This window comes from Epinephelus lanceolatus, chromosome 17 (genome assembly GCF_041903045.1).
Source record: "Epinephelus lanceolatus isolate andai-2023 chromosome 17, ASM4190304v1, whole genome shotgun sequence".
In the NCBI taxonomy this organism is placed as follows: Eukaryota; Metazoa; Chordata; class Actinopteri; order Perciformes; family Serranidae; genus Epinephelus; species Epinephelus lanceolatus.
Genome location: NC_135750.1, coordinates 4509565 through 4653743, shown reverse-complemented (window position 1 = coordinate 4653743; position 144179 = coordinate 4509565). Strand labels below are relative to the sequence as shown.

The following is a 144179-nucleotide window of genomic DNA, read 5'->3' as shown; positions in this document are numbered from 1 at the left end:
TGTACCAGTCAAGCAGCAGCTCACATCATTGTTCACTGTGCATCTCACCCTTTGCATCCAACATTTGTTTGCCCATCTGTCTGCTATTGATCCCAGACTGTTTGTGGTTTTGATTACATTGCATGCTCTGTTTTGGGACGTGTTGGCTTTCACTGACTGCTCACCTGTTGTCGACTCTTTGTCTTTGATAGCAAAATAGCATTTTTTAAAACATACAGACTTTAAATAAAATTTCAATGTTTAAATTTGAAGCTACAGGATGATATAAAAACCTCAACAGAACAAAACAATATCAGAGCTGTTATTTAAAAACTCAACAGACAAGTTCACTGCTTTTTACTGAGTTATATTTTAAAGACTTGTTCAGATGGAGCAAATAATTGCTGTGAGTGACAGTAATCGTCCTTTAAATGCTTCGCTAAACATGATGTCTCTGCTGCACTGCAGGCTTCTGTCTCTCTGCCTCTCCTTTGGTGGATTTCTTTCTGTACTACTTGGACACATCAGTACAAAATGGCAGCTGTAGAAAAAAGGTTGTGCGCTTTGATTCTGAGTGACTGACACTGAAACCTGACATTTGTCACTCTTGTTTTAGGTAACTAAAAAGAAACTCCAGCGTAGCTTCACTGGATACTCCTCAGTAAGGCATTACATCATTTACTCTCAGCCAGTTATCTGTGAGAATAAGACATGCACGCCACCATATATGACAAAACTGACCCAGTAAGGCAGCACTGACAGCAAACAGGTTTTAGCCTGACTCCACAGTCAGGAGGGGAAAGAGGGATGAAATAAAAGAGAGGAAGAGAGGAAAATAAGAAGTGAAACACGGGACCACTTAAACGCACGGGCCGACGTCAGTGTGCTGTACAGTATATGGACATGACAGGAACATGAGAAACACATTCCTCCACACCCGAGCACACACACTTTCACTTTCTGCTCTCATGTTTCCAATAAACATCATTCTCTCTCTGTCTGTCACACTCACACACACACACACACACACACTGTTGTTCCAGCTGTGTTGAGCAGCCAGTCCAGCTATAACATGAAGAAAAACACATGCATGCATGCACGCAGACGCAAAAAAACCCAGCAGAATTTGAAATACACCCTCCTCCTGCAGCTCTCGCCCCTCTGTCCTAACCCCCTCCCACCTGATAATCACAGGCACATGCATGTGCTTCATACTGTGACCCAGTGTTTCCCGTACTCTGATTTATTCAAGTCTTATTTCATTGTAGAGTTGCACACATCTCATTCTCTCAGCCCCTCATTGTCCCTCTCTCCATATTAATCTGCTAGCCACCCCAGCGTCCCTGCGCCTTGCTTCTCACTGCTGTGGGGAGCGGGCAGCAGCTTGGGACATGGACTTTAAGTCTGCAGCTGTGGTGTCGTTGGGGTTTGCACTGGCTGAATTTGTGTTCTCACACTTCAGCCGCCTTAACTTTCAGTGTTGCCCTGCTGTTTTTTCCCGACACCACCAGGCAGTGTTAAACAGTAGCCCCTTTTACACTGCCAGATTTTCAGTGAATGTTGGGCCGTTTTGCTGGCAAGCTGCGAGCGTTTAGACACACAGAGCCAGATTGGCGAGTTGATCCGAGGTGCCCAGTTTTCTGCCTCGTAGGGTAGACATATTGGCGGAACTTTTTTGGTGTAAAAAGAACGAGGCGGCCTTCTGCCACGGAGGGGCTGTTGATGACTTGTGGGAGGAGCTGTTGATGACGCTGCACGTGCGAGCCACTGGCGGTGGATAAACAGGAAACAGCTGATAGCAGGAATTAGCGAGCAGCTAGTAGCAAGAGGGAAACACAAACCTGACAGACACTGTAAAGATGAGCAACTCGGGAGACAAGGAATTGCGCGCCCTCCTTGTCCTCGCAAAGGAAGAGGCCATTAACTGTCAGATGACGGGGACGGTGAAGGACGGGCCGACTTATGAGAGAATTGCCAAAGGACTGACCAGCCGCGGCTTCCCTCCCACGTCACTGTTTACGTCACACGCTGAGCTACACGTTTTGTTACTTGCTCACGCCCCACATTGCCCCGAAAAAGGCACATTCTGTATAAACAAAAGTAGGTAGGCGGCATTTTGCTGCACTCCCCCATTTTGTTTTTATACTGCCAATGCTGAAAAAAGACTGATTGGGCTTTCCTGCAAATTTGCACAATTCCTATTTAAAAAGGGCTATAATGGTGCCAGGTGCCAGTATTCTGTGACTTCTGTTTGAGTCTGGGTCGCCTGTTTGCACAGGACTAATATTACCTTGGGCCCTCTGGTAATTTATAACAATTGCGGAGGTCTCTGTGATATAAATCTACCATGTCCAAAACTTTTCAACTAAAAATTCCACCACAGATTACCTGCCATATTATGCCAAAAACAGAGGTTGTTTGATTTGGCCTCATAATTAGTTTTTTTGTTTTCGCTGCACCTGGTTTGGGTATATGACAGAGGAGGGAAAAAAAACGAATATCCTGTTGGGGATTAATAAAGTATCTTCTTCTTCATCCTTTTCATTTAGACCTATAAGTCATGTTGACATGCTAATTTAGACTTAATAGGCTGTGTTACCTTCATTATAAAGCTCAAATATGTTTTGTGGCTCCAGACAGATTTTTTTTTTTGGCCAATAACAGCTCTTTGTATAGTAAAGGTCACTGACCCCTGGGATAGTGGATTTTTTCCCCAAAAATGCCAAAATAAAACTGCCCCAGGTTTAATGTCAATAGTTGTGTGTCCAAAATGTCAGAGGACAAATTGAAGAAGACCAGATACAGATGTCTGATGTTATGGAGACATAAAGTGACGCGTTTGATTTGCAAACATGTGAAAGCAAACACAGCAGCGCACAAAAAACAGCAAGAGTTTGGATTGTTTGTCCCTCTATTCTTCTCCAAGAACAACTCAAGCATAACACAGGATGTTTTTGGTATTTAAAAAAGTTGAAGAGGTGAAAGAAAGATGACAAAAAGCAAAAGTGAATTTACTTACCTTTCTAATAATCTGCAACAACAGTTTCACCTACAGCCTTTGACCAGACACAGAGTATGTTCTGCTCCGTGCAGACAGGAGGTACACAGGGTCCACTGAGGTGTGTGTGTGTGTGTGTGTGTGTGTCTGCGTGTGTATTTAAGGTCTGATGTTAATAGGTCTCATTATGAACAACCTCTAATCAGTAAAAATAGCAATGTAGGTCAGTGTTTAGTCTGCACACACATGCATGTAGCATGACACACACACACCAGTCTTTACGTTTCACATGATCATTAAATTTCAAGGCACATGTGTGTGTGTGTGTGTGTGTGTGTGTGTGTGTGTGTGATTGCATGGTGCAGGGGTCTCTGAGGCCACTTAAGCCCCGTGGTCATGGAGGGCCTCCTCACACACACACACACACACACACACACACACACAGACATTCGGAGTGAGGTCATTGGAGAAAGAGTGACAGGTTCAGGAAATGAAACACACCTCAGATTACAGCTACACAACATTAACTCACATTTAAAACATGTGGCTTCGCATGACTCGCCCTCTCCATCAGACTCGACTGAAACCTTCCCTTCTCCCGTCGCTTGCTTTAAACACAAACAGCAGAGTGTGAAAATGTCGCTCAGAGAACACCCAGGACTTTCTCTCCAGGTTCAATTCTCCCCTGTGTGTCTTTTTTTTTTTTTTTTTTTTTTTAAATCTCATTATTTGTGCCGATCCTGTAGTTTCTCCTCTGCACATTCGTCTTGTTAGTGTCTGCACACGCTCAGTATAGTCAGAGATATCAAGGCTTATTTTTTCCCTCCCTCTCAGAAGAAGCCATCTGCTGCTGTTTAATATTAAAATCAAGTTTCAGAGTTAAGTAAACCATCATAGCAAACACACAAGTTTCTGTTGAGTGTTTTCATGTCAACACACGCATCACGTTGCTCTTTGCCTGCTGTCAATCAGCCCACATCACAGGAGGAGTTCTCCACCAGGAAATCATCTTTAAAAAATATTATGTTGCCTTAAAAACTTTACTGTTACATCCATGCAGAGTTTGAACTGAGAGATGAAAGGTGTCAACAGCACGGCGTACAGCCTTTGTGAGGAGTGTTTACGGCTGGTTTACTGTGATGAATGACTATTAGGCATGTGGTTGTTAGCCTCTCATTTGTCTCCCGCTATAAAAACAACACATATAATCAAAAGTAAAGATAGGTGTGGTATTACAGCATCTTTAAATGAGCCTGTTCATCTCAGTGTTCCCAGGTATCCACGCACTATTTCTGTTTTTTGATACTTTGATACCAGGAGATGCCAAACTCAAAACTTTCAAATTATACACACAGCCAGTGGTGAAATGTAACAAAGTACATTTACTCAAGTACTGCACTTGGGTATCTGTGCTTGCAACACATTCTCACTCCGAAGTTGTCACATATCAACATTTGGTCATGGACTTTCCATGTCAAGATGCATTGTGCAAGGTACCCTGGGTGTGTTGGCTGTTGATGTTCTGGGATGCTGGGTCAACTTCAGCCTGTTCTGTTTGCATACAGTCTCTTTCAAAATAAGTGCACTACATCGGTACAACACTGCAAACTGACCTTTGTTTTTTTCCTTTAACAAAAACACACATGGTTGGTTTTAGGGAAAAAGAACAGGATTTGACTTTACAATCATACGAGAAGTGAACACCAGACTCCTGGGTGAAAGTCGATGGTTGTTGGTCGCGTTGATTGACAAGCTGTTTGCAGATAGTGTCCTCAGCTTCACAGTCAGATCCAACCCTCGCTCCTCCACAGCTCCACCCTCTCGCCCAAATGTGCTCACCTCTGGCTCCAAACAACCAAGATGGCAATGGCTGAAATGCCGAACTTGAGGCTTCAAAATGAGAGTTCACAAATCAGTGGGTGACATCACGATCAACCAGGTCCCATTCCAGAGTCTTGCTGTGATACACAACCGGTCGTCGTTATCAGCCCTTTTTAAACAGGAGTTGTGCAAATTTGCAGGAAAGCCCAATCAGTCTTTCTTCAGCATTGGCAGTATAAAAACAAAATCAGGGAGTGCAGCAAAATGCCGCCTACCTACTTTTGTTTATACAGAATGTGCCTTTTTCGGGGCAATGGGGGGCGTGAGCAAGTAACAAAACGTGTAGCTCAGCATGTGACATAAACAGTGACGTGGGAGGGAAGCCGTGGCTGGTCAGTCCTTCGGCTATTCTCTCATAAGTCGGCCCGTCCTTCACCGTCCCCGTCATCTGACGGTTAATGGCCTCTTCATTTGCGAGGACAAGGAGGGTGCGCAATTCCTTGTCTCCACAGTTGCTCAGCTTTACAGTGTCTGTTTGTGTTTCCCTCTTGCTACTAGCTGCTCGCTAATTCCTGCTATCAGCTGTTTCCTGTTTATCCACCGCCAGTGGGTCGCACGTGTGGCATCATCAACAGCCCCTCCCACAAGTCTCCCGTTGCGGAAGGGTGCCTCGTTCTTAAACTAAAACGGTTCCGCCAATATGACTACCCTACGAGGCGGAAAATTGGGTGCCTCGGATCAACTCGCCAATCTGGCTCTGTGTGTCTAAACACTCGCAGCTTGCCGGCAAAACGGCCCAACATTCACAGAAAATCTGGCAGTGTAAAAGGGGCTATTGTTTAGCAGCAGCAGCAGCATCAGGGGGAACCGCAGCAGGCCTACAATAAAAGTTAAGGCGGCAGAAGTCCAAGTAGGGCACGCAGGACGGGTAGTGGTAGGGTCTGGACTTTCACCCAGGAAGCTGGTGTTTGCTTCCCTTAAGATTGTAAAGCCAAACCATGTTCTTTCTTCCGAAGCCCAACCACGTGCTTTTGTTGCCCTTAACCTAATCACATGCATGTGTTGGCTCAATGTAAACACTTGTGTTTCTTGTCGAAGGAAAAAAAGTCAATTTGCAGTGTTGCACTGATGTAGTGCTTTTATTTTGAAAGAGACTGTATGCAAACTGTACATTTCATGTGAAAACGGAAGTGTATTTAAAATTCAGACAATGCATGTAACAGGCTGAAGTTGACACAGCGTCCCAGAACGTCAACAACCAACTCACCCAGGGTACCTTGGACGTCATATGTTGACATGACTAAATGTTGATATTTGACGAGGTCAGAGTGAGAATGTGTCATCGCCGTAGCTATGTCCATTAGTTTTACAGGTTATGATTCTGGTGACTGGGTTGCAACAAAATGATCCACCTAAAAATGGGTTTGTCAGCAGGGTAATGAAAAAACAACCAGCTTGATTTTCATGAGAGTTCGGGGAAGGCTGTAGCATGGACCAAGAAACGACCCATTCAGTTTTGGAGTAGTTCTGAATCATGGTATGGATACACAAACAATTTTTCACTTTCAATACATTTGCAATATACCTTGCTCTCACCTTGGTTGTCACAAACATGGAGGTGGCTGAGCTGAAATGGGGGCAGCTAGTGCCCACAGAGGTAACAGTGTTAATGGGGGTTAAATTAAAGTCACTCCTCTGCAGTGATGCCATCCCTCTACTGTGGGTTTGGGTGGTTTTATTAGTGACAATCCTCATACAAGCCTTGTTGTCCCATGCACTGTTAGAGTGCAGAGTGGCACTGTGAGTTAGGATATCTGGCCTTGGCGGAGGTCTGTGCTATTCAAGTGCTCTCCTAGTTTGAGCAATTACGGCTCTGCTGAAAGACCATTGTGAAAGGTTTGTAGTTTGCTCATTCACTGCTGACTCAGATCAGTTTCAGTTGACAGTGGTGTAAATGGATTCCAGTAATGACAAACATCCATGCTGGAGACAGTATCAAAAACACTCACACAGCCTAATCCAATCCTCCGTCAGTCATCCATATACTCAGCATGTTCTCGTAAATTTGTGCAAGAATCGGGCCACATAGATGCTTTCATGTTGGTTCCTGTGCAGGACCCTGCAGCTCAGTCGCTGATTGTTCTGTAAACCAGACGCAGACAGATGTAAATGGGCCGTTCTGACTCGACATGACACCAAGACTCATCTTTGAAACATGCAAAATAATAGTTTGTCTGGACCACAAAAATCCTAAATCATCACTGGAGTTACTGACTTTCAAAACAGTAACATTATATTAAAAAAAAAAACAGACAGACAATTGCAGAGACTCATCAGATCGCAGCTTACTGACAAAACAGATCTTAAGTGTTTTGGAATGAAGCCCTTCAGCCGTGGTGGGAGATTTCCAACACAGACTCTGGGCTCCCATCCAACATGTTTGTCTTTTTTGTCCCTAATTTGAACAGGCACATTTATATTCTCGTAAGTGAGAGCTGGCACTGCAGCCTGGATTGGCTTACAATCTCATTATTTTGATGAAATGAACACTAACACGTGCACTCTCTCTCTCTCAGACATCAATACGAACCCTTCCTACACCTGACTGGACCAGTTGCTACACTCCTATCTGGCTAAATACACCTTAAGAGCTGTGAGATACACATTCCTTTAATATGCTTTGCCTAAGAACTCTTTGACAGCCACTTGTGGGGGAGCAGAGAACATTTAGTATTTCTTTTAAATGGATGACGCCCACTGCAGCAGGGCGAGAAGAATAAACCACCAGGTGATCTGTATGTAAAACTGTGAATTACTTTAAGCAAAGTAGGAGAAAATGAGAGTCTGAAACCTTTGAATGTTTAAGCCTTTTAGAGTAAACAGCAACCTTTCCTGAGACAAATCTGACTTGTTGTTTTTTCAACATGTAAATTAAGAGAGCTGCAGCGAAGCAAGTTTATCAGCGTAAACTGTGAAGGATGAGGCTGAGCACGACTACAAGAAACAACACGGTCGATTAGAAGAGACATGAAAATCATTAAGGAGGGAAGCGGAAATACGTTGAGGTGTGTGTGTGTGTGTGTGTGTGTGTGTGAGAGAGAGAGAGAGAGAGAGGAAGAGAGAAAGAAGAGGAGAGGATTATCAACACACAGCTAATCTCTTTATTCCACTCAAATCTACATCGCCCCAAAATAAGAAAGGAAAAAAAAACTCCACTTCCTAACACACTTAGAGTGACTAAACACACACAAGTGCACGATCACCTTCTCACAAGATGGAGAGATCCACTTTGCAACCACTGTTACCTGCTCACCCTTTTCCCCTTTGTGGGCGGTGGCCTTGTGGGTAACCTGTGAGTGTGTGACGTGTGCTTTGGTGTGTGTGGTATGGAAGCGACACTCTCTCGGGTGTCATGGTGAAGACACCATGCAGCAAAGAGTGATGATAAGCAGCAGACTCATGTGTCTAAGTAAGCTTCATGTTTATTTATCTGTGGTGAAGACTGCAATAAAGCCTTTGTTGGTGAACGGCACCCAAACACCTCGCTATCCTTCAGAGATGGGGGCTCAAGTCATTGTGACTTGGGCTTGAGTTGACTCAAGTCGCTGTTTTGATGACTTGTGACTTGACTTGACAAAAAATAAAAGACTTGACTCGGACTTGAAAGTTAAAGACTTGGGACTTGACTTGAGACAGGATGACTTGAATGACTTGAGTGTTATTCACATCATGTTTTCAGTTTGAATATAAAATTAATAAATTAATTTTAAAAAATAATGACGATTACCCGGTAGGAGCGCAGGCTGAGAATGGCGTTGTCATGATTGGATCACTACCCTGTCAATCAGTCATGCCCTCTCTATGTACCTACGTGTTTATTGGAGAAACAGGCCCTCTTATATCAGATAGGCATCAACATGTCAGCGGGAGGGGTACCGAGAGTCATCATCTTCAGCTTTACCATTATGACGGCAAAAGACGAACAGCACAGTGCAAGACATGCGGCATAAACATCTCGGACAGCCAGACGACAACTTCAAACTTTATTTGTCATTTGAAGAGCCATTCTGCCCAGTAAGTGCTTGTCAGTTAGCTAATATTATCTGGTTAGTTGGTAGTTAGCTAACGTTAGCTTGATACGATACGGGGATGGGGGGGTGGGTCGGTTTGATGGAACTTGTTTTTTATTTTATTTGCTAACATTAAACATTAAAGACCGGCTGTACGTTTTATGAACGAGCAACACAGGGTTAAATGAGCTAAATGGGTGATTTTGGCCGCTGCCTTGGTTAGTGTGTGTGTGTGTGTGTGTGTGTGTGTGTGCGCGCGCGCGCATGGGGGTCGTCCCTGCAAAGTAAACATTGCAGCGATGAAGTCTGGAACACATACAGATGTTTCTGATGCTCTATAGGTTTATTCTTTCAGATTTTTATATGTTTGCCTTTTTTTTCTTGGCAACTAAAATATTTCAAACACTGCTGGCAGAAGTGATCTTGTTTACATTGAAAGCCATCAATAAATAATTTTATGCAGTTATTTCTGTTTTGTTTGATTCCATGACGTATTTTACTGAATATCAGTAATTGCAATGCAAATCCAAATTATTGTCATATTTTTTAAACAGGTTGGACACATTGGCCAATGATGTTTACTGACAGTTACTTATATCTTGTCTTTTCACTTTATTAAGATCAGATTCTGCAGGTAAAATTACAATAATAAGGTGACTTGACTTGGATTTGACTTGACTTGACATAACCTGTGACTTGACTTGCCCATGAAAAAATGACTTGAGACTTACTTGAGACTTGCACATGTGTGACTTGGTCCCATCTCTGCTATCCTTCCTTTACCAGCTAATAACAAGCCAAGCTAAATGAATGCGAATAAGTCAGCGTGTTCCCAACTACGGTTCAGAGCTGGTCGCTGAGAGAAGTAACACCATGGATACGTTACATGTGCACGTTAGATGCTGTGGTTACAATGTGGATAGGGTTAGGCACAAAAGTCACTTGGTTAGCAAAAGGTGAGTTTTTTTTTTTTTGGCTTAAAACACCTGATTTTGGTGTCACAAAGCTGGAAAAGCAGCAATGCGTCACTAAAAAACAACCACTTTTCATGCAACACCATCCCCACTGGATACACAGAGACGGGTTATTTAAAAACACCAGCCAGTTTTCATTCCCCAGTTGTCAAATGCCACCATTTTGTTGGTGATTTTGGCGTCAGACAGCGACGCAAAAAGGCACCTTTCATAGCAGTATGATACACCACTGGATGGCCTCACTTTATATCATGGACAGAAAGGATCAGTTTAAAACGCTGGCGGTAACAACTTCGGTATGATAATGATTTATAACACTGCTGGACAGCATCAGTTTGAAACACTGCTACTAAAAACGTAATATTAGGAGCCGGAAAGTCCCTATAGGGCGAGTGGGAGGGGTGATGGATGGGTCCAACAAACCCCAGACTTTCACCCAGAATGCTGCTGTTCACTTCCTGTGTGACTGTTGAGCCAAACCAGATGTTTTTTCGAAACCTAACTTCATTTGTTTGTTGCACAAGGAGATAAACGTAAATATGCGGTGTATAACTGACATTGAAAGTTTATTTTAAAAAAGACTGTCTGCATCTAACAAGCACAATCTGTAAATTTCCTGTGAAAACAGAAGTGTATTTTGAAAAGACATGAAGCAGGTAACAAGTGTAAATTGACACAAGGTCCCAGAATGTCAACCACAGACACAGAAGGATACCTAGCACGTTACATGTAGACGTGAAAATCCTCTGACCAAGTGCCGTTATGTGATGAGCAGTGTTGCCAGATCTCGCGAGACAAATAAGCAACCAGACCTGTGAAAACAAGCCCAAAACAAGCGACTTTTTCTGCGGAGCCCCCCTAGGTTCCGTGAGAGAAAATTACATAAACGGTGTGCACGGTTTTACAATCCGTGGGGACGGATTTTAAACTGTGGGTACAGATTGTCAATATACATCCATGTGGACAGATTAGTAAACTGTGCGCAGTTTTGCAAAACTGTACCCACGGTACACAGTTTATTTATTTTTCTCCCCCTTGAGCTTCAGGACAATGACCACAAGAGGGAGTTAAACCACCTTTTAACATTATTTAACATTAGAAAACAGATGGGATATCAAATATAGACTGATGTACTAAGTACATTATATACACAGTAAACCTCTGGTAATTAAAATTTGCACACACAAATAAATATCATCCTGAATTCACAAATTCTTTATTTATTATTGCTTTTTATGCACTCATCTAACTTTTTTCTTTTAGTTACAGGACTGACGTTTTTCTAACCAGAAAAAAAAACACATTGCCCTGCTCTGCCTCTGATTGGCTAGTACTCGTTGCCATCAGGGTCAGAGCCAATTAGAAGCAGGATGCAGGTGGGAAAAAACTCTGCTGTCTCCTGTGTGTATGGGGAAAGGGGAGGGACAGAGGGAACAGGCAAGACAAACTATCCTACGTTTAAATAACATATCGAAAATATCTGCTTGACAACTTATTATGGAGCTGGGAACAAGCCCAAATAAGCAACTACACTTTAGAAACAAGCCCAAAAAAAATGCGACACGCGACTACCAATATTTGTAAGCGACTTTACAGAAAAACAAGCCCAAAGTCGCTTATAATAAGCGGACTTGGCAACACTGGTGATGAGTTGGGATGAGAGCATGTACAGTGGCACAGAATGGACAAATCAAACACTGGCTCTAGATAGGGACATTCACGTTTTCACATTGGCCACCATAGATAGCAGCCCCCTCCACGTCAAGAACATAAAAAAAACAGATTTTTTTCAGTGTGAAAGTACTTTATTCAGGGTTTTTATCCGTTTAAATCACCGGGTCAGTTTTTTTGGATAGGAGGAGACCTCTGTGGATAATTCAGCTCCTGGTAAAAACCTCATGAACAAAAAACACTGAAGGAATTCTAACCAGGAGAAGATTCAGCTGGTTGCAATCTGCAAACTTCACCACTAGATGGCACTAAATCCTCCTAAATTTTACACACTAGACCTTTGAGAAAGTTCCCTTCAGAGCCACCGAACTGAACTTTATGTGTAAAATCAATCGACTGAACCTTTAACTTATAAAACAAAAACAAAAAATAAATAAATAAGGTAACTCAAAAATTGCTTCACTTTCAGTTGAGACACGACTATAATGACATCATGCTAATTCTGCCCTTGTAACTTACACAAAATGGTAACACAACTTGTCAACATGACATATAGAACTCATGCAGCTGTTTTTGTGGTGAAGACATAAAGTTTGCTGTTGCTCTTTAGTTTCATGTAAATGTGTGTCATTTTTAAAACTGTATAATTGGTATTCATTTTCACGTCTCCTTGTCTTCTGAGTGAGTGAAGGGCATTCAGCACTGATACAAAAGCCTTTAGTGAGAAGACTCATTTGGCTTTGTTCACTGAAGGCTGCCTGCAAATAGTTTTTGTTTTCTTGCCACGAGTGTGTAATGCGAGGTGGAGAAGGGCAGGGTTTCCTGCAGCGCTGTCACCGCGCCTTGGCAGGGTGGTGGTACATCGCAGCGCATGTGGGGGGATTGTGTCATGTCATACTCTGCAAAGTCAGTCACTCAACCTTGATGAAATTATTTCTTCTAGATTAGGAATAATTTTGTAAAGAAAATATGCATTATCCTAAATCTTCTGACACACTCAGAGGCCCTCGGCTCAGTCTCCACCTGCCTGCAGCCTCCGTCCCTGAGCTTCAACACCTGAGACGCCATGCTGGTTCTGTTTATGTGGATGAGATCAGAGATAAAGTGAGTCAGAGCACCGCAGATGACTTCCTGCATCGATATTATCAAATTAAAAACCATAGCCCACATACACAGACATATATAACCCGTCCCGCCCACGCTCACCAGATACAACAAAAACAATCTTCTCTCGCCGTCTCCTCTCCCTCCCAGAAAGTCCAGATTATGTATCATGACTCACTCTGATAATCAAGCTGTGTAATTATCAGCCTCCAGTCGTATTGTCTAATCTGACACTTCCCGTCACAGCACATGTGCGTTTGCACATTCACCCTCGTGAGCACTGAAACTCCTCTTCTTTTAATACATTTAACACATTCACCCTCTTTCCTTCGCACACAAACACACACTTCTTATGAAGATCTTTCATCGACTCCACATCTTGTAAACACCTGAGACCAATACTGAGCCCAAGTCTACAGCTCTGCATCGCTGGAAATAGGATCATTTCGGTCTTATTACACATTCAGTTTCCCCTTTATTACAGCTTTATTTTATTATATCTTGTGCGTTGTAACACTGCTTATAATTATGATTCACTGATTTGAATTAATGTATTATATTTTATATCACAGTAAACGCTGTACTGTCAAATGAGAAGAAAATAAAGTAGCAAATTCAGTTTGTCGTTCACTGGTCTCATTTCTTTCAACCAATCACAGTCGTCTTTGGCAGCAGCGTGGTGGTAGTTAATGAGGTTTGTGTACTACAAGGAAGATGGGTAGGTTCCTGATGAGAAAGTAGTTATACTTTCCTGTATATTCCAGTGTTTTGGTTTTTTTAAAGATTTTTTGGGGGCATTTTTAAGCCTTTAATTGATGGGACAGATGAGCACAAAGGGGGTACAGAGAGGGGGAGTTACATGCAGCAAAGGGCCACAGGCTGGAGTCGAACCCGGGCTGCTGCGGCAACAGCCCTGCACATGGGGCGCCTGCTCTACCACTAAGCCACCAATGCCCCTTATTCCAGTGTTATTATTTGCTGAGGGGGTATATACTGTAAACTAGGGGTGGGAATCACCAGAGGGCCGATGTTACGTTATTATTGCATTTCAGTTATTCACTTTCCGTAACCGCTTATCCTGTTAGGGGTTGCGAGGGGGCTGGAGCCTATCCCAGCTGACACTGGGTGAGAGGCAGGGTTCACCCTGGACAGGTCTCCAGACTATCACAGGGCTGAGACATAGAGACAGACAACCATTCACACTCACATTCACACCTACGGACAATTTAGAGTCACCAGTTAACCTGCATGTCTTTGGACTGTGGGAGGAAGCTGGAGCACCTGGAGGAAACCCACGCTGACACAGGGAGAACATGCAGACTCTGCACAGAAGGGCTCCCCCACTCTGGGTTCAAACCAGGACCCATCTTGCTGTGAGGCGACAGTGCTAACCACTGCACCACCGTGCCGATATAATGAGTATTGCAAGAAAATATATTGCAATTTATTACCTTTTTTTACTTTGTCAACACCAGTTTTACCTCAAAACATAACGTTTTCGTCTCTTCGTTTTTATTGCAGCAAAACACACACACAAAGCAGACAGACTGACAAACACCATCATTAAACCTGTCAGAAATGCTACATACACATGACAAACTTAACTGTTGGCAGATTTAACACCCTCTACGAGGCCAGATTAAGGCAGGAGTGAAATAGTTCACATGCAGGTATTGCGCTAACTGAACAGCAGCACCCATGTTAGAAGTGTCTGTTACTACAACAAGGTTTTTGTCGGCAATCCCCCATTCTTGTGGAGGTCTGCAATGTTTGTTTGTGACTTTGGTGTCCTGCTCTAGTTTGGAGAATGTGAGACAGCAGTCTCCTGTCCTCTGTCAGATAATGTGCCGTTATAGTCACATATGAATCCACTGACCTTGAAGTCCAGGTGTCACATGTTGATGCCACTCTTCCTGCTGTACTCAAAGATTTGTGACCTCACCAGGAAACAAAGCATCAGCACCATCTAGTGGACTTAAAAAGCAATTGATTTTATTATTCTCGTACAAAAAGTTGTACTAAAATTTGTATTTGCAAAAATGAATAATGTATATAATAAAAAATCGATCCTGGTATCCATGTGTCGATACAATATCACTACGCAAAATATATCACGATACTATACTGTATCATTTTTTATGCCAGCCCGACTGTAAATGGCTGGAAGAAGAGGTGCGTATACCTCATACACCTACATATACCCTCCCCTACACCACTCTTGAGCAGCCCTAAGTCGAACATTTTCAGGTGCTCTTGCAAAATATTGTCGGGATGAACTTGTTTTGGTGGAACATTTGCACATGGGGTGGCGAGCTCTGCCATTAAAGTGGCTCAAAACCATTGTGTCGCTGTGTGATTCAACTTAAAAAGCCAAGCAGAATTTGATCGTGAGAGCCCAAGAGGTGAAGCCTGACTTTACTTTAGCTCTGGAAGAACTCACTGGACCGGTTAAAACCCCAGATGATTTGTTGTCTGCATGTGGCTCTGGCTGAACATTATTACGACAACACCACAGAAGCTCATGTGAAGTGGAACCGATCGGTACATTAGTAAAGTCAGTGTCACCGATACATGCTGCTGCCAGGGTTAAAAGATGTGGCAAATGAACTCCGACTGGCTGGGTCACAAAATGGATCAATGTTGGACTCGAGATTCCTGCAGGATGGAGTCTGGGTTTTTTCTTTCTTTGTAGATCTTTACAACAATTCACCAAAGCAGCAAAGCAGACATGTCTTATTGCACGACCCAAATCTTCATCAAGGTTATTTTCAGCATGTTTTTAGCTTGGAGGTTGTTGTTGCTTCCTGTTGTGAAGGGGATTTGGAAGCAGTAGCACACAGAGAGCACAAGGAGAGGAGAATGGCGGCCAAAATCAGCACCCAATGGCAGGCTTGTAACCATAGTCTGCATCCGGTAAGTCAGACCAACAGTGGATGATGTGTAATTGAGCTCCTGAATTCACAGCAGAAATAATAATTATTCTGAGTGGGTTCAGACGCTTTCAGCTCCACCCATTGAAAGTCCTCCATGTTTTTTTCTTGCATTTTGCATTTTGCATTTTGTTGCATCATGGCCCAGCATGCATCAAGAGGCGGAATGATAACCAGTGCAACCTGTGCTACATACTGGTCAGCGGTGCAACGCAAAACAGAGCAGAGGCAGATTCACCCATGACAGGCTACTCTCATAAAATAAAAAGCAATAAATCAAAAAAATAAACCAACAACAGTTTATTAAAAAAAGAAGACAGTCCTCCTCTGGGATTTTTTTTTTCCAGATGAAATTTGCCCCAAACTGCACAGTGATTAGGATTTTTAAAATGCACAATGCACATTTTGATTTGCATTTCATTTTTCTTTTTTAGTTTCTTAAATTTTTTCCTTGTGTGATTTTATTCCTAATCTGCAGGCCACTAACGTCTCTGCAGCAGCAGGATGCTTCTCTAGCCCCATGCTGCCCCCTCCTGGAGTAATTCTGCCATTACAATCTGTGCATCTGATGCTCACGGTGAATCTGTGCTCAGTGCAGGGGTTCAAAATAAAGGTTATGAAAGCAGTACGAGCTTCTCTGCATGTTTCTAACACTTTCTATATGAAACAGAAACCTGTTTTTGTAAAATGCACCTCACATACTGAAACAATAAAGTCCTTTAAACCATATGTTAACTCTTAATTTTAACTGCTTTGCCCAGTTTCTACTCTACCCTTGATAAAAGTAGGAGGTCTATAAAAACAAGAGTGTGGAGAGAGCATGAAGGATACTGGAGCTGTCTCCTCTGTACACGGGGACAATGGTTACATGACTAAGATAAGAGAAAAGGTCAGAGAACCACTGATGAGTTGTCGTGTCTCTCAGGCGTCTCTGCCTCCTGTAGTGTCTCCCTGCAGGAGAGCTGAGATGAAGTCAATCACCTGCTCACCTCATCTGACCGGCTGTTACATAAGATTGTGAGGCTAATGTCAGTCTGCATCATACAACATTCTCACAGTCAACTAATGCTCTAAATAGACGTCATTATTTTTTATCATTATTATTATTATTTCTTCCCATGAGCTGGTTGTGACAGAGTCTGCAGCTGCATGAGTAGAAAGCAGAGAGTTACTGTCAGTAGCACAGTGTGTGTGAAGACGTGTGTATTCCTCCTGTAAGATTGTTCTGTGTAAAATAAAGTCTTCAGAAAGAACCCCACAAATGGCTGCAGACTGACCTGAACATCCTCAGATACCTTTCTGTGCGCCTGTGTGCCTGCCGTCTGGCTGATGACCTCTGACTGCGCAGTGTTCACACACTGCAGGTCATCATTCATGATGTCACAGCTCCTGGAAGTTCAAAGGTCACCCTCTGACCTCACAGGAAACCTGGAAGACAGACACTCGCTCCATCTGTCTCACGCACACACACACTGCTCAACTGGGGGGCAGTCAGAGGTGATCAGACGTTACCATTGAGCTTGTCTGAGGCCTGGAGGCAGAGACACACACACACACAGCTGAGTGTGTGAACCCAGCTGCGTATCAAGACTAAAAATAGATTTTGAGGCAACATGGTGGAAACATGTTGGAATGTTTAATGATTTAGCTGCTACAAAAAAGGCTTTTTAAAATATTGTCTTGCTCGCTGATGTATATTTTCCAACCTAACTGCCAGAGCAAATGTTTGCACTGTATGTTTCTGCAAACCCCAGATACATCACATTGGCATGTTATTATGCAGCAGGGACTTTGAAACTTGGCTGTGCTAATGTGTAGTTAAGTTTAGGTACAAAACCACTTGGTTATGGTTTGGAAAAAGATCATGTTTTGACTGAAACATCTGGTTTTATGGGCACAATCCATACTGGAAACGTGGTGATGTCTCAGGGTAAAACAATGCTTTTTCGTGGCACTATCCATGCTGGAAAAACAGTGACAGGTTACTAAATAATATTCACGTTTAGTGGCAAAAAAAACCACCAGAAAAACAGCAATAAATCTCAACTTGATTTGTTTTTTGTTGGTCTTTGACAGTGGTCTGAAGCTCGACAAGTGAGCTTCCGAGGTGTCACACCATCCACCATCCCCTCCACCTCCTGATAACAGTCAGCTAATATCCTGCATCACTCTGGAAACATTGATATGATTAGTATGAAACATGGAAATGTAACATAGTCATGGTTTGCAGAAATTTACAATGCCAACATGTTCTTTTGGAGACTGGGCTGATATTGTGTAGGCCTAGATTTGAAGGGATTTTGTCTGTGCTACTCTTCCCCAAATTAAAAAAGATTTTGTCTATACGTTGTCTTCAACCATTTGAAACCTGGAGTGACATCACTTTCCTTTTTTGAGTATTTAAACCTTTGAACCCTGGGCAGATTGCTGCAATTTCTTTAAAAACATGGGGAAAAAGCATTGAGTAACTTGGGAAGAAAAGTCCTACAATTGCAATAAATGAATAAATAGGTTCAGAATTTAGGTACAAACTAGGGAAAAAAGAAAACAATTTGAGGGGAAACCATATTCATTACTATTATTACATTTAAAATTATGTTTCAGAATTTTTAAAAAACAATTTTTAAGCACTTTTCCAGGTAATTTCCTTGTTTGTTTGTTTTTAACTTTCCTGATTTTTTTTTTACTTATTATCCAGTTTTTAATTTTCTGTTTACTAATTTCCTGCAATTTTTTTAGAGTAATTTCTTCCTCTATTTCTCATTGCCTTCTTCCCATATTTTTGAAAAACAAAATCAAGCCACTTTGCTCAGGTTTCAAAAGGTTTATTTTGCAGCATTTTCTAACTCCTATAGAAAAAGATGAACGATTAAGATTATTTTTTTTTTTAATATATATATACAGATAGATATTTATTTATTTTTTTTAATCCTTAATTTTCTTTTATTCAAGTAACATTGTCACCCTCCTTTTTCTGTCTGTGCTTTGAGCTGCTGTGACATGTGAATTTCCCAAGTGTGGGAGTAATAAAGTTTATCTAATCTCTTATAAAATATGAAAACATCTCTAATGATGAGAAAGTTTCACCAACACTTCAGTCAGTGATACATTTTTAAGAATCATCAGTTATGTGTGTGCAGTGAGGCTCAGGGTGATTTCATTATTCAATGTCAGTGTGCTTTCGGCAAGAATGTTGCACAGAAAAATTCAAACTCAGGATAAAATCTGTCCCTTTAAGTGATACATTTTGGAGTTCACGTTGGAGTAATTAACTCCAACAAAGAGTGAACCTCTGTACTCTAATCAAAGCTTCATGTTGGAGAAAGAAATAAGCCACAAGAAGCTCTGCACATTCAGTTAAATGACTTTTATTCTGTAGGCACTTTTAATTCACACAAAGAAAACAACGGTGGAATAACTAAGGATTAAGTCACATCCTCTTCATCATTATATTCATGTGTTTTTGTACAGAGGGAAGCAACGCTGCCTCGTCTTTCTTACAAGCTTCTAGGAAAAAAATCAGTCGGACTGAAGCCTCTCTGAGACTCAGTGGATCGCAGTAGATACACTATGATACATGTCGGAGCAGAAGACAGTGGAAACAGTGACAAACAGTAAGAGCATATAAATAAGCCTCTGTGTTAGGAAGCATCCACCCTGCTGAAGTGTCCTTGAGCACCTGCAGCTGACGTCTGACCTCCTTCTGGAGTCTGTGAGGAGTTGCATCATTATTTACTTCCTATAAAGCTGCAAACGTAAAGGCTCTGTGGTCTGGTGAAAATTCATTTGGTGGCTTCCTGAAGCAGTTAAACTAAAAGAGCTGCAGATCATCAGTGTGTTCACATAAATGTCATTATTGAGTCTGTGTTAAACTTTTTTTAAATGGTACATATGTGTTGGTGATCTTCACTGTGACTTTAGGATACTTTTAGGTGTATTTGTGCAGTGGACACTTCTTCATCCTTCAAAGACTCATCTGCACTTCTGTCAGCAGCATGCAACAATGTACAAGTACGAAGCAAAAGGGAGACAGAGAGCAAGCATCACGTGGGGACAGGTGTGTGAATACAAGCTGTGTTTAGCTCGTCAGTGCTACAGTGAGGGAATGAGAGAAGGAGGGGCCGAATGTACAAGAGGAGATCATACAGAGACGTTTCATTCCTTCAAGAGCTCTTGTCTTCAAAGTAGGTCTGTTCGATGCGTCTGCAGAAGGACAGCAGGTTGCTGTAGCTCTTGATCCGCTCTGCCAGCTCAGTGCTGGTCAGTCTGGTGGTCAGGATGGTGAAGAGGTGGCCGAACACCAACGCGTCCAGTTCTGTGGGCCTACGACACACACACACACACACACACATTAGATTCTCAGAGCTAAAGTCAACCAATCAATTGAAGATTTGTTTATTTTCCTCATGAGGTAAGCCAAGTTTCCCCGTGTTATTTTTTATCAACATATTGGTCACTTTATTTTATTTAAAATGTATCTCATACGGTTGAAACCTCTGACAGTGATGCACCAGAGCATCTCTGCTTCTCATTATTTCAACCACTTTTTTCACACAGATATAAACAAGAAATCAGGACTGTGAGGTTAAAAGAAGACATGACAGCGGCGAAACAGTGTGCAATCTAACCACTGGGTGTATATTCATACCGATAATGTACGTCCACTAAAAGTGTTTGCTTTGTCACTGACAGGCTCAGATTGTTATTCTAAGTGTCTGACAGCATCATGGAAAGGATCCCTACAGAGATAGACCTTTTTGTTACAGAGTAAGATTCTTTTTGTTTAACTAGAAACAGCCCCGAAATCACCGTCACCAACCTCACCAGACTGCCTCTAAATAAAGAGTCATTTTAGCTTGCAGAAAGCCAGAATATTTTCACATCTAACTGGGTGAGTTAATGGTTTAATTCAACCAAACCAGAGTTGGTGATTTTGGAAACAGTGAAAAGATGAACCAAGATGGTTTTTGTAAGTTTTATTTTGCTTATTTGATCTTGCTATCACCATTCCTAATAGGTGTAAATGAGCTTTCATTAATATGTTTTAAAACAAAGCAGTTACTCTGCAGTGGGCTATCAATGATTATTTGGTATTTAAACTTTGCAGCTTTAGTATTGAAAGCAAACACATCTGTTCACTCACTATTAAATTCTTTATTTCCTCGATATCGACAGCTAGCCTCACTAAGGTGACTCAAGCTTTGCCATTGCTATTGAGATTCGGCTATTTTAGGAGAAGGCGCCACGCCCTAGACGTATGACACACATAGCTGACCAGATGTTAAAGTTACAATGTGTAATTTACGTGGTTGTTTATTAGCAAATATCAACTATTGCGTTCATAAATATATATTTACTAAAGTGTGATGCAATTCACATACAAATGGAAGCTTTCTCATAGGCTTAGAATCATTTCTCTATATATTCACAGGCAGGGCGCGGTCTGCTGGAGGCTGCCATCTTGTGTCGCCATATTTGAATACGGTGGCCGAAAGAGATACACGCGCTTCGCCTTTCGCATTTACCTAGAACTTGCCGTCACTGGAGACAGAGAAGGTGAAGCTCAATCCGGGGCGCTTCTGCGTGAACCTGCTTTGTACTTTTATGATTCTGTCGCACTTTAAATGGAGGACCACACATATGTTTTGCCCCGCAAGAGGGAAACCACGCCACCAAATAAAAGAAAAAGATCAGATAAGCGAGGACGGGACAAAACGCGAGTGAATATCGGCATTGCTTATTCCAGGTGGAAAAAACTCCTGTGGAAGAACACTCTGGAAACGCATATATTATAATCATACCAACCTATATTTGCCGCACTGTGCCGTGACTATCACATAAAACGTGTTATTTTAGCATTACTGTGCTAATGTTACCAAAACAATTAGAAATAAAACACTCCTAACATAACGTTATATCTCACAGATAACCTATACCTCACTGGTAAGCTATAACATATTGTAGCGTCCGCCAGGACGTGTGGAAAGGATGACGCAGTTATTCGGCAAAAACCACTGTTTATTACTGAACAGTACAGGTTACTGTTGGCCGTAACTACACCAAAACAACCAACAAACAAGAACTTAGCTGTAACTCCAACTGTGCACTCCTGCTCTCTCCTCCAGCTCGCTCATACACACACCAGCACGCGCACTCACACAGCTCTCATCCCTGTCACACTCGCACCCCGCCCCCCTACCTATATTCATTCAATCCCAAACATGCCATTAACTCACAGAACACTGACATTATAACAGAACATTTACTGCAGGGTCACTACAACATCGTAACATGGTTTAGATTCCTAAATAAATATTCTCCTCATCGCTAGATAGGCCTGCTCCTGAAAAACTTGAAAAATTCGTGGATAATGTCATCTCTGTCTGCGCAAGGCTTTTTGTCCTACGAGGCCACCGTCACTTACCCGACGGGAGGAGTGAGTGAGTGAGTGAGTGCGAGTGAGCCCTGCAATCTAGAATCTGACCACTGATGTCACTGTTATTCACCATTTTTACACACTGAGCTTGGCTTTAACACTTTTTTTTTGTTTTTATTTAGCATGTAGGCTACACATTTACACAATTAGAAAATGTAAGAATACCTTTAGGGCTACAACAATGATACATGAAGATTAAAATGTTAACTGTTATTCATTTCTATATAATTTTTTTGTCAAAGCCACAGGGAGCCAATGAAGAAGGGCTAAAGAGCCACATGTGACTCCTGAGCTGCAGGTTGCCTACCCGTGGTTTTATATACAAAATGTTCTCAGGACAGAGAGAAGCTCCACTTTCAGATGAGGAGGTCATTACAGTTTTACACCACAGGGTGGTGCTAAAGGGAAAGCTGTCAGATGCTTCAAAACATTTCATTTTAGCCACAGAGCAGAATCTGCAGGGAAGAGCTGAAGTATAAACTCTCACTATGCGACACTATGAGCTGTTCTGTTGTTGAGCTGCTCTGACAGACAGACAGACCGAGAGAACCAAGAGAGATACGTACTGTTTATTAAAGAAGTACGGTTGTGTTCCCAGCCTCTGGGAGAGTGCCTGGCAGCACTGACTCACATCCTCGTAAACCTGAAACACGTGAAGGGACAGACACTTTTTAATCATGTCAATATTTTATGAGACAAAAAAACACAAACAGTATCTGCTAAAGCATGAGAACAATTTACAAAACATGTAAACTTCAGATATTTATCTGCAGGTGGCAGCTAACCTGCTCCAGTGTTTTCCCTCCCCAGCCGATGGCGTTCATCTTCCTGCGAACCTCCCACTGCTTCTGATAGGCCAGGATGTTATTGAGAGGCCACGAGTAAGGACTGCTGTATCTGGGACGTGAAATCTACACAAACACGTGCACACATGATCAAGACGCAACAAATAATCACCGCCAAATATTTTTTTCTTTTTATCTAAAGACAAGTACGCTCACCTCAGCAGCTGTAGCGTCGTCACACCACTGGATGTACAACTGTAGAGTTAAAGGAGAGGATATTATCCAGAAATATTGATAATTACAACTTCTACTGTGTGTTTTGTTGGCAGGGAGTGTATGTATGTGTGTGTGTACCTCAGCAGTAAGCAGCATGTTGTTGACCAGCTCCATGTACGCTTTCATTTCAGCTCTCTGAACATCGTCTAAGCCATCGCTCAAAGAATTACCCTGAGGACCCAAAAACACAGAGAAAATTTTCTTCTCATCTTTAATTAATCCTGTTTTTTAAATTTAAATTGTTTTTGTAGCCAAAGATTGTTCCCTAGCGAAAGCAAATGTCATTTGTTCTTTCCACATCAGGTTGGGTTGTTAACGTGCCAAGAGGCTAACAAGCGTCTTGCAGTTTCACTTTTTGAATGATGAATATAGACTACCGCCGCCTGCTGAACAGGAAAGCTACTTCCTCTTACGCTGATGCAGAACATCACGCTAGTTGGCCGTTGGCCGGAGTCTGTCTGGTGCGTTCAGGTGCAACTTTTTGTCTGAGGCACAGGCGACATGAGGCGACACAACAGTCGGCCTAAGCAAGCAATCAGTAACATTTTTAATATCTGTGTTACACACCTTAGCTTTGGTGAACTGCACTATGGGCCCCAGCTCTGACACGACCTGGTTCCCCACATGGATGAAGGGAATCTTACCTACAGAGAGAGACGGTAAAAAAACAGAGAGGAGGAGACTGTTACGCTCTGAACTTAACAATAGAAGGTTTGTTTTTCAGTGAGACAGATTCACATTATGGCCACAGGATTCACCTGTGCAGCAGCGTGTGTACTAACCAGAGGGTGACATGTATTCAGCATTTGCTCTGCAAACCACCTGCACTGGAAGACCACACATCCTGAGGTAGGCCTGTAGAAGAGGGACACAGGACACAGTCAGGCAGTGCTGAGGTGATTCATTTAGAATGATGATCCATTCATGTTTGTACTTCTGTATATATTAGATTGTGAATGATTAAAATGTCTCCATAATCTACTACACAGAGAGTTTGTTAGTATCATGCTACAGTGCATGTTCTATCAATTGCAGTTCTGTGGCTCATACACACATCTGGTAGTCCCTCTTCCTTTGTACTTGGAAAGGTAGTGGCATGGTTGACAACATGGAGGAGTTGGTCCCAAATAAAAATCCGACATAATATATAACTAGTTTGGATTTTCCAAAGCCTAAACAGTGCAAACAACAGTTAGCCATGACAGGACTCCAACATTAAGTAAAGGTGGATTTTTGAAGTCTTGATGAGTATGTAATTTATTCCATCTGATAGACGGCCCAGACTTTTTAGGATCCATGTATTGTATGTGGGAGAGTCTGGTTTCAGCCATCTGATGACTAAACACGTTAAGGTCGCTGTAAGTAATATATGTAGGAGGAATTTCTTATGTGTGAGTTTTAAAATACGTCTTTAATGAGCATCTTTATAAGGGAGCCTGACATCTAAGATTTTCACCGCCAATGACTGCTCTTCTGTAACTGTTGTACATAAGTTAATAAAGAACTTGACATCATCTATAAAATAACACACACGTTCCCCCCTATATACACTGCTGACACACACACACACACACACACACACGCTGATATATTTGTTGGGAACACACAAAGACAGAATTCACCTGAACAGCCAGAGATGAGGCGCAGTCTGACAGCAGAATCTGATCCTCTGGGGAAAAATAAACGACACCACAGTAACGTAAAACACTAACATCCTCTAAAGTGACAGATCATAATATTTCTCCAAGTCATACAAACAGTGACTCACCCTTCAGCGGCTGGTACAAGGTTGCAGTTTCAGGCCAAGGCTCAGCAGCTGTCAGGGTCAGAAACACACACACAGACACACAAAGGGAGACAGACGATTATAAGGTCACAAATTGGCTTAATAACTGTTATGTTTCTGTTTATTTAAACGGCTAATGTTCTTCTATCTATTGTGTAATGCATTTAAAATTAAATGTCACCCTCATTGGAGATCTATCTGTACGCTAGCAGACACGCCCCCACAGAGGCACAAACAAACTACACAGTATATCCCCGTGTTTAGCTTAGCTTGAAATACAACACATTTCACACTATCAACGTGAATAAACGTGCTAATTACACAAATGTGGAGAATTAAAACACCTCATAAAAAAGTTCAACTTCTCAGCAATAGTTCAGGGGGGTTCACATGAATTCAAGCCACTGATAAAGTAACAAAAACAACATTTACGCCGACGATGTGTCAGTAACTTTCATTTAACGCTGTAGAACCGAGTAAAATCCAAGATGGCGCGTCCCTTCTTGCCTCCCTAAATGCAGTGCTGCTCAGTAGCGCTGCGCTCACTGCTGCCGCTGGTGGCTGGAGGTGACACTACAACAGTCTGTCATATTCACCAAAAAATAAAAATAAAAAATAAAAACGGCAAGGCTATAATTTACAATAAATTAAAACATGTGATACATACTTAAATAAAAATATAAATAGCACAGTTATACATGTAAATGGTGAAAATAGCTGTAAATATTATTTTATAGTTGTTATTTTATGTTTTTTTTTTTAATGTTTTATTATTATTATTATATTCATGTAGAAAACTGGTTTATATAGTTTATTGCAGCACAATGCACATATTTTTATATTTTCACACACTTGCAGACTCAGCCCTATTTTTATTCTTAATATCTGACGTACTAGTGTTAAATGTAGCATAATGCACATTTCTATTTCTTTATATTTTTTTTTAATTTATACTTATATGCATCTATTATATACACTTACGTACTTCTTATAATTTTCTATTGGGGACTGTAATTACAATTTCTAATTTCAAAGTCACATTTTAACAAAAATTTAAATTCAAATTTCTTATTTTTTTTGTGGGGGTGTGAAAGCATATTGCATCCACTTGTGACGTAAAGGCTCGTATTAAGTTTATTTTAAACACTCCAAACTTTGATTCAAAGTCTTACTTTTTGTACAGTGAAGACGCTTCGTTCATTTTTATATACAGGATGCAGTTTTACATTATTATTGCTGCAGTACAACTTCCGGCCACCAGTGGCAGCACTGCGCTAAGCAGCGCCGAGCAGCCCTTCAGATTCACAGAAGAAGGCATTCGTCGCCATCTTGGATTTTACTTCAGCGGTTGAATTTAATATTATTTAGCAGCACTTCGTTAAAGTAAGACGTGTTTTTGTAACTCGAAACACGGCTGTCATCGACGTGAATCCTCCTGAACTCTTTCTGTTTCAATTCACCGTTCAATTCTGGGTCTGTATTCCTAACATCAATCCTAAAAACAACATTATTAGCGTTATATTTGTAAAGTTGTTGCTACATTCAGCTAGCCATCTACGACCTGTAGCTGGCAGCCCTGTTTGAGAGCTAGGCTAACCAAGCTAGTCCTTGCTACAGAAACAGATAAAGGTGGACACACACAGCCACCGTTACACTTATGACTGAGCAGTCCTGCTATGTTAAACGGCTGCGGCTACTTCTGTTGACTAATGTTAGCAAATGGCTAACGTTACATGGCTGTACACATTAGCTGATGTTAGCTAGCTAAAGCTATGTTAATGAACTATAACAGAAGCACTAAGACAACACATTACCTGCCATCTGCGACACGAAAGCCTCTGCCGCAAGAGACATTGTGATGCTGTAATATCCCTATTGCTAATCAATAATAATCACAGTGAGAGACGAGGTCAATTCCTCTGCATGCAAGTTTAAGGGCAAGTGCTTGTTCTGCTGTCACAGACTGGTCCGCCCGCGATTAAAGTCCCGAGGAGGAAATGTAGCTCTGATGTTTTGTTCCGCTTTACGCCCGAGTTGGAGAGGACAACAGTTGTGTGTGTGTGTGTGTGTGTGTGAGAGAGAGAGAGAGAGTCTCTGTCATGATCATGTATTTCAGTTTAGTTTATGTAAGAATGAGCAGTGTGCAAATGATAAATATGCATGATATAAAATGACAGAATTTTCATCTGTAGATCTGTAGTGCTTTGGCCAAGATGTTACACAAGGCTACCTAAAATGCAACAAAGCACAGAAAAAAGACTTATTTGTACACATCAACAAAAACAACACACATAATTTAAAAACTGGAAAAGGACATACAATGTTTAAAACGACTAGAGGTAGTAACATATAAAGAACAACACTGCAAACTAAACAGCAGCAGAAAAGAGTTTAGTATTTATGTGTCTGTATTAAACACTCATTGTTTTAAGTGATTACCAAAAGATCTATTAATGTTAAGTTTTCTGATATAAATTGGAATTCCATTCAACTCTTTTGAACCTCTGGCAGACTCAGGCTGACTGGCTAAAGGCACTTTTCCACAGTGGAATCGTCCAATCTCCTCTCATGGGCAATTAATGTTTGTTCTTCTGTTAATATATAGCCTACGCTACAAGTGGTGTGGAGCTAAGTTATGGGAGACTCTGTATATCAAACACAAGTTTACATATTTTTTAAAGTCATCACAGCTTAAAATCTAATATTTTTTTTTTAGAATTGGGCAGTGATGGAAGTGCTTTGTCTTTTTTGTCTAGTGTTTTGAGTGCTTGTTTGTATAATGATTCAAGTGGTTTCAACATGCTATGATCAGCTTGTGACCAGCTTGTTATACAATTATTAAGATGAGTGAAAATCATAGGGTACAGAAACATCTCGGCAGCCTCTGTAGACATGTAATTTCTAATTAACTGAAAATTTGCAAGATTGAGTTGCACCATTTTCAAGGTTTTCTTGACATGTGACTTAAATGAAAGGTCGATTGACCCCAAGATATTTGACTTCTTTCACAAGCTGCAGTTGTTCACCTGGATCACTATCAGGTCTGTTGGTTTTGTAGAAAAACATGCCAACTGTTTTAGATATGTTCAGCTGGAGGCAGCACTCTTTCAGCCATGTTGTGACCTGAGACATCAACTGCAACACCTGCTTTGGTTCCAAAGACATGGACAGTCGGTAGGGTGGTGTATACAGGTGGATTTGGGGAGACAAAAATTCTTAACTAATAGCCATAAAATACATTTATTTTCACCACATTTTTTTAAGACTAGAATGTTATATAAACAGGCTATGAATCAAATAAATCTGGATTTTTTGGTGGATGGAAGTGCCACTGGAGTTGAGATTTTTGGCCCTCAGCTACAGTGGCAAGTGGACAAAAAAAGTTAATTTCCAATCCTGGATCTGACCCAAGACTAAAATATTTCATGGAAACACTATATCAGGAATAACCCCTCAAGATGCCATCTTGTTTTCACGACGGTCCTCAACAAAAATAATACAATATGAGCACAATTAGATACTGCATTTAACAAGACAACAAAAGTAACATGGTGATTGAACAACACCAAATATGACAAAAACAGAGACAACAGAGACCAAAATTAAATGAATAAATATCAAGTAATAAGACATACAAAATCAGGAGACTACACTCCAAGCAATGGATCATTCAGTTATAGGTTATAGAAAAGTGCTAGTGTCAATGATGGCATTAAATAATAAAAACATAATTAGACAGCATTATTGAGGTGTTATTATGGACATGTACAACTGATGGTATTAAAAGAAGACAAGTGTGTTTTTGGACAAGTGGAAATAAGATATGGATCAAATATTAACAAGCAGATTATTCCAAATATAAAGGCCTTATTAGCTAATAACTTAGAGACTGTAGGAACATTAAAATGAGCTGTGTGTCTCAGTTGATAATTAGAGGAGAACGGTCCCATTAACTGCTTTACTGAGGGTACCAATGATGCTGTCTTCTTATGATGGGATTGTCTTTGTTTACGTCTCTTCCAGGCTGCAGTACTTGGCACAACCAGCCGGGGGCGTCCCTGCTTCACCACAGTCAGGCTGCAGAAACAAAGGCAGGTCGGTGTGATTCACAGCAGCCCAGCGTCCACCAAGCGCAAACACATAAATCCCGGACCATTGCAAAATATGATCAGATGTGTTTACAATACAGAGACAATGCAGCGCACACAATTAATGGGATGATATATTCTGTTTGAATAATATTAGTATGAAATACAGCCTGCTCTGCGCTCTGACAGTCTCCACACATGCAGGTTTATTTCTCCATTAAATGTTAATCAGATTCCCATATTGCCAGTAAGAACATGCTGATTTGTTTTTACGGTTTCTGTAAAGTTTTACAAAACACAAAATATATCATGAGCTAATGTGCACGCAGCGTGGGGCCCGTGTAATTGTTGCCAGGTCTGTGGAGGTTCAGTGAATTTCCCACAGCCGAGCGGAACAAGTAAAGTATCCCTCAGGTGTCTTTGGCTGCTGTCTCGAGCTGCACACATGCGTTTTGTGAGTGGATATTTGGACCTGTGTTGGCCTGGCTGCTCCGCTCTGTGCTGGATCTGCAGCTTGTGATAGATGTGCCATGTTGGCCCCGTGTCGGCCCCGTCGTGCCTTTCCTGCACATTTAACTGCGTCTCGACCGGATGCCACCAATTAATGGCTGTGGGCGCTCTTTTGCCTCGCATCCCACCACACACACACACACACACACACACACACACACACACACACACACACACACACACATACAGGGAATACACACAGATAGATGTTTTCTTTCACCTCAAGCAGCCGTGCGCCGTGCGTAAACAATGCGTAAAAGGCGCATATAAGACACAAGATCATGTATAAGATCCTCCAAATCACTGCGAATACGTTTTAAACATACAGAGACGCTGATATCGTGTATACAGCGCTACAATATGTGTCTGCCGTGTGTAAAGCCACGCATTTTAAACTACTATATCTCTTGTCTTTAGACGGCAAACTGTCGCTCTAATGATTAAACGTTCAGGATCACCGTGTATCCGCGGAATAATGCGGAGCACACTTAAATCCTCCCACATGGGAAAGATCCCCACATTTGAAAAGCTTCCCAGTTGAGACATCACGGACTCTAAATGTATCTTGCCCACCTCGAGAGGTTTGACGCTCCGTTAAATTATGCGCGTAACAAAGATCGTCTATGTTACAGAGCATCGTTTTAACGTAAAGTTTAAATGTCTTTGTTTTTCCTACATATGTTGATGTGTTGACAGAGATTTTGATTATGTTTGTGCGCAGTTGTTTGGTTCTTTGTTTGAGCCAATGAATTCGTCTCTCATTTATTAGACACGTCATGTTTGAGGTAGTACTACGTCACTTCCGTAGATCCCCCTCTCACCATCTCGTCAGCCTCCAGCATGGAAAGTCATCCATCCTCCATTTAAATACGGTCACAACACAGGCAGATGGTGTGTGTGTGTGTGTGTGTGTGTGTGTGTGTGATGAGAAAATCACTCGCAGTTTTGCAGTTTGAAACATTTATTTTTTATTTTATTTTTATCATCTAAGTATTTTATCAAAACATTTCCACATATAAAAGAGTTTTTTTCTTCTTGTTTTCTCCCAAAGATGAACACATACAAAAAGACAAAAAGAACAGAGATATTTGCTACATTGAATAAAATATGCTTCTAAATAATACAAATAAAAATAAGTACTGGCGTAGGCTATAATAGGAATCAATAGCATATAAACTGGAATTAAAAAAGAGAACATTTTTATTTGAATGCAACAAAATATTGTTTCGGAGAGGGTTATTTTAAACCTCTTGGTGCTAAACCAACAATCAGAAAGTTCTGTTCGTTAAAACCCTGTAACCCTGAGAGAACACGTTGGATTTACAGTCAGCGTCGTGCAGTAAAAAACTGTACCTCCAATTTGGCTGTTTATTTCCCCGTGCGTAGAAATGTTTCACTTCCCCCCTGAATTATCAATTTTGGAGTAAAGTAAACTGCACGGTATGGCTACTCATCCTACTAAATATGCATTGTTTTGGGATGCTCCTCTATGTACAAAATAAAAGCCCAATTATTCTGCGCGTCAGCTGCTGAGCAATTTGGCGTTTGTGGTGTTTCTGTTTTGCCCCTTTAAGCGCCAGTATGTGGAAACAACATTTGGTAATGTGCGTATTCATAAGTTAGGCTATTTTATGTTTTAGGTAGTATTCTAAAAACCCTGTATTATGTTTACCCTGTAGAAATAAAACCCTGTTTTCTCCAAAGGACACTCTCCAACCAACAGGCACCGAGCTAGTGCGCCTGTAATATCGGATGTCTAAATATGAAACCTCCAGAGAGATGTCAGATCATCTCAAAACAATCATTCATGAATTAAATATCGGACTAAAATTGGTTTCAATCTCACAACAGAAATACTTAAAAACACTTGAGGTTAAAAAATAAGGCAAAATACATTCTGGATTTTCTGAGGCCTTATTTTGGCACAAAGATGGAAAGCCTGTATTTTAAAGCAGAATAGTTTCAGTCACCCTGGATCAATTTAGCATCATCAGTTTTGGAGAGTGAAGGTGCCAACATGGCTGCCTGTGACGGCCAAGCTCCGCGTCATGTGTTCAGACGGTTATCAGCGCCTTCACGTTGGTGCTGCCGCTGTTGTTGTTGTTGTTGTTATTGTTGTTGTCCGTTGCCTTCTTGTTTTTGCTCCGTCCTTTGGTGTTGGGCAGCTTGTTATCTTTCTTCCAGCGCATGCGCCGGTTCTGGAACCACACCTTCACCTGCCGCTCAGACAGGCAGAGCGCGTGGGCCACCTCGACGCGGCGGCGGCGCGTGAGGTAGCGGCTGAAGTGGAACTCCTTCTCGAGCTCCAGAACCTGCTGGCGCGTGTAGGCCGTCCGTAGTCGCTTCGGCTCCGGGCCCACGTGGTTCGGATTTACTGTGAGAAAATAATGATTATTATTGTAATAATAAATAAATAAGATAAAGGGAGAGAGAATTAAAGCAAGATCATATTTTTTATTTTATATGTATGCATTATTTTTTTTTTACTCATTTGCTATGTCCAATAATTATTAGATATTATTCTAAGAATATAAATCGATACCTTACACACTAAAATAAATTAGATTAAATTAGCCAGTATTTTAAATGTTATTTAAATATTATAGCAGTTATTATCATGTGGTCATTTTTAGGGTTGATCTTTATTTGTGGTTGTGCCGGGAACAGCTCCAGAATTTTTTTATTTTACTTTTAACTCACAGCTTTTTGTTCAGCCGCAGCTCTGCACACCAGACACACGATTCCGCGTGCGTACACGAACACGCACACACGCTTTCTCTCTCTTTCTCTGTCACACACACACACACACACACATATACATAACACACGCGCGCGCCATGGCAGGGGCCATAAAACTTTATAGCGGTTGTAATTCTCCCTGACTCTCACTAAGATCATAAATAACTCGACCAACAAAAAAGCGGTGCTCACAAATGGACAAAACACTAGAAAGAAAGAAAGAAAGAAAGAAAGGAAGGAAGAAAGAACATAAACATGGAGCCAGGCGAACTGAAATGAGGCGGAGATGAAAGTGTGGATTAGAGAAAGATAAAATCTCCAGGTTATCTCACCATGAGCGACGTGCACTTTCTTCATCCACGGGTAGACAACAATAGGCGGCTTGTCTTTCCCCTGGCAGGCCGTTTTCCTCTGCACCTGAGCGGGCTTTGCGCAGGTCATCCAGGCCTGGCACTGCAGGTCACCCACGGAGAACCTCGACTCCTTCCCGGTGCCATCTGTCTCCCTGTATCCGGGGAAGGCAGCACCTTGGTCCTCTCCATCCTCCCGGTGGTGCCCCTGCAAAGAGTGATAGCCGGTTTGTTGTGGTGTGTATGGAGGCGGAGGGGGCTGCATGGGCTGATAGCCCCCTCCATAACTACCACTGTCCTGGGGGTTGTTGTAATACCCCCCTTGGTCACTAAAATTACTGTAATCTTCTTCACAAGGCGGGAACTGCGGCTCAGCATATTTACAGCTCACCACGTAGGACTCCATGATTGATTTATAGCGAGGCTGGTAGGAGAATACTAATTTTTCTTTCTCTCCCCTCTCTGTGTCTCTTTTTCCCCCTCTGGCATCAAGCCATCCTGCGGCTGTCAAATAGACGGACGGCCGCGCGGGCCACGTGACCCCGCGGCCAGCCAATGAGAGAGGGCACTCCGGGTTGTTTATGTCAGACGTAATGGGATAATTTGGAGGAAAAAAATGTTCATTATAGGACTAATGAAGCTCTGGTGGCGGGGAAAATGTTTAAGAATAGATGTTTGAGAATAAGGTTAAGAATCCTTTAGACCTCATGGAGACTAATTATCATCAAGAATTAATTATGTTTAGTTAGGCTATTCCTATCTATCTATCTATCTATCTATCTATCTATCTGTCTATCTATCTATCTATCTATCTGTATATCTATCTAATCTATCTGTCTAATCTATCTATCTGTCTATCTATCTATCTATCTATCTATCTTTCTATCTATCTATCTATCTATCTATCTATCTAATCTATCTGTCTAATCTATCTATCTGTCTATCTATCTATCTATCTATCTATCTATCTTTCTATCTATCTATCTATCTATCTATCTATTCTTGTGTCTCTATCTGCCCCTCCCCACCCCCTCCCACACACAGCACCTATTGAAAACGCACGGACTGTAGATTTATGACTTTTGGCTGAGTGACTTTTACCCCCTCACAGATGGCCGGAGCTGAAAAATTAATCTGGCCCATATTGAGGGGCTGCGGGGCCATATTTGGCCTTGTGGTGAGTCAAAGGACGGACAACAAAACATGGCCGGTCAGAAAGGCCTCCAATAAAAGAATGAGATAAAAGGTTCCCAGACAGTGACTAGTAGTTGGCTTTGTTCGGGCTGGGGTCAGCCTGAGGTGTCCCGCTCACCACCGCCACCAACTCGGCTTTTTAAAGACATTCCCGGGCTTAAAAAATGACACCGAAACGAGAGAGAAACGCGACAGGGCTGAAAAATGAAAGCGAATTACGCAAATCAAAGAGATAAATATGTTAAATTTGAGCCCTCACACGGAGAAAAAGTCGTAATGAGGGAGCTTGTAGCTATTCCGTGCGCACCTCATGCGTAAATATTTTATCTTGCGCTAAAACGCAGTCCAAAATGCTAAATCACAAATGCCATGTCCTCAAAGAACACCTTAGCAGTGAGGATCAGATCATAAATCCGTGTTATATCCTCCAGGATCTCATGAAGACTTCTCCTTAGGCTGCAGCTGCTGCTCTCTGAGGACGCTGAAGGTCTGATGCTCAGCCAAAAGCTCTTAATAAGCCCTGCGATGTCGTATTACTTCTGCCTAATATGCCCTGTAATAATGCTCTAATAAAGAGCGGAGGAAGGAAATGTTTTTGCTTGGCTGAGGCATTAAAGGAGCTCATGCGGAGGGTGTAAATGGTTTGAGGGTTTTGGCATGGCTGACAGAGTACAAGTGAACTAAGGATTATATGGGCTTAATATATCTGATCTAATGAGTCATCTGTTCAGAGTGGCTCATAATGGATGACAGAAAATGACTGATAAGCTACTAGAACAGTGATAAAGTGACTAAATCTCACTTTTATGTCACTTTGAATATTTTCTTGTGTTTTATAGGCAGTGGTGGACTAATGCCATCCAACAGGCAGAGCATTTAAACGTGAAAACAAATCTGGGCAGTGAAGGAGTCCCTTGCCTCAGCAGCTTCCTGAGATGCACTGAGCAAAGCCCCTACACCATGATTTGGTGTAACTGCTTGTGTTAGAATTTCACAGGAGGATTTTCAGCCACTTGGTTATTTTTAAGCTTCAGTTTCAGACATTTGGCAAGGTAAAGCAACATATCTGTAGACAACAAAATGGGAAAAGGACGCATGAGTGCCAACAAATTTAAATCATATATTGTAGTAAAGAAAACAAACTGAAAGGTAGATTTTATGCATGTTAGTCAGGGTGTCAGCATACATGTTAATATAGTGTTAAGTTTTGTGTAAACAAATCGCTTCAAAATACTCAGAAATACTCCACACAGCCTTTCTTTATGAGTAGTGGGCTGCAGATGTTCACATCATTGAGGCAGCAAGTCTTGTTGCCTTTACTTTTTCCTGTGTTTAAAGGAATACTTCACCCTCCAAGTGATCATTTGTGTGTCAGTTTCTTAACCTGTGTTACGTTGAATTCAGGAAGGAAACTGTTTTTCTTGCACGCCTCCATGGCGCATGAAAAATCCAGACACAGAAAGAATTCTTGATGAATTGCAGTCATAAGGGTCCACATTTAAAACACAAAACTATATCCATCTACAACCTGTGCAGTGTAACCCAAGTCTCATTTATCCAGTCATATGCTCACTGTTTCCTAAACAGATGCATTTTCACTTACACTCCACTCACCTCATGCATGGACGAGGAGTGAATGCACTGTTTTTGCAGGAGTGTTTTTAACAGTAAAGTTTCAGCCAAAATGCATGTGTTTGGGATGTACTGATCCAGCCCAGTCAGCAGAAGAAAATGTTGGCACTGTATGTTCCTGCAAATGCATGTTTCAAACATATATCAGCATTTCTAAAGTGACCAAGTATACAAATTGACTATGTCATTGGGAGGTGGGTTAGATGCCCGCCAAGCTGCCACCATATGAGACCAACAAACAGCAAAACTGGTTGTGTTTTAACCAGCAGGGGTAGTGCCACAAAAAGCAGTAGCTTTTTACCAAGATATCGCTGCTGGGATTGTGCCTGTAAAACTGGATGTTTTAAGCCAAAACATGATCTTTTCCTAACCATAATCAAGCATTTTTTTTTTTGGTTAGAGAAGTATTTTACCATTGTAAAGATAGTCTGGGCTGTAAACTGGGCTGTTCATGCAGTAGAAAGACGCAACTACTTCTTAAATCAGTGCTACAGGACCAGAGAAAACAGAGAAAAGGGACATGGTTTGCTTTTGCTTAAGAGGTAGAGAACCAACAACTACCAGAACGCAAAATGCACATCAGACCAATAAATGTTCCTGCTGCTGGGTGACATAATGCTAACTTGTCCATTTGACACAATGGCGGCTGGCTGGTACCAAACAATCTTGTATTACAGTTAAACAGTAAGCTAAGCCATGTTTCTGAAAACATTTGAGATGAAAAAAAAGGCAATGCAGTAACTCTTATCTTGGTCTATATTTGATCAGCGCTGCTTAGTTTTAACAATTGATATCAGATTTTCTCAGCCTCTGAGAACTCTTGCTATTACAGCTAAACACGGCCCTAAATCTGTTTCTGAAAACATTTTAGGTGAGAGTTGTTACTGTTTGATCTGAGTTTGAGAGGGAAAGAGGGGCAGGCCTGTCACTTGATCCATACTCTTTGTGTTCGCAGTGGAGGCATGGGTGGCCGGCATGGATATATAAAGAGACCTGGATACAGTATTAGAGGTGGGGCCGTTCACTCCTTTGAAAGCTGCTCAGTGGAGCTTGAAGCCAAAAAAGCTCTATTACCATGGTTTGAAATTACCTGGATCTTCTGCATTATGGCACCCAAAGAGCAAGCACACTAAACTTTCGGCAGCCAAGTGCAGATGAGTGGCTAACTTTCGCTGGCTGGACAGCTAACTTCGGGTTTAGCAATTCACAAACTTGAATGGGGATGGAATGATTTAATCTTATGCAGCTCTTCTTAGACTTTTGAAATGTCATCAAGCTGAACAACTCAAATCTTGATAATGAAATGAAACATTTTGCGGGGGTTGTGAAGCTGAAAAAAATGTATCCACTGATTTACAGACGTCTCTTTCCCAATACAAGTCTATGGGAAGAAGTCTTTTGGGCCCCATGGCATGACATGACAGACCCAGACAGTGTAGTTCCACTTTTGGCCACTATGTAAAATTGGCGCACCTTCTGGGGGCCTAATGGTGGTCAATACGAAAAAAAATGCAGAAGCAACAGCCCAAGAGCCAGAGAAACTCAGCCGAATATGCATAACATGTCATCTGGTTGAGTTTCGCTGGGAGGGGAGCAGGTAGATCTAGGCACTGGTTGGATGCAGGGACGTTTACCATAGTTCATGAACTACCCACAGTGTTACAATACAAAGCCGGTTGAAAATCTGTGAGGTGTCCCTTTAATGAATGGTACAATGGTACATTGCCAAAATCTTTATTGGCAATAAGGTTGACCGAACAGACAACTGGATAAATGAGACTTGGATCATACTGCACGAGTTGTGTGAGAGCTTGTAAATGGATGTTTTGAAACAGTTTAGCTGGTGTTAAACGCAGTCTGCCAGAATTTTCTCTTTTTGGATTCTTTGTCCAACATGAAGGCACGCAAGAAAAACCTTTCCTTCCCAAACTGAGTAATTGATCTACTAATGATCTTTTGGGGAGAGGTATTGCTTTAAGCTTTGTGCTGCAGCTAAATAGCTTTCTTAATCAAGACTCAACTGAGCGGACTTAAACGCTGCCAGAGAATTGGTGTAATCACAGTGTAATGACATCTGTGTGTAACCTGCTCGTCCAAACCATCCTGGTGATCAGTTTGGATGCAAATAGCAAAGAATGACACGACAATCTAACTTCCCCTCATTCACCCCATTGGTGCTGCTCGATGTGTAGACAGCCGTAGCCTCCAGGAAAGTGTGAGTTGTAGAAAGTGAAAGAGAGCAGGACCACAGAGCAAAAGCACTGTTAACAGTCGTTGGTTTTTCATTCCTCTCCCTCTGATTTTGATCGATGGTTAGTCATCACCCATAGACTCCCCTAGAACCCAATCTGTGACTGAGGCAGCTCCACACACATTCGGTTCTACAGGGTATATATAGGCGACGCTTAATGTCACGGCTCACCGCTGATGACTTCTTTTGGTTGCTGACAGAGATTTACACTCACACCTTCTCACAGAGATTTTTTCCTTTGATTGTATTTGCTTCGACTCACAACTCAACCCATCCCTTCATTTTTTATCGAGGTGTTTCCATTGTTCAACACATGATGTATCAGTGTCACTGTGTAATTGATTGAAACCATTAACGGTGCTTGTAGCATGTAGCTTTTTGACATCGATAACTCATTAAGGTACACCACATTAATTCTGATACATATGTGTAATTACTGCAAGCAAGCAAGACTGTCAAGACTGGCAGCCTCAACAACATGGTGGATATCAGGTTGGGATATCTGTGAAATCTGTCTCGTAGCAGCACAGTGAGAGAGAGATTTACAGAGGTAAATAGCTGGAAGGGGAGCTGCGTTTCCACCGGAGAGGGAGCTAAAAGTTTATCATAATGGCACATGGTGTACAAGTTAAACTCTAAAGAAAGAATACTTTTAAAAACTTGCATCAACAACACCAGTAGATACGTTTTCTTTCCACCCACAGTCTCATTTGTCGTAATTAAACCACATAGCAGTGTCAGAAATACTGAAATCTACTACTGAAATACTCTTCATCATCGTACATCATTCAGCTCTGCACTGCAAGAGCATTCCTAATCAGTATGTGTGACCATGGCACTTTTACAAAGATGTATATGCTTATACTGGATTGGAAAAAGTGTCATGAGTACATACAGAACTGTAAAAACAGTGGAAATGAATGATTTTCTTCCACAAAAGAGAAACCTGACTCATGCTATATAAGCTCCTTTTACGCTGCCTCTTCAAGGCAGGAATATTGTGCCGTTGTTCCATCTTGCTTTTTTCTTAAAAGGTAGGCCTACAGTCGTCGTCAACAGCGGAGGTAGTAACAGTGCAGAACCAGCATCTGTGTAAAAGGGACAGAATGTGGGACAGGATCATGGGCAGGACAGCTGTGACGTTTTGACGACATGTGTTATGTGCAGCCTTCCCCAGGAGATTTAAAAAGTAGCTGATAGCAGTTAGCAGCTAACTCAAAGAGGAAGAACAGCAGCTGAAAATGTCCACAAATTGGGAAAACAGTGAGGTCCAGAAGTCCCTTACCCTCCAGCAGAGGACGAGATTAGCCGCCATATAACAGGGACAGTGTTTTAAAAGCACTGCCAACATGTATGTTATATGTCACACTAGAGGTTGATGCTGTCATGTTAAATGCATAGACTTTAATAGTAACTAGATAACAGACTCCAAGATGGCGCGATAGAATATATCGATAGAATTCACGATAGAAAGATTCATAATTGGTCTTGTTGGCAGTTGTAGGTGTCCTGTCAACAGTTTTACAGACGTCTCTTTTATTATGGCGGTCTATGGGGAAATGATTTTTCAGCTGCAGGGGATTTTGTCACTGCAATACTGAGAGTGGCCTCTGGGAAAAATTTGCTGCAAGGCTGGCGGCTTTCCCGGAAGCCTGAAAATCCCACAGTGGAGCGCCATGATGCCGCTGTTGTTTGGTTCTGTGCAAAAATGCAAAAGCAGCATAAAGGAGGGACTTCGTAGTTGCCCTGTTGTGCAATGTCTGCAGAAAACAGGCTATAGTTTGTTACTGATGGCCTCACGTGGTTGAACAGCCCTCGCATATTTTGTTATTTTAAACATTTGATAATAACCAGGAACAATCGAGGCTCGATCAGTTGGTTCATCCACCTTTTCCACAGCTTCACCAGCTATCTACGGTTAATGACAGTTGGTCATCTGCCAAAGTTTCTGAACAAGCCACCAGCCTGTTTACAAGCTACCAGCCGCAGTGCAAACTAAAAATGGAGGCTGCAATGTTTGAACGAACGTGGCCCTGAGGGCTGGTCTTAAATTTCCCATTTAGATCCTGGTGAAACACACAGATGATGGTCAACAGCCGCTATAGATGTTTATGATTCAACATCTGTCATCTGCTGGCCAGTGGAAGCGCCGCAGGCTATATATCCAAAGTCTGAATTATAATCAGGCAGTGAGAGGCATTTCACAGATATAGCTGATATCATATTGTTGTTTTTGTCTCTTTGTTCACTGGTCTTGCATCAGTATGTATTAGATAAAGGGTAAAATATATGTTATCATATACTGGTTTCTATCCCACCCCATTTAATTATGCTCATACTCTTTTTTTTTCATTTTTCCATTCCCACATCTCATGTCTTTATTCATACATGGTAATATATTATTAGGAATATATAGCTGACATTTCCTGGTGCAAATAGGAGCTGTTGTTCATGTGTATTAACTGTATGTTTGGAACAAGTTGCCACAGGGATTGTCTGTTCCCAGATCTTGCCTTGGGGCAATTTTCTGCATCCCGGCAGGAACTCATTTCTGCTGTTTATTCCCAGGGCTGTTTGAGTGAGGAGCTGCTGAAAACTCTGCTCTGAACCATTTGTTGTTAAAGCTAAAAAGCTTGGGTAGCACATAGTGAGAGAAACAGCAAGCAAGATTGGTTTGAACACAAAACATGAAGAGTTTTGCAGCTGAGCTAAACATTGATTTTTAACATTTTGAATGGATTCGGTTGAGTAATGAAGGTGCAGTTTCAGGAGTTTGGAGCTCCTGACCTGCAGATGAAAAAGTACAAAATGCTCAAATATCTATTCAGCTCAGGACTATTAATCCACGCCTGCACTAAAAAAGGACTTTGACCTAAAACTTTTCATTTTTCACACTAATTCCAGCCCAAACTCTGCAGCTGAATGGGGGGGTTGAATGCAGGAATCATTAGCTCGCACCTTCTGAATGGAGCTCCACAGCTCTGAACTTTGGCGGACTCCTTTTTAGGGCAAACAACAACAACAGGGAGATGTTTCGCTTTTTGAAAGAGCATTCTTCTGTGAGAATGTAGCCTAGCTGCCGTCAGGTCGCGAGAGGGTCAATCAGAATCGTTGACCGCTGGTTCACCGTTTCATTAGTCCTCGCGCTGGACAGGGCCACGCAGGGGCTCGAGCTGGGGACCATCCAGAGTTCACGCGGCCTGCGGGAGTCGCGAGCCCATTGTTTCACAGCTCTCTGTGGATGGATTATTGTTGTGAAAAGGCGAATGCTGGTTTGAAATTAAAGGGTTAAAGTGCGAGAAAATGGCCATTTTTATCAAATATAATCTACTGATTTAATCTAATTGAATAGATTTTTTTCCCTTCACTAATTATTCCTGCCGTTTAATCACCCCTCATATATCACTTTTCAATTATTGGCAAAGTATTGATCACCATTTGTGCACCATGAGTTCCTCTATTGTTGAACATGCTGTCCTGATTTTTACATTTCAGATTATATTTTAATTTCTTCCGCAGCCCTCTGAGCTCATTTAACAGCTGCTTTTCTTATATCAGCCTTTTTAGACAAACTCTGCCTCTCTGTTATATAAAGCCATTCACAAGTGGCTTTTCTTTCTCGGGGTCGTTTCACTTTTTCATCTTAGACAGGCTGACCGCCGGCTCACCCCTCCGCCCCCGGCCCGTTGCCGGGTCAAAGCCGAGCTGAGAGCTGCTCTAACCCGGTTTAGACATTAACTGCGACCTCCAGCCCTGCATGGGAACACATGCTCCGTCTCAGGCTGACCAGTGCGAGCGAGAAGGAGCCTCGAAATATGACTGTAAATGAAGAATAAAATATAAGATTGCAGAATTTTATATATATTTTTATGCCAGCAGCTGCAGAAAGCAAGATGTGGAAATTACTGGTTTATTGATGAGCAAATTGGGATAAGCCTCAGATCGATTTAATGGCCCAGAAGGTAAAAAAGAAGTAGTCTAAATAACACGGCAGAGACGATAAATTAAAAAAAAAAAAAACATTAAAAAAATTAAATAATTGACTGAAGGAAATTGTAGGCTGTGGTTTATTTATGCATTTATTTATGTTTCCAAAATAGTGTAGACTGTAAACTTATTAAAATAGATCAGAATATCCTGCTTCAAACATCAGTATATTATTGTGAAGTCTGGGTTTAAAACCCTTTGCATCACAGAGGATGTAAGTGTTGCTGAATATTATCTAAATACAAAATGTTTTCGACCATTGTAATAAAATAAGAATTAACAAAATGCTTCCTCTGGCTGAAACCGTCAGTCTACAGAACATTTGTGCACAATCCACTGCACCTGAAACAGTCCCTGCACCAAATGTGCTCTCCGACCCTGCACATGATTTGGTTAAAGGTAGTTTCAGAGATTCATGTCACTGTCGTGTATTTGTGTCTGTCACACGCGCCCCCAGCTGTGACTGTAATCAGAATTTTCTCCTCCTGGTCATAAACTGCTGCTGTACAGTTTCTCCTCTCGCTCCTGTTTACAGCTGCAGAGGAGGGAGGAGAGGAGAGGAGGTTTGGTGTGAGCACCACAGATAGTCGTAAAAATTTAGCATGTCGAGAAAGTGCCCTAACTCCTGATAACTCAAACCGTGTTTACATATACACACTTAAAACATCCAGCAACACGAGCAGGACAGGAAATCACTGTGCAGAGTCAGTCTGACGACAGGTCGCTGCTGAAGGTGCTCAAGTGACAACTCCTGCAGAGAAATCTGAAATGTGTTTTCCGATAGAATATCATTAAAGCTTAATTTCAGTGGCTACTATCGCCAATTTAACTTTGATTAACTCTCTGAAATCTGGAGCGACATCATTTCTATTGTGCTGCTTTCAGACAAGTTTTTAATTTCGATTAAATATTTGCGATTTCTTTCAAAAGAAAAAATAGGGGCAAAGGCGATGAGCAACTTGGTAGGACATGTCCCAACAATTGCAAAATATTAAAAGATTCAGATAATTATTTTAAATAAATAATTAAATAAAAACCCAGGGGAAAAAAGAAAAAGCTATGGCAAAAAACTAGGCTATATATTATTACATTTTAAAATTATGACACAGATTTTTCTTTCGTTTTTTTTCTCAAGAATTTTAAAACACTTTTTTTTCCGGTAATTTCTGTCTTTGTTTTTAACTTTCTCTCCTTGTTTTTCTTTTTTAACTCATTTTCTTGCTTTTAATTTTCTCTTTTTACTATTTTTTTTGGGCCATTGCTTCTTCCGACGTTTTTGAAAGAAATCCAGACAATTTGTTCGGGTTTCAAAAGGTTAACATAGGAATTATTATTAATATGTCGTCTCTGAACGGCAGATTATGATGTCTAAATCTGGTAATCCTCAACATGTGGAAGAATTTAGGCGCTTCACAAAGTAAAGGATGGACTGTATGCTCACTTAGGAACACATGTGCTGCGGAGATCGTGCACACACACAAGCACACATCTGTCCTGTCATGTTAAAGACAGTGATGGGAAGGTTACTTCGGAGTGTAACAGGTCAGAGATCACTAGTTAGACTGTTAAAAATGTATTTAAATGGCTTTATCACAGTAATGTAACTTATGACATGTAATTATTTTAATTACTTTTCTGACAAATGTTTTTAACTGAACGAACACACAAGTGCCTGACTGATGCTATCAAATGTGTCCCAGCAGTTCTGCTGACCAGCGCTGTCTGGATATTTGTCAAGAGATTTAACTCCTGTGTAACCAATATTTTTATTAAGGAACTGTGATTTAATTATATATTTTTCTCTGTAACTTTAACTGATTACAGTTACATTTATTTGTAGTTTAATCACGTCAATACGTTACAATTAACTAGTTACTCCCCAACGCTGGTTTAAGACTTGCTATAAAATAAGCGATGTTAAACCACAGACCTCTGTTAACTTTAAAAATATAGAATAGGTCTGAACATAGAGCCCGTTTGAGTCACTGCAACAGTCCTCCCTAATAAATAAATAAATAAATAAACAGGGGAAATCTGGAAAGTCCTTGGAAATTTTGGATACAAAAAAAAGGCCTTTAAAACGCGTTAAAATCAATGACTGACCTCAATAGTGGATATTTTTAGGACGTTAAATAGATATAATTTTATTGTCCACCTCAGTGGAAACTTGGCTTCCCTCAGACACATCAAAGGTACACACACACCACACGTAACACAATACACCATTAAAAACGTACAATTTTACAACCTAGCATATGATACAATATAGTCCAATTATAGGGCATTAAGTTATATAAATAATAAAAGAGAGCACATCTTATAAAACAGTTCCCAAATCCCTGACATGTTTAGTCTTCTGGTGAATAGTTGTTTCGGTGCAGCAGCAATTTCTGAAATTATAGTTTATATAAAACAACAAAGGTTTAAAGTTTAAAAAAGAAAATGAAATCAAAGCATTTAATGTGACCCAGTGTCACGTCTTACCCTGAACCCCGCCTTGAATTTCACCAAATCAAGGCCTTGAAAGTGTTTGAATTTAATGTCCGTGAGACTTTGAGTGCGCTTTCAGCCCAAACTATGATTTAATTAGATCAAATGTCGGACTACAGGTGGCTGTTTGGATCTTTGGACCCCCTCAGTCACCTACACAGGGGCCTTTGGGTGCTCCTCGGACCACAGCTTGAATTGGGGGAACACCCCCCCCCCCCCCCCCATCACCACCACCTCTGCCCCCCCTGCTCCTGACAGTCATAACTTCATATCTGCGCCAAATATGAAAACAAGACACACTTACTTGTTCTGCGCTACTCTCGCGTTAAAACACGGCCGTGAGTTACAGTAAAATCCCGTTGGAGCGGATCGAAGCAGATTATCGGAGCCGTGTCCGCTGTTTCTGCTCTCTGCGACACAAAGAGCATTCTGTTGATTTCGGACAAATATCGGCTACCAATCCCATCTGGCCGCCTGTCGGCTATTTTCTCTGAGTTATATTTTGGGGCTTGTCAAACGGCCGGCAATAAAACACACTTTATTACCGTCACGTGCTCTGCTTTTTTTTTTTTTCTTTTGCTGCTCCCACGCGGGTTCATAAATTATTAGGCCCTGCACCGAGAGCTGCTTTATTCGATAATGGCGCCAAAGGAAAAATGCTTTAATCTTTGCGGTTTGATGCGATTGGAGATTAAAATATAACGCCTTTTGTGGTCAGCATAATTTACAGGGTGATTTGAGTAGCTGCAATGTGTTTTCCCTCTTTTTAAATTCTGTTTTTATTCTATTTTTGACTTTCTTTTTTTTTAAGAAATTATTTTTTTCTTTTTGTTTCTGGTGTTTGAGTGAAATAATTTGCCCTTTTTATACTAATCTGAGCTTTTTCGTTGCCATAATAATTAAAGGCTGCACATTTTCCTCCACAAAATAGTGTTGGACATTGTGAATGTTGTAAAAATCCGTGCGTAAATCTGATATTTCTTGTGCGTAAAATGCTGTCACCCTGCCGAGCCCCCCGTGTGGTTTCGCACTGCAGTCCTTTCCTCCACAACCAGCAGAGACTAAACGCTGTTTGCATTTTTCCGGATGTTTCTGGAATGCTGTTTGGAGCATTTGTTTCCTGCTTTGATTTCCGTAAATGGGGAGCAATAAAACCATAAAGTGGCTCTGTGAAAACACTCCGCGGGTCCCTGTGTGTGTGTGTGTGTGTGTGTGTGTGTGTGTGTGTGTGTGTGTGTGTGTGTGTGTGTGTGGCTGTGTGTGGCTGTGTGTGTGTGTGTGTGTGTGTGTGTGGCTGTGTGTGTGTCCTCAGCAAAAACAATGCATTAAACCACAAGTTGCATAAAAACTGCTTTTAAAAACAGACTTACATGACGATAAGTTAATTATAACAGGCACAATAATAATAATAAAAACGTTTGGAATTGAACTTTATCAAGGCGCATTCATTCAGCCATATGTCTGCAGGATAAAATATCTGAACAAGGCACATTTCACATGTTTGATCATGTGCAGCAAAACATGTAATTTGGGTTTTTGGTTTTGATTTATTAGTGTCGTTTTCAGAAATGCTGGAAACATCTCCAACATGCTCAGCAGCCACACAACAGATTAATAATGGCGCACAGTCTGAGCTGGATGGCACCAGTGCACAAATGCGCAGTGTCCACGAAGTGCAAAATTATCTTTCTCTCTATCTGTCCTTTAATTCCGAAAGTGTCACGGCTGTTTTTTTTTTTAAACCCACTTGGATCTGTGATTTATGGCGCCTCGGCTTGGCGTCCTGCCTAATAACGCCCTCTGAGCAGCTGGAGCATAAAATCCCGTCCAGACCAAACAGAAATGTCCCGACACAGGAGAGTGGATCAAGTCGCGCTGGTCGAGGTGCATTCAAGGTAACTGGGAGAAGAGATTTCTCATGACCTCCAAGCTGAATGAACAGGAGGGCGAGTGGGAAGATGGTGTATACTGGAGTCTGAAGCCAGAATACTGATGCTGCTGGAGAATGCGTCATTCTTGAATCTGTAGCGCCCTCTAGTGTTTAAATGATACGCAACAGCATCTCCGGTGCGTGTGGAGCTGCTGCAGGATGCACGGCAGATCAACACCATCGTGGCTGCTTATTGTGATGTTGATCATATAGGAGGAAGATGTGGCAGCATTTGAACGAGGAGCTTTCAGCAGCAAGTAGATCGGTAATATTGAAATTAATTTAGTGTGTGTGTTATTGTGCAGATAAGCGTCTATGATGCAAGTTTGAAAAACATTTTTATGTATAGTATTTAAATAAACAGACTGCTTTTGCATTTCGAGCCCTTTCTAGAAGCATGCTGCACTGTGAGTCACGCATTCCCTGACAGTCACCGCCCCCTGGTGGCTCATGATGACAATAGCACCCATAAAATGGCATACAGATGTAAAATAGGATGAATGAACAGTCTGGCCACCACTTCAAATTCAAAATCACATAGATTATATCATGTGACACAACTTATTCGTTATACCTCACACAGTTTATGTGTAATTAAGTAAAAACAAAAAGCCATTTCTAAAAAATCAAAATCTGGACCCTTCTGTTCTCTCCAACTTCAGACCTATTTACAAGCCTTTTTTTGTCCAAAGTTTTGGAAGAAGTAGTTTTTATTCAGTTGCAAACATTTTTTAAATGACTAAGGTATATATAAAACCTTTCAGCCTTTAAGAGTTTTTAATGATCTTTTAGCTGTTGACTCAGGCAGCTCTGCTGTCCTGGTGCTGTTAGACCTGACCGTTTCCTTCGAAACTATGAAGCACAGCATTCTTTTTTTCATGCCTGGAACATTGTGTGGGCATTAAAGGTACAGCCCTCAAATGGTTCCAGCTAAACGTCACTGATCGGAGCTTCTCTGTTTGCCTCAGTGAAAACAGTGGCCCCACTTACTTTGGGGTTCCACAAGGCTCCATTTTGTGACCTTGCCTCCTCTCACTGTATATGCAACACATTCTCACTCCGGCCTCATCGCAGTTCTGACGTTCGGTTGTAGTCTTTAAATATCGAGATGCAATGTGCAAGGTACCCTTAATGTAAGTGCATATTGTCCTTTATGAACGAAAATAAACTAAACTAAACTAAACCCTGGGCGCATTGGTTGTTGATGTTCTGGGTTGCCGTGTCAACTTCAGCCCGTTACATGCATTGTCTGATTTCAAAATACAATTCTGTTTTAACAGGAAATGTACAGTTTGCATACAGTCTCTTTCAAAATAAATGCACTACTTCGATACAAAACTGCAAATTGATGTTTTTTTTTCCTTCACATGGTTACATTAAGCTAACACATGCACATGGTTGGGTTTATGGGCAACAAAAGCACATCTTGTGGTTTGGGAAAAGAACAGGGTTTGGCTTTACAATCTCACAGGAAGCAAACCTCAGCCTCCCAAGCAAAAGTGAAAGTTGGATGAAAGTCGGTAGTTTTTAGACGCCATAACAAAATAATGGCAACCAGCCGCAGATCACGCCAATGCAAAAAGACAGCTTTTTTCGTCAATGTCTGATGTCCAAAGTCACTGATCAAGCGAGTCTCACTTAAGAGTGAGACTGGGTTGCAGTGAGCACTCCCAAACAGTGGCCCCACTTACTTGTGGGGTTCCTCAAGGCTCCATTTTGGGCCCTATCCTCTTCTCTCCATTTAACTGCTTTTGCAGATGATGTCCCGATCTATTTATTTATTAATCAACTTACTTCAAACTGGAAAAAGAAAACAGGACCATATAACACCAGTATTGGCCTCCCTCCACTGGTTTCCTGTCCATTTTAGGATTGATTTTAAAATTGTATCGCTGGTTTTAAAGGTTTCAAACAGCCTGGTGCCACCTTATCTAGCAGAACTTCTGTATCTTCATACTCGAGTGAGAGCACTGAGATCGAGCGATCAGATGCTCTTGGATTTTGCGTGGCTGCCCCTACACTCTGGAACATCCTTACCTATACAAATGAAAACTGCTCCGACATTAGAAACTTTTAAGTTGCTACTGAAAACCTGCCTCTTCTTGTTGGCGTATGATTGATTGAGCCTGAAAGCTTAAATTTATTTCATCTTCTGTTGTGCTGCAGTTTGCTCATTATGTTTATTTACTTTCATGTCCCATTTGATGTTTGCTTCTGTACTTACCTGCTTTTGTATTTTGTGACTGTTCAGCACTTTGGTCAACTGCAGATGTTTTTAAAAGTCCTCTACAGATAAAGTTTGACTTGACTTAAAATATCAAGTGACAATAGAAGAAAACCGTCATTGCCAGTTGGAATATTTCTTGATAAATAAATAGCTTTTGGTTTTTAGGTTGCTAATATCATTTCTTTTTGTTTGTTTAGTTTTTGTTACCTGTGTCAGATGGTGATGCTCAGCTGCTTTACTTCAGATAAACTGCTCAAACAGTATCAGTTCTGGAAACAATAAAAAGAAACAAAAGGAAATACGTTATCTGTGAAATGCAAAAGGATGAGCCTTTTAAAATGTTAAAGTCTGATGATATACGCCAAAGACAGGCCATGAGAGAGAGGTCACTTTAATAAAATTAAAAGTAATACTCAGTATCAATTATCTACAGTAGCATAGAACTGCCAGGCCAGGAAAAAATATCATAGTTTTTTTTTTTCTTTTCTTTTTTTAACAAAAAAAACTTTTTGTGAAACATCTGGTTATAACAAGACACTTTTCATGTTATTACCTGATTTTTTTAATTTATTTGTTTTTTTGTGGCGTGGCATCAATATACTTCCGTAATTCTAAGCTTTGTTTAGTAAAATCATTGAATCAATCTCAGTCAGGACAAACCTGCAGGTGAGTTTCATCTTTGTAAATGTGCAGCTGAATCTGAAGTCTTTGCACCATCCTGTAGGGACAGACAGATCAGTTATTTATTTATTAAATTATTTATTTATTTATTATAGTTCTCTCTCTTCAAGGTGAGGCTTTTTGGTGAGTTTCTACCTCACCTGCACATGTTTTATTTCTGTCAATTTTTTCTGTCTGACCTCTCTTTTTAATTTAAAAAAAATGGTGCACATAAAACACAGACAACATAAGAGACAGACATGTTTTGTAAAACACTGACAGAGGACACAAACACATCTCTAACCATCTCTCTCTCAGACTCTGTGTCTGTCTGTCCTGCTTCTGTCTCTCTGTCCGTCTCAGACTTTAATTTAATGTTTGTCTCATTCTCTGCATCACTGTCTTCCCTATCTCCTTTTGTCTCTTTGTTTCTCTCTCTCTCTGACACACACACACACACACACACACACACACACACACACACACACACTGCCTGCTGCATTGCAGTAGGTTGTAAATACTGAGTGCCAGCTGAGCTTGACTGAGCAGCACCAGTGAAATACTGTCTTTGTTTCCCTCTATCTCTCACACCCCGCCTGCTGCCCTCATGAGGAGGAAAAAAAAAGATGTAAAATTCAAAAAGAGGGAGAAAATACTGTCTCTTTGTGTCTCTGACACTCAGGCTGCCCTCATAAAAAACAGAACGTCAATGAAAACAAAAACACGCAGGAAGGGATTCCTTCTGTCTCTTTCTGTCCATCTGTCCGGGTGCGTTTTATGGAGGAGAAATTCAGTTTCTTTCACAGCGAGGGTTCAATGTAAAAGACATGAAGACACATAGACAAAGAGGAGAAGGCTAAAATGTAAAATGTAGACATTTTCTTGCCTTTTTTAGTTTGAGATGAAAACTATCATTTTTGTTTTTTAGCTGAAGGACAAACATGAAGCCACTTTGAGATATGAAAACACTCAATTTCACATGTGCATTTTAAACCATATTGCTAAAGCTGCACTTGACAAACAGTTCCTGCATTAGCATCAGACGTCCTAACACAATCTCTGGTAATATTCCCCTTGAATGCATGTGCAGCCTGCATGTGTGCATCTCACCCCACTGAAGTATCTGTTAGTTTGCACAGACCTCAGTGCACATAGAAGTTAAAGTTTTCTGCATCAGGCCTGGTGATTGTCACCAAATACAACTGTGTTACTGCACAAAATGAATCACAAAGGATGCTGATGTTCCCTCTTGTGTTCCTCTGTAAACCAGTAGCTGCTTGGCTTAGTTGGAGCATTTGGAAAGAGACCTGTGCAGACCTGTTTATGCAATCTATTCATGTATGAATTATGCTCACATGCACTGAATTTTAGTTGGATGTGCAGCTGAAAAGACACATTTTACTGCAGACACAGTCCAGCCTGGTGTGTCACACTAATTCACATACTCTGTAATGTCCTGCAGTCCAGTTAAAGCCTTCTTAATTATATCTGTGACGCAACACACATAACAATCTGCAGCAGAACATAAAAGCTGTATTACTGAATCAAACACTCACATGCATAGTGGAGCAATGATTGGGTGTCTGTTCGTTTTCACACCTCAGCTGCATTTCAGACGTCAGAGCTCAGAGCTGGTACCTGATGGCAGCTTCCTGCTGGACTCCATTTTCCTCTGCAGCATCCTGAGACCAACACAACAAACAAATTAAAATACCAAAGCAGAAACAAACAAACATTGAGTCAGAAATTAGTGAAGATGCATTTAGACCGAGGAGTTAGGCAGAGATGGCCCAGAGAGTTAAAACAAGACAGGAAACATGCAAAAGAAAAATCTACGTACTCATCTTCCTCCGCCTGTGAGCAGCCCGGTTTTTTCGATTGGTAATAAACGTTGTTGTATCTAATGTGTGTAAACAACAACACATTGTTTTGCACGTTTCAACGTGAAAACGCAACATTTAACGAATAAATGAGACAGAGCTGGTTACACATGCTACAGAGAGCTAAAAACATTACAATAAAAACTAGAGAGAAAGCGTCCATGGAGGCGCGCGGATGTCGAGGAGCAGCTCTGGGCGACCGAGAGCGCGCGAGGTAAAGAGGCTGCCCTTGAGGGTACGCACGGCACGCGCACACATGACCGTTGGCGGCCAATGGCGGCCGGTGTCGGCTCGTAAAACGGCTTTTATGACCTGCGTGTGTAAATCGTGCAGACAGAAAGTGGAATTTGTGGCAGCTGCACTCAAGAGAAAGCTGCCTTTCCAAATAAGCAAACACTCTCTCTCACACAGAGAGAGAGACACGTACACACACACACACACACACACACCACACATAAACACGCGCGCGAAGCTTGGTGAATCCAGCCTTAACTCATTTTTTCAAGGCCTCTGGTCCAGTCTGTGCTGTTCTGTTGCATTTTGTTTTTTACTATTGACAACTACTTTTTTACAATGAAGGAAACCAGAACTTCACCTGAACCAAAATAACTCAATTTCCAAAAATCAGAACAATTTTAACCTCTAAAAACGGAACATTTTTGCTCCAGACAAACAAATCCCCTAAAATAAGATCCTGCCTGGACCAAAATACACATTCGTGTGATGTAAAGAAAACAGGGCTCATTACTTTTTATAGTGTCGCCTATAAGAACACATCTTTTTTTGCAGAACCTTAATAAGACATGGTTTATTTTCTGCTTCTTTTTCCCCTTTACATTTCCAGTTCCACCCTGTAAACTGAATAAATAACAAGGAGAGTACCTTAAAACATAAATATGTAGGTCTATTAAAACGAAAGATTGACTGATTTTTATTTTAAACATGTAAAACAAACAAAACAAAAAGACTAAAAAAAAAAACAATAATTGAGATGTATAATGATCTATATAATAAACTCAATTAATAAATTCAAAATTAAACCCTTTCCCAGGGAAATTATTCAGGTTAATTATTTTATAGTGACCATTTGTTCACATGTATTATTATCATTATTATTATTATTATTATTATTATTGTTATTATTATTATTCAATTATATTAGGCTATATTAAATAATATCTCTCCAGCTTTCTGATTCACCATCTTTACCCTTAAAAGAGGTCATAATAATACAATATTATATAAATAAATATATATCTATATCATCTTAATAGGGTGATAATAATATATATATATATATATATATATCTATATATATATATATATATATCTCCACTACTTTATATTCTCTCTGCAGAATGAGAAGATGGCTGCCATCACTAAAACTGCTGCAGTGTGTCACTGCTCAGCAGTCCTCATCATCGTCATTTCACTGGAACTGAAATCACTATTTCCAGACTTAAAACCATGGTCAAAATCTTGAGTGCATTTCAACAAGTCATTTAAATAAATTCAGATTATCACATCATTAATTGTTACAGCTTGTATGAATAAGCATTAATGTGGTTATTTTGTTCCAAACTCCGGTGTGCCTCCCTTCTGTGCAGCTGCCATCAAACAATCGCGTTCTCACTTTTTTCCATTTTCACGATGATGGTAGCCATCTTATTGTAAACTACCACAATCCACCTGTGCATATGTACCATTTTAGCTTAAAGGACTGTGATAGAGAGAAAACAGAGAGCAGGTCATCAGATGTTAAGATGCACGTGCTCTCCCCTCTCTCTTACTCTGAATCCTGCTTTCGGCACCTCGTCACATTTGGCACCTTGTCCCGAAACTCACCATTTGAATACAACTATAACAATACATATGTGGTTATAAAAAAAGCTTCCAGTATTGAAATCTGAAACATGTTTTTTATCATTTTTATCTCAGCAGGGAATTCTCTGATATTTCTAAGTATTGCCGGATACATAATACAAACCCGGGTCCTGGTGCTGGTGATATATCTTCTTTGTTTTTGTTTGTGATTTATGATTTGTCCTTTAATGGCCATGCAGCTCTGTGAGAATACGAGCAGGAAGACGTGTTGGCTGCATTTTAATGTCTACATTTATGTGAAAACTCCATAATTTATGTCACACTTAATCAGCGGTGAAAGAGGGATTTCTGAATGACAGCAGCAGGCTAGTTATGTGTTTTTGCATTATGTTGCTGTTTTACAAATTATTTTTTATTCCAATTTATTATTTCAAATTTTATTGTGTCTTCGTTGAATATTTGCAGTTTTCATTTTCTCGTCTTACAGTTAAAAGGGCTCATTTTTAAATACTATGAGTAGAAGAGATAACAATAACGGATTGTTTCTCTACGTAGTTTCACAGAGGTATGTTGATTCTTGAATGTTGGGATGTCAGGAGGCAGAGAGAGTTTTATTTTGAAGAAGAAACAAAAAGTGGAAGTAGAAACACACCTCTCAGACTGCAGTAATGCCTTAATGAAAACAGGAGGGATGAAAAGATAAGGGACTGTTCGTTACTTATGAGGGGGAAGGGGTGGGGCAAAAAGTTGGAGGCATGTCAATTTTTTTTTTTTAAGCAGTGGGGAGTAACTTTTTATTGTGGCTCAGGGGAGCAGCAAACATATTTAAATTGATGTATTTTGTATGTTTTACTGCAGAATTTTTTAAAAACATACCTTTGAAACCCCCAGCTTTATAATTCGTAATACATGAAGACGTAATTCACTTTAAAGGTAATGAGATATATCCCTTCCCATTACCCTTATCTTAGAATTAACTAAGGAAATGTATATATTTGATAATATATTCTCCTTGACCTTCACCACCTCTCTTTAACATACACTGCATAGCTAACGTTGGTTAATCGCAAACTTAGCATTAGCATAAGTAACGAATGTAGCCTTTCCTTTACCCTAACTTAAACCACCTCTCTTTTCAACCCGGTCTGACTCCAAAGTTGTTGAAATCTTGGTCAGTGCCCTCAGCGTAAGACACCAAGGACGACAAAAGCTGTTTTTTCACGTCAGCATGATGCGCAGCTGGTTGCCGTTATTATTTAGTCACATTGTTGAATTCTGAACCACATCTGAGCTGTAAATAGTGATATTTTGAATACATTTTATTTTACGACTCAAAAAATGAAACGCGCAAACTCACCAGCGTGCACAACAAGAGTGGAAAACCGAGGCTTTTTTCAACTCCAGGATTTTGTTTTCAACTTTTAACTTTCAAACATCAAAGGTTACGTTTTAAAAATCTAATAATTAATGTACGCTGGAGGAAGGCTTGTGTATTTTTCCTCAGACACTCAGGGAGGCTCAAGAAAAAATATTTGCAGCATCGGGGAGGGTCAAAATGAAATCAAAAAGAAAAAGGAAATAAAATCACGCCCCAGCCACCCTCCTCTTCTGGTGAGTAAAGAACAGTCCCTAAAGTAGAACTTCATTCATCCTGAGTGAAATTCCTGTGCAGTATTGGCAAAACAGAGTGCAACATACAGAAGGCTAAAATAACCTAACAGCAGGTGCAAAATATAAAAACTGGATAACAGTTAGAGCGCAAATAAGGCGCAGTCACATATAAACAATATGAGCATCACCGGAAATCACAAAGAAAGGTTATTTTTGAAATGTAATAAGGTTACCCCGTTAAAATGTAATTCACAACTACTTAAATTACTTAATCAAAGTAATGTAACTTATTAAATTTGATTTTGGATTACTTTTCTGACAAATGTTTTAAAGTGGGCCTTAAAGTTAAGAAATGTCCGGAAATAGGCTGTACCAAAATAAGACATTCCTGCAACGTGAAACGATGCAAAGCAACAGAATCAGTTTTATTCTACATATAAACTTTTTAGTGAAAATAATTCAGATGTGATCCTTTTGTAATCACCAACATTTTGATAGGTAACTGTAGGCCTAACTGATTATAGTTACATTTATTTTGTAATTTAATTACATGTAACTAGTCACTCCCAACACTGCACACGAGCTGGGCTGCAATTTAAAATTACTGAATGGCTCTTTTCATATGTGTATTGCCCGGGGTTTCCAGGGTCATGGAAAACCTGGAAAAGCCACGAAATTTGCGCAATGTAACATAACAGCAAATTAATTTTCTGAACGCTGTTGACATAAAGTAGCTCTAATATGTGTCCATGTGTGACTTTTGTTTACCAACAAGTGCATTTTCTCTCGTCTCTCCCTCCATCTGCTGGCTGAAATAACAGTATGGGAAAAAATATGATGGGTCCTTGAAGAATCATGGAAAAGTTTGGAAATTTTGTCCATGTAAATGTGTGGAATATGAATATAGAATGGGGCCCCTGGGGTGGAGGGGCCCGTGGAGAGAGCTCTTGCAAGTGATTCATATTACCAGCTTGGACATACTCAAAGATAAATGATTAAAAAAAGAATAATAACGGTGCCATTTGCTGTATGTCCTCAAAAAGTCAATCTGCATCATGGTTTTCATTTTTATTTATTTATTTTTTTTAAAGGTCCATGGCTATCTAAGACAAACTTACATGCTTTTTCTATGTAAGCTATAAAATCTATAAATATACTATGAAACTATTCAATGAAATGATTCATTTCTTTGATATTTGTCAGATATGCAGTGATGATGGCTAGGTATGTATGTCGATGTCGCTGACGATGCACCATAGCATGCACTGGGGCCTGCTGTACCTTCCTTACGCCACTGAGTGTTGGACCCCTGATTCATTTTTCTTAAAATCTTTACAAAGGCTAAAATAATAAAACCACTGTGAGGGATTTCCTAAAAATGTGTAATTTCTGTCTTGAAGCAATTTTCAGGACAGCAGCTGTGTTTTTCTGAGGATGAATGTTAATGTGCAGCAGTAACGCAGACACCATGTCACAGAGTATGAACAGTTGGTGCAGGGAAAGCCTTCACCGCTCTCAGGTCAGATAGTTGGACTCAGAGTCCAGAGAGCTCAACATGACGTCATAAAACCACTGTGTGTCAAAATCACTGCAGGTCAAACAGTGCGACAGCCCCATCCAGCGGACACAGACAGTCACTGCACACACAGGCTTTTATCTTCATGTCTTTAAATGTCTATTTGAGACAACAACACGAGCACGGACATCTATTTCAACAAATACATGTGCAAACAGTTTATTACTTTTGTTATGTCTCTTTGTAATGACGCTCGTGTCACCATCTTAAACAGTAAAAGATTACTCATATGAACATCTCCGTCCTTCACGGGAACACGCTGCAGAAATCCTTCTTTGTAACCAATCACTCTGAATGTGATTCACTTTATTATTAGCCTATAGTTTAATACCGTATTACTGCACTACTGTGAATTGATTTAATGTTACTGCAAACCTTGTGTTGGGAACAACATTTAATCGGGAGCAATCACTTGAACATTACCGGCCGTCCGATTTAATTTCTGCAGCGCAATAAGTATTCCCTTTGTTGTAGTTCCCTGTTAGTGCGGCTGCTTCCTTCATTTTGGGTTTATGACGGCAGATAGATCCTAAACATTTATAGGACTATCTGTCCAGTTGTTTTTGTCCCATCGTTGTTTTTGTAAATGTCTTATTTACTTCTTTTTCCTTTATTGTAGAATCTTTAGCTGCATGTGGAATGGTAACATTGTTTATTTTAATTTAATTTAATTTAATTTAATTTAATTTAATTTAATTGTATTTTATTTTATTTTATTTTATTTTATTTTATTCATTACATTTTTTAGACATACTTATTTTTACTAAGGCTATGTTGAAGTTTTTTTTTCCACTCCAGGAAATATCAATTGGGCAAGTGATTTTGTCTTTTTTCTTTTCCTTTTTTTTTTGAATCTATTTATTTAATTTCTTCCTTTGTTGCAAAAACAGATAAACGGTATTCTTAAAAATGAAAATAATAAAATGAAAAATAAAATAAAATAAAAACACCAGACCGATTGCCTGGAGTGCCAAAAAGAAATGATGAAATAAAATGAAATATAATAATAAAAAATACAATAAAATGAAAGATTCATGAACGCAGCTTTAATAAAAATATAATGTATTTTTTCAACCCTTCATTTGTATTTTTAGGCTTTCTCGTCTCCCTCAGCAAATTCTTCATAGGCTCCAACATATGTCAGCGATCAGTCGACAAATGTGAAAATAACACACACACACACACACACACACACACACACTGAAATTTAAATCCAGAAAACGAGATTAAATTGTTCCTTTCTGTTGCAAGAAAACGGAAATATAATTAAAATTCTGTCATTTCTTGCAGCAAAGTGTTCCTGAGGATTTGGTGCATTAAAGCTGGAGGCTAGTTTCTCCTCTCGGCCTCAGACAGCTTCATTACACTGTTAAAAGATCCTGAATCAGAACGGTAATCTGGATTATAAAAGTGGCAGCCCTGCACCTCAGATCGTGGTGAGTCCAGACTCAAACGCTGCTCAGACAGACTTTTGTTTTCCGTTTAAATCCCCTGTCTAATAAAACCTCCTGTGTTTTGTGTTGCCGCAGTGTATGTGTGTGTGTGTGTGTGTGTGTGTAGATGTGATGGAGGCTGTCTGGTCTCATCTGCAGACAATGACTTTAACATTTAGGACAGTTGAGGCTCCGCGGCAGGAAAGAGTGTCCCAATAAAACCATATAGTGTCTGGGCTAAATGACTTTATGGTGCCTCCGTCTTTCTCTGTGCGTCTCTGTGCACCGTGTTGTGTGGTGTGTTGAGTTGTGTTGTGGGGGGAAAGTCACGTTTATTCTCCAAATGCATGCTGTTGCTTTATGACCCTGCAGTAGGATGAGCGCGTTATATGGCCGCAGTAAATGAGGGAAGCTCCGAGGCGCTGCTGCTCTGACTTTGACTAAACAAGCAGCAGAGATGTGTCTCTGCGGACTGAAACTCTCTCTACATACCTGCACAACACCTTGACGTTGGCATAATGTCATCACAATAAAAGATATAATAAATGTGTGTGTGTGTGATCCGATGAAACGTCAAACATGACGTATGCTTCTGTAGCACTTCTCTGGTGTAGGAACAAACCATAATAATAAAGGACGACACTACGAGACAAGACTCGTGTTATTATTAGAGGTGATCATGTTCGTGCAGCAGCGTAGGAGTATTTTATCCGTTTCTATATTTCATACGAAAATATAAACAAAAAAGCGATGCAAATGTTTTCACAGCTACAATAAGGTATTTTGTGTTCTGTGTTTCACACAAGTAAAAATAGAAAAACATAATATGTTGTTACACCTGTAATAATCTGGTCAAACGAGTGTCTACAAAAACATGCAGGCTAGAAGTATTTTGTGTTTCTCTACTCCGTAAAAATCATTCAATACGAAAAATATGAATAACCTACAGCCACAGATATCTAACCAGAGACTGACTTAAAGAATACTTTGGCAATAGCTGTCGTAGTTGTTGTATTTTGTGTGTGTTTCTCTGGTGATACGCAAATATAAAACATGTAATACAAGCACTATGAATGATACAGCCATAATAATCTAACCAAAGGATTGGCTATAGTACCTAGTAGTAGTAGTTGTAGTACTAGAAGTGGTATTTTTGTGTGTTTCTCTTCTGCATACACAAATATTAATATTTGATCTAAACATTATAAATAACAATACAACTTTAATTTTATATCAGCTATTATAGGCTGGGCCACAAAAATATGTAGCACCAAGCAGCAGTAGCCGTCACACTAGTACCAGTAGTGTGTGTCGTAGCAGTCGTAGTCGTAGGAGCAGTCATATTTTGTGTGTGTTTCTCAACCTTGTACAAAGATAAAAACATGTATTATAAAAGAGATATGATACATTACAGCTGTACCTTTATCACAACCACAGGCTGGTAATCTAACCATTTATTGGCCTACGGCATACCTAGTAATAGTAATCGTGGTTGTCATCGTAGTAGGAGTTGTATTTTGTGTGTGTTTCTCTACTGCATACAAAAATGCAAATGTTTGATCCAAAAATTATAAATTACACAACAGCTGTATCTTTATTACAGCTATTATGAGCTAATCTAACCAAACGATGGGCCACAAAATATGTTGCACCTAGTTTTGTGCGTTTCTTTTGTGTGTGTTTCTCTACTGCACACAAAGATCTAATTATTCAATTCAAATATTATAAATAACAGCTCATATTTAATTTTATTACAGCTATTGTAGGCTAATGGGCTCCAACAAATATGTAGTACCTAGTAGTAGTAGTAGTTATTGTTGTTGTATTTTGTGTGTTTTCTATTATTATTTTGAAATATGAATATTTTTTTTATAAAAAACGATACTTGCTGTACTTGCTGTGCCAGCAGCAGTAGTAGTGACAGTAGTGGTGGTATTTAAAGTATATTTATCAAGGCTATTTTTTATGCAAGATAATAATACAACATCGGCCTATATAGGCTATCTAACGGTATTTTTATTACAGCTATAATAATAATATATTGTGTTAATAATCACAAAAAAAGATTGCAAACATAAAATATGTGTTATTATTGTTATTAGTTTTAATACTTGTTGTAGTAGCGGGCAGGTGTTATCATGTCCGTATACCCGTACTAATACATCTAACTCATAGCCTACTGTGTAACTGGTATTATTGTAAATATCAAATAAAGTCCTGACACCGTGTCACCATGCGGGAACAACCCGCCGCATGAAATCTCAAGCATATACTGCAACTAAAAATAAAAACAACAGGGACGGTGTATTATTAACAATGATGACGTCATTCATTTTTTATTTGACTTTTATAAAAATCCCCACGAGCAGCATATTGAGCGTAAATGAGAGCATGATGAAGGCCTCGTGTCGTCACATCCTGACTCCAGTTCAGTCGCAGCGCGGGGCTGCAGCTGTAGGCTAACATAGCCTGTTGGGTTTCCTCTGTCTCCAGAGAGAACGGCGTGTTTCTGACTCCATCTCATCCTCGGGAAAAAACAACACTGAAATACTGACATCCCATAATAGTCCTGTGATGTTTCAACTGCATCTGATGGCTCATTCTGACGTGAAAAATATAAGTTGTGCGTTGTGTCTGTTTCTGACATGGACTGTAGCTGTTTACAGGAGGTAACCGTGGAAATAACCATCAGACTGCTGTCACACTGTAGCTTAGCATGACTGGTGTGTGAGTGTGTGTGTGTGTGTGTGTGTGTGTGTGTAGGCATGATCTGCACATTATTAGACCCACATTAACAACAGATATACACAGCAACAACACAATAACAACAACAATAACAACAAATAGGCCCATTCGGCTCCATGCACAGTTTATAAAAAAACTAAACAAAAAAGCTTTTTTCTGTCTTAGCAACAAAATGTCAAAGGTCCCCTCTGGGTATTATTTTAGGGGAGACTAGGGTTGGTTGTAACACAGAGGTTTGCTCCAATCAGGAGCAAGATTAAAGAACAACAACACATGATTATCTGTGTGTTGCAGGGTTAGTCTGACAGCACCTGAACACACCTGAAATACACTGCGAATCACTCAAAAGTAATTTTGATATTACAGTTTTTTAATAATTTGCTCGTTTGTTTATTTTAGAGTTAAAATGTTGCAGATTTGACATACTGTCTGTTCCTGTGCCCCAGGAATGAGTCCTAAAACCTGCACACGAGTTAGCATTTTATTCACTCCCCATTCCCTCATCTTAATGTCAGAAGGTTAAGGTTAAGAGACTTTCACGTTTTGTTTTATGACATAAAAGACAACAGTAAATACCCCACTCGTGAAATCTGAAGCTTGTATGAGTCTTAAAAAAGACATACAGAGGTGAGACAACAGAACGTCATTACGCTGAACACGACTTTACAGTCTTGTTATGGTGGTGACGCTAGGTTGTGCAACCATATTGTAGGTTGTTTATAGCCTAATGTTAGCTTTTCACTTCTGGCAACACATTCTCACTCCGCCCTCGTCACATATCGACATTTGATCATGGAATTGCCACGTCGAGTTATGACGTCCAAGGTACCCTGGGTGTGTTGGTTGTTGACAATTTGGGACTCCGTGTCAACTTCAGCCTGTTACATGCATTGCAATTAAGTTTAGGCGACAAAAGCATGTGGTTGGGTTTAGGAAGAAGAACAGGGTTTGGCTTTACAATCATACGGGAAGCGAACACCGGCCTCTCAGGTGAAGCTCAGTGCTTGTTGGACCCATCCACAACCAGTCGTGCCCACCATACTCGGACTTCCGCCACCTTTTTTAATAATTTTCATGACGCTGCGTATCATGCAGATATGAAAGAACATCTTTTTACGTCTATGTCTGACGCTGGAAGTCACTGACCAAGCACCAGATTTCAACAACTTCGGAGTGAGACCGGGTTGCAGGATTGGATCTACAGCCAATATGGCAGCGCATCCAGAGTCAGGTGGTGTTTCTCAAAGTCAAGAAAGGATCCTTAAACAGCTGAAATTCAAGGAGGTCACATCATCAAATCCTGCTGGAGGACTGTTCCAATGTCAAGGCATCCTTCGAATTGTAACGAGGACCGAGTCCTTTCTTCAAAGAATTTTTAAGGATGCATGTGTGTATCCTTAGCAGTCAAGAAGTGCCTGCAATTATTTCAGCATGATTTGGAATTGAAGGCAAGGCCTCTTCAATGAAACACCTGGGCACTTGCTTGCCTATTCCAATGCGTGTTCAGCAAATGCTAGGAAGGACTCTTGCCAAGCCTCTGCAGGATCCGGCTTGGACCCATCCTACCAGGGAAGCATTTTTGACTTTGAGAAGCAGAGAGTGTTGTAACATTTCATCTTATCCAACAACCACTGACGTTCCCCCCGGGAGGCTGGTGTTATATTCAGGTAAGATTGTAAAGCCAAACCCCTTTTTTCCAAACCCAACCATGTGCATGTGTTGTTGAGGGGAAAAAAACATCAATTTGCGGTGTTGTACAGTCATAGTGCATTTATTCTAAAAGAGACTGTATGCAAAATGAATTTTCCTGTGAAAACGAAGTGTATTTTGAAAACAGACAATGCATGTAACAGGCTGAAGTTGACACGGCGTCCCAGAACATCAACAACCAACACACCCAGGGTACCTTGGACGTCATATGTGGACGTCAAAGTCCACTGACCAAGCAGCAATATGTGATGAGGTCGGAGTGAGAAAGTGTTGCAACATCACATTTAACTCACATTTCATTTGTCAACTTCATAAAGAAAAAACATTTCACATGTGAGGATTTCACATACAGCCTACACGTGTTCTTCGGATAGTTCACATGGTAAATTCATACAATAGGTGCATGTTAATTCCATGTGCTATTTCACATATGAAAACAGCAATTTTACATTTTGTGTAAAATGTTGACGTTTGATAGAATCACATTTGTCTGAGGGTTATGATTAGTGGTGTAGTGGAGGGTATATGGAGTATACCCTCTTATCGGCCAAAAAGCCATTGGACTATGTAGGAGAGTATACTCACCTCCTCTTCAGGAACCTACTCATCTACCTCGTCCTTCACCCACCCCATCAACTACCACTGCACCACTGGTTATGGTATTGTCAGCCAGGAGCAATGAGACTGAATAACAGTACACTGACAGGAAGTCCAGCCAACACTGGACCATGCAAATCACTTCAAATGACAGTCTTTTAAACCAAGAATATCAACAGATTTCACCTTTTAAATCAAAGCCAGCAAAGGGATCAATTAAACACACCAAGTCCTCATAGTCCTGTTTAGTTACCACAGAAAGTCACCATTTAATCTCTTAGATTTTGTCTCACTCTCTTCTGTATTTTAGGCATTATTATTATGATTAAGTGTCCAGCTTCTGTTTGTTCAGGTTTCTTCCCCCCAAGTATTTTATTCAATTTACAAATAAACACTTGGCGAGTATTTCAGGCCGTAGCAGAAGTGGTACAGTCACGTCTGGCACACTGAAAGCAGTTTTTATGAGGAGTTTTAGCATTAAATCATAAAATGCAATTCACAGTTTGGCACAAAGCACAGACAATTTATGTGAAGTCAAGTATGTGTCAAGTAGTTTCAGTTTTGGACATGTGAGATATACAGCCTCATCAAAACCAGATGTGTTTTAAAATGAGCAAAGTCTTTGATATCTACTCGTATGTTTTCTTAATTCAATTTATGGATCGTCCTGTAAATCTGAACATTTTATTCTGAGCATTATTTACAAGAACCCCAGCTGACAGGTTGACTGTCTTCATTTTGCTACATGCAGATGGAAGAATTGTACACCAGAGTTCAGAGGACCTGACATGAAAAAGCCATAAGACGTTAAAAGGAATATTTTTCTGTAAAAGTGTTACAACGCATCCTGGCCTCCCCTGCACAGTTTCACCACTGCAGTTATCCAAAGCAGCCATGTTAGCTCCACAATCCGATGATTGCAGCCTCTCCTCCAGATCCATCATTCATTCACACCCCTCCTCTCCCGGATCATCAGCTTCTTCATCTTCATCCGTCTGTTCTGGAACCAGATTTTGACCTGCCTCTCTGTCAAGTTTAAGAGTCCTGCCACCTCCAGGCGCCGGTCCCTGGTCAGGTACATGTTGTAGAGGAACTCCTTCTCCAGCTCCAGGGTCTGGTGTTTGGTGTACGGACACCGTTTCTTCCGGGTGGATTTAGCATGGATCCAACTGGCTGATGGGTTTTCTGCAGAAAAAGACACAGAGTAGCAGAGTTTTACTTCAACTGCACACCGGGGTATTTACTCAGTACATTTACATGCACATTTAAGTCAAGCTAACTGGACTACTGTCCTTGTCGCAGTGTAAAAGCTAGAGAGGGGAATCGATTTATTGACCAAAGTATGTCAGACTCCTCTACTATAGGTGGCAATACGCCCCCTTTCAGCTCAATAGTATTGGACCTTTTTCTGGTTGACCTCACAGACCAAACAATTAAGCACTGTCCAGCTGTTCCATCACTTTCTTGAACACAGCACCATTCCGTGTTTTCCTCCCATCCATGTATTTTAAAATGTTTAACTCTTTCAGCTGACACAACATGAACTGTGTCTTCTCGTCCGTCCAAAACTGTGCAGCTCTAGATGTAGATTTCATCATGTTGTTACTGGCTACTTCTTCTGTTAATGCTTTTGGACTCCCGGGTCAAAGCCCGGGGTGGATGCTCAAAGCACCTCGACCAGTTTGGGTCTGATTGAGTGCATACATGCAGGAGGAATTCGACTTCCAATCGCAATATCTGGGTGTTAGTCTGACTTTGAGAAATTTGTACAATTTCAGTTGGACTAACATGTTTACATATATTTTAAAACTCTGGTGTGTGTGTCTGTGTGTTTGTGTGTGTGTGTGTGTGTGTGTGTGTGTGTGTTGTACTTGCACTTGCTACATAGTGAGGACCACAACAAGTTTTTAACCTACAGAGTGAGGACATGTTTAGAAAGTGAGGACATTTTTGCAGGTCCTGGCTTCCTCAAAGGCCTGTTTGATGGTTGGTTTTCAGGTTCAAGTTAGACTTTGGTTTAGATTAGTGTTGGGTTAAGGTTTTAATGCAGCACTCTAATGAGTGCAAAGAGGGGCACAAGCACACGAGGACCAGGTGAATAAAAATACTTTAAAAATATAAAAACCACATATGGTTGATTAAAATCCACTGAAATGATTTTGGTCCATTCACTCAGGAGGGCAGGGGCAAGATCAATCTAATACTGTTAGGCTGCCATGGCTTACTGTTAGCTTGGTATGTTAATTAATTGCTTAAATATTTTAATACACACCACAGGTTAGTGACACAAAAAAAGTATGTGCTAAAGGTCTAAAATCAAGACAACCACAATTCAAAATAACACACATGCACACTGTAGATTAATACATTAAAAAATTATGATGTTATCAGCGAGAGGGAATATTTACAAGCAAATAAACTGTGATGGAATGTTTGCTCAAAACTACACTGTAAAATATTAAGTTGTACATTTACAGTTAATTACTGTATTTTTTTTTACAGTACATTATTGTGAAACAACAGCTGTATACTGTGATCTCACTGTAGTTATGCCTTCATATTACTGTGATGTTCCTGTAAAACTATTATGTTTATTGTGACCTCACAGTTTAAGCCCATTACATTACTGATATAACAGTACGTCCCTGTAAATTACTGAATTTCACAGTAACTTCAGTTATGTACATTTGATTACTGTGATTCATCAGTATGCTCCTATAGAATTCACTGTAATCTCACAGTTAAACTGCTTCTGTAAAATTACCTTGTAAGTTTCACAACAAAATTCTGACTTAGGTTAAAATATCACAGTAAAAGCCTGTGAGATGATACAAATGTAATTTACTGTGAAATATTAGTTATATGTTGTAATTTCCTAGAATCAATTTGCAGTGAACATATCATATTAACGTTTCTAAAGTGACGTAGTATATGAGATGAAACATGATCTCTTCCTAACCATAACCAGTGGGTTTTTATGCTTAAATCTAACCACACCTCAGCCACAGCGTTGCTCAAAGTATCCTACATAATGGCATTTAACATTTTCCTGATTTGCAGAAACGTTAAGTGCCAACATTTTTTTTTCAGGCGATTGGGTTGCAACATTCCCCTGATCTGAGCTTAGATTCTTCTGTCCAGGTGTAACTGTGCTGCTGTGTCCAGCTCCTGTGTCCAGGGTCCAGTCTGGCCTACTGAAAGTCATGGAAGCTATACTGCAATGTGCACGCACTGATCTGTGAGGCGCACAGATACAAAGGTATGTACATTTGATTACTGTGATTTAGCAATATACGCCCATAGAATTACAGTATTTCACTGTAATCTCACAGTTAAACTCATATTACTGTGATTTAGCAGTATGCTTCTGTAAATTATTATATATATCTATATCACAATGGTGAGAATGTCGTTAGAGACATTATTGTGTTACAGGACTTACAGGACCTCTTCTTTCTTTTCTTTTCTTTAGCCACAGTTGTTGAGGATCATGGGTAATTTAACCTGCCAATTTCCGAAACTGACAAAAAAAGGCGCTATTTCTTAGAGTTGAAGGAGAAATAATTAAACGGATGGCCTTAACATTAACCCATCCTGTTGCTGAGTTATCAAGGACACTTTTCTTGTTTTTGTGTTGAGAAATGTGGAGACATGAAGGAGAGACTGATTCAAACAACGTGCAGGTTTGGGTGAGGGGAAGGGTGTGGGGGAGGGGAGGGTTAGGCATTTAGCTGTGATGGTTAAGTTTAGGGTTAGAGGGCTTGGGAATGCATTACATCAGTGAGGGTCCTCACAAAGAGAGCAGTACAGGGGAGTGCATCTATGTGTGTGTGTGTGTGTGTGTGTAGTTCAAAGACTGACATAAAAAATCAGAGAAAATATTCTCAGGAACCAGTTTTATGAGCCTGCAACTTTTGGCTCATTAGAAAAAGAAACAAAAGCACATGCTCCAAACAGCTCCATAAATAAAGACAGTGTTCCATTCATTTAAAGATATTGATATATTTTAAAACCATATTGCTCCTTTTCACTGAGCTTAAACACTTTTATTAGCACCAGGGTTGTTTATGCCTTCATTTTACCCTTCCAGCATTTTAATAATTTAACATAATGTCACATTATGCTAAATTATGTTCAGTGGTTTCTGATGTAGCTATGGACCTTTTAAGATGAAAATGTTTTTGGGGAGGACACAAAGCAGCCATAAATACAGCAGAGTGCCCAATAAAGTCTCGATTTGTGTGTGAGTGCAGGCTGTGTTGGTAAAGAGCCAAACTGAGTCTCATTTTTTAGAATTATTAAACTGCAGTTGGGGATATTTGAACCTTTTACTGATCTGAAATGCTTTATAGGCCACTTTGAAAAAAAGTACCGCAGCCAGAGAGTGCTGTGAAATTATAGTTAGACAAATAGATAGGGAGCAACAAGGGGACCACACAGAGGACATCTCTGCTCACTTTGATTCAGTTTCTGAATTATATATGGGAGGGATTGAACTTCCGGTTTAAGCACAAATCTTCTGAAATCATTTCTTTACCAATAAGTATAAGTCTGAGAAGAATCTGAGCCAGTTAAATGGGTTTTAAACTGAATTTTTGACGCAAGAATCCATAGTGTTTTAACAATAAATCAATAGGCTGCATGACCAGAAAATTACAATGTAGGCTAGTGCTTGGAAAAAAGTTAAATGTTGCAAAGGAAAGAAATAATAGCCACTAATTATATTGTTATTATTATTGACCTTATTATATTATATATTTATTTTGCTTTACCTCGTGCCTTTTTTTGGAGTTCCCTTTTTTATAATAAAAATGTATAAAATATTTTTTGACTGAGATCCACTTTTTTTGTCATTCAAACTTTTTTAAAAAAAGTCAAAAAATATATATCATTATAAAGCCTATTTGTTGGTTTGTGGGGCATGCTGCATTACGAACAAGCTACGAACAGTTAGGAGCCTTTAAATTCTGAAGGTCGTTTTATATAGACATGCTTATGCAATAATACTTGCTGCAGTATATGGAGTATTTTTGGGAAAACAAGCTTTGAGCATTTATTGCAAGAAAAAAATAGAATAACTCGAGTTCCTGCACAAATCCGATCAGTGAGAAGCAGCGTGAGCTACCTGCGTTTTCTCTTTAGTGGCAAATTGTTAAATAACAGCAATAGCACCTTAATTATTTTAATGGACAATAAAGTTTTATATTTTACCGTTTACAAGACATTTATAGGGCTATAAAAGTCACACACACTTACTTACTTAGGCCACAGTCTCCCTCTCTGTCACACACACACTCACACACACACACACACACTTTGTCACTTCTTAAATGCTAATAAACATTCCTGAGTTTGGTATATCTGTCTTTACCCGGGTCGAGTGGTGGCTTTGTTTTTCTTTCCTCGTCCTCCTTTTTGAGCTCCGGCTTCCTCCCGAGCTCCTCCACGGTCCCAAGCCGCTCGAGGACCACCTCAGTCGGGGAGGCGAAGCTGGAATCCCCGGGGCTGTCCTGTGACGGCGGTGAACTCTCGGGTTCTACCGCCTCGTACCTCGGGCTCGGATCGGAGAGGTCACCCTGAGCGGGGACACACCCGGGGAAGCCGGTGTGTGACAGAGAGGTCTCCGAGGTGGGAGTCCCCCCCTCCCAGCAGCGGACGAACCTGCTCTCGTTGGCGGCCGCGGATGCGAGGTGCTCGGTGTGGCTCTGCGTCTGCGGGCCGTAGTACGGGTGGTGGTGGCTCAAGAGGGGGTGTGGATGGAAGAGGCCGGTGATGGAGGCGCCGGGGGTGGACTGCAGCTGCGGAGAAGAGGGCGAGGAGGAAGCGGAGGTGTTCGCCCAGGGAGAGAAGCCGTTTAAGCTCGTCTGTTTGTTGGAAAAATGTGAAAAATCCGGAATGTGTGAGCAGGGGGTCCCCTCCTCCTCATCCGCTCTCCGGGCTGGCTTTGCGCAGCCGGCCGTCGAACCCTGCAAGCCTCCCGGGATGAAATGTGCACCGTACGGCTCCTCAGTCTGGAGCCCCATCATGGAATAATAATTCGTTAGCGACATGTTTATTTTATTATTTCAATAAAAAGACACTTAAGTGCGACTGTAAAACGTTAGATGGGCTGGTATAGTGGCTTACATCCTCCCCTAAAATGGTAGTATTTTTTTTTCCTGCCCTTACCTTCTTCCCGGCTGCCCATTGGTCCAAGTGTGGATCACATGGTTAGACTGTATTTACCCGGTATAGGAAATAAATCTCATTTTCCTTTTGTGCTCAGAAATGTGATAGTAGGCCTCGGAGCCTGCTGCCAGATGGGCCCGGTGGAGCACACAGCTTTTTAAAACTCTGTAGTTGAAACACAGTTTTACAAGCAGAATAAAAAGTAGCAGGGAGTCGTTTACAAGCTCGTTTGAAGTGTGTGTGTGTGTGTGTGTGTGTGTGTGTGTGTGTGTGTGTGTGTGTGTGTGGTATTACATACTTCTCGTAGGTACTTCAGCCAAACCACTCTCTTACTATATAATGAATGAACAACTACACTGCAGCTTATTTCTAACTGCTCTATAAAAACATCTCTTTATCGCCTCAAAGCGCAAAAAAAATGAGATTAGCGGAAGAGAAGTTTGGATTTTGATCTTTCTTTGTCCGGACAAGTGATTTTCTTCATCATACACTGAAAAATATTTTGTATTTCTTGGAAAATTGAGATGAAAACTGTCCCTTCAAGGTCACGCGTGGTGGCGCAAAATGTGCTTTATTTTGCGCACGAAGTTACAGTACGTTGCCCTTAATTGGATTTGTGTCAGTGGTCTGGCTTAATGGTCAAATCCTTCTGTTTCAGTTGTATGTTATCTGGCTACATTTTTTAACAGGCATATAATTCATTATATTGCCTGCTTGGAAACATTTGACATGTCTTTATTTAGCCTATGTGTATCTATTACGATTATTTTTATTCTAATTTAGTTGTTGAGATCTGTTGCTGTTCAGTTTATTCAACTTAGGTGTCTTTGAATTTGCTTTATATAAAAAAGCTAATTAAAAAAGAGGAACAATTGTGCCTTAAAGGACAACCCGTTCTCATCCCATCTCCTCACATATCATCTATATGACGCGTTAGGTGTCCTCCTGCGGTTGTTGTTGACCCTCCAGGACACCGTTTCAGTTTTGCTCTGTAAAGCACTTTGAATTGCCTTCATGTATGAAATGTGCCATACAAACAAAGCTGCCTTGTCTTGCCTAACCCGTGCAACACAAGCGAGTGGTCAGGTTTAGGCAACAAAGCACATCATGGTTACATTCATGAGAGTCGAGGGTTTGTTGGGCCCATCCACCATCACTCCCATCCGCCCTATAAAGACTTTCCAAGTCCTTACATTATGTAGTTATGTGCATCTAACGCCACTGGGCAGCATACAGCCGGACAGGTGCCTTCTGACCGACCAGATATCATAACACCACTAAAGGTTCCCTCCTGCATCACAAACTGACGCCACCCAGCCGTGTGGCATACTGCGCATAAGGTGGCTTTTGGCGTCGGTGTCTGACAAAGCGGTAGGATTTGGTGGATTCTATTTCAAAGCATATTTGGTTGTATCTTAAATTACTACTATTAACTTCTTACTAAAATGTCTTTTCATTTTTCTGAAAACCCGTTGGTAACTAGGGGCAACCAACCCAGTATGTCAGAGTATCTCTGATGGTTAATTACTTCTTGTTACAATAAGCTGTAAGATGAAAAGGATACCCACTTCAAGCCCAAACCTAAGCTTCCATTCAATATGGGCATGACTATTGAAAAATGTTTTGTGAAGTAAAACCTGTAACACCAACCCGACCAAGAATTCTGATATGTTAGGAGGAAAGTTCAGTGAATGTTTGTGAACATGAGCTGCTCTCTCTCAAAGCCAGAAACCAGAGAAGTGATGTCATGCGTATAAAGTCTGGAGCTGCTCCGTAGACAATCAGTGGGAGACTGATTTAAATTTGATCTTGCTTTTCCATCAGAAAATAAATAAATAAATAAATTGAATTTATCCATTCAACCACACAAACTATACAACAAACACTACAAGTGTGAATCAGTTTGACGGTAGTGTAAAATATTTTATTCCTGTGCTCACATTAAACAAAAAACACTAAAGAATTGCACAAAAACACACAAAGAAACAAAACGCTGGACGCAGTGTGCAGCTGTGCCTGGCACCAGATGTATAGACTGTATACTGTGGAGCCACGGAATGTTCGTTTGCTTTTTTAAACTCAAAATGAGCTTTATTTTACTGCAGTGATCTCAGCTGTGACACAGAAAGTGTACCTGTACACTCAGTGTCATCTGGATCATCTTTCACCAGTCATTGTCTATGGAGCAGCTCCAGACTTTATACAACAGGCTTTAGTTTTTCTGATTTTATAGATTTGAGAGAGCTGTTCTTATTTAATAGTATTTTGGGACTGTCTGAGACCACAGGAGTTACATGTATGAATTTTGAAAATGAGCGCACTTCACCTTTAAGTGAAGATAAATCATGTACTGGATTATCTAAAAAATCCTTCATCACAAAGGCTGCTCTTCGTTCTCATGAATAATCAACACTTTGGAGACACATTAAATTATCTGTCCGTTGCTCAGATGATAGGCTAATAAATGATCAGTATTCAGCTGCATTATTCTCTGATCTGATCCATAAACCACATCTGGTCTCACTCCCCCATTCATCGCCACTGTGTCCATGTTTGAGTGTAAAAGTGAAACCCCATTGGCTGGAGAAGAGGATGACAGACAGGCTGGGGGCGTGGCCTAAAGACAAACTTTCACATATGTCCTCAAAGCCTCCTTGTAACATAGACCTTGATCGCTTGTGCGCCTTTACCGCCACCTGCTGTCTGGATGAGTTCAAAACAGAGTCCAAGTTCTGCAGGAAGGATCCCCCAAACTTTATCATGTCGGATCGGATCATTCAGCAGCATGGGCACCTCTTGATGTAGCACTCTACCATGTCGGTATGAGCTCTGTCCACTGGTCTCAGTGATGAAATAAAGAAATACATGAATCAGAGCTCGTGATTTCATTTAGCTGGAGCCTCGAGGATTCAGATCGGGATGATGCCATGGCTTTAGACACCTCTAGGTGGCGGTAGAGGTGGGGTCAAGCTGTGTAAAAGTCACACAAGCTGACAAATATATAAACATTTATGACAGAACATGAGAAGTAAAGACAACATTGCCTATAATGCATTGCCATATGCTGATGCCAACTGTTTTAGAGATGGAAATCTGTTACTGAAATATTTTTAGAACCATTATTACTCTTTCTATAGCTTTTATTTTATTTTATAAAATAATAAAAAAAAATCTAACTTTTTTTTTTTAATGTAATTCATACCAATTTTTCATTTAAATTAATTTAATTTAATTAATTATTTTTCTTTTTTAGCCTTTTAAGCATTACTTTTACCCTGGCTATTTCTATTACCATCACGCACACCTTAATTTAAGTCCACCTAGCATTTTTAAGTTGGCATCATCAGTATTTATCAAATCACCCAACTCCAGATTCCTCTGTTTGTATACAGTTCCCTGAACATGATCCTTCCCTCATATTTTCATCAGCACTTTCCCACAATCATCAATTCCACAACTCCTCAGAATAACCATAAACTCAGTCCTCCTGAGTGTCAAACATCTCCACTACATTTTGGTTTAATTTGCAGAGTTCAGTGATATTTGACGCTCTGCCATCTCATATTTTAAAATCAGCACCTGCACAACTCAAGAAAGCTGTTAAAAGTTTGTTTTTATCTCTTGGGTTTTAGGATTATTAATTAATTCCATCATTTATTTATTATATTTCAATGGTGCAGTAGGGACTTGAAGGTACAATAATTCTTTGTAACACTGTTGGACAGTAATTGGGGCAATAATTCAACTAGCAACACTGTGCAGTTATTCAACTGTGCAATATTCTTTCAATGTCTTAATATTTATATTTAACATGATGCATTTATTGTATATATTTCTATTTACATACATATTTTTATATTTCTAAAATCTTACATACTGTTTTTATACATTTTAATGTAGCATAAGGCACATATATTTATATTTTCACACACTTGCCGTACTTATAATATTATAGCCTACATATTTTGAATTTCAGATATTTTACATACTAGTGTTAAACACTACAGCATAACACACATATTTTCATTCTTATATTTTTACATACTTCTCACTTTCATACTTAATTCTACTTTCTGTAATTCTCCATGCTTCATGTCAGAGCAGCTGTAACACATCACAGTTTTCCCCCATGGATCAGTAAGTAGGCTATTTCTAATTCTAATCTTTGTAATTAATGGTTTTTATTTTATTTTCTACTTTGCATACTTGCACATGACTGCTACTGTGTACAGTCGTATCTTTTGTCTTTCTCTTGTACACATCATTGCAACATTTTTCTTTCATGAATTAAAGAATACCCTGCAGAGAGCCCCCCTGAAGTTTATTTGCACCTCTCCATCACATTGCTGTTGTTTATGTACTAGTTTGTATCTTTTGTATATATGTTAACACATAAAATAAACTAAAGCAACATACAAACATTGTAAACATGTTGTTTTGACAAATTATAGTGTAGGCAGATACATCCTCTTGTTACATTTTAATAATTTAGAATATGTGTCAATAAACTTCTCCCGTGAAGACATATTTTATATAATTAAAACTGTGTTTTACTATATTGTCATTTATTATCTGTCTGTACAGCAGCCATCACCTATGAAAAAAAATCTGTAATTTTACAATACTTTCCCAGTAGCCTATGTTTCACAGCTTTTTCCTGTATTTTTGAAATATGCAAACATAGCAATAAAATTCATAAAGCAGACTGTGAATTTACATCTTTAATATAAAATAACACAAAACTGTATCTGTGAATAACCAAACAATTTTTATTTATTTATTTTTTTACAAATAAACAGAATATTAAAACACATTTACATATTCACCATAATTTCACATTGCTTTTATTTATTAGATTAAAGATTAGATTATAAGATTAGTTTAACACTGTAAATATATTTGTACAAGACGTATTGGTTTTTGTAATTTTATGTAGATTTTTCTTTTAATTGACAGATATATTGTACAATTATGGAAGTTTTCAAAACAAAAGCATTGAATAAATGTGTTTCTATCAGTGTGTGAGTGACCACAAGATGAGTTATAGTTGTTAAACTATACAAATAAATATTTATATTTGGTCACAACCACATTATAGTGCATTAGAACCATTAATTAAGTGTTCATACTGCAATTAAATGCTCAAGAGGGGGAGGTTATTTCTATTTCTGTTATTGCAACTTGCACAATAACTACAAGTTGCTGCTAGCACCAATATTACTGCGACACATCTTAAAACACACTTTAAAAACCCCCAATTTGTTTTAATCTAAAAAAACATTTATGTCTGGGCTGCCTTAAAATTTAAGTTGACTGGATGTGAATACAAGTTGAGGTAATCTTGTAATTATCCAATGTGTCTTCTCAAATTTGGTCAACTTAATAACTTAAGGCAGCCTGGACACAAACTTTTAAAGTAAAAAAAAAAAGAAGTTTCTTTTTACAGTGCAACTTCTACCAGTACTGCAATACTACTGCTACCTTTGTCTCCTTGCAACAATAAGGCTGCTGCTACAAATACTCCCACTATCAGGCTACTGCCTCTATTACCCCTAATTCAGCCTCTTTGCATTGCACTAACTGCACATCCACCACTGTTACTGCTTCTACTACAAGTTAGCTCTACTTTCTACCCATGTAGGATTTCTTTTACAACATTATCCATTTATTTACTGCAAAAGATAAATAAATAAGATTAAGACAACACAATTCTCAGCATCAAGAGGGAAAATGTACAAATAAATCAGTTTAAAATGTGTCTGTGTAAAAAAAGAAGCTCTGGTGGAGTTTATTGTAGGTCATTAGCCTGAATGCCTTTAGTTCCAACACAATCTCTCCTTTCATCTACTTGTCTTTCTTTTTACGTCAAATTCACACTCATGCACGCTCCCACACGCACACACACACACATACACACACACACACAGACTGAGTGAGACAAAGACAGAAAGACAGACACAGCAGACCGTCTGTATTGCCCCAATAAAAGCCATTAAGCTGAGGAAATGGTGGTTGTGACGGTTGTTTGCTGGTTGTTTTGCGGTTCAAGGTTCATCTGCAGCCTTGGACTCACTGTGTGTTTCTGGTGTTGTTCAAAGTCTGGGTCGGATAAGAAGAGAGAATACCTGACAGAGAGGCTATTACTTTTACTTATTTTTCTTTGATAGTTTGACACTTGGATTTTATACGAGTGTAACCTGGGGCAGCAATTACCTGCTTAATAACCTGCTCTTTAGTTGGCATGGTTGTGTTTACGATTCAGGCATCATCCAACTCCAATGTGAGCCCATTTAAATGTGCTTCTGGGTCTTTGTTGCAGAAGTGATCATGCATAATGTTCAATTCATTTTATTGCTGTGTGAAAACAGCCAGGCAACATGGCCTCCAGATATTTTCTTATTTCCTAAGAGATTATATTTTTATTCAACAAACTTGAAAAGCGTCTGAGACACGACTAAGAGGGGGTGAATTTAAAAAAGTCCTTTATAATTTCCCAGTAACTAACGTTAACTTTAACCACATACATTTGCGGCAGGTGTAAATTAAAAATGCATTTAAAACTATGAAATTGTGTCGTAAAATTTAACTCAAGCTGCATCAAATTAAAGATCACACACTCCTCTGTAGTTGAGAAAAATCCCTCTAAGTTTTAAAAGAGGCAAGTCATCTTAGAGAGAGGTTGTCCATTATTTTCATAAACTACCTTCAAGTTTACTGAAATATACGTTCAGATTTTGGAAGGAGGATGCAGGGAACACGTCCCCCTCAATATTTAGAACATGTTTTGTCCCCCCAGTGAAAACATAAAAGTAGCACAGGACTTTTATTTTGACAAATGAAAGACATTTCCATCATAAACACGTGCAGCAAAGGCACAAATTGGTGCATACAAATTCACCAGAGTGCAGTAAAGTGTACGATGCAACAACAAACCCCTGTTCATATGTGTCCTGCCTGCATGTTACAAAATTGCATGGACACACGTGGCACCTGAAATAATGACTCATTCATAACGATGTGTCAGTCAATATTTAATCACATTTAACTAATCACAAAGTACATCCAAGTAAATCAAATAATTGCACTCATATGTTTTAGATTTTTAGAATTTACAGTCTTTTATGTAGAAACACAAAATGGTCACAATGCTGATATCAAATCTCAGAGATATCAGAATAATTAATACAGATTGCCTTCGCTTGCCTAAACAGATAGATTTATAAGCGAAACAGATGGTGAAATTAGATTTTATGAGGTATTATTAACTTGTGTAAGTTATAAACAAATGAACATGAACAGCAAGAGGATTTATAATTCAGTAACTGAAACATTAATACACAGACACATCTTTAGATTGTCAGCAGTGCAAATCAGCATCGAACACCAAAAAGACCAAAAAAAATCAAATACTCTCAGAAATGTGAACACCAAAACAGGATGCTCCACAGACGAGCGTATAAAGAGCTACATCCGCATTTCATGTTTCTCTATGTTTAGTTTTTGGAAAGGAAAAAGGATATAAAATGTATGTTGTCTTTTCAAGGTTAGGACATGAAGCCCCGAGGCAACGAAAGAGTTAATGTCTTCACAGTCAGCCACATAACTTCAGAGGGAAGTCAGGTTTGAATAAGGCAAGAAGAAAATCAGGAGCAAGACAGAGTATTCATTAGAGAAGTTGCCAGGATGTGTTTGTCCTCGAGAAAAACATGGGGCCTAAACGTGAGCCTTGGAGGACTCCTCATGGCAGGAATACTGGATTCATTTATTTATTTATGTCTCGATTAACCTGCCCACATGGCTGGAATGAGACAGGGCTGTGAGAAGGTTGTAGAGCGTTCCCACAGCTTGTGCATGACTGAAAGATAGACTGTCTCTTACTTCTTTCTCAATAACCCGTCGGTCAAAACAGGTGATATCCTGTGTGGTACAGCAGTCTCTCTCTTTTCAGTTTCTTCTCTTTCATTCGTCTGTTCTGGAACCAGATCTTCACCTGTCTGCATCAGCAAAGGACATGAAACAATGTTTACAGTTTGATTTCTTTGTGCTGGTCCAGCAAATCGCAAGAAAAATGTTGTATATTTCTGCAAACTATGAACATGTTATATTTGCACGTTATTCAGATACACTGAAGCTTGACATTTCAACTGTGCTTTGGTTACTGTGTAGTTAAGTTTAGGTACAAAAACCACTTGATTATGGTCAGGAAAAGATCATGTTATGGCTTAAAATACCCAGTTTTTGGGGCACAATCCCTGCTGGAAATGAACCATGTCTCTGTAATAAACAACAACTGCTTTTCTGGCAAAGCAGCAATGTCTTAGTAAAAGAACAAACACTTTCCAGGAAAGAAACACCCACATGCAGGGGATAAAAGGCCGCTGGAAACACAGCAATGTCTTGCTAAAAACAATTGTTTTTTTTATTTGTTGGTCTACAGCTTGGCAGATGTCTGCCAACACACCATCCACCATCCCCTCCACCTGCAGAAGACAACTCATTTGCAATGTCACTTTAGAAACATCCATATGTTACGTATGAAACAAATGTAACACCGTCATGGTTTGCAAAGCATACAGTGCCAACTGGGCTGGTTCTAGATGAGTTTAAAACAAAAGCAAAACACAACAAACTGCAAAATGCAATTATTCTGCATCAGATTGGTTATGCCTTAAGTATACTGTATGTATGTGCCAAATAAATATGATGATGGTGAAGTTTAACAACCAAAAAGATGTGGGTAAGGCAGGGTTTGGCAACTTTTACTATCAAAAGAGCCATTTTTGGCCAAAAAGAAAAAACACATTGACACCACAACACAGATTTAAGCTTCAAAATAAATCAAGTCGAATTTAGCCTATCAATATTACTAATAGATCTAAATGAGCATTCAGTATTTGTTTAGCACAAGGTGGCTCCTCTGCAGAAGGCTATTTATGATTACTTAGTACTTTAACTTTGCAGCATTGTCGATGAAAGCAAACAAATCTGTCCACATGCTATTTTCCTCTGAGACATTTCCCTTCTTGGATTTGGAATCCACAGCTAGCCTAGCGAGGAAGACTCAAAACCACTGTAGCCATCGCTAGTGATCTTTTTAGAGGAAAAGGCGCCAGGCCACAGACGTATGACGCACATTTTAATTGACGAAATGTTAAAACATTGTGTACAGGCTACACATTTTTACAGCTGAAGAATGTAAGAATCACTTCAGGCCTACGACAATAAATAAAATGTTACAAAAAAATAAATAAATAATGGTAAATCATTTCCATATCATTTTCTGTCAAAGCCAGGGAGCCACTTGAGAGAGGCGAAAGAGTCGCATACAGCTGTGGAGCGGCAGGCTGCCTACCCCTTGGGTTGGGACACATCATCAGTTTATAAAGTTTTGAAGCCAGATGTGCCCAGAGAGAGAAAGAGTGTGAAGATGTTGCACGCCATTTTGACTTCCCACTGCACTGAATAAAGATCTCTCTACTTCCTGCCACTGAACAATTGTTAACACATGGACAACTAACAGTTAATTTCATTATAAATCAATCTGCTAGGTGATTTCACGATTAATCAATTTGTAATTTGGTCTACAAAAAGTCAGGACACATCTGATCAGCAGTCTAAAACTCAAAGATATTTAGTATATGATGAGCCTTACAGCAGAGAACCACAGATAAAAGTTTAATTTTCTTACAATGAATGATTCCATGTATCAACTTAATTCCATTACATTTTTTACTGTCACCATGACATTATTAAATCCACATGGTGAAACATCTTTTTCTCCTTCCAGATTAAAACAACACGCAGGTCCATGGTCAAAGAAATGACCATTAAATATTCGTTACTAATCAAACTTCAATAGTTTCCATAGCACTTTGCGAATAAGTGGAACCAGACACCACTGTGGAAAATTGTGTGTTTTGTGTTCTGCAGAGTGTGGAGTGTTTAAAGAGTTTCACTGCAGCCTGCAGCCGAGGCTGAGCAACACCTGGTGAGAGGAATAACAAAATTTCAGCCCAGCTGCCAAAAGAAAATGTTGGCATCAGGGACCAGATTCTGGGGCCTGTGCATATGTAGTCTCTGAGGGGCCCCCGCCCTCCTCTCGTGATTCATGTCCCTCTCACGTCCCTCTGGATTTCTATTTTTTTTATTACAAATTCAGTTTGCTTTCTTTTTTTTGGAAAGTCTACTTCTTTTTCCTGGGGAAACACATGACAGTGTATGTTGGTGCTCCAGCAGCAGTCACTCACTTGGCTCATTGTGTTTAGAGATGAATCCTAGTGCACGGTGGACTAAACCATTTTTGCCTTTAAGGGGTGAGATGGGTATCAGAGAGCTCCCACTATTTTTTTTCAATGTGAAGTTCAGTCTTTCAATCAATTTATTCAGTCAATTTGCATTTAGTTATGGCACTAAATACTTTGGTTTTTGTTGCATCTTTTTTTAATTTCAAACATTTTATTCCAGGCTTTTTGAGGGCCCCCCTCCAAACGGGGCCCTGGGTAATCAGTACTGCTTTCCCCCAACTATACATCCCCTCTGGTTGGCATTGTACCTTTCTGCAAACCATTTAGTTTCATACACTGTAAAGTATTTGACTGTACATTTACGTAAATTATCTGCTACTAGCTACATCACTTTCACAGTAAATGAAAATTTATCCTGTGATCTGACAGCAGTTATGCCTGTATATTACTGTGATTTAGCAGTGTGCTCCTTTAAAATTACTATATGTAACTGTACCTTCACAGTTACTGTACATCTGATTACTGTGATTTAGCAATATGCTGTTGTAGAATTACTGTATTAGATTGTAAACTCCTGTGAGGTGATAACAGTGTGATTTATTGTGAAATATTACAGTTAAATATTGTAATTTCCTGGAAATAATCTGCAGTATACGTATCATCAAAGTTTTAAAGTGACGCAGTATAAGACAGAGGCATATGGTAGTTACAATGGGCTCCAGTACACGCTATAATGATGGGTCCTAGTGCACCCAAGTTACTGAAGCACACACACACAGTTTTAGGCGTACATTTTACCAACAGTGTGTCTTACCACTTTTATATTATATCATATATATCATATATACATTGTTACATGATTAAACAGAGACTTGATACTGGACAGTCATCATCACATATGTTTATGACAAAAACTACAAGAAAAAAATGGGAAATTATTAGTTTAACGAAAGATTTTTTTATGTTTATGTAGAATAAGCACATAATATTGTTATGGATTGATACTATTTTACAAAAACAGAAAGCCATGATGGAGATGGGTTGTCCTTTTTGAGGGCATACACAGAAAACTGCACCATTTCTTGATTTAAGGTGAGGTCTTCTTTGAACGCAAGCATTTCCAGGTGGCATTTAGGCCCCTCCACCCCACGGGCCCCAATGCAACTGCACTGTCTATATTTACGCCCCTGATATGAGATGAAACATGACCTTTTCCTGACCATAACCAGTGTGTTTTGCGCCTAAATCTAACCACACCTCAACCACGGCGCTGTTGAAAGTATTCTATAATGCAAACATAACGTTTTCCTGGTTTGCAGAAGCGTTAAATGCCAACATTTATTTCTGGCGATTGGGCCTGATCTAAACTCAGATTAGACGTGTTCTTTATTTTGCTCAGGTGTAACTGAGCCCCTGTGCCCAGGGTCCAGTCTGACCCACTAAATGTAGAATGAAAGAAACAGTGCAACGTGCACGCACCGGTCTGTGAGGCGCAGGAGGCGGGACAGCTGCATGCGTCTGTCCTTGTTGATGTAGATGTTGAATAGAAACTCTCTCTCCAGCTCCCTGATCTGCTGCTTGGAGTAAGGACAGCGCTTCTTTCTCATCACACAGGGCTCTGCTGCGGAGAGACAGAGGGATGGAGGGAAGAGGACAGGCCAGAGGGGAGGGGAAATGACGTTAAAGTTACGAAAAACAACAATAATTTACAATCTGTAGAATTATAATCGGCCCGCTGTGTGCAATGTAATCCAACATTAGTGTGAATGTTCAAAGGAGACACCCAAACATAGATATGAGCAACTTTCGACTTACAAAAGTCAAATTCATGCGCATCAGTCTAAGTTTCATTTAATTAAAAATCATTGCATTTAAAGTGAATGTCAAGGTCTGGGATCAAAACAGTGACTTTAAGAAGTCAACATGACTTCATGTTGCATGGCTGTTTCAGAGTCTAATTAATGGTTATTGAGGCCCATGCGCTGTTAGTGCCATGTGACTGTTTGCTCTTTTAGCATACAGCCAAACACATCAACTGGGCTGCAACTAAAGCTGCCAACAAACAGAGAGGAAAATGTAACATTAACTAACTTTATTTGGTATATATGGAAAATAATCACATTTGCCCAGCGCGTATAAGTTCAATGGTTCATAGGAAAGTACGATTTTTATATTAGATGTGGGAGAGATTAGTTATATCAGGTCCAGTAAATGCATCTTGGGTTTTAAGGATGTACCAGAAAATACACGATTATTATCTTTTTTTAATTATTATTATTATTATTATTATTATTATTATTATTATTATTTTTATTTTTTTTTTAATTTAGGCCTACTATATTTTGAAAAGACGAACTTGGTCTAATAAAAATATTGAATTATATAAAATCAGCAGCAGCACAATAAACAAACCAATACACAAATTAAAGAGTTTACTATGAGTCATTTTTTTTATTCTAGATTTTTATTTTCTAAACAAATGATTATTTTCTGAACCTGATCTGGCTACTGGCCGCATTTCACGCGCCAACATTGTCACTGTGATTTGGTTAATCTCAATGTAACAAAGAGAATATGGAAAGAGACCCCGAATATGTAATAACTTTATTGACACAGGCTTACATGATGTCAAATAGTTGTACAAATGTCTCGTGACCCTGTCAGCATATGCACGTGAGGTCATGGCGATTTAAGTGCTGTTGGATTAAAATAGTTCCACGTGGTCTCGTTTTAGAATGAAACTATTTAGCTCCATATTAAATTATAGTAAATTATTGTTTGACCTCCACTCACCCGAGCCATGACTGTCTCCACTGCCGCTGGATAAGGGCGCATCCTCCTCTTCCTCCTTCCCAGCCTGGGGTGACTCTGACCCCGCCCTCACCTCGCTGCTCTCCCCGGTGTGACAGCTCGTCCCCTCGGCCTGATGCGTCTCCGTCTCCTGTTGGCTCCCAAGTGTGATCTCCGCTCTCTGATCCACCGTGTCCTCTGCACACTCGAAGAACTGATCAAAAACAGGCGGCAGGATCCGGTTCCGTTCTTCCGGGAAGCGATGCTGTGGATTCAGCGCCGTGTATCTGCCAGGGAAACTCCGCGGGTCTGCGCCAAACGCCTGTGCGTAAAAGCGCGGACCGGAGGCGCTGTAAACCGCTCCGCCGTACACAAAGCTGTCCTTACCGGCGCTGAATATCGTCTCCGATGATGATGATGATGATGGTAAACCCTGGTACTCGTGATAAACTGCTTCCCCCGGCAGGTTGACGCAGGATGTTGGCGCAGAGGTGATGGCGCGGTTCGCCTGGTGGAGAGTCCATTTCCACGGAGGAGGATACTGCTGCCGTGGCTCGTGGTAGCCCGGCAGTCTCTGCGCTGAAGAGGCGCCATGAGCCGGGCTGTTCTCCGCTAGAAACGGTGCAGTGATGGAGCCAAAGTCAGAATTTGGCGGATAGGTGCAGCCCGGTAAATACATGGACTATAAAAATCTTTAAATCCAAAGAGGCTGAGGTATGGCCAAAGATATAACAACACCCAGGAACTGTGACTCTGTTCTGGGACACTATTTTGGGGCCCGGGAATTAGTTTTCACCCGAAATAAAGTCCTAAATGAAGCGATTATAATCAGCTTAATATGAACCTAACTGTGCATCGTGACCCCCTGAGCCCTCAACGTTAAAACAATAAACACAACTATGATACAGCCTGAATATGAAGCCTGTCACAACATCTCTCCTCCATCCATCCCCCAGTGAAACCAGCTCTCAGTGTCTGTGCAAAGTGAGGAAAACAGTCTTTGACCTTGAGTCTGCCCAAACTGGGTCTGCTGAGTACAATTAACTAAAGGCTGCGCTGCACGTTTTTGTGGTCAGGCCATGTCAAATCCAAGACACACACACACACACGCACTACGCTAACAATAGTGCTGTAGTTAAGCCTTTCTAACATTCTATATAAAACATAAATACATTGCCAGGAGGTGGAATTTAAATTGAAATCTTCATCTGTATGTGGCCTGTAATAAAAATCGTTTTTGTTTTTTTGCACGCACGCCGATTCTCTAAATTCACGTCATGAGACCTCTGCGATATTTTCGACTTGTAAAACCACATGTTGAGAGTAAATTTCTTCGAATAAAGAGCACAAACAAGTCCTGCAGGAAGCTGCACATCAAAGCTCATTTGGACATCTTTGAATGTATAGAGTCTTTACAATGGTTTTTATTCTGTGGGATCACGCACACTGTCCTTTGTGCCCACACTGAGTCCAATTAGAGGAGAATATTCAGCTGGGATGAAAGAAGCTTCATCTCATTATTTTTTGTTTTGTTTTTTATGGAAATATTGTGATTAAGTGATGAAGGGCAGCAACAATCTTCCTTTTTATTCACATAATACAATTGATACAAATACTTGCAGTGACATCAACTTGCAGTGTGTAATGTCACATTACGTGTTGAAGAAAAAGGTTATAATTTTACTCCAAAGTTAGGCTCAATAACTAATTCTGATATTTTGCAACTACTGCATTTTAGCCCAAAATAAACACCTTTATGCACCAAAACATTTTCCCACAGACAGAGGTGAAAGGTGTGAACCCCAAAACTGATTCATGGGGTTCATGAATGATGCATAAAAAGATTACACTTGTTCCATTAACCTGTGTCAGTCAACTGACAGCTTATTTTAAGACTTTTTTTTGAGTAGCATAGAATTAAAATAAACAAGTTATAATATCTTACAAAAATAGTTTGATCACTAAATAGCAACACAACTTTTGGATAAAAATTAAGTTGGTTCATCTTAAGCTTTTCAGGGTCACAGTAAATTATGTTGGTTGTACTAAACTGATTTAGCTAGTCAGATTATAAAAGTTTTAAAGGACTGACTCAATTAAAAAGATGCATACACATTGTTGCATTAATTTGTTTTAGTTGAATCAGTGGATTGTTTTTTAGAGCTCAATTCGCTCACTCAACTTTTTTTTTTGAAATGGCTTGCACTGAAAACTTAAAGTTAAATGCAATACCGTAACTTTTAAGTTTTAACTTTACACCAGACAAAGATGTGTCACATGACAACTGTCTGACAGAAGTTTTATGTTACTTCAAAAACTTGTTGTTGTTGTTGTTTGAGCATTTAATCGTATGTCACATTAACATAAAATTACCATATTGCTGAGTATTTTTTTTAATGTTTATAAAATACAAACAACATGGTGTGTCATACGTACAAACCACAATATATGTTCTAAATTTAAAGTCAAACGAACATAAAATGTTTTATTGTTGAGCTGGATCCAAAAGTCTCTCACTCTAATTAAAATTTACTGGACATGGCCGCACACACAACTTTGCAGTACAGTCACATGAAAGTTTCGAGTACACTGGACACAGAATAAATGACCCTCATCTAACTGCATATTTCTGTGTGTTTAATACAATATTTCAATCAAATGATAAAATAATTTGTGTTTTAATAACACAGAACTGAAGTGAGGATATCTAAGATACATAACACAGAGTTATTGTCAAATGTGGGCTTAAGTGTCTTTATATGTTGTCGTCAAATTAACTCAAAACTCAAATATTGCAGACTTCACATAACAAGAAATATGTCAAGCTCACAAAGGACGAGTTTTTGTATCACGTGAACATAAAGTTTTTATGTCATTTTGACAGTTTGGGACATTTGAACATATTTTACATCAAAGTTTTGAGTCATGGATGGATTGGGGTTAAAACGGGCACAAGTGCACACTAGTTAGAAGCTATGAAGCAGACTTTGCATGTAAAGCAGCAATCGTTTAGAGACTTGACATCGGACAGGGGCGTAAATAAAGACAGTGCAGGCAGTGCGATTGAGGGGCCCATAGAAAGACTGAGACCTCCAACAATGTGTTGGGTGGAGAATGGGCCCTTATGACTGATTGCCACCTTGGAATTATGCCTGTGTTCAAAGAGGAACTCCCATTAAATTAAAACCAGTGCCATTTGCTTTATGTCCTTGAAAAAGGGAAACTCATCTCTGTCATGTTTTTTTTGTAGTCAATGATGATGATCAATGATCAATGATACGCTTACTTCAAATTATTTAAATTATTATATTAATAATTTCTTATTTTCTCTGGTATTTTTTGTGATATACAGATATGCTAATGTCCAATGTCTCTGATCATGTGACGAGACAATATGTGCATTATAACGTGCACTGGGGCCAGACGTAGCTACTTTACAACACTGACATTGGACAACATCAACATATTACCCAGCAATCCTCACTGCATATCTGCATATGATAAAAATACCACAGAAAATAAGATAAAAAATGTTCATTATTCACAGTTATTCCAGTCGTTTCAACATGTTTCCTGAAACTAATGCCCAGTTTCTCAAAACTCTAAACACAGAGCTGAAAAGCTCCACAAATCTTTTGCAAAACACCTCTTATCTTCTCAAAACTGAGAAGAAGTCTCTGATTTAGTTAGGGAGTGAGTTCCAGAGGGTGGAAGCAGCAGTGGAGAAAGCCCTGTTCCCTCAGGTGCAGTGGTGAGTTCAGGTGGGGGGGGACAAGATGCTGACATCAGCAGACCTGAGAGCGCAGGAGGGAGTGTGCAGGTGGAGGAGCTCTGACAAGTGGGGGTGGGCAGGTTGTGTGATGAGGAGGAGTTTGAAGTTGATACGCTGGCTGATCCGGAGCCAGTGGAGGTTATGAAGGACGGGGTGTGAGAAGAGGAGGGGCTGAATTTTGGATATATTGCTTTGAGTTTAGCAAAAATGTGCCTCAGATTTTCAGACTTGTTTGCATAGTTCCCTTTTTCTGTGGAGAAAAACTGTAACTCAATAGCCTAGTTGTTTTTTATAGTTTATTTATAGTTTAGTTCATGTAGGATAAGCATGATATCTTGTTAGAGTGCCACTGACTATTTAGCAAACAAACAGAAAACCATGACAGAGTTAGCAGATGGCACCGGCTCACAAAATTACCACACTCAATTAAATTTGACTGAGGTTCATCCAGGAACACAGGCATTTATCTGAGATAACAATCTGAGTCAGTTGCAAAGGTCCATTCTCTGCTCAACATATTGCTGAGGGTCCTGTTGAGACCCACATCATGGACCCCAGTGCAGCTGCACTGTCCATATTCATGATCCTGCCCAGCATTGTGAGAAATATTGCAAAGTTGCTTTTAAACTTGCATAAAGCTACAGATATGCAAACATATACCCAACATATGATATGACTTCAGGCGTCAAACACCAACAAAGAAGCTGTCTTTTCATGTCGGCATGATACGTGGCCAGTCGCCTTTATAGCTCAATGGCGCCTGGTGGCGTCAGGGTGAAATGTGGCGGGACTGGAATGAAAGTTGAGGTGGTGGAAGTCTGAGTGGAAGGGTTCAATAACCACAGACTTTCACCCGGGAAAGTCAAACACTGTTCTTTTTTCCGAAACCCAGCCACATGTGTGTTGGCAAAACGTAACCAATGCAAACTGTATATTTCCTGTGAAAACAGACAATGCATGTAACAGGGTGAAGTTGACACGGCATCTCAGAACTTAAGCAACCAACGCACTCAGGGTACCTTGGACATCATATCTCAACGTGGAAAGTCTACAACCAGACATGGATATGTGACGAGATCGGAGTGAGAATGGGTTGTTAATCTGTTAATCTTCCTCTTCAGATGCACACAGATGCCTCACTGATTATTGTTTGGAAGACAAAATCTCCAGCCATATGTCCTCACACTGTCGTCCCATGTTCCGCCTGATGAATCAAAAAATATCAAGGAAAATAGCATCGTTATATTGTGTTTGCAAAATTATTACTGGTTGTAGCTCCCTACAGTCAGAGTGGAATAGTAGTTAACTGTTGTAATGTTCCCTCCAGCTGGTGGCCCATCACTCTCCACTGATTTAAACTAAGATAACTTGTAGTTGTTTGAGAAGTCGCAGCAGTCGTTCTCAGATTACATTTTGGTAATTTCCCTATAAAATGTAATATATGAGAACTGTGTTAAAGGAACCTCTGTGTTGTTTGGGGATTTTCCCTTTTATTGCTCGATAAATATGTGTCTGATCATTTCCTGTTATGCATTCACTCATCATGAGGACATCTCACTGAAACACATCAGGGTGTTGTTCTGATGGAAAGGCCATTGACAGCTGACGCCCAGGGTTATTTTTTGGACAGTATCATGTGTTGGACTCTGACACGTCCTTTGATCAGCCTATAGGCAGATTACAGTGAAGAGCTGCCGAATATAGACACATGTGACAGAAAGTAGTGTCTCAATGATGTTGATTAAGGCTTCTTAGTGACTGTGGCCTACAGTAAACTAGATGCCACTATGATTTAATATTCTATTGATGAACAAGGGAAAACAGATGGAGGCTGCTTAACAGAAGGACGGCAAAGGCCAGCTAATGTCTTAGGACACAGGCTGGAGTTACCGACATACATCAAAATCAAGTTCACAGCATAACAGTAGGCTTTGTGCTGTTGTGAGGCTGAGCTCCTCCCTTCTCTCTCCTCTCCATGTTGCGTAGCCTGTGGACATAATCAGCTCAGGTTCATGACTTCATTATAGGTCTGGAGAGAGAGGAGCGAGGGAAGCCACCGGGGGGGTTGGCTCACAGGCTGAATACCTTTCTGTTAGAAGAAGAGGCCTAAAGCAGGGCTGGACGCAACTACATTTCCTCATGAACCAATTCAAGACATTTTATAAACATCATGCTTCTACTCTACTCACTGATGGATTACCGGATGGGCCTAGCCAGGGGCCCAAAATGTCAGGGCCCCCTCTGGTCACCTGCAAAATGTCCCTCATATGAACATGTATTCACCTTAAAGAGACAAAAAATGACCACAAAGAGACAAAAGGACCTTTTAAGAGACACAAAACCGCAACAAAGACATCCAAAGAAACTGCAAAGAGACTCAAAACAACCAAAGAAGGCACGAATACACCTCAAAGAGACACAAATTCAAAGAGGTGCAAAGGAGCTGCAAAGAGACGCAAACACACAGTGGGCTGCAGAAGTTTGGGCACCCCTGGTCAAAATGTCTTTTACTGTGAATAGTTAAGAGAGTAGAAGATGAACTGATCTCCAAAAGCAACGGCGACTCACTCCGAAGTCGTCGAAATCAACACTTGTGCAGTGACTTGCAGTGTCAGACACTGACGAAATAAGCCGTCCTTTAAAGTCTTTCAAGTCTGGTGGGACTTTTTTAGTTAACTTCCTGACGTAGCGACATCTAGTGGATTTTTTTAGCATAACATAACAGAACTGAATTGTAGCGATAGCTCAGTCAGGTTAAGTTCAACACATTTTCCATTGAGATAAAGTGACTCATAACGTGCTCCAACAAAGGATTTAGTAGAATGTTATTAATGCCGGACTTTTACTTTTAACAGAGTATTTTCACAATGTGGCATTAGCAGTTTTACTTGAGTAAATGATCTGAATACTTCCTCTACTGCTGATGTTTAGTTTTCATATGGCCTTGGCTGCCTTGGGGTGCTGCACTTGAAACATCTTCATCATTGTTATGTGGAAGTTTCTCAGGTGTTCATGGATGCTTCTCTGACCATGATGGCTGTATGCAACAGCACCACAGTGACTCCTGGTTACTGATGTGTTTTCTCTACATCAGCAGATTCGTAGCAGGGTGCTTTTGTTTCTGGTTACATCCCATAAATTCACATGATGTGACTTACAACTTGCAGCTTGTTGCAGCCAGAGTGAAGTTTTCTATGTAACATTCAAGTCAATGGACAAACCAGATGTAGAGCTGAGCTGTATTTGGGTCAGCACATATCATATAGGCTGAACAGGCTGCAGCAGAAAGCCCTGAGGCCTTCAGAGGTAATAAGGTCATATAAATACCTGAGAGCTGTTCTGGGATTTCCCCCATTTATTGCATAATAAATATTTATGTCTAATTGAAAGGCTTTGGCTGTTTAATGCGCAGCAGGAGGACATCTGAATGAGACACATCAGGACAGTGTCCTCGTGGACAGGCTCGTGTCTTTGAGACCATTTTAAACTCCCTGTCAGGTTTTTGATTTGAATATAAACTCAACATGTTGTATGTTTAATTACTGGAGCACATTGTTGTGACATCAGAACACACGTGATGTGTGGTGAGGTATTTCAGCTTGTGTTAGGCTTCAAACGTAATATGGAGAGAAAAAGCTGAACAATTATTTTCAGTTCGCTTTGTGCTTTTGACGTTTTTAAAGGCTGCCACTGGGAACTAAAGTGATTTTGATGTTACTGGATCTAAATCGATGAACAAACAGAACTTAGACCGAAGATAATATGTGCACGTGGTCTCACTTCAGGCCTATAGGCCGACCATCTGAAACGTCCCAACAGAAACGAGATCAGAATCAGTGACTCCGGTTTCGTTGCAGTAATTTCATATGGATATTATTCTACATTACAAAGTCAATCCTCTTCCGAAAATAATTATCGTTATTATTATTATTATTATTATTATTATTATTATTATTATAACAAAACATTACTCCAGTGCTTTTTTAAAATATATTTTTATTTTATTTTAATGATTTTAACCGTGTTGCATTGCTCTCATATTGATATTATTCTACATGACAAAATTTTTATGAATTATATAAATAATAATAATAATAATAATAATAAATATTGTATTATTTTAATTATTTTTACCCTTATTATTATTATTATTATTATTATTATTATTATTATTTTATCTGAATTATTACTACTATTATTATATCTTGTAAATAAATATATAATGTGCAAATAATTTAAATTATGTAAATAGGTCGAAATTATTATGAACTTATTCTATTTATGCAATATTTTCCTTGTTAAACCTTCAGTGCTCCTACAGTCTGTGAGTCCTGCTGTAACAGCTAATAGTTTGTAGTCCACGTTGTTGTTGTTTCCTGTCTATTTACAGCGAGCTAAACGAATCAAACTTTGCAATGGCGTATTTTGTGCGTGAAAATTCAGTGTATTACGTCACATTCAGTGAAAAGCAGGCCAGAAAATATTATTAACATTTTGTGCGCTCAGAGGTGAACTTGCACAAGAGAGCATATAAAACTAAGGACAGAAACATTAAATGAATACATGTTTTGAATAGTGTTTGAGTGTGAGTAACTGAGTGGCGGAACAAACTGTGATTAACTGAAAAATGGAGCCTTACCTTGTTGTGTGGAGTGAAGGCCGAGCAGCAGCAAATCCAGCCCAACTTTGCGCGCTGTGCGTCGGCAGACACACACTGACTGCCAAGTCCAATACACGGTCTGACCCCCACCCCCCCCCCCCCCCCCCAAAAAAAAAATCTTTAGTGTCTTTGAACCATGTGTCGTCCACTGGAAATGTTCAGACAGCAAATGGTGGCATGCAGGAGGCCTTTCATCCCCACTGGAAGGATCTAACCACCGGTGGCACCGCTCTGATAATTAGAGATTTTTAATTAAGATCACATTGCGCATACATCATTAGAGCCAATCCTGCACAACTCTCTCCCCGTGACTCATGTCTTACATTTCCTTTAGAGCTTTAATGGGTCAGGTGAAAGTTTAGTTTTACTTTTGCCACGCTGCGGCCAATAAACCCTGCGGGAGTTACAGTTAAACATGTTGCCAAATTGTTTATGTGTGTTCAGAGTGCTCTGTAAATTTCTAATCAACAAATGAATATGTCTCATGTCATTAAGCTTCACTAAAAATGCTTTTTAAATGAGTAGGCCAACATATTAATAAGTTCGTCTCTTATGTGTTGCAGCGCTGTTGTTTAAAACCAGTTAAAAATCAAAACACACAGATACAGTCGATTTCTATCAATATTAAAAACAACAATAAATAAAATAAAATAAAAATAAATATGAGATTACTGTTGTCTGTGACTTTGCAAAATTCATTTGTCCCACTACACATACAAACATCCCTAGTGTGTGTGTGTCTGTGTGTGTGTGTACTTTGTGTAAGCGGGGGAGAGCTGTGTAAAAAAAAAGTCCTGCTTTTCATTTTCATCCAGGATGTTTAATTCATTACAGGTTAATGAAACGGAAATAACATCAGCATCAAGATTACTCATCAGTTATAATATACATCAACAGCATACAGTGTGTGTGTGTGTGTGTGTGTGTGTGTGTGTGTGTGAGGGAGAGTTTTATTAGGCCCATAACTCTTGAAACTCCAGAGGAAGCTGTAAGCATTAAAGCTGAAGGCCAAATCTCTGCACACTGCAGCCTAATGTGAAACAGCTCAGCTGGGAGCTCAGAGAGAGAAGAGGCTGCTGAATATTCCACATTCACAACATTTTCTACACTGAAACACGACAAGAACATTTGTGTGCACGTGTGTGTGTGTTTGAGAATAATTTGTTTTGGTGACATTTAGCAGCACAGATTTATTTTTGTAGAATAAGTAACTTTTATGGAAATTTCATGATTCACCTGAACTATAAATGTAGATCTGAGGTTGTGCTACGTGTGTGCAGAGTGTGTGGTCTCCAAGAGCTGCACAGAGCCTCACCAGGAGGATTAATTATTATTATTACATTATTATTAAGATAACTATAATGATAACTATATTTCATCTGTGCAGTTGCGTCAGTTCTGGCTGAAGAGGGGATGATTCCACGTCAGGTAATTTGTATTAAATTAAAAACAGGCTACATGATGACATGCGTGATGACAAAATATCCGTTAATTCTTTAATTAAAAATGTTTTATCATCACAGTTTGGTGTGAACACAATAAACTGTCCCGCTGATGAGCTCACTGTAGATGCTGCATTGCTTAATGGATCACACGTGGAATAATACAATGTGTGCGACATCTAGTGGCGAAACTGTGACTCACATCTTCCAGTAAGATGCATGACGTATTTAATTTGTGCAGATCCTTGATGGACTTCTTATTAGATGTATGGCTTTATATTTTTTCAGCTCTGTACGCTTGTTTTTGGTGGCTGACCTTTAAGTATTTGATTTGTCTAAGTCATGTTTGAGTTTTAATTAACTGCAAAGTGTATTTGTTAATTTAGGTTTGGTTTTTCAGTATTCGCAATGATCAGCTTCTGTCAATAATACTGCTAGTAATATAGTAATAAAGTTTATTTGTATAGCACTCATTAGAAAAAGTTACAAAGTGCTTTACGCATAAAAACACAACAATGAAAGACACAGTGTTTGAATAACGAGGTGAGCATTAAGAAGGAGGAAAAACACACAAAGGAATAAACTTGTAAAAACAGTGCCTTCATTTTAAATTAAAACTAAACAGTGCAAGATTTAAGTGCAAGTGGGGGGTGCAAAATGGTGGTAGCATGCAAACAATTTTTTAAGTACTAGGGAGGGACTTGTGTAGTTTTACTTTTGGTTACACAATGTTTTAAAGAAAACATACTGGTTTGGAAGGCTTGTTTTCTTTATCACAGCCAGAAACTGAAGAAACAGATTTCAAATTTCCAATATACCATCGTCAGAAAAAATAAACATGTCAAATCTGAGCTCAAAATAGTGTTATTTCATCTAATTAGCTTAATTCTACATCTAATTTCAAACTGGGCAAAAAATGAATTGTTTGCACTAAGTGAAAAACCTTGAATTTTTTTCAACACCAGGATTTTGTCTTGGAGTTGGGTAAGTTTTAAAAATCTAATAACTAATTTATTGTGAAGGGAGGGTCATGCATTTTCCGGGGAGGGTAAAAAAACAAACAACAGCAACAACAACAACAACAACAACAACAACAACAACAACAACATCAAAGTCACACTCCCACCACCCACCTCCTCTGATGAATAAAGAACAGTCCCTTAGAAAGAAGATACATGATTTATTTATTGTTGTGGATTAATGACTGGACACTGGCATGAATTCTGCATTCTGAAATATGACTCAAGATATTACAAATAATTTCAGTTCAGTCAATCTATAAGTGCATAATTTCATTTATTTTTCCGTTTTTTTTTTTTTTTTTACTAATCGATTAGTTGATTTATCTGGTAGTGTAGTCCTTCCCTTAATCTGAACACTAAAAGTTTATATTGTTTTACATTTTAATATTTGTTTTTTAATATCGGCTATTAAAAGTGTATTAGTAGCCTATATTCTTTATATTGTATATTCAATAGATATTCTATAGAGATCTATCTATCTGTCTATCTATCTATCTATCGCTTCACAAAAGTTCAGGGAAAAAACTACAACGCAAAGGATTCTGGGAAACACATCAACCGCTGCTCCCAAGTGACGTCACCCGTTGTTAGGTCTCTCCGCCGCGCCAACTCAACACGCTTGACATGTCAGTTGAGGTAACAGAGAAAGTGTCCTGTCTGCTCGTGTGTGCGCTAACTTGACTAAATGAGCGGCAAACAGGAACTCTGAGACACCTCCGGATGTAAGTAATTATTTAAATTAAATACACAATGAAGATATTTAGCATTAACGTCAGTGTTTAGCTGGTGTCGATGCTAATGTGCTGTGTTGTTGTTGCAGTAACGTTAGCTAACTAGCTAAGTAACGTCACAGCAGTGAACACATGCTAAGCTCATGTTGTAGGTATGACTGTTTGATTTAGACCAAATGTATCTGTAACATTAAAACATAAGGCTTCTCTGTCTGGTGTAACGGTGGTTAAACAGCCTTACTGTCGCTAGCTAGCAGCGCTGTAAACACTGTTTGGATGGAGCAGCTAATGCTAGCTGTAACCACATTAGCTGGAAACATGCAGTTATAACATTCTTTAAACGTGTTATTTGCCTTTAAACAGCTTTAAGTTATGAACAGGAGGTCTTAAGGAAAAGTCAGTTAATGCTGTAACATGACCAGCACTTATTCCGGTGACCAACTTGAGGCTAATGTACCCAAACGTTGTTGCTAACAATGCAAACCAGACAAACTCAATGCAAATCATATGTGTGTTACAGTTAAAACTGTCCTGACTCAATTAAAAACTGATTTTCAGCAGGTTCCTGCTATGCAACAAAAACACATTATAATACAGAGTAAAAACAGAATCGGTGAACAGAGGCAGAACAACAAAACACAGGCAGCTGCACAGACAATGCAGAGTAGCAAACTGAGGTGGAGTCAGTAAAATGGGATTTAAACCAGTGGTTGCATGTTTATATGCATGTTTGAAATGTGTAATAGAGGTTATTGCTCTAATGTAGTGAGGGATCTTGCTCCAGATCTTAGTGTAAGTGTGACAAAATGATCTCTGACCATAATTGTTTTCTAAGGCGGTACAGGAATAAGTGCATGTGAGACTGATCTAGTAATGTGCTGCTGTCTTGTGTTGTGACCTGAAGTCGAGCAGTAAGTGAAAGGTTGGAGTTTGTTAGATCAGGTCCCTCCCTTGAAACACAAAATTTCATTTTATTCAATTCAATCCGACAGAGAGAGAGATGGACAGCAACAGCAATAATAACAATGATAACAATAATATTAAAAATAATAACAGTAGTAGTATATAATAGTCGTGATTTGATATGATTTGATTTATATTTTGTGTCTTGCACAAGTACAGACCTGAAACAAACTAGTCTGCCTTCTATCCCAGACCTGGCAACAAAATTCAGCCACAGGAAAGGATCCCCTTCTGAAACACAACTCGTATTTTTCAAGATCATCCAACCAAAAGAAATCCATATACATAGAGTTCATTTATCTGAAAAGTACGTCCCCTTTGTCTTCATATACAGTACAGTAAAACATGAAGTGAACCTCATTCTCACCTTCACCTCAATTACACACCAAACAAACTCTGTCCTCTGGGGTGGTGTTAAACCTTCCAGTCTCTGAAGCTAATGGTAACGCTACTGAGCGCAACTGCGCACACAGGGATCTTTGTCTTTTGTTGTGATTATACTTCACATAAGGTTCCACACTGTTGCTGTTCTTTCTGAATTAAAACACTTAAAGTACTTTGTTTGAAAATAATACTTTAGTAACAAGTAAATGATATCCTCAGAAAGGTGAAAGCTACTTTCATGTGCAGTTTTAACCTATTTTAATTGATATTTGTCATTGGGCCACATGATTCATAGAGTTTCCAGGGATTTCCCATCGTTTTTTTCGTTCTTGCCTGAATGACAGTTGTGAAATCACGAGCAGCCACATGTGGACCAACATCACTTGTAAAAATGAGTCATGTTCTGAAGAGTTAAATCACTCCTAGATGTCACCGTCTGTATCGGCCATGCAGATTAAACAGCTTTTCAGAGTTGACTATATGAACTGCGTCTTTGTTGTATCTGTAAGTTATATAAGGAGCCGTAAGCAAAGTTTTCCTTTGTAAATCCACAACAGCAGCAGCCATTGTGTCCAGTTTTCTATAGGCGGTTTGCTAATTCCTGGTGATGTAAGTGTCCTGTAAATGTGGTGTTTAACATCATGTGTAGCTGTAAACAGTGAGTATTATGTGCTAATAGAGACTTTCTGTTCCACAGTGAGCCAAAGGAATCAAAGAGGAGACGACTGTAATTTACAGACATGGGGGGCCTGATATCCAGATGGAAGGTATGTGGACGGTAGAAAAGAAAGAGTCAAAAAACACTATGAGGTTAAAGTACAAGAAATGAGAGTGGAAAAGAAGAGTTAACATTGCACAATACAAACAGGAAAATAATAATAACACACAACAATTATGAGACAAGGCTAATATAATTGTCATTGAGTCTTTTTTCAAAAAGAGATTCAGCAGATCAAACTGATTTTGATGGTCTGAGCTCCTCAGGGAGAGAAACATTTTAAAGGTCGCCTTTCATCACTTGGATTTTAAAGGGCTGATGTTAAATATAGTGCCACGTCATGCAGCACGTCAACCTGTATTAGTGAAATTGGTCCCAAAATATACCCCACAGGCAACGATTGTCGATAGAAATCAATATCAGACGTTTCAAAATTTGATAAGAGTCTTAAATTCTGATGCACTTTGTGATAGTTTTGTTCCAATGTTTATAGACAGTAAATGTCATGTTTTAAATGATGACACAGTCCATGATTCTTAGATTAAAATGAAGAAAATGCTAATGAATAGAGAGGAATTGAGGTATGTTGTTTTATCATTTTGATAACTACATTGTTTAACTCCACAAACATGGACAGCTGAGTCGTAGTAGATTTTTCTTGTGTTCTCCATAAGTGATGACTGCATGTGAAATCATTTAGGTGTGTTGGTTGTCGACGCAGTGAACCTTGCACCCAAGCTAGATGTAATTCATGTGCTATTTTTAGACATACTAGAGAAGTCAAAGGGAAAGGGAGAGAGACATGCAGAGAGAGTGAGCAGCAGAATACAACCCTGGGTTTTTGCATTTATTCATTTTTCAGACCAACAGAATGGGAATCAAAAACAAAAGAACACACAGACATGTACAGAGGCAGGGACATGTGAATTCACATTTGCCTTTATTTACATACAGCTGAGATATTTCAGTGAACCAGACACCGATCCCTCGATGAGTCACAAGCACGGCTGGGTTACGATACCAGCACCAATACCGAGTACTTCATTTGACACCCATCATGTGAATGGAAGTTGCGTAAAATGCCCCTACCACTCATAATGCAACAAATACACCGCAACACACACACACACACACACACACACACACACACCTGGTTGATTGTGCCAGACTGACCCTGATGACCCACACTGGAGCCCCCTGATGGTGCCGCGATCAAGCTTCACTGCTGGCGAACACAGCGACACTCTCACTGACCTATTAACGCCCCCTGACACAAACATGCCAGACTGACTGTTTTGAATACACACACACACACACACCAAAATCAAATCAACACTCCGACCCCTTGTGGAAATTCTAACTGACCTGTTTCACTGTTCTTATCTCATGTTGTTTGTTTTATCAGTGTTATGTTTTTGTCTTGTTATAAAAAAATATAAGAATAAATAAGGTAAGACTCAGTTGATACCTTAGGTATTGATTCTCACCCCAAGTCACAAGTAAACATGTGTTTACATACAGGATTGATTGTTTACTGTGATCAGTTCTGAGAATCCCATTGTTTATTTCTGCTGATGAACCTGATGATGATTTTCTGATCTTTATCCTCATTCCAGACAAAGCAAACCACAGTTGAGCAGCTGGAGACCCTCGACAAGGTACAGACTGAATATTGTATCTGATTTTATGCACTCACACAATGATTACGGCACAGAAAACGGATGACATGTCTTCCTTAGTCTCTTGGGTTCCTTGTGTTTTTCCACAGAGTATGAGCACAGTCAAATGAAACATGCACGCCCAGTTTGCATTGTAGTTTTTAATAATGAAGATTTATTGCGCAGTTAACTGGAGCCTGTCTCAGAAGCAGGATTATTGAATCAGGGGATGATCACACAGAACATGGGGCAGGAATTTGACATTAGTTATCCAGCTAGTTTCATCAATCCTGCCTCATCAGAAAGGTCACTGTTTTATTGAAGGTGGGATGTGGCATTTACTTGTATCATCCTGAAACAGTAACTCTACCTGAGTATCCCAAATCAGAACACAGACAGAAGATAACTTCAACTCAAGATGATGAATTCTGCAAACTCCCAGTTGATGAACTCAGATTTGATTTTTGGAGATTCTTTGTTTAAATAACCTTTAACCTCCATGTTTCTCTTGTAGGAGATTAAAGAGTTGGAGGAGTTCAGAGCCAAAAACCAACGTCTACAAAAGGTAGAGTCAGCAAAATGTGCCATGATATTCTTAAACTGCAGTTTCTTTTCTCTCATTGAAGTACTTGTGTGTATCTGCCTGCAGCTGTGGGTCGGCCGATTGCTTCTCTACTCGTCGGTCCTGTACCTGCTGACATGTCTGGTTGTGTACTGTCTCTACCTGCCTGAGCAATGGTTGGATAGAATCGCCATGGCTCTGCCTTTCTTCATATACCCTGTGCTGTGAGTGCTCATGTTGTTTTACAGTGTAAATTTGTATTTACTTAATTATTTGTATTTTATTATCTTCTATGAATTTGATAAGTTGTCCAGCAGAGTGTTGGTTAGTGTTTGTTGACAAGTTTGACTCTCAAGTTGATTATTCCTCCTCTTCATCAGGGTTTGGTTCATCAGGAAGTTGTTGATCTTCCTTTTTTCCAAACGCACTGAGAGAAACAGTAAGTTGTCCATCTGTCCTTCTCTGTCCATCCATCCAACTAACGCATTACATATTCCTTTCAGGCCTCTGTTAATTTTAGGACTTAACAAAGGACACAATGACTTTGCATTCTTACAGAATTACAGAACAAACAGCTTGTTAATATTGTAAAAATACAATCTCACAGCTTCATAATAAACTTAGTATACTCCACTTCCAGATATGTTTGACATAGTGTGTTTGATTGGATGGAAACTGATTTCAGAGAACTGACAAATATTATTTCTGCTTCTTTTTTTAGGTGATAAACTGGAAGAATTGAAGGCGGCCAAAAAAAAGATTGTAAGTGTCCAGCTCGTCACAAGTGACCCTTTGCTAAGCCCCGCCCCTTTGTGATGGTTTGTCAAGCTGTTGGAACGAGCATGGAGCCCTCACTGTTACTAACTGCACTCCCTGAAGAATTATTATCACATTTTTGGGAAAACAGAAAAGTGATTCCAGAGAGAAGCAGACAAGAGTCGACAATATACTGTATGTTTGAGGGATATATCCAGGATGTCAAACTGACTCAGCAACAACAATGATAATAATAATAAACAGATTTAGAAGATAAAGATAGAAGCTTCAGTCTAACGTACAGATCACAGTGTAAAAATGAACAACGTTCATCTGCACACACTGTGATGACGCACAGCTGATTGAACATGGGAAGGTTTCCCTGTTTCCCCTCACTGGTTCCTGTAGAGCGTGTGTATACATTCAGTCGGCTATACCTTCAGCAGCTAGCTAGCTAACCCTACACTTTTTGGGGTTTGATTTTGGTTTTGTAACGGGTAAGAAACGTATATCTCTCCAGGTAACGACTATCATTAACACATGATGAGCTCCAGGCACAATGTTTAACTAGAAATCCACAAGAAATTCTTTCTTTAGAAATTCTTTTTTGATGGCTCATTTCAACAAGTTTAGAAAACAGTTGTATGCAGTGTCCCCTCTAAACATTAAGGTTTTGCTACTCTGAGATAAATTATTCAGACCAAGTTTATCCTCATGGCTTCAGTCTGCATGTTGGAATAAAACTTGCCCTGGTTTGTGTTTCCAGCTGGAGGAAGTGATGGAAACAGAGACGTACAAAAATGCTAAACTCATCCTGGAGCGCTTTGATCCTGAAGCGAAGAAGAAAGCTGTGAGTTGTCTGTTTTTTTTTTTAACTTTATCTGTGTGTTTGTTGAGTTTTTATCTTTTATTGTATCTTTGTTTTGTTTGACTTTTGTTGGTCTTGTCTGCTGTCGTGTTGTAGGAGCTAGAGTCGACTCCGGTGCGTCCACAGATGACTCCCAGGCCAGGACAAGGTACGACACAGATCAATACACAGCAGAAAGATAGAGCATCACGTTTAAAGTTTGTTGAGTGGTGTTTGGTGGAGCTCAGGCCAGAGGAATGCAGAAATGAGAGCTATAAAAAGTGTTTGCTTCTCAGAGAATACATGATGTGATTAAAGGAGAGATGTATCAAATGTCTGCCTCTGCAAAGTAATTTACTCTGATGAATTTCTCTTGTCTGTGCAGAGATTCGACAGAGAGGGGTGGCAATGAGACCCATGCCGATGGGCACCCCGGCTGCAATGACTCCCCCACCTGGAGCACGGCCTCCAATGGGACCAGGGGGCACACCTGTGGGTAAGGGGGCTTACTGAGATACTTGACATGACGTATGATGAAGTATCACAGTTTGTAAGTACATGAACTTTGATCCTTGGTCCACACAGTTCCCTGAGTTGACATTGAGAGCTCGTCAGATGTGTCTTTTCATGACCAGTGTCTGTCTGTGCAGATTCTCAGGCCGAATCACTAAGTCAAAGGCAACTGGACTGAACAGCAAGCCCAGCTGCCTTTGACTTAGTTGTTTCAGACGTCTGTTTGTGTCTTTATCCGATGTTGCTCTCCCTACAGAACCTGTCCCTCTCTCAGCTCCAGGAGGACCGCCAGAGAGATCTGCTCTGTCTGCCTCTGTCCTCCAGGGGGCGATACCCAGGACCCCCAGCTCTCCTATACCAGGAGTCGGTAAGTTGTCAAGCCTTTGAATTAAGTCTTGGCACAAATGCTTCTGTGTGTGCATTGAAATAGAAATATCTTCTGTTGCTGGTTTCTGCAATCTAAAGCTGGGCTCAGACTACGGGAGAAATCTGGTCTTGGACCTTGGTTGGTACCGATGTTCAGCTCAGATTATCTGATCATGTGAGAGGTTTAAAGATCAAGTATTAACCCTCCCAAACTGCTGATAGGCTCGTATTTCAGATTTCAGATCTGAATGATTGTGGCTATGATTCCATCAGCACGGAGCAGCTGATGGTGTTGCCAAGTAATGGTTAAAGTTACATCCCTTGAGGCTAACGTTAGCTAGCATACTACTGTTGACAGATAATAAAGATGGCAGTTAAAATCTCACCTCCAAATCTTACTGAAGAATAGACAACCTGCGTTGAGGTGGTGCATCCATGCTCTCTCTGGCACGATAGTCTTAATATCTTGCAGTGTGTCATGCACCATTATTTTCAGATTTTGTATTGCGTCCATGTTTAAGATGAGAAAGAAGAACATCTGTGAAGTTTCTCTTCATGCCGTGATGCAACCTGATTTCGAACTCCTGTAGTCTGAGCCCAGCTTTAGGCTCCGTCTCTGCACATTATAATGAGGCTGACACAGCCCGAGGTATTTGAACACAACGTTTTAAAATCCTGAATCTGTATGAAATGCACTTAATTATTGCAGAATTTAAAAAGATCAGTGCATTCTTCTATGTGTGTCTGTATTAATTTCCATGTGTGTGTCTTCAAAGGCCTGCACCCACCAGGTCCTCCATTAGCAAGACCCATCCTACCCAAAGACAGGGGAGCCATGGACCGAGTCATTGAATACCTGGTAGGGGACGGACCACAGAACAGGTGAAGACCCTTTGTTTTTCCAAAAATGTAATACACCTTTGTCGGAGCTAAGTCTACTCCTTGCAGCGACTGGGATATTTAACCCAGCTTGACCTGGCTGCTTCGGTTGATGCCACAGCTTCCCGTGGTTGTGTTGTGTTCAGAAAATGACCTGCAGGCTCCAGTTGCAGAACAATCACCATATTTATTCATACCAGCAAGCATTAGGTTAAATACATTTTTTCTTTTCATCCAAAAACGGAACACACAACCTTCAGCATGCCGAACAAATCTTAGGCACCACAGCGGTCAAAAACCATTTGCCCCTCTGGGATCAAACACCTGACAGCAACAATGTCCTTCTTACCTTTATTCAATCAGCCCAAAATACCAACACAGCGCCACCCAGTGTGCACACATGGTTAATACAATTAATGTCTAGAAACTGAAAGAACATATTTAGCTCTTACAACCTTGTGAAAGTGGCTAACAACTTAATGCCATATTAAAATCCCTATAAGTAGTCTGCAGATTCTCCACAAGGGAGTGGTGTTCAGTCATCGTCAGAGCACTAACCAGCCGTACCAGCCTGCATTATCTGTAGGACTTAATAGAAAGTAATAGCTGCAGCAGTTTCACCCAGTAAATGAAGACATGTTGATGCAGCTGCAAGAGAGACTTGCATACTCTAGACTTTGGTGGAGCCCTTGATCACAAACATACCCTTGGTTTAATTTGAGCTACCTGCACCTTTTGGGCTATATGTTTACCTTTGATTTAAATTGAAGTCCATGCCTTGAGGTACACATGTCCTCGGGTTTTCAAACATACTCTGGAAAAAAGATAATCAATGACGGAAGCAGATAAAGCAGATAAATGGGAATCAGCTTTTACAAAATAACTCCTGGAATGCACTGAACATCACAGAAGTGTTATATCTAACAGTCTCTGTCTCCCTCTGTCCCTCCTTTCTTTCTATAGATACGCTTTGATCTGCCAGCATTGTTTTTCTCATAACGGCATGGCTCTGAAGGAAGAGTTTGAATATCTAGGTAAGAACAAAAACACACCTCTGCATATAATGAGAAGATCCATCTCACTGACAGAGAACACTGTAAATAGAGCTTTTGAGATTATAAACTCCAGGAAGTTATTGTAAAGCTAATGGGAAATATTATCCAGTGGAACTGTAACTCTGTAAAATGAAACACTGTCTCTCTGTAATTCTTTATCTTTATCTTTCTATCCAACGCCACAGCGTTCCGTTGTGCGTATTGCTACTTCCTGAATCCGGCCAGGAAGACACGCCCTCAGGCTCCCAGGCTTCCAGAGTTCAGCTATGAGAGGAGGCTGCGAGCAGAGTCTCGTTCTCCTGGACCAATGCGGCGTTCAGGAACAGACACAGAGGAGAGTGCACCTCCTTCTGGAGGTACTGAAAAACACACAGACACACAGCAAGCAAGACTGAGCACGACGAGGTCTCCTCAGGTCTGAACTGAGAAAACATACTGATGGTAGCAAATCCTAAATTGGACCAGTGATAAAACAAAACACAATATCTGTCGTGATTCATAAACTTTTGAAGAGCAGTCAGACAGTGTTTGACCGGATAAACATCTGAGATCAGACAAAAAGTAAACTGGGTCTGAATCTGAGACGAGAAGGAAATTGAGAAAAGTGGTTCAGACTTGAGACCAAGAAGCTGAACATGTGTGTGACACATCTGAGACACACACACACACGCTGTCAAACTCACACCTTTCTGTGCATCTTTATGTGACTTACTCCATGTCCTAATCCCCTGTGTTAAATGCTTTGTAGTCCAGTGTTCCAGTCAGTGTTTTCATTTGTTTGTGTTTGATTCTTCTCCCAATGTTAATGATGTCAACTTTTACCCTTTAGTAGTTGTTTGTGAGCACAGAGTCAGCGGAGGTGAGACACCACCACTTTAAAATATCACCATCTGTTTAGCTCCAGTAGGAAGAATGTTTAAGAAATTTCATTTCTTTCTCAATATCTTTTTTCATCATTTTTACCAGATGAAATCAGTTGTAAATTCAGTCCCTCCAGGATGTTGCGATCTCAACAGTTCATGCAAATTCAGCCAGTCTCCATTAATTCTGAGTGACCTTCCAATTTTGTCCAGTCACTGCAACTTTAAAGCAAAATCTCATTTCATTGTAGAGCTGCATGCAGCGTCTTGATTCACTCAGCCCCTCCTTGACCCTCTCGCTCACTCTGTTTATTATGAGACTACTGCTGCGGGATCGGAGCTCTTTGCCTGGGACAGTCAAATACAATGACAGGACTAACAGAATGGTTATTAACAGGATTGCCTTCTGCTCAAGCAGTAAAATATAAAGGATGAGATCATGTTGTGCTGTGTTAGCTCATGCAACAGCAGCAACAGCTGATTGTTGATGATCAGCTGTTGCCGCCCCCACACCCCCTACCATTACAAATACATTCTTATTCTATGGGAAACACTGAATGTTCATAATAAGCTCTGAATGTGAGACAGGGTCATGGCTTTTTTTGCACTCTTAACTTGTTCCCACAATTTTAATGCAAAACTCGTCTGTAAACATTGCAACATGCTTCGCGTTTTTTTAGAAAAGCTGCCATGAAATCAGGCATTTCAGGCCACAACAAGCACAAATTGAAGCGGTAGAATTCTGCAGGGACTGAAAAATATAATCCTGGCATGGCTCCTTCATGGTGAAAAAGAACCTTCGGGTTTGTCGTCAGGGTGGTGCAACACTATCCAACTTCTAACCAGAGTAAAAACTTTTGTCTTGCTCTGGGTTGAACTACTGCAGGGTGACATTGCTTTTAGAGAGTGTACATCTTAACATGCACATCCTAAAATGCAGGTTATTATAATTCTTACAAATGAATTCTGTGCGAGCAGAACAGTACAACAGGCTGTGAGCACAGTAGATGTTCCTCTGCACATTTTCTCTGTCAGACCTGTGAACACGCTAACCGTGTTGCGTTCTAGTGACCAGTGGGTTTAACGGTGTGATCTTGCCTCTAGCTAAGGCTCCAGCTCCGTGGAATTTGGTCCACAGTTTCCAGATCCAGCAGAGTCCAAAGAACCCCCAGAACCGACCCCTGCAGAGTCCAGGTTCCCCTCCTCTATCTGCACTGTGTCTGATCTGGCTTAATTGAAACTGATTACACCAGAATGGATCAATTTTCTTCGCTGTAGAATCCATAACATCGTAGAGCGAAATGCTGATCCCAAATTTGCTCTAATCACACTAAAGCAACCAAAGTGGGTCGAAGCAGATACTGGATGTCTTCAGCAGACCTGGGTCAAATACATGTGTTTACAAATACATTAAAGCCCATTCAGAGAATTCAGATTCATCTAGCAGAGTTTAGAAAATCAGAAAAATGAACAACTAATTGAGTTTTGTCTGAACTGTCCTGATGGATGAATCCTAAACATTCAAGTTGAAATAAAAAAAATACACTTGTTTGGCCCAGATCTGGTCTTAACTGATTGTACAAAATATTTACACACATTTCCTAATTTGTTAATTTGCTTTCCAATCTATAGAAGTTAGTGTCTGAATTGTCTTAAAAATCCTCACATTATCTGAACTCGTGTCAGGTACGCTGGCATTAGACAAAAAGAGATCAGAGATTGTGCCTGGTCAGATCACTTCATGTGAACAAAATACAAGACTGTCAAATATTTTGTGCATTAAGTGTGATTTTTAATAATAATTTAACCCCCATTCGGACAAGATTCTTTTCTTTAGGGGAGCTTGGGAGATTTTAATTCAAGAGCTCTGATAAGTGATTTTAATCCCAATCCCTGTTGTAATCAAAGTGCCTAATGGCTCCTTTTTATCTACATGTTGTTCATTCCATAATTTAAGTCCCATCTGTACAGGCACCTCACATATGAGTTTTCACACTTTTAGATCTGAGTTTCTAGTTGTATTCAGTTGAGCAGGTGATCCATGACGTGATCTTACCACAGAATATTCTCATCTATTATAAAAACCATTTCCTGTGATTGGACAGTGAGTTTAGTAACCAAAGAACAGGGCAGCTACTTAATTTCTCATCTCCTTCTGGAATATTGATCCTGTCCAAATGGGGCTCCAGACTTTATGGACTTATGATTATTTTCTGTGTAATGGAATTAATCTTAAAGTGTGCAAATAATGGTGCATTTAGACTGTGAATCCTTTTGATTTTTAGATCCACAATGAAAGATACTAAGGATCACATTAAGAAGCAGTGATTCTAATAATGTGATTAAAGGGTCATTTCATGCAAACTCACCCAGAATTAAGAACTTTTCACAGTTCATGTCATGGATTTTCTCCAAAAATTAAAAAAACTTCATCCTTTTTCATTTGTTTATTCAAGGCTAGAATGCAGGGGCAGCAGGCTGAGCAAGGTACCCCAGATGTCCCTCTCCCCAGCAACATTTTCCAGCTCCTCCTGGGCGAACGCAAGGCATTCCCAGGCCAGAGGAGATATGTAATCCCTCCAACGTGGTCTGGGTCTGCCCCAGGGCCTCCTAACAGTTGGACTTACCTGAAAAACCTCTGACAGGAGGCACCCTAGTAGGCGTTCTGATCAGGTGCCCGAACCACGTCACATGGCCTGTTTCAAAGTGAATGAACAGTGGCTCTACTCTGAGCTCCCTCCTCACCCTATCTCTAAGGCTATGCCCAGCCACCCTACAGAAAAAGCTTATTTCGGCCATTTTTATCCGCGATCTTATTCTGTCGGTCACCACCTAGAGCTCTTGACCATAGGTGAGGGTGGGATTGTGAGGGTAAATCGAGAGCTTTGCCTGTTAAGCCCCGTTTCTACCAAACACTTCAAGTATAGTACCTTTGGAACCAGCAGTAAGCCTTCAGACATGGTACCTAGACCCTCGGTCTGTTCAGACAGTCCTCTTAAATGTGGGCGGGGTTTTTGTCACTCAGTGCTCCGTCCAGCACTCGCTGTATTTCCTCATCAGCGGTGACACAGATGGAAGTCTGCACCTGGTTTATCATCCACAGAACGAGGCTGCACGCCCACATTTTCACAACAAAATAGAACAGGCTGCAGTGAGAGTCTCTTTCCATGGGATATTTAAAAATAGCAGCTTTGTGCATTTAGTCCTTCTCAGGCAAGCTCAGGGGTTTAGTGCTGCTGTAGCCCACAGGAACAACGCTCCACGGTGCTTTTTTTTCTCTTACATAATCCTCAAACTAACACCCTCATCATGGCTGACGCGGCACCATCCATCTCACTCTATTGTACCCTCACTTTGAGCAAGACCCCGAGATACTCAAACTCCTAAGCGAAGGAGGAGTACAATTTATGGTACCTGGCAAAATCCTGCCGCTCTAATGGAATACATTTTGAGTAATGAATTTTCAAGGGCGAAACTTCAAAAATGTATCACTGAAGGATTGCACCACGTTTGATGTATTTATAAGAAGTTTTCAAATTACTATTGTTATTTTTTTTTCAAGGAAATCCATGACATGAACTGAGAGGTGTTAAGTAAGTTGGTATGGATTGACCCTATATTGTATTCTTGACATATGTTTATCTGTAACACCACAGCAGCTGCTGTTGGGTTTTGGAACAGAGACATTTTGTAGTTTTAATTATCCTCTGGACGCTGTTTTGTTGGATGGGAGGAGGGAGATTTTAAGGGATGTGAGTAAAGCCTCCCTGCCTCTCCCAACTCTTGTTTAACTCATGTTAACTCTAACAAAGGGGATGCTGCTAATTTTCTTTGATTTATCACAGATTTTAACTCCCAACAACCAATCATTTGTTCTGTTGCAAACTATTCACATTAACCAAGGTGCTCCCACTGTCTCTCACTGTTTCCTGTTGTTTTATCTCTTGTTAACTGGTCATATACACATGAAACTCACATACACTATCTTCTCCTCAGATGAGAGAGAGCTGGGGGAAGACGAAGGACCCACAAAAGGAGCAGAGAGTGACAGCCAATCAGAGGAGCTGCAGCAGCAGGTAGAAGAAGAAAGAGAAGAGGAAGTGGTTCAGGAGGAGGCAGCGGCGGAGGAGGAGGAGGTGGAATCAGAGCAGAGTCACAGCGCCCCCTGTGAGTCAGAGTCTCAGCCGTCATAGTTGCAGAGAGTCCAGAGGAGGACCAGGAATGTCGGATCATTCGATTGGAACAAAAGGTGTTGGTAGTGGCCATGATAGACAGGTGGCATTTTAAAGCAATATAGGTGGACAAGGATTGTCACTAGCAGCAGCATAATGATATTGTACTTCCTTGCAACCAAAAACTAGATCAATCACTGTCATACTGACACAAAGCAGGTAGAGGAGATTATGTAGGTAATGTGGTAAATGGTGTGTATTCTCAGTGAACAACATAATAACTTTGGATGTACGCTCATTGTATTTAATGGTAAAACTGTCCAAAAATATTGCCTAAATGATGCCAACATATCATGGCCTTAACAGTCTGAGTGGTTCACTTGGAAGATGTCAGATTGATGACCGTAGTTTTAATTTTAAGGCTGTTTCTCAGTAGAGCAGTTTGCTGATGATGACGCTGTATTCGTGGTGATTGACTGTTAATTTTTCAGTATTCTATAATTTACAGGATAAGGTTGTTTTAGGTTTGACGTAGTCGCCTGCCGTAGGATTTGAACATGGAGTGTTTGTTTTTAGATAAACTGCTGGTTCACTGTTTGTCTTAAGATGAAACGAGAACATGCTGAAATTTTGCTTCCTTCGCTGACTCTGACGCCACTCAGTGTAGCGTCTGTATATTTAGCTAAATATCACACGTTATCATGATGCAAATTGAATGTAGGGCATACGTTATTTATTGTATTGTCGGGTTGTGAGAGAACATGAAATCAAACAAACTACATCTGAAGACGAACCTGTTGTGAATCAGGACATAATCTGTTGTGTTAGTGGTATGCCATTAAGTTTCAAGACACTGCTGCGGCTTTCTTCGTCTCCTGGTTTTAATCCCACACACACGCTCGTAGCCTTTTAAAGGAATACTTAACTGGCAAAATGACCACTTGTGTAACAACGACTCACCACGTGTCACAATGCCTCCACTGTGAACGGAGAATCCAAAAAGGTGGACTTTCTTCATGAATTGAAATAAACGAAACGAACGAACAAAAGTAACCAAGAAAAAAATAAGATAGTAATGATAAGTAACATAAGTTATGTTTCATGTTTCATGTCTGAAATGGAGTAGGAAGAAGCAAACTGCTTGTGTAGTTCTGCCCCTGTTCTGTTCTGATACACAGTCAATCACGTAAACCAACTCTCTGCCCCAGTGTCTATCCGAACAACTAAATCACTTGCTCTTCTTCATATATATATAATCAGCAACACACTCAAAAAAGGAAATGGAAAACCAGTTATGACAATATCACCGTTAGCGTGTACACATTTGTACATATTTTTAACAGTCTGATATTTTTACTTGGTTTAATATCTTCCTGTAGTCCATTCCACAAAATCTCTCCACAAATACATACACACATACGTTTATTTCAGTGATAATTGTGTGGGCAGTGCTGAGCATACGACTGGATAAATGAAACTTTGATTATACTGCACGGAGTTGTGTGACAGTTTGTGAACAGATTTTTAACTGTTAAACACAGACACCAGTGACTTCACTTCATGAAGAATTTTCGTCTTTTTTTGGATTCTTCGTTCACTGTGGAGGCGTGAGAGAAAAGTTTTCTTTACAAATTCAACTAACTAATAAACAAGTGATCATTTTGCAGGTGAAGTATTCTTTAAACACAGATACTTGGACAAATAGTAATACTGACATTTTATCAAACTCTGATGCATGTACTCATTTTATCCTGCTGAATTTTAAAGTTTTTATAAAATAATGTTTTAGCATGCAGCTTGTTCTAGACAAGCGTTAAGATGAAGTTAGTGCGTTTGAATGCAGCTGATGTTTCTCTGGTAAGCTGCACTCAGATCTGCAAGAAGTTCTAAGTGCAGGTCAAAATGAAGGACTAGATCTGGGTATGTATATGTATATGTATATGTATATATCCAGTAAAGCCTTGTTTCCACCGAGCAGTACGGTACGGTTCAGTCCGATACGCATTTTTTTCCATTTCCACTGTAAAAAGTTGTGGATGGTACCGATGGAACCATTCCTTAGCGTCCCCATGTTTGGTCCCCCTTCTGTTGGGGTAGCTAGCACACAGATCTGGTACTAAAAGGTGGAGCTGTGAACACTGCAGTCTGATTGGTCAGTAGAGGACGGTCACTCTGCTCAGGGCTGAGTTGTGGCTGGTTTTGAGGCTTATGTAAGACAACAAAAAGCATCGCGGAGCATCGTTCCTGTTGGCCATGGAGACACTAAACCCCTGAGCTTGCCTGAGAAGGACTAAATTCACAAACCCGCTATTTTTAAATATCCCATGGAGAGAGACTCTCACTGCAGTCTGTTCTGTTTTGTTCTGAAAATGTTGAGGTGTAGCCTCGTTCTGTGGACGATAAACGAGGTGCACTGCTTACTGGTGATGAGAAAATACAGCGAGTGTTGGACGGAGACCAGAACCCCACCCACATTTAAAAGTACTGTTTGCGGTGGAAACATTTAACAAATCTAGGGTCTAGGTACCTTAATGTCTGAAGGGTTAGTTTTGGTTCTAAAGGTACCAAACTGAAAGTGTTTGGTGGAAACGGAGCTGAAGTGGATGACACACTTACCAGAGACAGCAGCAGCTGCTGCAAGTCTGTACATTGATGCCTCTGTTTCTTCTTTGTTGGTGAGAGAGTTAGATACAATCTCTCAGCAGCAAATTATTTTCACCAACTAAATGTCCCAGTTACTGCAGTTACTGTGTGTAACTGAACTCAGATCAGCCATCAGTGGTGCAACAGGTTGTAAACCATTACAGGTATGTAACCCTGCTGCATAAACCCCGCTCTCCCTGCATACAAACAGCATGTGCACTCATCAGGTTTTATTTGACTCTTATTTTTTTTTTCTAACCAAGTTTTTTTTGGGGGGGAAAAGTGAATCTCTAAAATTAAACTTTATCGTTGAAGATCTTTCTTCAAGGTTGTGCCTGTCGACTGAAGCTAATTTATGTACTTGAGGATAGCATCAGTGTTGATGAGCAATGCTAACAATCATTCAGTTTCTGAATGAACTGAACCTTTCAACGTTTGGTAGGTGAAAGAAATTAGCAGACTGGAGCTAAAACTGCCAATTCATCTGTCTGTTTTCTGCCAATCATTTGCCAAATGTGCTGTAGTTTTATCTGTATTACCTGACTTCATTTGCACTAAGTTCTCTTTATTTATTTGGCCATAATGTGTTTTAATCTGTGTTCAGGATTTGATGCACTGTTTCGTTTGAAACATTTAGACGTGTAATCTTAAATTGCCACGGTACTTAAATCACTGTTTAAAAGTAAAGGCCTGGTTTGGGTTCTGTGGCCTTCCGGTTGCTTTTTAGCATTTGTTGAAATGTTTTTATTGTGTTTTCTGTTTTTGCTTTTATTCATTTGACATATTTTAAATGTGTGCACTCACAGTAGGTACTTGGTGCTTTGGTTGCTACTGTTTACAGTGTAATCTGCTCCACGCTGATCAGCCAAAATATTTGAACCACCGACAGGTGAAGTGAACAACATTGATCATTTTGTTATAATGCGATGTGCTGCTGGGAAATTTTGGGTCGTAACACACCACCCACTCAAACACCGTTACAGAGCAAGTACATCCCCTCATGGCAAAGGCCCCCCAGCAGGGAGATGTGCTGTGCCACGCCACAAAAACTGCTGAAAAATGACCCAAAGAACGTGACAGAGCTCAAAGTGTCAACCTGGCCTCCAAATTTCTCAGATCCCAATGTGTTTGAGGATTCGTGGGACACGCCCCAGAAGTACCACCTAATCCTGGTGGTTTACCTTGGCTCGGACTTGGTCCTGACCTTTCGAGGCATGGACACTGGACCTCTAGGGGTGTCCTGTGGTGTTTTGGCACCAAGGCGTTGATAGCGGATCCTTTCAGTCCTGTGGGTTATGAGTTGGGGCACCGACATATCTCACAAATGCTTGATCAGATTGGGATCTGGGAATTTTGGAGGCCAGGTTGATGCCTTGAGGTAATTGTCACATTTCTCGGGCCATTGCTGAGCAGTTTTTGTGGTGTGGTAGGGTGTGGAGGCCACTGCCATAGTGGTGTACTGTTGCCATGAGGAGGTGTACTTGGTCTGCAGAGGTGTTTGGATAGGTGGAGCATCCACATGAATGACAGGACCCGAGGTGTCCCAGCAGAACATCACATTATCACAAGATGATCAATGTTACTCACCTCACCTGTCAGTGGTTTTAATATTGTGGCCGATCGCTGTATGTCTAACTACTGTAGCAACAAATTAAGGAGGTTCGTGGCTCGTCTGGCCAGCACTAGCACCCACTGCTTTTGACAGTTTCTTAGAACCAGGAGAAATAGTGAGTGTCTATGCAAATGTAAATATGTGGTGGTTTCACCTGTGGTGTTCACGTCTGGTCCTAGAAACACACCCAGGCTACCTGGGCCAAATATTCTTGAGGGATAAACTGACGACACATTGAATTCCCTTTAATGCGTATATCTTAATGTGTTAATTTCAGATTTTCACACTAATTCTGTGTTTCTAGTTATTTGTTGACCTCAAACCCTCAACAACCCAGAATCATTTAGAAAAGTTGACCTTGAAGGTTTGGGCAGCAGAAGTGCTTCTAGACGAACCTTCACTATTGAGGCGAGACCATGTAATGTATTTAAAGCTGCCTGCCTCTGCACCTTGACCACTGCTTATCATTTCCATTTTATCCTGTTATTTCCCTGCAAAATGTTGCATCAGTGTACCTGTATCAGCTGACTGACTCGTGGTCAGCTGAGTGGTGCCAGTGTTTACAAGCTTTTTATCCTCCATGATACCTGCTGGTGATGAAGAGTGGTAAAAACTATAAATATAAAGCTGTCATTAAGATATGTAAAAACCTGTCAACAAGTTGTCTCACGCACTGACTCGTGTAACACCTGTTTACTTTGTATTTGTAGTTTTGTTTTTCTCTGCTAGATTTATCAGTTACCTTTCTGCCAATGCTGGTTGTCATTAAGTGGGCGCATGGCACGCCTAATAAAAGTTTTTCAGCAACAAAGATGGCAGTCATCGTTCTGTTGTGGTTCTTATAGGCTTTCAGTGTTTGCTTCACAGATTCATTTAGTATGGCCCAAATAAACCAGTTGCAAGGTCAGAGACCACAAAGGGTCAGTGAAAAAATGTTTGAATTGCTTTGTTTAAACTCCACAGAACATGCCTTTAACCCATGTAGGCCATCACTACGGAAGCCCTCAGATGCAAGGTGATAAAAGAACATTTGCAGGCAACGTTGGCCAAAAGTTTATCTCCTGGAATGTCCTGTACGTAGGAGATAATATCTACTACACTTTTTTTTTTTCATCTTGGCTCTCAAGGCTTCCTTACTGTACCTTGTATCCTAATGAAGCAACAGTATTTTTTTGGGTTTGTCATGGAAATGTGACCAAAGTGCACAATCGTGACAAGATATTTAGCCTGCGATGAAGAATAAATCACAAACCACTTATGTACATTATAATACAACAATAAAGACATATAATAAGGCATAAAATAAACAAATGATAACTTTTATTTTTCACTCTATTTCACATCTCAGCAACTGCAAATATAAAAAAACAATAAATGATCAGAGAAATATGACAGCAGAACTTTACTGTCTTAAACCAAACTAAATGGATAAATGTTTAAAAGGAATCACAGCTGCAAAATAAATCAAGTTGCCTTCAGTCGGTTTCTGTGAACACAGGCAGCAACACTGCAGCTGTGACGTTGCTCAACAATCTGCCTTTGCTACAACACAATTAAAGGTTCAGTGTGTTCGGGTTTAGTGGCATCTAGCAGTGAGGAAACTTCTCCTGGGAGAACTTTGGTGGCCGATGACCCTATCTAGAGCCGGTACTTGATTAGTCCCTTCTAGGCTACTGTAGAAACAACATGGTGGACCTCCATGGGAGAGGACCCCCTGCCCATGTGGATGAAAATGTCTCATTCTAAACACAACAATTCTTATTTGGGAACATTTCTGAATATTATAAACCACCTCTGCTGACAGATGCCCCTAAATCCTACACACTGGACCCAAACCACACGATTATTATCAGCTTTAAGTCTATGTTCCCTAAATGAGAATTCTTTGACCATATTTATCCAAATCATCATGATGTCAGGTATTATGACTTAATCAACAGACTCCATGCCTTTGTTGGCTGTACATTTATCAGTAACTCTACCTTAAACTGCTCTGTTGTTTGTCAGATTTTCACATTTTTCCAAAGACATGGATGAAAATCATTTATCATATAATTCATCGAAAAATAGTATTCAAAACAACTGAGCCCCTAACAAACTGTACAACAGAGTTAAGAGGACTTCACATGCGTCAGTGACAAAGCAAACCTTTCCACTAACTCATGAATATTTACACAACTCACAACCTTCACCCATAAATATAAATGAGACGTTTAGAAGTCAAGTGAGTGTCGGGCAAAACAGAACAATAAACTTCCAGGCAGGAAAACGTCTTGCCTGCACTCCAAGACCGTCAACCAGACGCCGTCTGTACAACTGGCAATAAAGTTGGACTGAAATACAATCGAAGATATTCATTCTAAACTGAAGCCTGCTCTGACCTACAGTGATGGGATGGACACGGAGTTCATTTCTTTTATTCACTCAAACTGTTAATAGACAGTACAAGTACAACTCGGATTCCGAAAGTGTTGGGACGCTGTGTAAAATATAAATGACAACAGAATGGATTTGTCTTTGGACTGTGGGAGGAAACCCACAATTTGCATATCCTCTGTGACCTATTGCCAGTTTTTTTTGTAAATATACACTCATTCTGAATTTGATGCCTGCAACATATTCCAAAAAAAGTTAGGACAACAAAGTGTTGCAGGCGTCAAATTCAGACTGTGTGTGTCAGTTTGAACATTAAATATCTTGTCTTTGTACTGTATTCAGTTGAATATAGGAAAAAGGATTTACAAATCATTGCATCCGGTTTTTATTTATGTCACACAGCGTCCCAACTTTTCTGGAATCAGGGTTGTATGTGCTAATGATATTAGCATCCATTCCCAGTCGATCCTCAGCACGGTGGACATGAAAAGTCTCATGTTAAGGTGTGAGAAAATCCTCCGACTTAAACCTCAAATCAAGCTGCCAAAAACAAGACAAAACACATCAGTTATTACTGTTACGGATTTAACATTACAGTAATAACATACACTCCACCAGAGTGAATCGCAGCAAGCAGAAAAACAACGAAAACAAAAGGCAAGAAAAGCTTCAAGTATGACCCATCTAGATCACGAGACTCGTGCCTTTAAGATGCCAGGATTTGCCTTGAACTGCAGTCTCCTCGATTTCAGTAAATACACAAACGTGCACATTGGAAAGTGACTCAAACTGTGTGTGTGTGTGTGTGTGTGTGTGTGTGTGTGTGTGAGAGAGAGAGAGAGAGAGAGAGAGAGAGAGAGAGAGAGAGAAACATGATTCTCCAATGGTGACCTCTGCTGTGACAACACACATCCTCCTTCATGGGTCAGGCCTCTACAGCAAGTTGAGCTCAATGAGTCTCCCAGCAAAGACGGCGAGCGTCCCGATGATGCACACGGCCATGAACACGCAGAGCAGGATGTGGTCCAAAACCATGGCAACGAACTTCCACTCCTCTGCTGCCTGGAACAAGAAGAGACGAGGAGGAGCGAGAGAGTCATAATCTGAGGACGTCTGAATTTGGAGGTTTGTCATTTAGATATTTAATAATCGGTGAGACACTGATGTTCTTTCACCAGTCATATAAACAGTTTAGATGCCTTTTGTTTGGAAGTTCATTTTACATACACATATTGGAAGAAAGACAGTGTTGGCTGGATTGGTTAGGATTAGGCAAGAGGAGTGAGATTGGTTCAGGTTTTCATGATGTCCTCTTGGTTAGGGTTAGTGTAAGAATGTCAGGGTGAGCCAGTCAGAGGCAGAGTAAGACCCTGATCACACAGATGGTGTTTTAGCAGCTGGAGGCGGCTTTTTGTAATTGTTTTTAATGAGAATGAAGCGTTTTGCTCGCTGTTTTTGCGTTGCTATGTGCCTCAAGTTTCTATGCTCTAGGCGCCTGGCGTTTGTGCTGGATTGGTCTGAACTCCTCGAGTCGAAAAAAACTCAGAGAAGAAAAGCACCCGACATCATCTCTGCTTTTTTCCTATTGTCCAATCAGATGATTTGAGAGGCGTAAACTGCCCTGGAGTCATCCTAAATTATGCTTGGTCCATTTTAATAACTAGCTTCTAATCACTGTGAAATAAATAGGCCTAAATGGCAGATTTATTTCACAGAAAGGTTAGGGTAAGGAGGTGATAGAGTGGTTGCCAGTATCCTTTTTTACCAGTGGCATTCAATTTAAAAAACAAAGGCAATGTGGACAGGCCATTCCTTCACCATCCTCGGATTCGCAGACTCACGTTCAGTAAATATGAAGCCAGAACTAGCAGCCCGTTAGCCTAGCTTAGCACCAGGGTGTCAGCGGGGTCTTAAAAAGTATTAAAAGTTAATCAATCAAATGTCGGAAAATTAAGGCCCTTAAAAAGTATTAAAAAGTCTTAATCGTGATTTTATGAAGTATTAAATTTTCTTGGCATTCAAGCTTTGATAAAAAGTATCCATGAATGTATAATTTATTTTCCTCCTCGCGACTATTACAAACAACGATGTGTAGGTAGGCACACTCTGACAGCCACTCGGGCCGTGCGCATACCTGTGTGACATCATGCGACAGCGCACGTCCAGGCGCCAAACAGAGGAGCAAAAGACAATAAAAAATCCCTCTCATCTTATCTGAGTTCTGTTGTATGTTTGTGCTCCATAGATTTAATTTCAAACTACAACTTTTTAGTAAGTTAAAGATGCGTTGCTGCTAACGACAGCGTGAAGTGTCGATGAGGTCTTAAGGTTTTTTTTTGGAAGGTCTTAAAAAAGTCTTAAAAAGGTACTGAAATTAACCTCAGGATTCCTGCATATACCCTGAGCACCAAGACCAAAAATGGAGGTAAACAAATCTGCCTACGAGCACCTTTAACATTCACTAATTAACTCATTGTATCCTGTTTGTTTATTAAGTATTAAACTACTTGGACAAGGACATGTTTCGGTTACAGACGTGTCTTTTATAATGGTGGTGTATGGGGATAATGCTGTGTGGGCTGCAGGAAATGGCTGCAATACCATGAGTGGCCACTGGGAGAAATTTGTAGGGGCCTTGGTTGGCTATGCTCGTTAAAAAAGGGGGTGTGGCTCTACTGCAGTCAACCTTAGATGATGTGGAACACTGTGATTGGTTTATAGACATAGGTGGAGTCAGATGACAGTAATCATGGATCTAGACATTCTAGAGAGTAATGTCCGTAGGTTTGGACAGGGGATCTGAACGGGTTAATGAATTTTGTGTGGGTCCATACTCGTGTCAATAATATTCATGCAGGTGTTTTCTTACGTTGTTTGACTCCTCGTCTGACTTCATGGTCTCAGCGATGTACTTCACCCCGTCAATGGCGCTGCGAACATCAGGGTTTTTAGTGATGGGAGACTGGTAGGTGACATTGGTGGGGGTGGGGTTACCTGCAGAGGACAAAGTAGAAACAGGGTGTAGTTTATTATTACTGACTTATGAAGTGTTTTTGCTTTTTATTCATCAAGCATATTACTACGGTTTGATGTTTTTAGTTCACGTCTGGGGTCAGTTGGTGTTACGTGTCTCTGTGACTCACATTATCTCAAACCTTCCCACTGACAGTAACACCTGCGTGGCACACTCACAGGCCCACAGTATAAACTATCTGGCTTCCTGCCCAGAACATGTTGCTCTTGTCCTCTGACTAAATGTTTGTGGGTTCTGTCATTAAGCTGCAGCCTTGCCTGAGATGTCCGAGATGTCCATGTCAGTGGGGAACAACGTCTTCTGGCGGATCTCCTGACTGGGACGCTTCATTGTTGAGAAGAACATCATGTTGGGAATGGTTTCGATGAAGACCTGAGAGACAGATATAAACAGGTGATGATTACAGTCCTTTCAAGCTGTTTTTTAAAACACTCATATATGAAAACATTTCACATCACAGGCTGATGATAAAAGTGGAGCTCATACCTTGCGGATCCAGCCGGGCATGGTGTGCGTGCTGGGCGAGCGGTGATGCGTGTTGATGACGATGACGGTGATGATGATGGAGGCGATGACAAACACCATGGTGAAGAGCATGTATTTCCCTATGAGGGGGACAGCGCTGGAGGTGGAGGGGATCAGCTCCACAATAACCAGCAGGAAGACAGTGAGAGACAGCAGGACGGAGATGGAGAGAGTCATCTTTTCACCTGCAGACAGAGGGGTGGACACAAAGACAGACATCAGAGCTACTTTGACACTTTTTGATAGCTCTTACAGCAGACAGCTGTGACCAGTTAGAGCTTTACAAACTGATTAACTCGTCACTATCTTGCTCTAATGTTACAGTCACTCCTGAGAATGGAATTAAATTCATGTAGTACAAGCGAATGTCTGGAGCACCCCAATCTGTGAGTTTAAGTGATAGAGATCCAAATCATATTGGATGAAATAGAATTTCCACACATGAAAGTGGCCCCAAAGGAGTCTGAAATTATTCGACTTCATGTGCTGTCAAAATGTGTATATGATATCTGATGTTAACCTCTTTACATCTCTATGCTTTACATAAATGCACATCTTTGGTTCTGTATTTCTGTACATTACATATTCCTTTAATCCGTAATACTGTGAATCTTTCTACGTCCCCTGAAATACAGTTTTTGCACGTTTCAGTCTTGCTCTTCCATTTTGAAGTCCCAGTGTGTGAGATTTAGGGGGTTTAGTGGCTAGAATTCTTTTTTTGTTCATTGTTCAGGAGCTGAATTATCCAAGGAGGTCTCTGCCTCTCCAAATCAAACAGACCAAGTGATTAAAACGCTGAAAAACAAAATAGTTTTGTATTACAAATCAGTCAGTATGTTTACATGCACAGTTAAAGGAAATGGCCACTTTAGAATGAAAATACAGACAGGACTTACCGACCCACATGCCGACAAGAAGTCCAGTGTAGTTTTTTAATCCACAAAACTTGTTCAGGGTATCAGAGGATAACAGCTAGCCGGATTTTTTCATACACTTGAAGTGCATGGAACCCATGTCCAAAATCATTTTTGAAAATGTAATAAAACTCTGCTAATGCATTTCAAAAATGTCTCGTCCGTTGTAATCCAAGTGCCCTGAAGCCACGGCATGCAAAATTGACAACTGCAACTCGCAGAAGACTCGAGAACGTTCAGAGATGTTCTTGTTCTCGAACCTCGCGCGAGTTGCAGGCTAACAGACCACGGTGAGAAATGATGCTATAAAAGTGGAGTAAATTATGTCTTTTCAAGTCAATTTTGCATGCCGCGGCTTCAGGGCACTTGGATTACGATGGACGAGCTGTTCTGATGTTAAAATGCATTAGCGTAGTTTTATTACATTTTCCCCGAATGAGTTTTGTCGATTAAAAAACTACACTGGACTTCTTGTCGGCATGAGGGTCAGTAAGTACTGTCTGTATTTTCATTCTAAAGTTGCCTTTTCCTTTAAGTCAAGCTACAGTTATAGCTTGACTAGACCATTTAATTGGACTGCTGTCTTTGTCCCAGTATAAAAGCATGGGAGGGGAATCAATTTATATCCTTAAGTATGCCCAACTTCATAGGTAGATGGTGCAACATGCCCCCTCTCAGCTTGTTAGTATTGAACCTTTTTCTAGTCACAGACTAAACAATCAACAAACAAGTTAGCTATGGTTAGCTAGCAGCTAACTGCTACCATGGTGGACAACTTTACAGCTCTGTACATCTCGTCTGTCCAAAAATGCACAGCTCTGGATGTAGATTTAACAATGTTGTTACTGGCTTCTTCTTTGACTTCTGGGTCAAAGCCCGGGCGGAAACTGGAGCATGCTCAGAGCGCCTCGGCCAGTTTGGGTCTGATTGACCGTATACATGCAGGAGGAATTCAACTCCGAATCACATTATCTGTGTGTGTTAGTGCGACTTTGAGAAACTTGATTTAGTACGATTTCAGTTGGACGAACATGTTTAAATGTATTTTAAAAGTCTGATTTTAGTCGGACTGACACAATTAATCGATTTTCTCTAATGTCAGGTAAACATACTGAGAGATGGGCCGCTTGCCTAGTGCTCACCTATTTACTCTGATAATTTAAGATTCCGATGTTGAGAAAGTTTTTACTGGGAGCTGAATTATCCACGGAGGTCTCTTCTTCTCCAAAACAAACAGACCCAATGATGTAAAGCAGTAAAAACACTCAATAAAACAATTTCACTTTACAAAGCAGTGTTTTTTGGATGTCGCTTGTTGCAGATGGACTTCTTACTACGGTGGCTGATGCAAAACCACAAATGTCCCTGTCTTGAGCTTGGGTTTGGTTTGTCCATTCTGGGCTACTGTAAAAACATGGCGGTGCAACATGGTGATCTCTGTAGATGTGGACGTGCTCTGTATGTAGGTATAAACGACTCAATCCAACTTAACAAAACCACAACAATTCTTATTTTCCAGTGATTACACACTAAAGAAAATATACTTATTATATTATTTTCCATTTCTGCCAGTATACCCCCTAAACCTTACACACTGAAGCTTTAACAAAGTTACATTGTACATAATTTAATAGCATTTATTTATATGTTTATTGTAGTTTTTCCTAGTATAGATTTATGGCTCTTGTCTGTGCACCAAAGCACCAAAGTAAATTCCTTGTATGTGAAAACCTACTTGGTAAAAAAAACCTTGAAAAATGAAAAACTGCACCAACTGGTGAAAAGGCATTGGTATACCCTCTTGATACCTACCATCAAAGTTTTTTGTTAATACATTTTTGGAAAAGTTTGTAGGTGCTCCACAACCCAGCAGGGTCTACGTACCAGAGTCAGTGGGCAGGTAGAAGACCAGTCCAGTAAGAAATGAGAAGAGCATGCAGGGAATGATGACGTTGACGATGAAATAGAGAGGCAGCCGCAGCATCAGGAAATGGTAGGTGATGTCAAGGTAGGGCGTGTCGGGACAGCAGGTGTAGTAAACCCAGTGTTTCCAGCCCCTGTAGTCTTTTAACACCCATTCACCTGACTCCATGAAGTTACTGAGGTCAGGACGGTCGTTGTCCTGAAACACACAAGAGAAGGAAATCATTCACGGTCATAGAATAGGGTGGCCTATTGCAAAGTGATACAGGGGAGGGTATTCGGGGGTTAATGTTTTAAACTCATTGATCGATAGGATGGTTAAAGAGACAGTTTGCCCCAAAATCAAAAATACATAATTTTCCTCGTACCTGTAGTGCTATTTATCAGTCTAGATTGTTTTGGAGTGAGTTGCTGAGCAGTGTTAATTTTGACAGCTATTTTAGATTTTGTCTCCGTCTTGAGATGAAAATATTTATTAGTTTTAGTCACATTTTAGTCATTCTTGTCCTTTAACTGATGGAAAATCAAAACTTTATAGTTGATGAGGTTGTAGAAAAAATTCATTTAGACAGTTTTTTTTTCTCCAACTAAATTTCTACACACTTATTTTCCAGCAGTTTTTGACAGGTCTAAGGGGGGATTTACTGATCATCATTTGAAAAGCTCAACATCTCTCTATTTATGCTCCTTGACACCACAAATAACTAATGTGAGACAACTAGGATTTGTCCCCAGGTTCATTATAAGCTCTGACTTATCCAACTGACTGTTATGAAGCAGAAAAATAACTTATGCGACATTTCAGTTGAAGGTTTAAACTCATGTCTCACAGAGCAGGTGATTAAAACTAAACTTTCATCTCTGTCAGAGAAAACTTCAGTGAGTCTCCTACCTGCCTGTCAAACACCATCGAACCATTAACCTTCCTGAGACAGTCCAGATTTGGGCGCAGTCTCACGGGATCAACACATGTGAAATGTGGCGGCCAATAGCTGCTTGCTCCGCTGCAGTTTAGCGGCGAACAACCGGAGCTGCTAACAGCCACCGCTGCAACATAAAAACTCCACAAATTCTGCTGGCTAGTAAAACATTGTGGCACAGACTATTTACTGGAGTTTACTAGCTTGTTGATGAATACAAGCACAGCTAAATGTCCGATAGCCCACCCCTAACATTTTCATCACTTCTTGTTTCGTCAGCGAAAATGAAACATAGATTTTATCTTAATTTTTATTATCAAGATGTGTTTTTGGCTCATCATCATCATCTTGTTTTCGTCATGGAAAAAAAGGTCGTCGATGAAAATGTTTTGTCATAGTCTTTGTCAACGAAATAAACACTGTTTCCGAGTACTAGAGATTTTGGCTGTATTGGCTTGTGGTGCTCAAAGCATTCTGGAAAGCGACATTACTGTTGAGTTTTTCAAATGTATGTATGTCTTTTGCGCACCACAATTCGAGTGCCATCAAGTTCAATTATATTGTAGAGAAGGCAGACATCTGTATGGCTGATATCTCCAACACTCGGCAACTCACACCAAAATGATTTAATCTGATAAACAGCGCTACAGGTAAAAGGAAACATATTTAGTTTTAATTTGCGGATGAACTGTCCCTTTAAGTTATCTATGTTTTATGTTGGATAGTAACTGACAGACACTTCTGTTCATTACGACCTTTCAAACTAATGTCTCAGTTTAACCCTGTGGGTGTATAAGAGACACTCACCGGGTTGATGACGACCAGCAGTCCATCATATGTCCATGTCCCCAGTTTCATGCTACAGTTCTGCAGGTCAAACGGGAAATGGAGGACGATAATCTCACAGTAACTCTTAAAGATGGCCGGAGGGTTCCATGTTATCTTCCCAGTGTGCTCCAGCAAGACTTTGGTTTCATGGATGATGGCAAAGTCACCATCAGCACTGCAGAGGAAGAAGAGGATGAGGACAAAGGGAAGGAGCAGCCAGATGTTTAAATGGTGGTGTTTGTGTTTAGATAGATGATACAGAGACAGAGAATGTGTGTTTACTTGTTGTATAGCACCAGGTCAGGTTTCCAGATGTCAGTTGAAGGGACTCTGATCTTCTTGATGCCTCCGTACTCATCTGGACTCCACTTCAGGTTCACATCCACCCACGACTGAGGGGAAAATCAGAAAACGTCATATCATTTCGTCTAATGATATACTATAGAGCTGTGTTCTGTTGTGTTATTTTCATTTGATTGAATCATTGCCCATGTAAACCTGGGAGTCATGTACAGTTCATGTCACAGCAGAACGAATAAAGATCTTGTCCAGCAGCCGCCATGTCACAAATCCTCACTGTATACATTGGAGGTTTCACAGGTGTGTCTTTTTAAACAGTAACATTTCTAAGGATTTTAGCTACATGAGCAGAAACACTTTTTATATTGGTTGGTAAAACTCATTGACAGCTGTGAGCAGAGCTACACATTGCTTTAGTTCCAAAAAATACTCTAATCATTAGTGTTAAGTAAAAGAAAGGACCTCTAACAAATGTGGTGCCTAATTTCCAAACCGTATCAATATGTTTTCATTATAAATATTGTGAATGTTATTTACAAGTGAAGGGTAAGCATATTTTTTGTTGTCACTAATCCAGCAGTCACATTTACCTGTTTGAGACGGACATTGCTGGTCACAATCTGGTTCACTTCATCCTGAGAGGTGCAGAAAAAGACAGAAAACAGTCAGAAGCAAGCAAGAAGCAAGAAGACATCTTCTGTAAAGATTTCAAGACAAAATACAATGTGTATTCTTGTAACCATTAATTTTGTGTTTTTATTGACTCTCTGTGTCATTTTGAAAGAAATGTCAAAAAGCACACAATGTGAAATCTCCTGGACAAAAAGAGAGGCTACGTCTCATTTCATTTCATCCTCTTTTCATCGCAAAGACAAAGTTTCTGGAGATTGACACAGCTGCCTCACTGTGCCAGTAATTATCAGAATCAGAATCTGAAATACTTTATTGATCCCCGAGGGGAAATTATTTATCTTACAGGTGCTCCTTGCAAGACAGGAAAGATACTTGAAAATATAAGAAATTTACATTACATTGGATTATTGCAGGGTGTGAAAAAGTCTCAGGGCCACTCAGAGGGAGGAGTTGTACAGTTTGATGGCCACAGGCAGGAATGATTTCCTGTGGCGCTCAGTGGCACATCTTGGTGGTATGAGTCTCCCACTGAAAGTACTCTTGTGCCTGACCAGCACATGGTGGAGTGGGTGTGAGACATTGTCCAAGACAGTTCGTAGCTTAGACAGCATCCTCCTCTCTGACACCACCATCAGAGAGTCACACTCCGTTCCCACAACGTCACTGGCCTTGTGGATCAGTTTGTTGAGTCTGTTTGTGTCCGCCACCCTCAGCCTGCTGCCCCAGCACACAACAGCATAGAGGATAGCACTGGCCACCACAGACTCATAGAAGATCCTGAGCATAGTCCGGCAGATGTTGAAGGACCTCAGTCGCCTCAGAAAATAGAGACGGCTCTGGCCCTTCTGTAGAGAGCGTTAGTGTTCTTAACCCAGTCCAGTTTATCGTCAATGTGTATCCCCAGGTACTTATAGTTTATAGTTTAATTATATATTTGCTTTGATTTACATTAATGTTTGGAAGAATTAAGGTGCCACCTACTGGCAGCTGAAAGAAAGTGATGTTTTAAAGCTATTAAGTGACTTAGATTTTTTTTTTTTAAATACTTAATTCTGGTGGCACAGTGATGCAGTGGTTAGCATTGTCGCCTCACAGTAAGAGGGTTCCTGGCTCAAACCCCATGTTCTCCCTTTGTCAGAGTGGGTTTCCTCCAGGTGCTCCAGCTTCCTCCCACAGTCCAAAGACATGCAGGTTAATTGGTGACTCTAAATTGTCCATAGGTGTGAATGTGAGTATGAATGGTTGTGTGTCTCTATGTGTCAGCCCTGTGATAGTCTGGTGACCTGTGTGGGCACCCACAGTGTACAGGTGTCCAAGGCCAAGGGGGACACATGAAAAGCTCTATGGTTAACCCTTTAAACTGGATCAAGTGCAACAATTTACTTACTGACTTATATCACAAGTTATATGCATTTACATGATATATAAATGTAGTTTTACCGTTGAAACAGCAACATGCTGTCTGCTGCTAAATTTTGGTGAGGGAAAAAGGAATATTGCCATTTTTACCACAGTTTAACTAATATTTGCTTAAAGTAGCCTGAAGATTGAATAAATAAATAAATGAAGAAATAAAAACTGTTCACTTCTGATTTGATTTCATGATTTAATACCGTGCAGTCATTTCCTCACTCAGTGTTTGACTGAACATTTCTCTAATCACTCACTGAAGGGCAGCCCAGGACACATGTGACCACCTCTGCTTTTCAAAATAAGAAAACAAGGTCTTAACAGTAGACACAAAATACATGTGGAAAAATAATTAAGATTATATTCGCAGGAAGTATAGAAATTAATAGGGAATTAATTAAAAATTAAAAGCCATGTTTATTTGTCAGTTAATCTCTTCCAAATAATTTAGAATATAATATAACTCTGGACTACTGCATGACATAAAACATTAATTGATATTTATCATGACTATGCAATTTAAGTGCATTGAAGCGTGGGAAAAGACCAATGCGCATGCTCAAAGCCTCAGCCAATGCAAGTGGATGGCACAAATTTGACTCCAGGTGCGCTGATCACCTGCCGCTTAGCTGCAATTTGATTGGCCGATTGCCAAGTCCTGCTGTCATCATTGGCTGGTAACTGAATTGGTAAAGTTTTTTATTTCTTGTAACGGACACCGGTGATGCAAACAAAATGGATGACCTCCACAGAACAGATTGAAGCGTCTTTATCATAAAGAAAAGTTGAAGATGAAACACCTCAGTGTCCTCCAGCTGCGGGATGCTGTCAGAGACCAAACTGCTGGTAATAATAACCAGAGTTAAGGTGGAGGTGTTCTCCAGGAGTCTGTGTGTGTTATTCAGACTGTACCTGGTGCAGAGCAGACTGTCAGGAGCGTCTGTCTGAGAGGATTACCAAACACAAAGCAGCAGCAGAGCGCGGTAAAGTGACTTGATGTGCAAACTTTTGTCAACACTGCAAACACTTTTTAATTGTTATCAATATCAATGTGACACCTTCAGGGGACAGAGCGGGACACGGAGCGTCGCTGGAGGACTGGAGGACAGACTGGAGGAGCAGAAGGAGAGCTGCAACAGTAGGACAGCAGCTTCTTTTATTGACATGGTGCTTGTGTTGTTTTGGCCGCCTTGCCATCACTGAGCTGACATGTTGCTGGCTGTGACCCTGTTGGTAGTTACGGGCCTGATTATGGGTGGCAGAGCCCACACAGGGGCGGACTGTGAGACAGTGAGTTCCTGTGCACTGATACTCAAAGGGCCCCACCACCTCTCCTACACAGGAGCGAGATGCACAGACTTTGTGGTGGTTTTGCATCTCTTTGTGGTCCCTATGCATCTTTTTGGGGGTATTGTGTCTCTGTAGTCATTTAGTGTCTCTATGTGGTTGTTTTGTGCCCTTGTGTTGTTGTCTAGGTCTCTTGGAGGTAATTTTGTGTCATGCTGAGGTTGTTTTGTGTCTCTTTGAGGTTGTTTTGTGCCTTTTTGTAGTCATCTGGGTCTCCTGGATGTAATTTCATGCCTTACTGATGTAATTTTTGTGTCTCTTTGAGGTATTTTTTGTCTTTACTTTGGTTGTTTTGTATCTCATTGTGGTTGTTTAATGACTCCTCATGGTTGATTCGTGCCTTTTTGTGTCTTACTGAGGTAGTTTTGTGTCTCTAAGGTAATTTTGTCCTCTTTAGTTGGCTTGTATCACTCATTTAGTATCTCCTTGTGGTTGCTTTGTGTCTCTGTTTTTTTGTGCCTTTTGTAGTCATTTGGGTCTCCTTAAGGTAATTTAGTGTCTTACTGAAGTAGTTTTGTGTCTCTTTGAGGGTAACTTTTTAATTCTTTGGTCATGTTGTCACTTGTTTAGTGTCTCCTTGTGGTTGTTTTTTGTCTCTTTGCAATCGTTTTGTATCTCTGACGTCATTTTTTGTGGTTGTGATTCTGGTTTTATATTTTGCGTGTCATCCTCAAAAAGCATATGGGTGGCATGGCCTGCTGCTGGGGTGAAAACTGGATCATCTGGTCCACAAATGTTGTCATAAAGCTGCGCTCAGTTGTTTTATTTGCTGTTCACTTCATTCATTGCGACGTGCCATGACTTCCTCCTCACAGCCTGGACGCAGAAGGAGAGCTACAAAAGTAAGTGCAGCTTATTTTTATTTGCTTTGTGCTTGTGTTTTGTGGCCGCCGTGCCATCACTGAGCTGATGAACTTGTTGTACTGTTGACGCTGGTTCTATAACATGGTTGACGTAGCGTGGGTTACACTGGTTGAAGGAACTCTGATCTTCCTGATGCTCCACTTAAGTGTAAAGTTGTTTTGTGGCTGTGGTGCCAGCTCTGAGCTGATGATGCTTGTTGTGACCTTGGTTCTATAGTGTTGATGACAGTGTCTAAAAAAGCTTCTATGCATTGCTGGGTGATAATTGGAAATGTACTGGTGAAGCTAGGCTTAACTGTTTTATTTCCATAGAAGAATCAACATTGTGCTTATGTTGTGCTGGTTTTGGTTTGTGGCCGCTGTGCCCTCACTGACACTGAGAGGAGATGCTTGCTGTGACATTAAGTCCTACTGGTTCCATAGTATGGGTGACGTACCCCCCTCACACAGGCTCCGCCCTCTACTGGACTCTTTGTGTAACAGTCCTCTTATCCCAAACAAAGCATAAATGAGTCGGCCAATCAGGATAAGCCTCCTTGAAGACGTGCAGACCCCGCAGTATATAGGCAGGTGGATTCTCGCCATCGGACGTCCTTTTTCTCTTCAGTGAGCAGCGAGTAGTGCACTGAGCTAGATGCAGCATTGCATCTGCTCTGCCCAGTTTGTGCATCAGCATGTTATGTTGAATGCACGGCTCCCAACACATGTGTTTTGGTGATGGCATGGCTGGTAAGGCCCCAACCAAGAAACGCCTTGTGCGATGGCTTTGCGAGTGTATCTTCCAAACCTCCAGGCAGGTGGCAGGGACCCTCCCACTGTGGTCTGCGCACGCTCCACACATGGTGTGGCAGTGTTGGCGGCCTTGTTCAGTGGGATGCGTGTCCCGGACATATGTGGCAGCATTGTGGTTTACGTCCTGTCAGGCTCCTCTCCAGGGTCTGTGCTCACTGGAGCGACACAGGACTGGTGTAAAGGGCTGGGTGTATGTCAGTTGTGTGTCACCTGACTCCCCTCTGGCCGTGATACACCAACATGTTTCTGTGTTCCTTGATGAACCAGGAAATGTAGTGGGCAGGGTGTCTATTGCTTGTCTTTGGACCCCTGTAAGGTGAGGCCACACGTCCACCCACTTCGGTTGCTCACCACCTGAGTTGGCTTGGGTCCTCTGTTTCTCCACTGTGGTGGCCTGGGTTATCTGTAAGCAGGCGACTGACCTTTAGTCGGTCAGGATCATTGTGGCTGGGATGATATGTCGCAACAGGGCGTTCATTCATCGGGTTGCACCCACTGTACCCATAGACTCCAGTAGAGAGCAGGGCATGTGTGAGAGAACAAAGGTTACGATAATGTAACCCTAGTTCTATTAGCACAGGTGGAGCCCTCTTCTTAGGGGCCCTGTCGCCCCTACGTCGCTTGCTGAAGAGGGTGTAGGAGGTCATACGGTGGGAATCCACCTCCCTATACACTGTGGGGTCTGCATGTATTCAGATAGATGCCATCATCATCATCTTCACAGCCTGAACGCAGAAGGAGAGCTACAAAAGTAAGTGCAGCTTATTTTTATTTGCTTTGTGCTTGTGTTTTGTGGCCGCCGTGCCATCACTGAGCTGATGAACTTGCTGTAATGTTAACACTGGTTCTATAATGGTTGATGTAGCCCCCAAAAGGCAAAGGTTACACTGCTTGAAGGAACTGTGATCTTCCTGATGCTCCACTTCAGTGGAAAGTTGTGTTTTGTGGCTGTGGTGCCAGCTCTGAGCTGATGATGCTTGTTGTGACCTTGGTTCTATAGTGTTGATGACAGTGTTTGGGTCTCCTTAAGGTAATTTAGTGTCTTACTGAAGTAGTTTTGTGTCTCTTTGAGGTAACTTCTTAATTCTTTGGTCATGTTGTCACTTGTTTAGTGTCTCCTTGTGGTTGTTTTTTGTCTCTTTGGAATCGTTTTGTATCTCTGACGTCATCTTTTGTGGTTGTGATTCTGTTTTTATATTTTGCGTGTCATCCTCAAAAAAAGCATATGGGTGGCATGGCCTGCTGCTGGGGTGAAAACTGGATCATCTGGTCCACAAATGTTGTCATAAAGCTGCGCTCAGTTGTTTTATTTGCTGTTCACTTCATTCATTGCGACGTGCCATGACTTCCTCCTCACAGCCTGGACGCAGAAGGAGAGCTACAAAAGTAAGTGCAGCTTATTTTTATTTGCTTTGTGCTTGTGTTTTGTGGCCGCCGTGCCATCACTGAGCTGATGAACTTGTTGTACTGTTAATGCTGGTTCTGTAACATGGTTGATGTAGCGTGGGTTACACTGGTTGAAGGAACTCTGATCTTCCTGATGCTCCACTTAAGTGTAAAGTTGCTTTGTGGCTGTGGTGCCAGCTCTGAGCTGATGATGCTTGTTGTGACCTTGGTTCTATAGTGTTGATGACAGTGTCTAAAAAAGCTTCTATGCATTGCTGGGTGATAATTGGAAGACATGAGATCATTGGGTCTAATAATGTACTGCAGTGTAGTGCCATGACTTCCTCCTCACAGCCTGGGCGCAGAAGGAGAGCTACAAAAGTAAGTGCAGCTTATTTTCATTTGCTTTGTGCTGTGTTTTATGGCCGCCGTGCCATCACTGAAGTGATATGCTTGTGATGCCAGTTGAGTCTTGCCTATTGTCATAAGGCCTCTGTCACCTTGTTGCTCTGTGTGGTTGGATTCATGACTTGTAGTCTCGGTGTTTACAGTGTGCTTAAATTCCTTGTTTGCATTGTTCTGGCTGCTGTGCCATCTGAAGGCGTCAAAGCTTGTGACTTTCTGGCGGTTCTTGATTGAAACTTTGCTTCTTGATTGTGTTTCAGTCATTGAAAAGCAGTGTGTTGTCAAATATTTCCTGTTGTTATTTTCATACAGTTTGACCAGTACATACAGTGACATTCTTTCTCTATTGACTGAAATTTGCAGACCTGCCTTGTATATTTCAGTACCTCGGACAGCGACATTTACAATAGCTCTGCGTGCTGTGATCCATACAGTAGGTTACTTTCTCTCTGATGTAGTGTCTGTGTGCCTATATTCTGATTTAATTTGCCTTGAATTAATTTCATAAATCCTATATTTAACTGCAAGTAACATAGCAACAGTAATGAAGTGAAACCATGCTGCTAATATGCAACTTCCTCAACATAGTATGGAGAGCCATGTGTCCAGTCAAGTCAAACATCTTGTCTACTTTTACCCTCTCATTAGTGCAATTAGAAATTTTCAAATTACAAACATTCCTAGAAGGTATAGGAGCTATAAGAGCTGTTAAGTTACAGTAATGGCAGCCTTTAATTTCTTGCACAAATTGAGTCACGGATGGTTTTCACTATTTAGTATTTGGAGGAAGCCTGAAAGCCTCAAGTGAAAGTGCGAGCATAATGTCATGCCACTTAATGTAAGTAGTTTTTAATTTTCTTTTGCTTTTGCCAATACCAACTCCTGCCTCGCCCCTTACCACACTGATGAGCTGTATTAGCTGCAGTCCCACAGTGACCTCTACGGCTTCACTGAAGTGGTCCACGGGACGAACCACCTTGTTGTAACCAGTAAACAGGGTTTTCACCAGACGGGTCTCATCCTCTGAGCAGGAAACTGGACCTAGGGCACAAAAAAAATCAGTCACACTCTTCACTTGAGCCTCGTCTTCTGGAGGCATCGTACACAGTGATTTAATAAGGAGAGGAAAACATTTTTGGACGATTAAGCTTCAAAACCTTCAAACTTTACTTGTTCCTCATGTCAGTGATGTATGATTTGCGCTGTGGTACACACATTTGTAATGCATTCTTATATTGGCCTCGTTGGCTGAGGCACACAGCACACAGTATGACATGTTGTCATCCCCAGCTGACGCCCATGTCCCCACAAATGTCTCATACTGGAACTGAACTCGCAGCTGAAGTGAGCCGGAGGCCGGCAGATTGCTTTCAACTGTGATTCACACAGCAAACATTTCCCAGGCTCACGGCGAGCAACCTGAAACCCTTTTAAAGTGACAGAGTGCGAGAATGTATAGGAAGACAGAGGAAACATCAGATGAGAGCGACAGACAGACGCAGGCACATGCAGACAGATCAACAGCAACAGCAGTGGAGTGACTGGCGTGCCACATTGGTGAAAAGCCTCGGCACTGAGTGTCCCATGAGCTGTCTAAGCGCTGCAATCAAGTATGTTTCTGTATAAGTCCTCGGAGCGAACCTAAGCTGAGTGTTAAGAGGGTGTTTGGGGAAAACCAGCTCCGGCCAATCCACTTGACATTCAGTCTGGATCATTTCGAGTTCAGAACAGTTAACCCGCATTTAACACCTCTTCATACAAACAGTGTTTCAACTGACAGACTTAGAGGTTTTTTTTTTTTAACCATGACTTTATGAGCCCATAAATTAAGCTGTGACTACGGAATATTCAACATAAAAATATTAATGGCCCACTGTGGACGAGTCCAGCTTCACTTGTTGGTTTCCGATGAGCTTTGTGGATGCTTAAAATACCTGAACGCATGCAGCAGTTGTTTGCTTACTCATAGTTTTAGGAGGCATACCACTGGACGTGTGTTTGTTTCTCTGTCGTACCTTGTTCCAGATTTTCTTCAGATTCATTTGGAAAGCATTTATTAGTTAGACTCTGGCAGTTCTGTGATACCACAATTAAGTTATGCCAATGTATAGGATAAAAGCTGTGCTGTATGACTGTTTCTAATCTTTGTATCCCTGGAAAAATCCCAGCAGGTTAATATATCTATTAAGGTTGCAGCAGTATGCTGCTTTCAAGGTATATGGTGATATGAAAGTTGCCGGTTATCATACCTTATATATTTGCTTATTCACGATACTGAAGAGACTTTTTACCCATACTTCCATTAATCAAGTTTGTATTATCTTAATAAAATATTTATTTAACCATTCTAACTGATAATAATAATAATAATAATAATAATAATAATAATAATAATAATATTAACTCTCACGATCGTACCGTGAAAATGTCTTACGGTTTTAACCCTAATATCTATAGTGGCTTTCTTATCAGTTACTGAGGTGCTGTTGTTTTGGCAAGCTTAACTGATATGTACTGTAGGTATTGGCTTTGTAGTGTGCAAACCAATTAGGGGTGTTGCAATACATCAATTTGGATTGATAAACTGATTCAATGAGCAACGATATCATTTATTCACAGTAAAAACATCTGTCCATCTCTCCATCTATCTCTATCTCTGTACTTATCGACATTTTTAAAAGATGCACCTTTCTTTTGAGCTTCCTACAGTATGGCTCATGTGTCACCATTTCTGTCCAAGCCTACCTCAATCACAGGCCCCTGAATTCAGTCGAATTCAAATCTTATTGTGGCAGACTTTTTAAAAATCAGCAAATATTGTACCGTTTCACCAAAGAATCGATATTGTGATGAAATTTGTGATTTACACCCCTCGGCCTCTAGTTTCCCGGCGCAGCGCAGGGTGGCACAGGGTGGCGCAGGGTGGTGAACCCCGCGCAGAGCTAGTTTCGAGCAGCGCAACCCGAGGTGCGCTGAGATGGGTGTGGCGGCGCAGCAGGGGAAGGTGTCGACAAATCCAGCTTGGTGCAGTGACAGTTTCGTGCCAAAAGGCTTCGCCGAAGGTGTGCTAAAAGCTTGCCAGCTGAAACCAGGTCTACTGTCAGCGCAGGCAGAGCGCAGCCGGTGTAAGCTGAAGTTTGGCTGACCGGTGGACAGTGCGCACACGTCACCAAAACCTCACAGGCAGGTTTCCAGAATGTCAGGCACATTAACGATGCAATAAATACCCACAAAAAACACTATTCAATGCAACTATCTGCAATCAGCACATAAATGTATCTCTATATCGACTGTCCCGTCACATCTGATGTCAGATCAAAGGGGACTGGCACCGTTTGGCACGTTTGGCACGCGTAATGGAAACCCAACCTGATTTGATTAACACAGCTGCAAACTAATGAGTTCACATCCCTCTCAGCCAACCACAAACAGCCACAGCATGAGATAGGGAGTATATATTCAGCATCTGTCATCTTAGAAAAGTCAAAAGAAAAGAAACAGAGTGAGATTGCGAGAGAGAAAGAGAGAGCGCGCCCGCACGAGAGAAACGCAACATTGATTTACAATTGTGGTGACCTCCTCCCAGGCTACCTTTGCATCATCAGCCCGTGGAGGTCAGCTCGCAGTTCCGTATATTCGGACACTGCGAGCTTGGACCTCCCGGACCAAAACATCAGTTTCCTCCTGGGAGAAGTTTGGCCGTCTGACACTGCTGCTCTCTTCTGCCATGGCGAATTGAGTAAACTCTCATTACACCTTCGCATGGCGCATTTAAGGGCGAGGAGAGGGGCTCATTTGATTGGTGTGATGTGTGTAAAACCCACTCCATGCCTTCTCTCCTCCCTCTTTCCGACTTACAGAGGTGGGAAAGAGGAGTAGCTGCACCAGCGCGCACGGTGTGCCAAACTTGCAAAATCCACCTGGCCACACCCAGTTGGCGAAGCGCAGGTGCGCTGCGCCCCTGCCTTGCCCGGTCTGCGAAACTAGAGGCCCTCATGTCAAAGTCCAAAGGTAAATCTTTGCCACTTCATTTATTGCTTATAGATACACAAAGTTTCTTGTAACCACGTAGAACATCATCACTCACAGTTCGATAGCTGAACCACATTTCAGTCACTGCTACCTGCAGACACCATGGCCAAGGTAATAAAAACTGTGTGCCTCACTTTGCATGAAACACACCTAGCAACATTACCATTTCAGTGTATTACACTAAAAGAAACACCCTGTATGTAGTGTTGCAGTACTACTGTAGTGACTTGAAGACAACCGCAGATGAAGCGCTCATGTGGGTTGCAGTATCATGGTATCCAGGAAGGTGCTCTTTGGTCAGGAAGTGCAGTACATCTTGAAAAAAAAACAAAATCCAAGGCAACTCTTCTCTGGTGCAAAAGTTAATAGGCCTTTATTAAATGGCTAGTTCATGATGAACATTAAAATCACCAACATGTTTCAGCCATGCTCACTGGCCTTCATCAGGGCATAAAGCTGCAGGGTTCACAGGTGGCCTAAATGAGGCGCTACTCGGACATGGGTGGAGCCAATCAGCACTCCATTTGCCAAACTGCAGGCATATAAGCAAACTCCCTTTACACAATGCACTCATAAATAGAAACCTGCATTATAGGGCCAGTAGGCAAACAATGAGAATATAACAAATATAATTAGAAAAAAATCACAATAAACCATCAATAGGTCAAATTCTATAAGGAGAACAAAAAATAAATATACATAAACTGCATTCAGTAGCAGAAGTAACATGAAAATGAATAGAATATATACATAAAACACAAAAAAGAGACAACCGAAATAAATTAAAAAAAAGACACTAAATATATGCAAACAGATATACGAAGCAGGAAACCTTTACATAGGAAGTATTAATTTACAAAAATGGAGTCAGGTCAAGGTCCTCATTAATTCCTGGATGTACAGTAGCTTTCAATTTGAAAATCCATTCCGCCGCTTTTTGATTGAGACGTTTCTGTCTGTCCTGTCTCTGCCTCAGGGATATGGTCAATACCCATAGCCAACAAAGAGGAGGGGTCATTGCCATGATGTTCTTTAAAATGTTTAGCCAAAGGGTAGTCCAGGTTACCTCTCCTGGTCGCATACTCATGTTCTGCAAGTCTATCTTGTAACCTGTGTTTAGTACGGCCAATGTAAAAGATACGGCATACCTGACATTCAAGTTTGTAAATCACAAAGGTGGTTTTACAATTGATGAAATGATGAATACAATGTTTTATTTCTAGCTTCAAAGGTTTTAGATTTAACAATATTATTACAATGAGGACTATTGCTACTGTTGTGAGTTTAACAGAAAGAGAGGTGCCTGTGTTTTTGACGGTATAGAAAGTTATACTGTTGGGATTACTTAATACCCTGGTATACTGTAATACTGTGATACCACCTGATCCTAATGTCCATGTATGACTATGTATGACCAAAAATCTCATTGTATAATTACTTTGTGAACGCATCAGTCGTCAACCCTACAATGCTGTCGCAGTCAAAAACTATTGTAATATATGATTATCTTTATATTTCTAAATGATTACAAGCATGTTTCTGTGATCTGTTATCAGCTGATACTGTTTTTGATATCCTGCTCTGGTTCTACCAGAAACAGTGACCATATCTTTCGGGCATTTGCCCTCATGCTTGCACCATGACTGTAGAAGGCTGTTCTTTGTACAACAAACAGCCTATCACATTACCTTTGTTCAAGTAAACACCTCGTGTAGTTCTGTTACAATATGACTCAGCAGATTATCATAGTGTTGCTCGCCAAGTTGTGACACAAGTTACATCCTTAGCCTGTTATTCCTGGAATGTGCTGGCGATCCACAGTCAGCCTGAACCGAGCAGGCTGGGATCTAGTTTCATTTAGCCAGCAGGAGCAGAGGACACACACACACACACACACACACACACACACAGTTTGTTTGTTTCAGGGCGTCTTTCTCAGAGAGGTGATGTTGTTGTGTACAGTGCTGCTGATGTTTCCAGCATTTCCCTGGCTGTCTACCTTTTGTCTCTGTGTGTCGCCGGCTGCCTGCTCCCTGTCTGTTGTCCTGCGAGCACGCTTTGATCCGGCCACAGACAAAAATAGACAGGAGGGAAGGCGGGACAGAGGAGCCACTTGGAGCTGTCAATCATTGCCTACCCTCAACACCACTTTACAGACCTCCCACTGCAAAATCAAATGCAACCTAAAATTAAAGAAAACAAACACAGCTAGCCGGATCTTCATCGTTAGGAGTGCAAATAAAATAAGATACCACACATTGACTCTAACGAGTGTCATGAAAGGCTGCTGTGTGATTTATTTTTACAGTTACATTATCTGAAGATCTTAATTCACTTAACCTGAGACAAAACAATCATGTTTGGAGGCTGTTTGATGCACTGACACACAAGCTCAAGCTAGTAAATAATTCTCAAAGTGGACGTGTAGCATCCGGGGATAAAGACCTTCAAATGATTTACTGAGCTCCGTTTTTATTGCACATCTGCAGTGATGCAGATAATGTCCAACTGGTGGCTTACAGGCTGCATCCATTCATCGTGACATAACACCTCTATCTGGCCATTGCATCAATTTGTCACCACTGTGTTTTGGAAAGTGTGCCAGAACCCAAATCACTGACTTGGAAAGGATAAATAGAAAGAAACTCCTGTTGAAAAGAATCGACTGGTAATCTCGCCACTGCAGACACTGAATCCTTGATTTATAGAAAGACCTGATAAACAACACTGAATAGAAATCAGGTGTGATTGCATATATGCACATTTGTGTTTATAAAGCGCTGACTGAAGACCTGATGAAAACTCTTTGCTGGGGTAAAGTGCATGATACTGTATGTCAGAGAGAGTTTATTCAGTCAGTCCCAACTCTGTATCCTGATCCACATTTATGCCTTTTCAGAGCTGTTGTTAATGTTGTATTTGAGTCTTTGTGAATATAATATTTTTAGGTTTTAATGGTCATGTGATCGACACAGAGGACACTGCTGTTTACAGTTAATCTTAAATCATATGTTGTCTTTCTGCCAAGACCCCGATGCTTCACGGCAGGTACGAGCGGATCATGTAATTTGATGTTCAGTAGATGTTTTCAGTAATTAAAGTAAAGGTCTCACTATTTGCGTCGCAGATAAACCAGTCACATTATGTTATAATTACTGTCTTTCTTTTGAAGCAGAGTTTGGGCAATATGGGGGTATGAGCATTTAATTAATGTGCAGTCTATTCATTTTCAGGGATCAGTGGATGGAGATAAGCAGACGATGCACTTTATGGGTGAAACATTTGTTTGAATGATAGAGAAAATCATCAAAGAGAAGATCAAGCACATGAATACAGACTATTTAAAAGATCTGGAAAGTGATCCACAGTTTGGGGAGGCAGGGACGGCAGTATTTGAATGGTCACAGGTTTAATTCCCCCCCAAGAGACGGTGTGTGCATCAGAAAGCATGTGTGCTGTCCAGGTGTCCTTGGACAAAGACACTGAACCCATTCCTACTGACTGATAAATATAAATCACTCTTGAGGAGGACAACAGCTACAGTAAATGCCTTAAATATGAATGCAGAGAGGAATGCTAACAATGCAGGGCCGCCTCTTTTAGGGGAGCTGAAGGACAAATGCAAACACACTCTCGTTTCTGCTTTGCACAGGAAGTTACAGACACAGTTTTGAACTCAAAGACTGAGTTGTAAACTGCTGCAGCTACGTGTGTAGGCAATACTTTCTCAATCTGACATTGGCACATATCAATGTTTGGTCAAAATGTGACATGCAAGGTACCCTGGGTGTGTTGGTTGTTAACATCTAGGATGCCATGTCAACTTCATCCTGTTACATGCATTGTCTATTTTCAAAATACACAGTTTGCATACAGTCTCTTTCAAAATAAACACACTATGTCGGTCACTATGTCAACACTGCAAATTGACTTTATTTCCTTCAACAACTAATGCACGTGGTTGCGTTTTAGGGTAACCACGTACCTTTCAGGCAGAACTTGAGATGGCGTTCTAGAACGTCAGCAACCAACACACCCAGGGTACCTTGCATGCCATATGACGGCATGTAAAGTCCATGACCACACGTCAATATGTGACGAGGTCGGAGTAACCGTGTGTTGCCCTGTTGGATCAGCAAACTTTCTGTTGCTGCTGTGACACAGATTAGACCCAGCTCTCTGTGAGTCTTGGTGCTGAAGCTTCTGACAAAAAAGTTTTTAATCTTTATTTATTTTATTGTACATTTTAGTAAATATAAAGTTTAATATAACATCTGTCACAGAGGTCACAAAGTGCGTCACTGAAATAAAATAGTTAAAATAAGACCATAGAAACATTTGTATGTCATTTACCAATATTCGATGCAATACATGATGCTGCTGATATAGCCGTCAGAAATACTGATATGTTAGGTGCATTGTTTCTTTTAAATATGTCTCATGATAAGCTGTTTCCAGAAGAGTATGATTTACCTTTTTCTCATGATGTAGTGCCAAAAAAATGCAATAAGTCATCATATCGAATCACAATACTTTTAGAATTGTAGTACTTAAAAGTCACAGTACGAACATAAGGGAAAACTACATATTCATTATATTTTTGAATGTAAGATAGTAGTTATGTAGCACAATACACACTTACAGGCTCAGTACAGTGAACATTTTTATTCTTAATATCTTACGTAGCAGTTTTAAACATTGTAGCATAATGCACATTTTTATTTCTATTTTATTACTTCATACATACTTCTATTTCACATTCTTTTCTTACTACTTATAATTCTCTATTCCTTACATCGCAGGGACTGCAATGAATCAGTTTCCCCTCGGGGATCAATAAAGTATTTCTGATTCTGTATCAAATTGGCCTCCAGGTATCATGATAGTGTTGAATTGGAGGATAAAATATTGTCCCCGCCCTGATATCTCTTTAATTTGATGAAACAAAGCTAAAAGCAGTGTCTGGTTATTTCATCCTGTTGTTTCCCAAAGGTTTATCCAGTAAATGAACTATAGCACAGGATGTTAACTTCCCAATATAAAAAACACATATACAGTGAGAGAGTGTTCACAGTGCCTTCCCCTGGTGCTGGGCCATGTGTCAGGAAGTGGTCTCCTGTTTCTGAGCAATGCCACTGGACACACGAGCACAGTCTCTGGAGGAATCAGTACTTCATCCACAGAGGACATGAACTGAGCAACATGCATGCTGAAATATGTAGAACATGCGTAAAATGACAGCTGGGAGGTTGTTTTCTAAATAGTTTAAGTTGTGGAGATTTATTTTAGACTTCTAGAAACAACAGGCTTCTTTGATGAGTTCAAAACATTTTAAAGTGAGTTTAGTTTGTGGTATTGTTTAAAGAGCTTTGGATGCAGCGACCAAGACTGTGTTTACCTCTTCATTCAGATGGTTTTAAGACCTGCGAGCTAAAAAACATAACCAAGAAGGTTGAAATATCAAGGACCCCCCCCCTCACACACACACACACACACACACACACACACACACACACAGGAAGACTTACCAGCAAGTACAGCGAGGATCCATGCCAGTAAGACCTGGACCTTAGAGAGGTTCATATCTCCACCAGACGTTTATGAAAACAGAAATCTACAGCATCCACTCAGTTAACGTGTTGTTGAGCAGTTAGCAGGTCGCAGGCTAACCTCAGGCTAACTGACTTTACACTGAGACACACACACACGCACTGAAGCTGCGGCAGGCCCTTTGGAGTTAAAGTGAGTAGTGGGAAGGTGGTTCGCCCAGTATGACAGCTCTGGTTTCTCCGTTCCACCTCCCCCCACCCAACAGCACCCCCACCTCTCAGCACACTTCAAGGCACAGCAGACAGCTGGGACTCTGTATGTGTGTGTGTGTGTGTGTGTGTGTGTGTGTGTGTGTGTGTGTGTGCGTGTGTTGACTACACACAAATCAACACCGTCATCATTTCCCATACATGTGGAAGTTTTTCTTACAGTAATGACTCCAGTATAGCACCTTATATCAGTGAGACAGAGAGGCAGAGGGGGCGGTGAGAGACGTGAGGACAGACAGCACTGAGGAGAGGAGGAGAGACAGACGGATGGACAGTGTAGGGGACAGAGACGGAGACAGGAAGGAGGCAGACGGGAGGACAGCTGAGAGCTGTCACTGATGGAATGGGAAGCATGTCCACACATGCTGCCATCCCACAATACACACACACACACAACACACACACACTTGCCCACCACCCTGCCAGCATGACGCATGCCATGTCAGGAAACTCACTAGTGTGTGTTTGTGTCCGACTGAACAACTGACCAGTTATATGTCTCACAAAGACAATAAAGGTTTGCAGTTTCACTGCGTCTTGAGGAGCCACTTTGTGTCGTTAAACAGTTCTTCTAAATCATACTTTTACAAGTTAAAGATTTTATGTTACCTTTGGTTCTCATAGCTTCTGATGCACATTTGTTTTCATTGCTACAGATATGTAAAATGGACTAACTGGTAATTTAAAGGTCCAGTATGTAAGATTTAGGGGAATATATTGGCAAGAATTAAATATGATAGGTTTGTTGTCTTTTGAGTATAATCACTGGAAATGGACACACCAAACACTGGCTCTAGCTGGGGCCATTCGTATTTTCTTGCCAGCCACTGTAGTTAGACTCCCATCTGCAGCATTTAAACAAGACCAAACATTTGTGGAAGATAGATGCAACAGTGGCAGTTGTCCTCAACAACTCTTTTGTTGAAATGGAGGGATGAAACAAAGTGGAATTATCGACAGCAGTCAGCACGAAGGAGGAGACTGTACTGTCAGCGTCTTTGCCAACGATGTGGAAAGGTTGGTAAAAAACTGAAGGTGAACGGGTACACTAACTGGCAAACAATAGCTCCCAATTACTTCCAGTTGTGTCAGTTCCCCCATGTCAAGAAATAATGCTGAGGGCCCATAATCAGATTAGGAAAGTTTGTTTCTTGTTGTCATGCCAATTACTGGTGTGGAGAATTTTACTAACTCTCCCATAGAGGTTAGAGAGTCGGTAGCATCTAGTGTTCCAACAAATGCCGTGCTAATGAATTTACAACGTGTGGACAGCAACTACAAAACACAGCTTAATGTAATAAACTAGAGAGAGAGGCTGACTGACGCTGCCAGTGAAACGGGAAAGGGAACAGCTTTAAATTCCCCTTGGTAACACGCCGCCACCAAACATTTAAAGGGTCACCATTAAGATGGGTCTTTGTAATGACGGCAGGCCTGAGGTGGTTTATGTAAAATGTTTTGTTGTAGTATGTGCTATGTAATATATGTAATCGCACACAAATTAAACAAATGACACAAGTAATAGATGAAAATCAAACTTAAACCTTCTGTCCTGTCCTGTATGTTGTGCAGGCCCATCATTACTGTGCCATCAGCCCCACTGTACCTGTGCTCCAGTGGTACTTTGGGGGTCAGGACACGCACCCAGACTTCCGACTGGGCAGGGAGGCAACACAGCAGCCCCTGGTGGCCCAACTCTGGAGACGCTGTTGTTCCTGGTGTCGCTGGCCACTGGCTCTGCTTACAGGGTTGTCTCCAGGGTCTTTGACATACCTCTCCTAACAGTTCACAGGATCGTCCACAGGATGGCAGATGAGTCCCTCTGCCAGTTTGTGTACTTCCCTTGCCACGTTGGCTTGGCACTGTGCCTTTGCCAAGGCAGCAGGGGCAATCGACAGCTGCCACATTCATATTAAATGTCCTGGGGGCCCTGATGGTCACGACTACCAAAACAGGAAGCTATTCCCATCAGCAGTGCTCCAGACAGTCTGTGACAACCAGGGTTGCTTCATTGACATCTTTGAGGCTTACCCAGGAAGTGTGCATGATGCGCGCATCCTGAAGAACAGCCCCACCATCATTAGCAGGATTTACCCTCCACCTGGGTGTTTCATTGCAGCTGATGGTGGTTACCCATGTCTACAGTAACCCCTGGTCCTTATCACACCATATAAGCAGCCGGTGAGACGCATGGCAGAACAACGGTTCAATCATCATCGCTCCAGAGGTTGCTCAGTGACTGAGCGTGCCTTTGGAGTGATGAAAACCTGCTTCAGGTGCTTCCTTTTGGAAGCACCTGAAGTACATCCACAGTTTGTCCCCAAGATGATGAATCCTCCCAGTGTTTCTCATGAATTAGGTAATTGTCTTTTAAATACCCATTTTTTTATGCCCAACAATTGCTAGTCACATAACCGCACCTTGTATCACACAATCTGATGTTCTGAGTTGCCATATATCTAGAGATATGTCTGTTTGCCCTGTCTTGTGTACAGGTGATGACTGCATGTGTTATATTACATGACGTATGTGTCGGGGTAGGGGTTGAGCCAGAGGAGGCCATAGAGGACGACCAGCCACCTGCTGAGTGTGATGGAGGGGAGTCGCAGTGGGCAGCCTTGGTGAATGAGGTGTCATGGCTTCAGGTGGCACCTCTCGACCATGATTACTTTGCCCAGGTGAGTATGGCCTCATCCAAGATGGCCGAACTTCCAGTGACACAAATGAAGCTCACTTCCAATTCCAGTATTCTGTTCACAATGATTCATTAAATCAAGTGCAGCTTCACAAGGGCATGTTTGAGTTAGGTTGGTTTCTATCTCTGTTAAGAGAAATGAAATCAATACAAAGTAAACAGCTTGCGTTGATCCTTAACTAAAGCAATAGGCTAATCATCTTGTGACCCCCAGGCTGGAAACAACTGATGTTATGAATCCCTTCATCTGTGGTTTACTCATGTTACTACTGTATTACTATAATCTACCACATTATCAAGAGTCAAATGTGTTAACTTACATTATAATTGCAGTGGGAACTGCTCTGACATCTGGGATTCACGCACTTTACAGATGGTATTACACAAATATCTCAATTAGCCATTTACAGGAGCGTGTCCCTCACAACTTAATCCAACAGTCTTTTAATTATTTTAGCTGTAGAAATCTGTTGTTATAACTTAATATGACATCTTCACTTGTTCCACAGGCTCAACCCTGAAACATCAGACTGTCTTAGTTTCGAGACACACCCCACCTCAGTTATCCACGCATGTTTGTCTGGTGAAACATTATTTTGATTACCTTAAGGTTTTGTTGTTGTGTTTCGGTTTATATGTTTGGGTGGTGTACAATAAAGGAACGCAGGTATTAGCAGCTACTGCAAAATTGTTTTATGATTTTAAGACATGAAGTCATGCTGCTGAAGTCAGCCATTTCTTTTGGATCACTGGGATGAACTGTCAGATAGATGAAGTAGCAGCAAGATAAGTTTAGGTTTGCTGCATTGCATTACTTGTGATAAAAAGACAGAAACAGACGTATACATTTACAGGATGTTCCTAAAGAAGTCATTTGTGTTGTGTGAACATGTTTTTATTTTGCCAGTATACATGGGCCAAATGAGCCTCAGATGGAGAAACATTTCTGGAAAAGACTCAGTTTGTAATTCAGCAGTCATATTTAGCTGTTTTCTGGCTCATCCTGGTCTCTACACGTCTGTGTGTAGACCTGCTGTAGAGTATTGTAAGTCTGTTTTGCCTACATCTGTCAGTCGCTCTTACTTAAAAGCTGATTTCTCTGTCATTTATTCAAAATTTATTTTAATAAATTTTTATGTAAGGATATGTGTCTGGCTTTCCTGAGATGACAGAATTATTGTGGAGCTAGTTTCTGTCTATAGACGTGAATATATTTGATCACATAAAGTTTAATTAAACTGATGTGCTGAACTCTGTGGTATGTCTCTCTTTTCTTTTTGTTGTACAGTGTTTAGGATCATCAGAGCTTTTACTTAAGTAGCAACACCACAATGTAGAAAAACGGTTTCACATAAGAAGTCGTGCATTTTTAGTTTTACTATATTAAAATACTAAAACTGCTAGCTTGGAAATGTACTTAAAATACCAAAACTGACTAGTCATTTTGTAGAACAGCCCATTTCTGAATAATATATAATACTGGATTATACGTATAGATGCACGTTTCCAATTCGTGATTGTGTCTGCCACACATTTACACTGTCCTACATGTTTTGTCATTGCTGCTATTGATAATGTTGCTATTTTCTTTTCTATCAATCCATTTTTCATTATTCATTCATAATTCATTATTGCAAGTAATGTGTACTGCAAAAAATAATTTTGCAGGTTGGGCACACCCAGACCTTCCTCCTGTTTTTTCCCTGCAAGATTTTAAATTTAATTCTCTGTTTTTTATTATTCCATACAGAATTTACAATAATCTTATTCCATATATTAAACTTAAATCTGTGGATTTGAATTGGCAATGCTTGGAACGAGAATAAAAATTTTGGGCATACCATCATTTTCGTTGTCTCTGCTTGTTTAATCTTCCGTCTGGTATAAATCTCCATCTCTTTAAATCCCATTGTATTTTGTTTTCCCAAGACACAATATTTGTTGTCATACAAATCTCTTTAGTTTTTTCTCACATGAATGCCCAATATTAATTTTTTTCTGCATCCCATTTTAGTTTATTCTGTTCCTTTTAACCCTTAGAAACCCTGGAGCCACATCACTTTTCTTGTGCTGCTTTAGTATTTAAAGTAGAACTAAATGCTGTCAGATTATTAGTGATTCAAATGTTCTCATTTAGTTTATATCCTGAGACTACACAAACATTTTTTCCTCAAAATTTAAGTACATAAAGCTCTTCAAACACCTGGTGCAAACCCTGCCTTATGACAAAAATGTTCATGAGTTATGAACTTTGTGGAGGTGATATTCCTCTCTCCCACTAATTTGTGGAACTTTTTAGTTTTGTATTCACACTAAACTGAAAATCCTGTAGTTCAGAGTGATAAATCTGGTCTTACAAATAACATATTTCCACCATGGGATGAAAATCAGTGTCTGGCTCATCTTTTCCTTATTTGCCGCCAAGACTTTTGCAGCTCTGACCAGTTTGCCTCAGCAGGGACATTTTATGATGACACATGAATGAATCACCTGCTGTCACCACTAGATGGCAATACAAGACTGAGAAACGGCAGCACATGACACAAGACTTGATGACATTACGGCCTTCACTAGGGTGCATGTGTAAATATAGTAGTGTGTGTGCGCTCAGTCTGTATCAGACTGTTTGCCTATTTTTCTGTCCGTCTGGCACTCTGAGGTAATGCCTCTCTCCGCCAGTCTACACTGGCAGACACACACACACACACTGACCTCCATTTTTCCCTCTTTCCTCACTCATACGGGGGGTGGAAAATGGAGACTGAATTTTGAGGGGGATATGAAAGAGCACTTTGAGATGAGCAATCTAAGCCGCCTGTCACTGTCTTATAGACACCTCATATCTCCAACTTTAATGACATGCAGAAAATTCATCACTTCCATTCCCATTCTGGCC

General features: G+C 40.5%; 6 protein-coding genes across 10 annotated transcripts; 1 reads left to right on the top strand and 5 right to left on the bottom strand.

Annotated features, from left to right (window-relative positions):
- Positions 1 to 18899: 18899 nt before the first annotated feature.
- mtx2 (metaxin 2) lies at positions 18900 to 26825 on the bottom strand. Its single transcript, XM_033641282.2, has 10 exons — positions 26645 to 26825; positions 24813 to 24860; positions 24667 to 24713; positions 23827 to 23899; positions 23612 to 23688; positions 23123 to 23215; positions 22985 to 23023; positions 22769 to 22894; positions 22550 to 22626; positions 18900 to 19870 (listed from the first exon to the last, which is right to left on the bottom strand). Exons 1-10 carry the CDS (start codon positions 26682 to 26684, stop codon positions 19711 to 19713), a joined length of 780 nt encoding a protein of 259 aa, XP_033497173.1. The 5' UTR covers positions 26685 to 26825; the 3' UTR covers positions 18900 to 19710.
- A 3579-nt stretch (positions 26826 to 30404) lies between these two features.
- LOC117266232 (homeobox protein Hox-D4b-like) lies at positions 30405 to 37657 on the bottom strand. The gene is made up of 2 exons (XM_033641303.2): positions 32500 to 37657; positions 30405 to 31802 (listed from the first exon to the last, which is right to left on the bottom strand). Exons 1-2 carry the CDS (start codon positions 32921 to 32923, stop codon positions 31483 to 31485), a joined length of 744 nt encoding a protein of 247 aa, XP_033497194.2. The 5' UTR covers positions 32924 to 37657; the 3' UTR covers positions 30405 to 31482.
- A 21860-nt stretch (positions 37658 to 59517) lies between these two features.
- Positions 59518 to 68381, bottom strand: LOC117266210 (homeobox protein Hox-D9b-like). The gene is made up of 2 exons (XM_033641270.2): positions 67636 to 68381; positions 59518 to 63449 (listed from the first exon to the last, which is right to left on the bottom strand). Exons 1-2 carry the CDS (start codon positions 68312 to 68314, stop codon positions 63205 to 63207), a joined length of 924 nt encoding a protein of 307 aa, XP_033497161.2. The 5' UTR covers positions 68315 to 68381; the 3' UTR covers positions 59518 to 63204.
- Positions 68382 to 75450: 7069 nt separating this feature from the next.
- LOC117272521 (homeobox protein Hox-D11b-like) lies at positions 75451 to 82501 on the bottom strand. 2 transcript variants are annotated; one of them, XM_033651492.2, is made up of 3 exons: positions 81470 to 82501; positions 80156 to 80297; positions 75451 to 76426 (listed from the first exon to the last, which is right to left on the bottom strand). In XM_033651492.2, the coding sequence occupies exons 1-3, from the start codon at positions 82143 to 82145 to the stop codon at positions 76333 to 76335; spliced, it is 912 nt and encodes a 303-aa protein (XP_033507383.1). In that variant the 5' UTR covers positions 82146 to 82501; the 3' UTR covers positions 75451 to 76332. The 2 variants fall into 2 exon arrangements, with proteins under 2 accessions (XP_033507383.1, XP_033507392.1); XM_033651501.2 differs by having other exon boundaries at positions 80156 to 80294.
- Positions 82502 to 92933: 10432 nt separating this feature from the next.
- On the top strand, positions 92934 to 111892 carry lnpk (lunapark, ER junction formation factor). Of its 4 annotated transcripts, none has more exons than XM_033609252.2 (16): positions 92934 to 93084; positions 95138 to 95207; positions 96775 to 96816; positions 97331 to 97381; positions 97466 to 97602; positions 97759 to 97817; positions 98100 to 98140; positions 98901 to 98984; positions 99099 to 99150; positions 99367 to 99477; positions 99769 to 99861; positions 100637 to 100742; positions 101703 to 101773; positions 101980 to 102150; positions 103759 to 103848; positions 106651 to 111892. In XM_033609252.2, exons 2-16 carry the CDS (start codon positions 95181 to 95183, stop codon positions 106845 to 106847), a joined length of 1332 nt encoding a protein of 443 aa, XP_033465143.2. In that variant the 5' UTR covers positions 92934 to 93084; positions 95138 to 95180; the 3' UTR covers positions 106848 to 111892. The 4 variants fall into 4 exon arrangements, with proteins under 4 accessions (XP_033465143.2, XP_033465133.2, XP_078016999.1 ...); XM_033609242.2 differs by having other exon boundaries at positions 99751 to 99861; XM_078160873.1 differs by lacking the exon at positions 103759 to 103848.
- A 487-nt stretch (positions 111893 to 112379) lies between these two features.
- chrna1 (cholinergic receptor, nicotinic, alpha 1 (muscle)) lies at positions 112380 to 138524 on the bottom strand. Its single transcript, XM_033643643.2, has 10 exons — positions 138298 to 138524; positions 129636 to 129778; positions 122492 to 122536; positions 121884 to 121993; positions 121581 to 121776; positions 119815 to 120052; positions 116978 to 117201; positions 116749 to 116863; positions 116327 to 116451; positions 112380 to 114519 (listed from the first exon to the last, which is right to left on the bottom strand). The coding sequence occupies exons 1-10, from the start codon at positions 138350 to 138352 to the stop codon at positions 114391 to 114393; spliced, it is 1380 nt and encodes a 459-aa protein (XP_033499534.2). The 5' UTR covers positions 138353 to 138524; the 3' UTR covers positions 112380 to 114390.
- Between the last annotated feature and the right edge of the window lie 5655 nt (positions 138525 to 144179).

Bases quoted from the DNA above. Each gene is read 5' to 3' on its own strand.
- mtx2 (XM_033641282.2), bottom strand. From the start codon at position 26,684: ATGTCTCTTGCGGCAGAGGCTTTCGTGTCGCAGATGGCAG. The intron at 23,216-23,611 runs GTGTGTAACACA...TTGGGTCCTCAG, and splicing joins TGCAGTTCACCAAAGCTAAG to GGTAATTCTTTGAGCGATGG. The intron at 19,871-22,549 runs GTACGTATCTCT...TGTGTGTCGTAG, and splicing joins CCGTACTTCTTTAATAAACA to GCCCACAGAACTGGACGCGT.
- LOC117266232 (XM_033641303.2), bottom strand. From the start codon at position 32,923: ATGGAGTCCTACGTGGTGAGCTGTAAATATGCTGAGCCGCAGTTCCCG. The intron at 31,803-32,499 runs GTGAGATAACCT...ATTTTCTCACAG, and splicing joins GAAAGTGCACGTCGCTCATG to TAAATCCGAACCACGTGGGC.
- LOC117266210 (XM_033641270.2), bottom strand. From the start codon at position 68,314: ATGTCGCTAACGAATTATTATTCCATGATGGGGCTCCAGACTGAGGAG. The intron at 63,450-67,635 runs GTAAAGACAGAT...CTTTTTCTGCAG, and splicing joins AAAGCCACCACTCGACCCGG to AAAACCCATCAGCCAGTTGG.
- LOC117272521 (XM_033651492.2), bottom strand. From the start codon at position 82,145: ATGTATTTACCGGGCTGCACCTATCCGCCAAATTCTGACTTTGGCTCC. The intron at 80,298-81,469 runs GTGAGTGGAGGT...GTCTCTCCGCAG, and splicing joins TGGAGACAGTCATGGCTCGG to CAGAGCCCTGTGTGATGAGA. The intron at 76,427-80,155 runs GTGCGTGCACGT...TTGCTGATGCAG, and splicing joins CTCCTGCGCCTCACAGACCG to ACAGGTGAAGATCTGGTTCC.
- lnpk (XM_033609242.2), top strand. From the start codon at position 95,181: ATGGGGGGCCTGATATCCAGATGGAAG. The intron at 100,743-101,702 runs GTGAAGACCCTT...TTCTTTCTATAG, and splicing joins GGGGACGGACCACAGAACAG to ATACGCTTTGATCTGCCAGC. The intron at 102,151-103,758 runs GTACTGAAAAAC...TCTTGCCTCTAG, and splicing joins GAGTGCACCTCCTTCTGGAG to CTAAGGCTCCAGCTCCGTGG.
- chrna1 (XM_033643643.2), bottom strand. From the start codon at position 138,352: ATGAACCTCTCTAAGGTCCAGGTCTTACTGGCATGGATCCTCGCTGTA. The intron at 120,053-121,580 runs GTGAGTGTCTCT...TGTGTGTTTCAG, and splicing joins TGCTGGTCGTCATCAACCCG to GACAACGACCGTCCTGACCT. The intron at 116,452-116,748 runs GCAAGGCTGCAG...TGTCCTCTGCAG, and splicing joins GGACATCTCGGACATCTCAG to GTAACCCCACCCCCACCAAT.